We start from the raw sequence: 118,238 nt of genomic DNA, 5'->3' as shown, positions 1-118,238 counted from the left end.
GACAAGACTTGCAGAATTTAGGACAATTCAAAACAATTACTGGGAATCATCTATAGTTGAAATTTAAATATCCTGTGTGGTTTATGCTTCGCTTTTTAAAATTGTGTATACCGGTTTTAGTATAATTTCATTCATATGCTTGTGCAAATTGGTTGTTTCAGATTGAAAACCGAATATTTGCAGATATATCATCTTTAAAATACTTCCAATTTAATACGGATTAAGAAGTCCAGCTGACTTTACATATGTTTGTGTGTATTGAGTTGTCATGTTTTTTAATTAATACAAATTATTTTATTATCAGCTAGTGACTTAGTTTTGAAATCAAAAAGAACCAGAGTAAAATTTTCTTTTAGAATAACTATTAATTAAAATAATGTTTAATGGAATGGAATCAATTTACAAATTTAATGTATCTATTTTTTTATAGAGCCAATAAACAATCTTCGTAATTAACATTGTATTGGCAGTCCAAACAATACAACTTTTTGTATGAGAACACTTATTCAAAATTCAAAGTAAAAACAATTGATTTGTTTTAATTATCATTTTGTTTTATTTCTCCACGGCTTGTAAATTTAATACATACATATTTTCTTCGAAAAATGCCTGTACTAAGTCAGGAATATGACAGTTGTTTTTCACTTGTTTCGTGAAGTTCAATATTTTTGTTATACTTTTGCTCCATCAGGCAAGCAAATAGATAAATCGAAAATCACCTATAAAATGTGATAGCCACATTAAAGGAATACATCAAAATATTTCTTTGAATTTTCCAAAACTTTTCACCAATCTTCATACACGAAACTCTTTTCATTCACAGCATACCTTTCATTTTAACACAGCGTATCAATATACCTTTATAAAAACGCAGCGCATCTGTTTGTTATAAGCTAATCTATACCCCATATCATTTGTTTGCTATTAAACTGTAATATTTACTTAAAATATTACCATAGATATAAATTTTGTTTAAAATATTCAAGTGTATTTTAAATAGAGATATAAATTCTACACGTACAATTAGACACCTTTAATTGCAAAAGTCTTCAATTCTTACAAAATTATGTAAATTGTATTTATAAATTAATTAGATGATATTATCTTGTCACTTTAATTCAGAACAGCAATATGGGATGACATGATGACGTCTCAAGACTTACAAAAAAATGACATAGTTTACCAATTATGTTTTTTCTCTCTTTGTTAATATATTCAAAACGGATTTACTGAGTTTAAAAAACAGGTAATCTAATGTTGCCCCTGATATATAAAAGTATGAACAAAAATACCGAACTCCCAAGTTAAATCCTAAAAGGGGAAGTCCATAAAAAACTAACAAAATCAAACCGTTTGACTTTATAAACCAACGGGACGAATGGAAAACAACTGTCAAATTCCTGATTTGGTCCAGACATTTTCCGAAGAAAACGGTATATTTAAACCTGGATTTAAAGCAACCAAATCTCCCGATTCTTTAACAGTTGTTAAAACAATAGTTTCGTAATATTGACCAAATTGAACGGGCTACCAAAACAAACATGTAATCAAACATGACAATAAATGGGACTCAGCGATCAAACTGTATAATCATACATCACAGACATACAACACAACTGACTAAAAAGCTGACTATCTAAATATCGCGATCAACATCAGTTTGAAAAGAAAAGAATGTAGATATGAAGCAGATCTCTATTACACGATATTATCCTTAATTTCAAAGTCGGATTATATTGATACATAACTTTAGATGTAAGTTATCACTTTAAAAAGATTATTGAGTGAAAAGAACTCACTAATAACGGCAATAGTAGTATACCGGTGTTCAATAGTCATAAATCGATTTAACTGAAAGAATCCCGGGTCACAAACCAAAACTGAGGGAAACACATCAACTATAAGAGGAAAAAAAAACGGAACAACAGAAACAATGAACTGCTACAAAAACATTAAAATACCTTTCTTTAAACTGATATCTGCGTTTGCTATACCAATAAAAAAAGATACTAGGTTTATAATTTGGTACGCCAAACGCGAGTTTGCGTGCTACATTAGACTCGTCAAAGGCCTTGGAATCAAAACAATTGGAAATCCAAATCAAATTTGAAGTTGTAGAGCATTTAAACCAAAAATTCCGAAAAATTGTGCTAAAATATGAAAAAACGGAAAAATGATAGTGTCTGGGACTAAATACAACTTCGTGTTTCGAGCAACTTATAATTTTTTAACTGTAAATTTACAGAAAAATGAATAAATCAATAATATTTCATGTCAACCAAAAGGGGGTAACTACTGGGTTGGTGATACACTCAAGGACGAAACGTCCACCACCATCATTGGCATCGAAGAAATAAAATTGAGAATGGAAACACTGTTTAATAAGAAGATGGAGCTGATCTTCTCTTTTAAAATTAGGACTATGGTAAACTGTAGAAATGTTGAATATTTTGATATTTGAGCCAACTTTAATGACCGTGATGAACAACATATTAAAAGTATTTTTCATTTTAAGTAATCCACATCTGATTGAACCCGGAGGTGAAGTAGAAAAAAATGATTTTCGTGCTTGGAAAAAGATGTAGGTCTGTTAATGGATTATCAGATGTATTGCTGAAATTTAAGGTATAAAAATAATGATTTGTTCATAATAAAACAGAGATGTTAAATATATTATTGAGCTGTTTCAGAGAATGATTAACCTCATGGTCACAACAAAATGTTTGGTCATATGGTACTCGTTGACACTTTTAAATTATGGATTTGATTGAATGAATAAATAAATAAATTTATTAATTAAATAGTTGAGTAATAAAGGTTTTGATTTATTCATAATAAAATATTGTTTGGTGAAACTACTCTTTAAAAACTACTTTAACACCGCTCTCATTAAAGAGATACATAGTATATATTTTCTCAGAATAATCATCTTCCTTTTTCAATACATTTTTAAGTTTTCCAAATGACTAACTACTATAAGTCAAATGTAAAAAAAATACTGCGTTTCAATTTTGAAGCCTAGTAATAAGTGCTTCGCAACTTACATGATTTTATTACATACTATTTTTTTTCAAATTTGTCGTAAATAAATTTCGAAATTATTTAGATACAAAATATCCAACAATAGTAGCAAATAATATTAGCTGAAATTTTTCTTAATTATTTAATAAATCATTTCATGCTTAAATTTCAAATATAATAAAAGTTGATACATACTAAAAAAAATACAAATTTCAAGAAACAAAGAAAGAAAAACATACAGACAGCAGTGTTGATATTTTTTCCTTGTTAAAACTTTGCTCCAAATACGTTTTCTTATAGTTATTACTCTCTATGCTCAATGTTAATAAAACTTTTTTTCCGGAATAATTTTGAGGCAACAATAGTTTACTTGTGTTTAAATTTCGTAAATTCACTTTCAATATATAAATCAAGATTAAAAAAATCGAAATATGAAGGAATCGCATGAACGCCAAACGGAGCGGAAAGGGTGCGGTGACAGGGTAAAAACTCGTGAAAAATATCAGGCTTATCAACATCTCTTGGTAAACATGCATCACCATCCAGGCGAATCCATACTCAGTCAAAACACACCAATAGGGAGAAGAACAAAACCTGTGAATTTACAGATCAGACGACCATACTATTATCTGAAGATCAGAGGAGCTAAACATTATAACAACCACATTACACAGGGGAGTTATGTTATCTAAAATTTTAAATGTAAAACACAAACCAACTAACTTAAGCTTTGCTAAGGTGATTTGCAGCGTTAGTTTTGCGAATTCACTAAAAGAAATAATATATAAAAACTAAATATTCAATTACAATTCTCTCAAAATATAATAATCAAACAATTCTATTACTTACCAATAAAGTAGTATATGATCTAGGATTATATTCTTGTTTCTACTGAAACATGCAAACATATCAAGTTCCGTGATATTAATAAAATACTTTTAATAATTCCAATATCTATTATCATCAGATATATTAAAGATATAGTATATCACGATGTTTCATCATATGATAGGTGTACATGTCACATAATTGTACCTGCCAGTCAGCTGATGCAAGTTTGTAATCAAAACTCTAAATTTGGAGAAAAATGACATTTTTAACACACAAAAATTAAATATTGCATAATAATTTACAATAAGAATATGTCTAAAAGATTGATTAATTAGATAAATACCTTGTAGGTATTATACAGTAGTCTTCAATTTTATAGTGTGATTCATTACTGCTAAATACAAAAAGATACAATAAATAACAGCTAATCAGTGGGACTAAAGATTCATTATTAGATAAAAAAAAAAAAAACGATATACATTTGATGACTAGAGTGGGTCGCCCATGTTCGCCGCAAAACACAACTTTCTTCTTTGTGCAGCTATCATTCGAAAGTCGGAAACTTTTTATGCAAATGAAAATATGGTTTATAAATTTCGTGATTCAGATAATTTAAAAAAAAAACACGTCTGACGGAAGAAGATCTTCAAGAAATTCGCACTGAACGTTTAGCAAGCAACAACCCTTCATGTAAATCAACCCATGTTTGTTCTTTTTTGGTCTACAGAACGCAAGTTTGAGTGCAGATAAAAGGTTTCGCATACCATGGGGAAAATTTATCATCGGCAAGTTTGGGCTCGCTACTATTCATCAACATCCGAGATACGAAATGTATTACAGTCAAAGGAGTTTCTATATTGAGTTTATCAGGAATAATAAAATAAGATCATCACAGATACCAGGATTAAAATTTTGTACGCCAGACGCTCGTTTCGTCTACAAAAGACTCATCAGGGACGCTCGAATCAAAAAAGTTAAAAAGACCAAATAAAGTTCGAAGCGAAATTTATAATAGACAAGCATGTATACTTTCAAGAGAAACAAAACAATATCTGCTGAGAATTTATTCAAATAAACGTAATGATTCATTGTTATACCTACATGCTAGCAATAAAAATTTCTTTTCTATTGTTATCGAGTAACAGTCTGCTGGTGGAATAATTTAATTTTGTTTATGTAAACTTATTATTCAGAAATGGTCTAACCAATCAGCTTGAACATATTAGTATTGGGAAAGATGTGTTCACTTCATTTCCATTACTATATATTTCCGCCTACAATATCTGATGTTTATCTAGACATATGTTATCGAAAACTTATACATTCTGCAATAGAATTCAATGAGTATGAATTCGCATGGCGAGTGATGCATGCATATCAGAAGACGCTTCTTCTGACGACGCACCGGTCTCGCTCCTTTTGGAGTTCTTGCGATTCATTCAGTTTGTTTATTCTTTTGATTTGTCTCTTCCTTAAGTTATCAATTTACGAGATAAAAACATCGGTAAACCACTGGCGCCTTAATTTTACAGAAATAGGTCTAAGTTGTACCTCCTAGGTAATCAACTAAATGAAACGCCAATCCCCTATTGTTAAGTAAGACATTATAATGCTGGACTATTTATGATCAATAATTTATTTGTTCAGCTCCCAATTTTAAATTGATACCTAAATTCAGAAATAATTAGAAAAGAACGGAAACACGGTGGTTGTAAACAAAACAATAAGTGTTCATGTCTCTTTTGTTTTTTTTTTTCTTGATAAACAAAGCAAACATTTGATTATCAAAGAAAATTGAAGTCAAGTTATGTTTCATTTCCCATAACAATTTACAATTTCTGGCTTCTAATAATAATGTATATACCATTTATGATACACTATTAGATAAAAAATTAAAAAAATTATAATTCCAAGCAGTATTGCCTTTGTTATGCCATTTCCGTCGTGTCGAAGTACAGTTATGGTGATTCCTAATCAACAGCCGGTCCCTTTGCACTGATCATAATATATATCATAAACCGTTTTAACAAACACTATTTTTAAAAAACAGTTGATAAATTATGTTACGAAAACAAAGGTATGGGTTTTGCTTACAGTATCGTGGATGGTCGTACACAGATCAGTAGTAATTGACCTACCTGTTATTTGATTTCTAGTGATTAGTGATACCTCATCAACGACAATAAATCGAATGAGGGTTGTACAAAACATGATTCTCCATTTTAATAGTAAAAGTTGATCCAGTAAAAGACCTCTAAAACGAAAACTTAGGTAAGACAATGTAAAAAAAAACATTAACAAAAATACCAAACTCCTATGTATATCCAAACAGAGGGAAAGCAAAGTGTATCTTACATTGAAAATATTATGGTAATTGGTTATTATTACAACAAGTGCTTTATCGAAAGTTTTACCATTGATACGTCACAATTTTCCAAAATTTTATTTTAAAGACTTAAAGAGAAATTAAAAAAAAAAAATCTAAATTTAAACCGATTTCAAGAATTTGTAATTTATGAGTGGATGTATAAATCCCTGTATGAAATATAACTATCAGTTCATTAGTAACGATATAGGAATGGCGAGTTTTGTCCTTATATTTTCACAACGCACTTGAAAAAGTCTATCTTTATTATTTGTTATATCTATATTACATCAGTAAAATTTAACACATTTCTGCCACAGCTGTTAAAATGATAAGAAATAAAGTTTTATCGTTTTTTTAATCAGTTTTTTCTGTTTTATGTTCCGTTGTTCTTTTAGGGGACTTCCGAAGATTTATTTGCAAAATGTTGTTTTTTCTTTGATTTTTATTATAATCATTGTTGTAATATATACATATATATTTCGTCTCAAATTTTCCCACCAATGTTAGATATGTGGTTGAGTGGTCTAGGGCGCTGGACACGGTGCAGGTGGTGTTGCCACGATGTCACAGAAGCAAGGGTTCAAATCCCGCGGAGGGAAGAACACAAATTTGCTAACGCAAATTTAAAGATCTAATATTGTTGTGCTCAATTTGAGACGAATTATATATATATATTAGATTTTATCCATCGGATCACCAGCAGTGATGGTGATACAAGGCTGAAAATACATTCTGTATATATAATTCGTATAAACATCAGCCCAACAATGTTAGATCTGTAAATTTGCGGAAGCAAATTTTTTGGTCTTTCCTGGCCGGGATTCGAACTCATGCTACTGAGATATCGTGGCATCAAATCGCCTTCTACTATGCCCGACGCGCTAAACCACTCGACCACTTAGGCTGTTGTTTAGACGCATTATATATATATATATATATATATATATAAACAAGTCTAAATTGAAAACAACGTTCAAAACTATGATTGCGTGGATAAAAACTGCAATTTTTATACGTGTGCATGAAAAACAAATTTCTCGGTATAGGGGTCTACATACAGCACCAATAACAGTTTCCAAGAGACCAAAAGAGTGAAAAAAGATATTTTAACAGAACGCATTTGACTAGCAGGTCGAACAACGGATGTTCTTATACCCTGCTGACTGCCATGGCGATTGCCAAATAAACGGATTACCAGATGTATCAAAATGGATCTTAATTTTAATTTGATACCAAACAGAAAACAATAAACTTGCGGGAAAGATGGTATACCGCAAACATGAGGTGCAATATATTCCTTCGACTCTTTGAAATTCAAGAGTCTATCCTAAATTGAGGTAAATTATATGGCCTTCCAAATACCGTTTTGATCCCTAACATCACTGAAGAGACATTAATTGTCGAAATCCGGATATGGTATACACATGTTTGCACCTCATGTTTGTGATATACCATCTTTTCCGCAAGTTTATTGTTTTCTGTTTGGTATCAAATTAATATTAAGATCCATTTTGTTCATCTGGTGATCAATTTTTTTGGCAATGGCCAATGGCAGTCAGCAGGGTTTAAGAACATCCGTTGTTCGACCTGTTAGTCAAATGCGTTTTGTTAAAATATACTTTTTCACTTTTTTGGTCTTTTGGAAAATGTTGTTTGTGCTGTATTTAGACCCCTCTACCAAGAAATTTGTTTTACATGCACACGTATAAAAATTGCGGTTTTTATCCAACGCAATCATAGGTTTGAACGTTGTTTTAAATTAGACTTATTTAATTATATATATATATATATATATATATATATTGATTTAAAATACAAAGATAATTTTTTCCACTGACGGATTTATCCATAGTCTTCCTTTAAAAGAACAAAGTTAGGAAGTAGCCCGGAATAAAGCACTATTTTATAGATAATAGTAGAATTCAACCGTAATCATATCATTAAGTCAACTTAATTTTCTCAAGTATCAATATTAAAGTAACATCATGCCAATATAAAAGTTCTAACTACCAACGGGAACTTCCAGTTCAATAGCAGTGACATTCCCATAGGGACGGAAATTTGGATATTTCTTTGGTAACTAACTTGATTCATGGAAAATAAAAAAAATCTTTATTTGGCTAAATTTACACCCCGTGAATCGCAGTCTACAAGTAACATCATTAATTTTCTGCTGGTAATAGAAAAATAAAAAAAAACTGAACTTCAAACGATTAACCACATACAGATTTTTATTAAGTTGATCTATCGTCAGTGATGCTCGTAACCTAATTGGGAAATTAAATGGTATCAAACGTTTGGGTTTTTTTTTTATTTAAAGACGGAAAACCCAATTTAAGAACCACAGAATTTCGACAGTATTAACTTTTACATTAACAAATACCCCGTATTTTTGTCAACTAAAAATGTCGGAAGTATTTCAATTATATCAAAGTAATATCATGCTAGAACAAAATCACTGGTTATCAGGGTAGTGCTACCTTGCAGGTGTTGACGTCCATCTAGGGTGGAATAGACCCAGTTTTAGTAATTCAAAATTAAAGCAAAAGCTATTTAATGTAATTTATTTCGAAAATTTATTTGGAAACCCGAACGTATAAAAAATGCGAAACCCAAAATAACACTAAAAAGGAGTAGAATGGTATCAGTAAAGAACGCCTTCGCATATGAAAATGTGCCATGCATGTATTATGGTAAATAAACTAACCCGATTATAACAGTAGTAAAAATAACAATTTATTGATTTTAACTCGACACATGTGTTATATTTATGGTTGGTTGTTAAATTCAGTATTTATCTTTATACCGTATTAACCGACAAATTTATGAATGAAATCTGAATGTCATCGGCACGCAGGGTGATTTTTAATTTTAAAAGGTCAACAATCTTAATTAAGACGTTCTACCTTTTTAAATTTGTTGCAGTCTCAAAATTAGATTATTTCTCAATGACTAGTACTTCTTTATGTTAGCCTTCATACTCAAGATATTACTTATTTTGACTTTCAAGCTTAGAATAAAATTATATGGAAAAAGGTCTTCATAACACAGCTTTGAAAAACAATTTATCTGTCCATTCTTAATGTGCCTGTCCAAAGTCTTTAATTTAGTTTTTGCCTGACACATTTATATTTCAATTGTTGGTTTAGCATAAATTAGGCTGTATGTTTTTTTCTTTAAAATTTTGCCATGCCGGGCCCTTTTAAAGCTAACTAACAACATGTATAAGTTATGGGTTTTGCTCATTGATGAAGGCCGTACAGTGCCCTATAATTGTTGAAGTCGTTGTCCTTTCGAATTTGGTTGATATTTTTCTTATTGGTTATCATATCAGACCTCCTTTCCGTCCGTCTGTTGTTCCGTGCGACTGCCGTTCAGTCTGTCTGTTCGTCAGTCTGTCTATCCGAAACGAATAGTTTGAGTATCCATTAATTGATTGGAATAAAACTTATACAGATGAATGATATATAGAAGGGGAGGATATTTATTGATTTTGTTGTCAAAGATCAATGTCACTGTTACTAAAAAGAGATTGCCTTAATTGATTGTAACGATGGAAGATATGGGGAAGGGAAAGGAGCTTATTGATTTGGGGTCAACAGTTCTAAGATCAAGGCTACTAATCATTGATTGATCGGTCAAAAGGTCAAATGTCAAGGTCGCAGAAGTCTGAAATAGACTAAAAAAAGGTTAATTTCAATTTGTATTTCCTGATGATCAGGTAACTTCTTTAGATTTTAATAAAACTTATACAAGTAGTTGATAGACACAGATTTCGTGGTTCATTGAACATGGTGTGAAATCGGTACATTTTGAGGATAAAGTTTTTGCTTGAGGTGTCGGATTGGATTTTTAACTATGCATTTCAATAATTATCGAAATTTATAAATCGAATAAGGCCAGTTAAACACAATGGCATACAAAAGACAAATAATAATCCTGAACATACTACAGAGAAATTATATAATTGGCAAACACAAGAGAGGCGAATGATACCAAAGGGACATTCTTCAAGCTCATCAATCGAAAAAAAACTAACAACGCCATGACTAAAAAAGAAATAGACCATCAGATAAACAACAGTTTACCCAAAAAAACGTAGAAAAAATAAAGACTGAGCAACACGAACCCAACCAAAAACGGGGGGAAGTGGATTTCAGTTACTCCAGAAGGGTTAGCAGATCCTGCTCCACATGTGGCACTCGTCGTTTTGCTTGTGTTAGTTCAAACCCGAGTTCGGTAGGACATATTCAGGGAAAAGGGGACGGGATTGTAGTTACGACATTTGGAACATATCCGCTATCTTCTGTGAAACGGATATTCCTTAACGGTCAACCAGCTTGTGATGGTGTCCCTAAAATTTACGAAGGGGTGATTTCAACTTCACCACTTGAAACTACTGGTTTTATTAGCTTCCTTGTGAGCAGTAACCCTCTATCAAGGAAATCATGATAGGAATTAAAGCCCAGGAATATCGTATCAACGGGGAGATATGTACTACGTCTGCAAGCGCTGCTGGAATGTTGCTATATACAAATGGAAAGTTCACAATTGGGAAGCACAAATCATCTCTTTTGTGGTAAAGTTTTGTTTTCAACCGACCTTCATTGTCAATTTCTAGATGTATTCAAAATATGAAGCAGACTCAACTGTATCTGTTGTATCCTTTATCTCAAGTTCGATGGGATAGATGCGTTCAACATAGTCACCAAATTTTAAATTATTTAGTGAGAGAACATCAACAAAAGACCGAGATTAACTCAGCTGTGGAAGTAAAGTATTCGGTAGTAAATCATGAAGAAGGAAAGGAAAACTGAAAAAATCTAGCACATCTTTTGCCATTTAAGAATACTATATATATTATCAAAAGATTGCAAAGCTGGTTACAATTATTTGGTTGAAGGGGAAGATTGCAAAAATAATAGTTTTAATTGTTATTACATATCATGTATTAAAAAGGGAAGTGATAACTCTTATTTCTTATTTGACGTGTTAATAAAACACTGAAGAGTACTAGTATAAAAACATTTAAATTTCTGTGAAATTTAATAACAAGTGGGTTACAAGTGTCGTTCGATATGAACCCAGAATCATATGTTAGTCACGTTTATTTGTATACGTTTATCAATGAAGTATGTTATCATCAAACACGAATTCTATTGACTAAAAAAAAGATTAGGTGTAATTCATGTCGTAATAACTTTGTTGACCAATACCAAATACAGTTTTATGGCGTGTCAAATTCGGAAAAAATATCGACCTAGAAAAAACTACGTAGTTGTTATCAATAAATACGTGCACATGTTTATATCTATTTTTTTCAAATGTTGTATTCAGCTGTGAAATATTTCTAATCAATGAATTGATGCAAATAAAGTGTCAATATTTATTTTACTGTCTAGATCCATTCGCCGATCATAAAAGTGCAAACACGTCAGTTGTTTAGGTGTATGTAAATACATATGACCAGAAGTCAATATCCTTCTTTTAAAAAATTATCTCATATCAGTACTTACAAGTAATTCAAACTGAAAATAAAATGGATTTTAAAACTAATTTATTATTTATGGCTCGTTTTCATTATACGTTTAGAACATGAACAATGTAACCTTGATTCTTTCTTGTTTCAACTGGTTCACACTGAAATATGCTTATTTCCTTAATCAAAAAGCTTACGTTTTTGTCCAGTGTTTGATTTAATCTAACCTCTTTCGCTCAATTAAAAAACGGTAAACAATTGTATAAGAATCAATAAGAAGATTTCGAATTTAAAACTTAGTCTTCCTAAGGAAAAGCTTCATCTTTCAGAACTCTTTGTTGGAACCTCTATTTTATGAACCTGTCCAGTTTAGCCCAATCAACAAAGGTGAAATCAAGTTATAGCTTTTGTTAAAAGCAATCTCTCTAAATTCTGTTGAAAGAATGTAATTGTTGATGAAATAATCAGGGAAATTACAGTAGTAATCCCGATAATCTTTTCTGGTACTATCCATAGCTACGAAAACGGAGAGATCTAAAATATACATGATTTCTTGTCATGAGTTTTCCAAAAAACATCTCTTGCTATTAGGTTTTATGATCATATCAATTGTCCAATTAGAAAACAAATGTAAATGATTATCATAAAGTTTATTCAATAAAGTCAAGAAACAAATGCCTTAATATAGCATTAAGAACTTTTACTCTTCAAAGGTATACTTACTCATTGAATTAATTTCCCTCTGAGTTATTCTATGTTTTTTCAAGTATTAACGTATATTGGAAAACAGGGGCGACGATACCAAAAGGACAATCAAAGGCCAAAAAGATAAACAGACAACACCATAACCAAAAGAGAAACAACGAAACGACATCAGTGCACAAAACACCACACAGACATTTTACGATTCAGTTACACGAACCCCATTTAGGTTTTCATTGATAAATTTTTTTAAAGTGTATGCTTTTTAACTGTAATATCAATCCTTTTCAAATACCAATGTCAATCTCTATTGTGTGAATTCATAGCCATGCCAAGTTCACATCTGGTTTTGTTATCATGTGCATACATGCAACAACAGGACTGAGGATAAAAAGTGAAATTGCATATCAACCTTTTTTTGTAACCGGGAATTTGATTATTTTAAACCCTTCCTGAATTAATGATTAAGATACTGAAATAAGTAATGCTTTGGTGTCTGTTGATATGCATTTAAAGCATGGTATCTATAGACAAAGTTAACATTAAAACAACCACAGTAAGCATGTTGATAAATGACAACAGATATGTTTATTTCAGTTATTGTAAATTAAGGCGAAAGTGGTTTACCGATGTTCAAATCCCGTAAATAAACAAATCAAGGTAACGAACAGAATCCTAATTGATCGCATGAACTCCTGAAGGAGGGAAACCGCATGCGCCGACAGAAGAAGCGTATGAAGTGTGCTTAGTGTGAACATGCATGAGTGTAAGGTATTTGAAGAGACGTGTAAATGTCATAAGATGGAGCAGAGGGTATGTTACTGCCGAGAATGGGAAGTTGACAATTGGAAAGTTAAAATCATCACGTTTTTCATAAATTCTAGTTTGATGACGTCTATCTGTGTCAATATTGAAAAAAAGGTCAAGATATGAAACAGACATATTACTTTCGGTTGTATACTTAATCTCAAGTTAGTTTACTACGATATATGAGATGTAAGCACTCATTAAAATGTGGGTTATTGAGGGACAGGACATCATCAATATATCTCAAAGTGACATTAAAGAACTTGTGTATTGTTTTGGGGGAATCATATTGGTTGTTCACAAGGTAAGATTTTTCATGACCTAAAACAAGAAATTTGTATCTATGTTTCTCATTTTTGCAGAAAAGCCCTGTTAAATGAGACGATATAGTCAATCTTTCAATTGACATCGCTGCTTGAATATACCTCATCACAATATTTCTGAAGGCCATTTTTTACTTCTGAAAGAATGTGGTGAATAAACTCATCATAGATACCAGGATTAAATTTTGTACGCAAGAAGCGCATTTTGTCTACAGAAGACTCATCACTGACGCTCGAATCAAAAAAGGTAAAAATGCCAAATAAAGTTGTAAGTTGCAGAGCATTGAGGACCCACAATTCCGACAGGGTTTGCCAAAAACAAATAAGGAAATCTGTTCTTGGGGTAGAATTCTTTAATATTTCTAAAATTCAAAGTTTTGTAAACAGTTCATTCACAATTATTACCATATCAATGATTATTTATGTCAACACAGAAGTGCTGACTACTAGGCTGGTGATACCTTCGAAGAGGAGACCTCCACCAGCAGTGGCATCGAAACTGTGGTTGTAAATAAAGTTATCATATATACCAGGATTAAAATTTTGTTCGCCGGACGCGTGTTTCATCTACAACATACTCATCAGTGACGCTCAAATCAAAGACCTTAAAAATATATATAGTCGAACATCTCGACGACCCGGCAATATATCGTTCTTTATAAGGATTTCAGTGAAGTTTTGTTATCCAGATTAAGAGATTTACACCGTCCTTTTTACGTTTATACCACAGAAGAGAAGGACTGATTTGTGTTTTTATAAAATCTCTATTCTATATCCGATTTGACTTCATTGGTTCGGAATGTTTTGTACCAAACTCAGACACCGAGTTCGTATCCGTTACCTTCAATACTACGTCACACTTGCTGCAGTTCTTTTGCATCCATTGTTAATTTTAAGATATATCTTGATTGCAAATTTCATATTGATTAAGTATCAATTACGCCAGAATATGGAATTTATTTTCGCCACATTGCATATTTATCTAATTTGTAATTAATCATAATTAACTGTGTTTACCAGATATATATATATTCAGTCTTTAGAAAAAAATGATAACCTGAACTACAATACTTTATGGAATAAACAAATACCAAATTTCATCTTGTGCTTGTTATGAAGATTAAACCATTCATATCGTGTACACTATCTAAGGTTATAAAAAAAATTCAGGTCTAATATCAATTATCATGTTATCAAATGAATATTACATAACTGAATGATGTAAAGAAAGAAAAATAGTTTAGTGTTATAGAGAACATCTAAATTGTTTTGTTAAAAATTAAGGCGTTGGATTTCTCAATTGAATTGTTCATTTTTCATGTCGGGGTCTTTTATAGCCCACTATACGGTATGTTTTTTTCTCATTATTGAAAGCCGTACAGTTGCCTTTAATTGCTTACACCCACTTCATTTAAATTTTGGCGGATAGTTGTCTCATTGGCTATCAAACCACATCGTATTATTTTTATATCAGTAACATTAAACGGTGCCAATTTTACTGCACCAGTTGCGCATTTCGACAAACAATTTCTCTTATGCAATGATCGTGGTAAAGGACGGCAACATGTAGTTGCTTAGAACGACAAAATGTCCTCATTCGCTATTTAAACTGACCTGGCTTGATAAAACCGAAACTAATGATATTTAGTGTACATTCATAGTAAAAAGTAAAATAGCAATAATACCGAACTCCCAGGAATATTCAAAACACATTAATCAAATGTCAAAATCAAAAGCTAAAAAAAAAGGAATGAAAAACAACTGTAAAATAGTTTGAAATGTATATTTTGAAACAGAATAGTTGTTATATATGCCTATATTGAATTTCAATTTTGCAAATATTTGCAATGACCAAAACGAAGGTCTCGGCTAAAGGTTTCAAAAGATATAAGCTATCGTCACTGAGAAATTGTTTTTTCTTAAGAATGGAGTAGGGACATTAAGGCCCATATTTGTTCCAAGAAAATGAACTTTGTCACAATGTTTGCAAATACATACAAGGAAATATCAATAATTTAGACATCATTTTTGTATGTTCTGACGTCATAATAACGTCAATATATGCTCCATTTTCGTAAAAACGAAAACTGCTGTTGAAAGTAAAAATTGATATCTCATAAACTCCAAAGTTCAATTTGAGACATAAATGATCTCCTTTGTATGTGTATTTACCAACACAAATTTTGTTTCTGCAGATTATACTAACTGATTATGTTTTACCTCTGAAAAATATTTGTGCAATATCTGTTTAAGAAAAACGAATATGTTATTGATGTCTCGTCACTCAATAACCCACATTTCAGTGGACACTAGCATCTATATTTCACAGTGACCATGATATATTATGGAAAACTAGAAGGTCTGTTTCATATCTTTGCCTCGATAATGCCACAGATGGTGACATTAAGCTGTAATCTATGACAAACGTGATGACTTCAACTTTCCAATTGTCAACTTCTAATTTGTCATCAGTACCGAACTCTCTGTCCCAGCGTATGGCATTTACATATCTCAATTGATACGTTACGCTCGTGCATGTGCACTCTATACAGAGTTCATTGGAAGGGGTGTGTTCTCTTTACGCTAACAGAGTTATGAAAAAGAACGACTGAAATGGATACTACATATGTTTTACGACACCATCAGAAATGGGTTGTCCATTACGATATGTCTGTGTCTTACTTGCAGTCTTAGATCTTTAGATACCAGAAAAGTTACTTTCCTGGAACTTAACCAATTGTGTTCTATTCTCGATTGCAATTTTTTGTCCTCAATGCTCTTCAACGTCGTACTTTATTTGACCTTTCAATCTTTTTTTATTCGATTGTTTCTGATGTGTGTTTGGTAGACGAAACGCGCGTCTGACGTACAAAACTTTAATCCTGGTATCTATGATGAGTTTATTGGTACATTTTGAGTTTCAGAGGACCCAAAATCTACATCAATTGTAATTAAATAAAGCACAAGTTATCAAACATCTGCCATCAAAACCAAATTTAATGATTAAAAAAAGCATTTTTATATTACTAGTATTAATGATAACCACGGTAGAGTTTCCTGGCTTTTCATATGTGGAGCAGGATCAGATAACCCATCCGGAGCACCTGCGATTACGCTCGATTTTTTACTGGGGTTCGTGTAACTCAGTCTTTAGTTTTCTTTGTTGTGTTTTGTATGCCGTTTTTTTTGTTTGTTTTCGACTTAAGAGTTGGAATGCCCATTTGGTATTTTTTGCCTCCTTTGTGCATAGATAAATGCACATGTTACGGGGCCAAATTTCTTTTGTAGATCGGAAGATTCCTGTTTCCTCCTATCAGTAATTAATCATGGCAATATGCAATTTGTCCGCTACGTAAATTTCGTTTGATTTCTCGTGCTTTCAATATCCTTTAAGTACTTGGCATTCAGTTTATTTCATCTTATCTAAGCAATTGTCCTGTTCAAAAATTGAATTAAACCTTGTGAAATTTATAAAGGAAAAAAAAAACCCAACAGATTACATCATTCTTAATTTTCTGCAGGACGGTAAAGAATGATTTTCAGACATAAGATCATCATGTATGCATGTATGAAACGTTATCCTGCATACTTGTCTGTTTATTCGTCTATATCATATGTTTTATATAGGTTATTCCTTTAAGAAGGAGTTTGGAAAAGTCAATGTCACATGTTTTGATAATTATGAATGAAATTAAACTCTTTTAGAGTAGGAGTGGCAGTTAATTAATTTTGTATTTTTATAAATTTATTATTCAAGTGTGAAATGAAATATATATAGGTGTGCACTGGAGTAATTCGAATTCACTATTTTTAAAATTTCTTTTTGGAACTTAAGTTAAAATGTATACTGCTTCTGTCATTTATAATTCATATGTCATGACATTAATTTTTCCACTCAGTCTAGCTCTTACAGCGATCTGCAAAATTGCAGATAAACAAACCACTGTACTTGATATAAAGTGTGTCAATCTATTATAAGTAAAAACCGGCGTGTCTATTCTAAAATATTAGTAGTACAGGAAACAGTCCCACACTCAGTGTTATATATAATACAAAATTCTATAACATCTTGATATTCTAACACTTTTAACATAGCCTTTCAGCATTCATACACATCAAAATGATTTTAAAAAAAAAGCTTAAAAGACGACTGAAGTCCCCACATTTTCAAATCTTGTTCAGAAAATATACGGTTTATAGGTATTTTACAGGACATAAGTGCTAAAACGGTTTTCGGTTTCCATAGAGTGACCTCCGGTTCACCTCTTTTAAGGTCAAACGCCTCCAATCCTAATGCCAAATCATCATAGATTTTCTTGTATCAATATCAAAATATAATCCATTCATCATTATTCAAAAATCATATGGAAAATAATTCTTACAAACGTCCATCAGATGTTTTTTCTATACTTATTATAAATAAGAAGATGTGGTGTGGTATGAGTGCTTATGAGACAACTCTCCATTCAAGTCCCAATGTGTAAAAAGTAAACAATTATAGGTCAGAGTATGGCCTTCAACACGGACCCTTGACTCACAGCGAACAGCAAGCTATAAAAGGCCCTAAAATGACTAATGTAAAACAATTCAAACAGGAAAACCAATGGTCTAATCTATATAAAAAACGAATCTACATAATCATTACCCTGATCTTAATCATAAGTTACAAGTTATATACCTTATTAAAGAGAACAAAGATCTGCCTTAAGTAGAAACTTATTATGTTAACCGATATCTGTACCTACGTTTTCTACGTTTTTTTATTTTTACCTCAATTTCCAATTTCTAACCCCAAAAAAATCAAACGTATCAATCTCTTAATATCATGTGTTATTTCACCAATCAAAAAATGAAAGATGGTTGAATAGCCGTTCGTGGTTGTCGTTCTTACTCATTGATTGTTTTTACAACTTATAAAATTGGTTATGACAGATATAATCTAAATTCATTCACTATTTTTTTTATATGAAACTATGCGATTTAGTGCTTGAAAAAGTATGAGCATTTGTCTGTCAGGCAGATCATATGCTGACCTCTGATTGTTTTTGTTTATATTTTTGTTGTTTAGTTGCTGTCTTTTTATCTGTTTTTCCTGATTGTTTTTGTTTATATTTTTGTTGTTTAGTTGCTGTCTTTTTATCTTTTATCCCTGATTGTTTTTGTTTATATTTTTGTTGTTTATTTGCTGTCTTTTTATCTTTAATCTATACCTCGGTTTATTCATTCTTTATTCATTATAATGTGATTTTGCGGACAATCACAAGGAATTATTACATCAGACCTGTTCATTAACACTATTAAAGTACATTTTTTTATTCATCGTTGTCATTGAACTTAAATCGATTGTGCAGGCACATTTTAGCTTTTGATTTTAAAGATATCCAAAAACTTGAAAGATAAGTTGAAGAGAAAGGAATTTTACATATAATCGGTTCTTACTGATCTAACTGTAGGTAGCTACATTAACATTAAATCATACTATCAAATGATATTAATTAGGCCGTTAGTTTTTTAAATTAAATTAGTTCATATTTTCCATGTCAAGACCTTTTTTAGCCGACTATACAGTATATTTTTTTCTCATTGTTGAAGGCCGTACGGTTGCCTACTAATGCTTACTACCACTTCATTTACATTTGATGGATAGTTTGTCTCATTGGCAATCATACCACATCTTATTTTTCTACTGAAAGATCCATTTGTGTAAAAAAAAATCGAAATATTGCATTGAAAGCTTGAAATTTTAGTAAAACAATTTCATTTTAATTCTTTTTGAAAGCCGTATCAACATCAAATTAATTAAAAATTAGAGCTACGTTCAAATTGGCGTAGGGTTTACGATCACGACCAAAGATAAATAAAGACCGTTCGTTTTAAATCTATTTTTTGTACAACTTGATCAATGTATATGAAAGATTGCAAATAGATTCCAAGGAAAAGTTTTCTTTTATGACTCTATTATTTGATGAGAGATAACAATTATATTCCTTTATAACTTTCCAATGATACTACACGAGTCATAACGCTTCACGCATATTTTATTATTAATGTGTTTGTTATGTTTCCCCTTCAACATAAGGAGACATTATATTTTAGTTGTGTTTTCTTCGTCTGGTTTTTCTGGTGATTCTTCTCATACAACCTTGTACGGGCCATAACCTTTTTTCATCTTTTGTTTTGACATTTTCGTGTGCAAAACATAATTTTTTATATCCTTTGACCTTCAATGACAAATAACAGATTTTTTTTTATATCCACTTAAAAACCATGCTAATGCTAACAGCTCAAATCACGCTCCTAAACCGTGAAAATGCCTCAATAAGACTAGTCTAGGTATCACCATTAGTTTTGTCCCATAGGGGCATGCCTCAGCCCCTGCAAATCATTCATAGTAAAATAGCTTGAAAACCGTTCGTATCCCTACCTACCATAAAGAGAGACGAAAGATACCAAAGAGGTATTCAAAATCATAAATCGAAAACAAACTGACAAATCCATGGCAAAAAAAACGAAAAACGACGAAATGACAAACAGTTCACATAAGACAACAAAGAAAACTAAAGACTAAACACGAACCCCATCTAAAAACATATTTATTCGTAATTGTCATGACTATAATTTATTGTCCCTCTGGTATCTTTCGCCTCTCTTGTACATATCTTGTTTTGCTTTTGGTCATGCTCCATCCACTTTTATCGTTTATTGTAAAAATATAAATCTATCCAGAATATACAGATCAAGAGGAAAACCATCATGAGCTCAACAAGGAGCGAGAAATGGTGCATCGACAACGTAAGCACGCATCAACTGTCATGCGAATCTACACTGTCGTAATGGGGTAACAGGACAAAGTCGATAAATAAACAGATCTATGACTGTTCGTGTATTAAAGATCTAAGACTGCGTCAACATGTTTCTAGTGGTTTGAGTCAATGACAGATCATATCGGTCAAACTTTTGTATCTTCTATTTAAGTTTTTTTCCAGTTGGAGCTGTTTTTGTGACAGGACCAATCCACTGTTAATAAATTCCGTTCAGTGTAAACATTGCCGAGTGCAAAGTATTAATTGAGATACATGTATTTACACGTCATACGGTGAGGAAGAAAGTGTGTTACTGCTGAGAAATCGGAAGTTCAGAATGAAAATCAAAAATTATTGTGTGGGTCATAGATTCTAGTACGAAGTAGTTCATATTTGTCAATGATTCAAGTTTGAAGTCGTCCAAATGTTGTAATATAACAAAGGATCAAGAGTTGAAATAACCCTTCTAGGTTCGGTGATACCACTAATTTTGATTTCACTAGGATATTTGAAATGAAAGGCATCACTGAAATGTGTTAATTGAGTGACAGGAAGCCTTCAACGTAACTTAAATTCAATTAAAGAATAAAGCAAGATTTTGGTATTTTTTTTCAGACGGTTTTGTACGAATTCTGCTTTCAAAACAAGTAGAGGTTCAAATGTAGTAACACTTAAATAACGACTATTGGTGGAAATATCAAATCACTAAACTGAAAGAATATTTTTTTATCAAATACTCAGCCATTATGATTATTCTATTTTCGATGTATCTGTTATTTGAATCAGTGTGGTTCTTCACAACCTTTTAATGTTCATGACTTAAAACATGGAATAGGTTTCAATGATTCTAATTTCTTTGTAAAAAAAAAGCATTGCTTAATGAGAAGGTAATGTCAAATGAATGTGTTTAATTCTTATTATTGCAGAAGCTTTGAGTGTTGTGCAGATAAAACCCTTAGGCAAAACAATACACCAACACTAGTATCGACAAATTGGAAACAAATCAAATACAATATACTTGTTAGGATTGCGGCCAGATATGAGGAAGAGGCAATTGATTTAAAGCCGGTTGCATAAAGTCAACTCACTGTGTGTAATACTACTGTAAAAGTTACTGCTATTAAAACATCAGAAAAAATTCTGGGCATATCCTTATTTTAGATATCATAAATATTATACTTTCAAGGTACATGTTTCCCTATTATGTTACTAATTATGGTAATATCAGAAAAACTAATAATTGCTTAACGTCACTACAATGTAACAAGTCCGATGCAAACCAATATATATTATTAATTGAATATTTTTCAAGGATTTGTGATTTGTTAAAACTCCCACGCCAATACTGTTGTGTTTTTCGTAGGTCAAAATCAGCATATTGAACAGGGCATACAGCATGTTACTAAAAATATATTATAGATATCCCCAAATTTACATTGTTCGTGCAATAGTTGTTGTTTAATAATATAACAATTATAGCCTTTGGTTGAGATCAATACGACATTTTACCGACCTAGAGAAGCAAAACGACCTCGGTCCATATGCTTCACTTAGGTTGATATAACCTCTTATCGCACCTCGGATAAAGTATGACGTTATGATTGGTTTAACATTGTCACGTGGTGACCCCTATGGATGCGTATGGGGTCAGTAGATTTCATATGGGGTTCATGACGTCACGTTTACTATAAATGGTGACGTCATCTATTGCTGTTGTGGTATTTCATTGTTTATTATTCTACAAAACGCGACAGGAAAAGACCTGTGTGCGATAAATTCCTTATACGGTTCTCTACTGACCCCCACGGACCATATAGAGCTAGTAAAATCAATAGGGAATTCGGCCTTCGGCCTCACCCCCTATGTATTTTACTAACCCTCTATGGATCCGTAGGGGGTGAGTAGCAAACTATATAACTTATAGTATCGACCTCATACAAAGGCTGTAATTGTATAATATTTATCTATACAATATGACGACATCTTTCGTAAGTAAAACTTAAAACGGTAGTGTTTTAGTTCAAAATAATTGTTGTTATCGGCATCATGCATTCTTTCGCTGAAATGAGTTTGTCGATCTACACCTAACATAGTCAAAACCATGGTAACCAATTTATCATTCTTTACATACATCCTGGATTTTATTTAGTGACCATATCCTGCAATCATTCCTTAGTTCTTAAATTTGTTAGATTTATATAACTATTACAATGATAGAAATCAAAGTGTATTGATGAATTTGTTGGTTCAATTGAATGAATGTATATAAAGGCCTTGTAGAGTAATAATAACGCCTTGAGCCGAAACACAACTGTTTTAGCTTATTAACATACTAATTGGAATATCTTCAATTAAGTTTAATAAATCATTCATAATTTCCTTGTTGTATTTGTTTATGTACGATAAATCTGAACGTAGTATAAAGTTGTCTATCGAAACATATGTCTATGTAGAAATGTACACACATGGAATTATAAATAATGGCAAATGTATAATATCAAAGTGGAGGGAAAGTTGATGCTTCGACAGGGTTATCATCTCCTGCCTTACATGTATCGCCCGCCATACAGCTTAAGTCATTTAGAATAAAAGCCGGAAAATAACAAAATCAGTAATTGTGTCAGATGGACGATAGTGGTATGTGGAATCTGTGAAAATGACGCCAGTTATAATAGAAATATGGACAATGTAGCGATTAATCCATGATGGCATTTGTTAAGTGAGATTTTCATATATTCTTCCTCAAAGCCTTGATGAAGTATCTTTTTCATTTAAATTGCTAGTACATTATGACATTTAATGCCACTTTTTATGGATGACACATGTGGTCAATTTCCCGGTTGACGGTCGGAGCCATTGGCAACAACGTTGAGCATGTGTAGTCAACATTTCCGGAATAGTTCGAATTGTGAATGCTTTACTAGTTTGACATTATAATAGGAAAAAGAGATCTGTGCGTTGAAGAGTCTCTCAATTTTTGATTTGACAGTCGCAAATATCAATATCCATTTATTTAATAATTCATACACTATAGATTCTTGTACTATGTGTTGATTGATAAGAGGTTAAACATATGAAATAAAAGGTACTAGTGCGCATGAAATGTGTTCAAACATGTTCATGTATAGGGTAAGTGGGCAATATATTTGTCAAAGTATATGAAGTGCAAACTGATACAAACATTAGTATTCTACCAACGATAAAAATAAATAGATGAGAGGAAAAAAATAACAATTAGACGACAATGACGAAGTCATTATCTCTGACATTTGCAAATTTTATTGAAATTATTTTGTTGTACAAATTATTTGGAATCCACAATATACAGTTCTTGAAAGATATTTGTTAAACTAGGTAAATTGAAATGAAAATGCATTTTTACTTTTATCCAAACAAATTGTTCAGCTATAATAACTAAAAATATGACTACCAATACGTTTGACTTTATTAGCTAGGACCAGACCAAAGCCTTAAACATACTTCAAAATAACGTACAAGACATATCTCAATCAAAGTGCTTGTAATATTGAGTGTAGTAAATCAAGGCAACAGCAATTTACCGATGTTCAAATCTCATCAATCGATTATTAAGGAGACAAATCAAGGTGAAAAACAAAAATCGAGAAAACATTGTTTGAAGGCTGCTTATCGATTTTGAAAAACCACCAAATCAAATATCCCGAAAATCATAATTTTTCATCAATCCTCTAAAATCAGTATCAATGAAAATAAATGAATCAACACTACATGGTATTTTTTCACAGGCAATATGGTCAACATTTGGCACATTAGTCATTTTGGTTTTTTTTTTTTTTACGTTTCGGAAACTGATCATAGAGAGTCCGAATTTTACAATGGGACAATGCATTCATTATTGAGGTCAGAGATCTGAAACTTCTCTCTAAAAAAAATCTATAATGTCTGGTTTTACATCTAAACATTTCAATAGATTTCACTTGAAATTCGAATAATCTGTACTTATACATACATTGTGGTTTTACATTGTTATGGTTAAAACTTACCAAAGATACAAACTTATATTTTTATTCGCCAGACGTGCGTTTGGTCTACCTAAAATTCATCCGTGACAGTGGAATCAAAACAGTTGCAAAGCTAAATTAAGGATGTTTGCTCCTCTTGTTTTTGAATTTTGCCAGATATTCGGCATCCTCTGGTTTTATCCATGTAGTGCCATTAAGAATTTCGCCCACTAACCCCTACATTTCTTTCCATAATTTGATTACATATAGTTTAAAAGGTCATCTTTGAAAATCTAATAAAATGCTTGGTATTTTTTCATCGTTTTTGAAAGAAAAAAGGGGTCAATGTTAAAATTATAAAAAATCTAGAGAGAATTATTTCCCGCCAAACTTTCAATAGCTTATATCTCGAAAACAAGCATACGGACCCTTCATTTTTTTCTGTTTTTCTAGTTTCTTTATTTATATACTATCAATTTGTAACAGTCTTTTAAAAAGCTTGTAATTAACAATAATTAAAACAAAGTAGCGAACATCCTTAAAATATTGCGAAGTTAAAAACCTTCATATCCGAAATTTCCGAAAAGTGCCAAATACGGCTAGGGCAATCTCTACTTTAATCATGTCAGGACAAAACTGCTGACTTCTGGGCGTGTGACCCTTTGGATAAAATGGTTTTCTTTTTTTTTTGAATAACCAAGTATTAATGTTGATTTCGTGAAAGACACAATTGTCTATAAGTAAATTCCTCTTGGCTGCTCAAAAGAAAATAAAAACAAAAACAGTAAAGATCTGGCATATGTAAACTTTTAAATCTTTTTTAAAACCGTTAATTGTGAAATTATATACGGATTGATCTTGATATAACATATATACTTACAGTTCTTATTTCAATATAGTCATATTTCCTTAAAAAAAATCAACAGTCGGGTCGAAATTGCTTTGCTAACAGAGATTACCTCCCAACTGTACAATACAAATTATTTTAGTTGTATACGTATTATGTTAATATGTATACGTAATATAACGTGTGATACATGAAACGTTTGGAACAAAAGCCCCTTTCATTTTCCCTGTTTTATTTTTGTTTTTCGTGGAATTGCTATCGCAATGACCTAAGTTAACCTTTAGCTCATTTGTTTGACAACTCAAAAAGTTTCTAAACATTCTGCTATTTGTTCGAAAACGCACATATATAAATGCATAGCTTAGTCAAAGCCATTAAACTGGTTTAATCCACATATTTTATCAAGTCACTAAGGTCCCAGTTGTAAGGTCAACAGAAATATTTTCTATCAACGTATATTAATTTAGTTTAGTACCATAGGAAAAACATAAATAAATTGTGGTTTCAACATCTGATGTGGTTACATTAATGTGAAATAGAAATATATATATATTGCTTAAAGGAAACAGAATGACAAATCATTTTATTTCGTTTTTTTTCCTTGGTCAGATGTTAATTGGAGACAAAATATGTATAATGATGTTATATTCTTTTAAAAATATATCTTCTTCAAAGTAAATTTCAGTTTATTTGGGACAATATGGATAATACAGGAAAACAAAACCATTTCTTATGAATAATGAAATGAATTAACAATACAAAACCTGGAACATTTGTTACTCAATTCACAAATAATAAAGGCCTTTTTTATCAGAACTTACATAAAATTAACAGCAAATGGCAAACCTTGAAAGAAATACAATTATGAGAAGAGCTATGGCAAAATAATTGTACATAGTTTTCAGCTTTTCTGTGTTGTCTTTTATCATCTGACATTATCACAGTAAACATTTTGACCATACAGGTTTCGCATTTTATCATAAAAATACGAATTGCTTAAACCTATACAGTATAATTTTTCTCACGTGAATAACAACAAGTGATTTCTTATGTGAAATCACATAAATTAGACGTGATGGTTATATTAAATAAACATGTGAATAAAACATGTTCCATGAAATATTTTGACGATGTCAAAATTGATCAATCAAGCTCTCTTTTGATTTTGACGATTTGTATACTTGGGAATCTGGGTTCCAGAGAACTTGATTTATGAGCAAAACTATGCAATATATCATATACCTATCTAGCTCTACATCACTTTCACGATTCATTATGAAATATTCACACTATTTGGTTCATTCAATAACTTGCAGGAAATCTAAATACAATGTCTTCTTTGCTAATTTATGGACAGGCACATCATGCACTCATGATATAACCTTGTTTATATTGAATTTGTTTATTTTGATGATAAACTTTCTTGTGTTTACTGAAGCAATTATAGGTACATGAACATAATGTTCCCCTCAAATATGACCGAATGTGGAAGCTTGATTTTTTTTTAATCATCAAAAATGAAAACAACGCGTTATTAATTTAATGCGTCCGAAGCGCTTGTCTGGATTTACCTTCATCAGGAACGATCAAAGCCGAATATTTGAAAGCCAAGGATGTATAAGAACCGAAACAGTTGAAGAGCTATATGACCAAACGTACCTAAAAAAAAACTGTTGAGCCTATCGATTTCATAATTATTCAATTAATCAATTGCAAATTATGATTTTGTTGGACTATTTTATTAATTATTTTATAAAACGAAACGCGCGTCTGGCGTACAAATTTTAATCCTGATATCTGTAATGATTATTTATATACAAATCAAGGATTTTACATTTTTCAAATACCATATAATTGTAAAAATTTCATGATTTAGTTTTTAAAAAATTTATAGGATTTGAAGACAGTCAAATACTACGATAATAGTATACATAGAAGGATGTTCCTCCCTTTCGTAAAATAAATTCTATTTTTGTTTTACATTTTCGCATTTCGAAAATTTTAGTTTTACCTCTCAATTGCTGTTAATATTGGTAGCTTATTCTTTTATTTGTTTTTATTGTTAACGTAGTATTCCCACATGCATTTTTGTTCCTGAAGTTTTTTTTTTTTGTTTTTTTTTAAACTCAAATTGATTCTTTCTGTTTGTTCCTGAATTTCCCTTCTTTTCACCTTAAAATGAATGTTAAGGGATCCGTTTCGTCGGTAAGTCTAATGTCACATATAAATACGTTTATTGTTTTTTACAATGTAAAAGACCATGTTGTTTTTACATTATGCTGTTACACCACTGTCCCGAGTTAGGGAGGGATTTGGCTCCGGTAAACATGTTTAACCCCGCCACATTCTGTATGTTCCTGTCCAAAGTCAGGAGCCTGGAACTCAGGAACTGTCGTTTGTTGCTGTATATCCTACTTCTGTTATTGTTATATAAATCAGGTCGGTAGTTTTCTCGTTTGGTTTGTTTTAAATCAGTCATTTCGGGGTCTTTAATAGCTTGCTATGCGGTATGGGTTTTACTCATTGTTGAAGGGCGTCCGGTGACCAATATTTGCTAATTTCTACGTCATTTGGTCTCTGGTGGCTCGTTGTTTCATTGTCGATCATACCGCAGCTTCTCATTTTTATGTAAGGCACACTATATCTTAATCATGCTGACATTTGTTATTCCATTGTTTAAGTCCTTTATTTTTCATAGTAAAAGAAAACATTCAGATAGAAGCTTTATATATTATGAAAAAATAAGTAGATGTGGTGTGCAACGTCCAGTGATACTTTGGTTTTGATAGTTATAGTGTATATTACATTTTTGATTCACTAGCTATAGAACAAAAAGTATTAATGTCTATTACGTTGCAGTTTTTTATTTTCCTCATGTGAAAGTCACGTTAATGTCATATGACTTCAACACTTATTTCAGGTAAAGTTCGTTTGGATTTTTTAACAGCATGCAAAAGGTACCATGGTTTACCGTGCGTCCGTCTGAACAAAAGTAAAAATGAGATATACCATGAATAAGCTTTAGTTAGTACAAACCAACGTTTTCTATCGTATGTCTTACACTTAATTCCGACAATACAAATGTGTAGTTATAACGTTCCCATACTAAATAAATATTTACGTGAAATTCTCTCTCTCTTTTCTGTGTTTCTTTTGATGCTAACATAATCGAATTTCGCCTGCAAATCAATTATAGAGCATCACATATATTTCGATATCAGAAGGGCCAGATTCATATTCAAATCAGAGTTTGATATGTTAACCTTGTTTTAAGTCTTTGGTATAATATAGTATTTTAATTCAACCTATAGTTGCTGTTTTGGACAATACTTTTACACATTTTCTTCAAACAATTCAATTCTATGTAGCGTCATATTTTTTTAAACAAAGGGGGAAACAAAGCAGGAAAAACACAAAAGACGCATATAAATCAGAAACTCAAGCATGAAACAATGTCATTTATTTACCTTTTGCCTTATATAGAACAGATGGAAGGTGGAGAACAACCACACAAAGTAATGAGGTGCTCCATAGGGTAAGCAGTTCCTGCTCCACATGTCCAACCCGTCGAGGAGAAACTTTTACCTTTAACTGGTATTTGTTTGGTTAATATTATTAGATTTTACTGTTATGTTTGTTGTTCTTCTCAGTAAGTCTTGATTCTTTTATGTTTGGGATGGTTTTATACGTTTAGTATATCAAGTTAAAATTTTAAGATTGTTTTTATTATGCTTTGCATAACTAGCAAATTTCTCTGTTTAGTTTGAAAATGATCATTTTTGGAATGGTTTTGCTTATATCAGATAGTGTAATGAAAAGTAGGAATTCGAAAATAGAGGGAAAATATTCCCTACGATGTAGTTTTAAAATATTTTACTCTATAGCTTTAGACTAAGGAACATTTTATATATGATTAAGATCAGATTGGTATGTGATTTCTATTCTAAACTTTTTAAATTCGTTGGTCTTAAGCTGTTTTTTTATCTAGAATTCTTATATGATCTCGAATTTTCAAAAGATCTGTTCAATTTCAATTATAATTCGTATCAAATAAGTGTACCGGTTTTATAGGAGATATTTGTTAAATTTGCAATATGTAAGCTGTAAAACTGTTTACATTTTTTCTAAAAGCAAATTCTTCTCAGATATCGTTCTTTAGAAAAGATGAAACAAGTTGATCTTCAAGTTGTCTTATTTACAATTTACAATTTACATACGTTTACATAAAATGCAATGAATTAGTAGTATATCGTCAGTTATCACGCTGCATGAAATCAAATACAATGAAAAGAAATTAATCAAAGATACCAGAGGTACCAAAGATACAACAGACGATCGTTTCGGCTACTTAAAACTTACCAGTGACGCTCTAACAATTAGCTATACTACAATAACTAGCACAATGAAATAAAACCGTGGCAAATTTAACTGCAATAGAGAGAGAGAGAGAAAGAGAGAGGCAGACAGACACACATCTTATTTAACATATTGTTTTATATCTAATCTCAATTCAGCTTTTTGAGTGGTGTAATGTGGTCAAATGTTATTCTGTAATCTCTTTAATCTTCAATAAAAATGCACCAGTCCGGGTATTCCTGTCAATTATAATTTCCTTTGGGCAGTCTTTTTATCACGATAATGCCCTTTTCGTAAGTAACAATTATGCAATTCGTTTACTTTCATTTCACAAATATCTTTAAAATTAACATTTATATTCATCCTACACACGTTCTGTATAAGTCATTTTACTGTTAAAATTAATTATACATTTTTTATTTAATACTTTTATCTTTATTTTTAAGCTAATTATAACAGGATGATGTATTATCACATTTAGCGGTTTGGTGATTTCCCCATGTTTTATAGTGTTCGCCAATTGTTTAGTATTGTTGTGTTCTATTAGTGCATGCATAACGTTTAAAGCACTCTGTAGGTAGACAAATTGTATTATTTGTTTCTTATTTTTTGTTAATGAAAGGTTGTTGTGCACTTCTATTATGTAATTGATAAATTACATAAGTAGTTCTAAAAAAAACACCAATAACAAGGAAAATATAATTAAACAAACTTTCTTCTATCAAGCCCACGCTATTCATTCAAGGATAGGAAATTGGAAGTGTACTCATGTTCATATACATTCCAAAACATCTTAGTTTTGAAAAAATTATAATTTTAAAGAAAATATCTTCAAATAATCTTTATGCGTAAGAATTTTGATTGACTCTACAATTGTTCTTAATATACTTTTACGAATTTTTACATTGTTTTATATTTATATATAGCATTGTTTTATATTTATATATAGTTGTCTGTGTATTCTTTTGTAGCCTGTTGCAAAGAAAAACAAAAGTCCACAAAACAGTATACAGAATTAAGGCGACAGTAGGTTGTCGATGTTTAATCTCGTAAATCGATTAGGGACGGATATGATATCTGTGCCGGAGATTGGGAGAGACAAACCAAGGTAACAAACAAAACCTGAAGGAATCGCATGAACTCTCAAAGGAGCGAGACCGTGGTCGTCGACAGGGTAAGCGTATCCAGCTTATGCATGCATCATCCGCCATTCGAATTCACACTCATTCAAAGTGTCACTATCGGATTTAGGACACAATCGATTAAATTACAGATCAGACGACTATACTGATATCTAAAGATCTAAAACCGAAAAAAACATTTCGCAAGTGGGTTGAGAAACCTACACATCGTACCAGTCAACCTATCCAAGATGGCAATCGTAAAACTTATGCAGTGTCAATTTCAACCGTTCTTTCTCATAACTCTGTTGGAGCAGTTTTTAGCTAAACTTTCATGTGGAATCATTTCGAAAATTAGATTTTATCCATGTCCTTTTTCTTTTTGGCATTTTTTATCCGTTTTTATATTTTATTTGATTTTTATATTCCCTCTGGTATCTTCAGTCCCTTTTTGATGTAATATTCCAGGATTTTGATTGGTTGGTAGCTAGTGTATTTTTTCAATGTGTTTTTTTATAAAATTTTGATAGCGAAAAATAATGGAGCTCAATTTTAAAAGTTTTACTTTACCATTCTTTTATATATTCGATATAGATAAACATATATTTGATGTACAGGAAAAGTATTTGCAAAAAAGTACAAGTCTTACGAGGATATTTCCGTTTTTTACTGGTATTTTTCGCAAATACCCCTCCTGAACATTATATATTGTTTTAATAGCATTGGCTAAATTCTTATTCAATACGAGTCCAGAAAAATAAAATAGTGTAATTCTGTTAAGACATTCAGCTTTGTCGAATAAGCAAATATTTGCGATCAACTTGTTCGAATACATTTATATACATCCAATAACATATATTAGGTCCGAGGACACAGTTATCGTCCTTAGATTTTCGTTGTCTACAAATATAGTCTCTGGTGTTGACAGTGTATAACTTGCAAATTTTTTTCATTCACTTTCCAAATTTATTTCTTTATATTTTATGCATGAAATATTAAGTAAGGGGATTAAATTACATGTTAAAAAAATTTGGGTGCTGAATCTTTATGTTAAGTAGTGATTTGGTCCAGTTAAAAAAGGTCAAAAACTAGTATGTCTGAAGCTGTCAAACTGAATTTTAGACCCCCTTAACATAGAATTGTCAATATTTTGAGTTAGAGCTGGTAGACTTTTCTATAATTTGGATATTATTTGTCCCAATAGTAGTACACTACACTGTAAAAATCTTTTTGAGATAGAGCAGGTGCGATTTTTTTAATTTGACTTTATTGTCTAAAAGAAATGCACTACGAAATAACTGTGTTCTCGGGCCATTGGCTCGGTGTGGCATATCCTATATTTACATACTGATGTCATTAATTGTGGTTAGTTATTCCGAATATGTCTGGCTGTATCCCTAATTTAGGTCAACAACACTTCTAAAAATCTAACAGTTTGCTTTAACGAAAATGTAATCGGAGTAAAACCATTGAAATTAGAAAACTTTTATTATTCAATGTTGTAGATATTTTCTTTACAAGTCATTGAAAATTGTATTACACCTAAAAAAAAACTTAAAATATTTATAGTAACGAGGAATTTTTCATATTGAACGTAAGCCAATGTTACGACCTAGATAATGGACAAGTGCTTTAAGTGGAAAGTCAAAAGATAGGTGGTCGGTCAAGCCATGTATTTTATATTAAGCTTGAAGAAGAAATTTAAACACTGTGCAGGCATCCTTTATGTTAGATTTTAGAAAATGGGGTAATCATCAATGTGACATCCATCCGACAATAAAAAGATTCACAACATTTGTAAAGTTCTTTTTGGTAATTAGAAAAAAGAATATTTATGAGAAGTGAAGGCATTATACAAATTTGATGACGATATAGTTTTATATTACTTTTGACAGGTTTAATACATATATTCTGTTTTGTCGTCACATTCATATATTTACTTTGTGAAAATGTACAATTCATACTAATTTTCTTTTCACAATCTTCACAGGGGGTATAAGATATATACCTACACATGTTTAGTACAATTAACTTTGTCTACATAATTTAATGTCAAAGGATTATTTATGTTATTAAAATCAATGTCAATAAACATTATATAGGTTTGAGATACATATCATATCTATTGAAATCATCGACAAAATGAGTCCAATTAATATACAAAAAGATATTGAAATGTTTACGTATATTGAACAATTGCTTACAAACGTCGATTTCGTAGGATTTCCAACATTACAAAAAAATGTGTAAAGACGTAATTTAAAAGTAGAACTTTACAAAATGCATTGAATTCGAATGTATTGATTCGAATAGTCTTTATGATCCTTTGTGTATAGAAAATGTATAAAAATTTAATTTCTATATCATTTGCATAACGATTTTAATGTTTTAGAACAATATCACCTACTCTTATCGAAACTAAAATATATATATATATATACGTTCTAAATTTTTACAAAATTATTTGAATTTAAAAAATCACCAATAGTCGTAAATAAAATCATCATAAGACACACACATATACATTTATATCAGGAATAAGATAGTAAATTTAAGAAAAAATATTATTGTCTGGAATATTTAAGTTTACTTTTTCACTCGTTTCATTGTTTGATAACGTTTGATTATTTCAGTTTTTATGGACGACCCCTTTTTTGAAATTACCTTAGAATTTGGTAATTTTGTTACACATTTTTTCCAGTATTTCATAATAATCATAGTTAAAATTTCTTTAAAGTTTATTGGAATATTTCAAATACTAACATGTGTGTTAAATGTAGGCGTAATGTAAAATTGAATGAAATGTTCTTACAAATTAATCATAAGCAATAGGTATTTGGCATGGGTGTCTGTTATTTGTTCCCAATTTCAATGGTTAACAGTAGAAGCTGTTAAAAAACATATCAGTTTCTATATATAATTCATTGACAAATTTTCTTTCCAACTGCATGTGCCTAAAAAGCTCCTGGGTTTCTAACAATATTCTTGCTATCTGACATTTTAGAAAATAATTCTGTTTTCACTGTAAACAAGTCATTTTGTATTCTTCCGACTTGAAAAATAATTTTAAAATAATGCTCCATAATAAACCTCTTAGATTAGTAACTAGTTACAAAGAAAACATACCTATGTGGTCATAGTTTCTTAATGATACAGTTGAAATACATTGCAAACAAACAAAGAATTACCGATGTATTTTTTGAAATACTCAGGCTTTTCTACCTCAGGAATAGATAACCTTAGCTGTATTTGGCAAAACGTTTAGGAATTTTTGGTCCTCAATGCTCCTCAACTTCGTACTTTATTTGGCCTTTTCAACTTTTTTTATTCGAGCGTCACTGATGAGTCTTTTGTAGACGAAACGCGCGTCTGGCGCAAATACAAAATTTCAATCCTGGTATCTATGATGAGTTTATTTACAATATATCATTTTTCAAAAGTGTTGTGCACGTGTGTTTAACTGAATTAGATATTAATAAAGGCTTACTTATGAGAAGAAAGTTTAATCAGTTGAGGTATTGCTGTCATTAGATTTCAGATGCTATAGTGAATCTTTTAAATTGAAAATGGATAGGAAAAATCGACAATAGAATAGTTTTCATTAACTTATATCCAAAATTTATTTCAATTATGAAGAGTCTACTTTAAGATTCGTATTTAAAGCTTGTAAAATGTTTGGTCCTTCGAATTCGTTACATCTTGACTCTCATAATTTTTGAACCACTAAGGATTTCTATCCCAGTAATAGATTACTTAAGCTGTATTTGGCACAATCTTTAGAAATGTGGGTCCTCGATGATATTCAACTTCGTACTTTATTTGGCCTTTAAAGTTCTTTTTTTCGATCGTCACTAATGGGTCTTTTGAAGACGAAACCCGAGTCTGGCGTACAAAATTTCAAGCCTGGTATCTATTCATATGGAAAGACTACACTAAATCAAACAGCTATCATGGGCATATTTATGGCATTAACAGTTTAATTTCGACTTATGAGTCTGAATGTCCCTTTGGTATCTTTCGTCTCTCTTTATGAAAACGTGACTATATATATGATTTCCCGGGCTATTGTTAGGTAAAACAGATAACAACAGGAAACATCAGACAATAACTGAAACTTTGAAATGTATATAGAAGACGACGGGAAATAAAAAATAAATGATTAACACTAAATCACAAAATATTTGAGCAGATTCTAACCGCAGAGTACAGATATGCTAAACTTAAAGAAGGTATATAATCTAAAAGACATTTCACAGGAAGCAGAGACTGTCGCCGGAATATAATGGTCTGACTATATAATTTTTGTTTTCAATCATAATTGGATCTATGGCGTAAGCATTTCCCGTAATAGACAAGATAAAATGAATAATCTTTTATCTCGTAAAACATATTTACTCAAACATTTTCAGCACATGAAAAGTTGTCAAACTTAGACCTAGATTATCCTTTAAAAATGTCTTGTAATGATGTGAGTACTCGGTGCTTCTGCACTGGCATAAAAATACTGGAATTGTTTGTATGCCGTGATAAATCGTAGCATTGTAGCACATTTTTTGATATTAGAGAAATTTTCAGTCCAAGAATATGGAGATGCGGTATGATTGCTTATAAGACAACTATCCACTAGAGTTCTATCCTGGTTCCCGGTACTACGTTCCAGGTATTAACTGATAGCCATACGTATGTCTCTGCTTCCTGTGAAATGTCTTTTAGATTATATACCTTCTTTAAGTTTAGCATATCTGTACTCTGCGGTTAGAATCTTCTAAAATATTTTGTGATTTGGTTTTAATCATTTATTTTTTATTTCCCGTCGTCTTCTATATATCTCTGGTATATGTGTAACATGCTGAATATTGCGATCGGGAACCAGTCTACTAGAGTTCAAATGCCTCTTTTGAATCCTTGTCTGGGTTTGGCTATACTTTGGTCATTTTGGGTTCAATCGGCTATTTAATGTTTATGTACGATTTTAAATTTACAAATATTTAGAAAATCTTTGCAATAATATCATCCTTTTTAATTGCGATTTCAATTATTCTGATGCAACGACATATTGCATTGCACAGTACACTAAACACGGAAGATAAAGCAACACGGACCCTAGTAATCCCGATGGTGAGCTAATGTGCTCCACAATAGTAAGAAAATTACATAATTGTTAAAATCCTACACGTTAGATCGCACCAAAATACGACTTAGAACATTGTGTGGTTTTCTGTCTTTACATAAAAGCACCAGCATTCTTCGTGCAGCTCAAAAATGGTCGTTTCATAATAAAATTCAGAAGTTACTGCTATACATGTATGCATAACTTTAATTAAAAATTAATGATTCTTGATCATTCTTGTATATACCTGTGTTAGGCGATTCATGTTATAATCCTGGTATCTTTGGTGAGTTTTTACGCTCAGTTTAGTTTTGAAAAGAATATCTTACTTTTTGAGAAATGGAAACAAATTTTCCAAATGAAGTATTTGTTCGGCATTTAAACGCAGGAATCTAAGAAGACTACCAATATTACATTACCGGTTCATATGGAAAAATTGTCAGAGTGTTCCTAAAATTAAATGTAAAATATAAATTTTTGAAGTTACATATCAAAAAACAAGTCTGATATTTTTTTTTTCAAATACTTCTCTATTTATTTATCATTTACCAGGATTATAAACATATGTGTAGCAGCCAACACGTTGGTTTTAACTGTCAGCAATTCAGTACTGTGTAAGACTGAAAAGGCTTAAGAGATTTCATGTTCAGAAAATGAAAATAACTAATCTAAATAAAATGGAAAATGGAAACGGGGAATGTGTCTAAGAGACAAAAACCCGACCAAAGAGTAGAAAACAGCTCAAGGCCACCAATGGGTCTTCAACACAGCGTGAAAATCCCGCACCCGGAGTAGGGCTTCAGCTGGCCCCTTAAAATAATGTATATTTGTTCAGCGAAAATTGACGTCACACTTCACATTCCTTTACTGATGAAAGTCTAATGTATTTGAAAATAAGATGAGGCGTACACTTTTGCAGCCTCTCAGGCAATACAAGCTGATCAAAACATAGAGTTGCTTCCAACAGGAACAGATATTATGGCATTGTTTATAACGAAGTTTCCAGGGGAAATTCTGTAAAGCGGAACAAATATATGTTGACGGATCAACTATATGCTAATTAAGACGGTGAAATTCCATAACCTGAACGAATACAAAATGTCTCTATAACAATACAACTGCTAACAAATTGAGGAGTTGATGGTACAAGATGTGTATCACGTTAATAGGTACGACAAAGTCCATGTTCTACTATGAAAACCCCTAAAAGCCATTTAGACCACCTGTAAAATAGGAAGTGCACAATTCCATTAGGTACTGAATATTATCTTAGTTTCTATTGAATTCCAGTAAATGTTAAAGATGAATCGCCGATTAAAGTGTTGACGAAAAGACGATGTTTGGTCAACTGTGCTGTTTCAAAATGGTATTAAAACAAAAGAACGAAATGGCACAATAACTATCGTTTACGGCCTATTACGATCATAGGTATATAGTAATACCAATTTGATGTCACGTCTGCGCATCTCCAAAAATTATTTTTGGAAACCCCAAAATATGAAAAAAAATGAAAATTAAGTCATTTAAAGTAAAAACAAGAAGAACGCCAAAAACAGTTAAGTTATATATGTGAATTGGTGTAAAACCTTAAAATTTGACAAAATATTTTTTTCCTTTCAACTGAAAATTGTGCCAATATAACAGACAAATCAAGCCAGTTCAAGAATGCGTGCAGGCTTCTGATACTTCCAATTGCAGTAGTGTAATCGACCTAGTGGTTGGAAACTAATATCGGTGGTATGGGACGTTTGAACCAGATAAAATTATTCCTTTACAAAAATGTAACCCAACTTTTGAATGGTCCTAACCAACGTGTTTCGAATACTGTAAGTTCCGATTTTTTTTTTGCGATGTTCTCAGTACTAGTATTGCGAAAGTAGCAATGGGATATGTTTCGAAAAGATAAAATCTCGCATTTTAAAGTTTGATAACATTATTTGTTTGTAGCATTTCCTGAAATCGAAATAATCGATCTCGCATTTTTTTGTAAATGTTCCACAATTTCAATTATAGATGCATGCGAAGTTTCTAAATTTACAGTAACTAGGTTACATAGTACACTAGACACTAAAAAATGTTACTGGGTTACAGATACTATCATAAAAAACGATACATTATTTTAGTAGAGTCTGGTTTTATATTAGTGACGGGTCAGAACTTAGATAGGTTATATCTATTTAAAATATTATTTTACTTACTTTAAATACTGATATCGGTAAAAGTCTAGGTGTGTGTGTTAAATGCCAATGCATGTAAATCTAACTTACTCTTTGTGAATTCACAAATGAACTTGAGACTTTTTCCTTGCATTCGTGATAGCTAAAGCACATTGCAAATTTAAATTTTACATTATCGCTGTGCATTTTGTAAGTTCAATGAACATGATGAATGACAAGATTTTTTTCATTGATTTCATTCATGTAAAGGAGAAACTTCCCACTTATCGAGACTAGTTCCGATTAGGTGCTTTTTATACATATTTGAGGACTGCATTTTGACCCTCGTATCTTTTATATCATTGGAACCGTACAGTGACGTCCAGATAACAATTTTTGTCCAGCTTTTTTAGTTAACTAGTTGTCTTTTTGAAGTTTTCTCAACACAATTGAGCAATTTCAATATCCAGTTGAATTGAATTTCTATAAACAAATTACTATTTTGAAAATGCTAAACGTTTATCTTGCTTAGTCTCAATATACCTTTCACGTTGAGTAGGAAATAACAAACTTTAAAATTTTCTAAGAAAGTGTGAGTATTCATCAATGTGATTGTTACTTTTCAACACTTTGAAAAGCTATAAAACAGGACAAATTTGCTCTTGTATTGACTTTAGCTTCTCTTAAAAATTAATTTGTACATTCGACTTCATCATTAGTATGATATTTAAATATAAATATTATATATCCTATATTATATACCCTTAACAAATTACCAAAAAGATTTACATGTACGTAAGCAAGTTGGCATCTTAACTATATTATGAATTAGATGTGCTTAACTTTACCGTAATAGAATGGTCGTTTCTGTGTTTGATTAAAGGCGAAGCGTAAATAAACGAAAGCTTCTTTACGGCTCATAAAACTGCGTCATTAGTTACACAAAATATCTTTACCTCGAGAGACTATAACAGTTCTCCCACTACAACATAATTGGTATTAAGCTGATGCTCTTTAACTTCGTACTTTATTTCGAGCGTCAATGATGAGTCTTTTGTGGACGAAAAGGCGACTCTGGCTAACAAAATCTTAATCCTGGTATCTATGATGAGTTTAAAAAGCGGCAAAGTTCAGAAATTGGATAGTTGTCATCATAATCATGAATGGACAATTCATTATGATTTAGGTTCCTAGTTATTTCTACCACAAGGCTAGATTTTTACTGGGGTTTTTTATCTATGGCAGAAATAATCCCATTATTCCATCAAGCCAGGTTTTAAAATACGTAAGTTCTGTTATCATACAACTGTATATCCAGAATAAGGCATTTTAAAACAGACTTCATAATTTGACCTTACCATCCTCTAAAAGTACTGAAGATTAAATGATTTGATTGGTGACATTAAAATAGTAGAAATTCACACAGTGAGACCGTTTTACAAAAATAATATACTGAGAAAAAGGTCTAGATTTTATCGGGAAAACATTTATCGTTTTGAATTCTGATTATAAATAGCGCAAGGTCGTAACTACAATGTAATAAAACTATTCAAAGAATATAATACATTATAATAAAATTGGTCTTCAAGGTGCCAAAGCGTGAATTCTGAACCAGAGAAATTTTCTGTTTTTATATCTTTTGTTATATCAACTTTATGTTTCAACATGATGTGCAAACCTGAACCTAAATTGAAGTTTGATTACCCAAACGGAAATAAAAATATTACAAGCGTTAAACCAAACAGATGACAGGGGTCAACAACTCTTTTCATCTTATTTTTACAGATTGTTCTGCTATACCACTGTCAATAATACGGTTGACGGTTGAGCACTCACAAAAATGTTTAATCCTGCCACATTCTTTATATGCCAGTCCCAAGTCAAGAGCATGAAGGCCTTTATGATTCCTGTCTGTCATAATTGTGTTTCGTGTAATAATATTAACTTAATTCAGTCTGATAGTTTTCTTGTTTGAATTGTTTTATAGTTTGATATTCCAGAGCCTTTAAGATGGTACATAACACTACAGGGAGATAACTCTGTAAAAATCAGCTAAAAGTTTTAATCACGTTCTATTGCTAAGGAAATATTAAGCTTCTCAATGATTAAAGTTAGTGTTTGTCAAACTGCTATATATCCAATGAAATTACCGATAAAGTGTGTGGTTCAAGTTTTTTGAAATTTTTATATTTTTGTCAAAGGGTCAAAGAAGATATTTTGTCAAAATTTTATGAAAATTAAACGAGCCAAATTAGTTTTAATCAAGGTGTTTGGTACCATCTTAATAGCTTACTATGCGTAATGGGATTTGCTCACGTGACCTGCAGTTGTTTATATACTTGTCCTTTGGTCATTTGTGGATAGTTGTCTACTTAGCAATCGTTCCACTTCACCCTGTTTTCAGATCAAAAGGAATTTATGAATAGATATATAAGAAAGCTGAATCGTAAAGCATGTTTTCAGAACTTGAAAATATTAAGGCATACAAGAGCAAGAGAGAAATAAAAAAAACATGATCAAGAAGAAAACCATAACGGTAATTAAAAACAGCCAGTAGAAAAAACAACGACAACAATATTGTAACAGAAAAAATCGATAGAGCTCATAACACATGCACATAACTCAAAAAGATTTAGCAACACTGACCCCTGAATCAAATGGGTGCGCTGAGATAGTTAGCAGTTTATCGCAGCTATATTGCAAATACTAGTATTACAACAAAGCGACAAAACGACATTGTGGGCAGACGGCAGTATAGTGAACTTTTATCGCTTTGAATTTCAACCAAAGGTAAATAACTGCACTTTCATTCACTGCACTGGATACCAAATTAACTATAAAAACGTTATAACAAACAACAATATATACTGATGGATCTGCCAACTGCTCCCCGAAACCTCTTTCAAAATTATTAATCTCCAGAGCATCTGAGATCACCCTAGTTTTTTATGGGGTTCGTGTTGATCAATCTTCAGTTATCTATGTTGTGTTTTGTGTACCTATATTTGTCTTTTGGTCTTTTTTCGTTTTTTCGTTTTTTTTTTGTTTTTTTTTTGTTAGTTTGTTTTCGACTTAAGAGTTCGAATATCCCTTTGGTCTCTTTCGCCTCTTTATAACATCTGTTTTATAAACAATCAAAGCCGGGGTTTATAGTTATTCCAAATCTTTCGGCCAAAAAACTTTATTCAGTACTTCAAGTACATAATTTGTGTTCGAAACGCCAAATCCAGTATTAGATTTTTGAGTCTAAGAACGATAATCATACTCGAAAGTTTTATGACAGCAAGGCCAGGGGCGATGTTAATCCAATATCAATACTACAAAAAAATCAAATATCTGTTAAGATTACATACAATCTGAGTCTCTGTCTTGTTGCAATAGTATAAATAAATTGACTTTTATACTAAGACGTGTATGCCTTTTTCTAAATTCCGAGACAGACTGAAAGAATTAGTCCAATTTTCCATTTAAAGGAAATTGACGTAGTTTTAAGTCAGCGTTTTTCAATTGACAATCGGCAATTTTATTGGTACATATTCTCTTTTTGTCGACTTGTTCCTCGATCCATATAAGACAGAACTCATGCAAGAGCTTCTTAGCAAGATTACAAAGAAGATAGCACTATCGCTTAACTTAACGTTCCGCTTATCAGATGATATATTCTCGCTAAATAGTTCCATATGGTGACTATATTGAACATATATATTCCATCGAATTGAAATAAAGACTACACTGATACAGTTAAATTTGCCTAGTTTCTATAAGTTGCACTTTGTAAATACAGCTGATTCACAAACCACGCCTCCTTTGAGGAGATATATAATATTCATAGATATTTTGTTTGTTTACGTACTGGTTCTCAGATATGATCTCTATGTTTCATCTCATAGAGACATAACATGGAAATGTTACCAGTATATTTACACATGGTTGCAGGGAAGTTTGAATTCTGAGGGTCATCTAAAGTGAAGGTAGGGGTAGTACAGAACTCAAGTATAAGTTTAAACTCTTATAAGTTCGGAGCATATATATTTGTCAAAGGTACCAGGCTTATAATTTGACATACGACTCATCATATAAATGTTGAAAATATGCCGCACAGCCCTATGTTTTTACCTTTGAATAAAATAGTAGTGCATATCAACTTTCCATTCTAGGATATAATTTTTCACGAAACTTCATAACAAGATGCTTGATTTCTTGATTGACAACATATTTGTTACGTTTGGAAGACGTGTTTTTCAACAGACTGTCGGCATTCCAATGGGAACCAATTGTGCCCCTCTTCTTGGCGACTTGTTTTTTTATTATTATGAGGCTGACTTCATACAGGAACTTCTTAGGAAGAAAGATAAGAAGTTAGCAATATCCTTTAACTTTACTTTCCGCTATATAGATGGTGTTCTCTCACTAAAAAATTCAAAATTTGGTGACTATGTTGAACGCATCTATCCCATCGAACTAGAGATAACGGATACAACAGATACAGTTAAGTCTGCCTCATTACTTACATCTAGAAATTGAAAATGAGGGTCGGTTGAAAACAAAACTTTACGACAAAAGAGATGATTTCAGCTTCCCAATTGTGAACTTTCCATTTCTATGTAGCAACATTCCAGCAGCGCCTGCATACGGAGTATATATCTCCCAATTGATACGATATTCCCGGGCTTGTATTTTCTATCATGATTTCCTTGATAGAGGGTTGCTGCTCACAAGGAAGCTATTAAACCAAGAGTTCCAAATGGTTGAAATCATCCTTTCGTAAGTTTTAGGGACGACATCACGAGTTGGTTGACCGTTATGGAATAACCGTTTCACAGATGATATCGGATATGTTCCTTGTGTCGTAATTACAATCCACTTCCTTTTTCACCACTAATGTGACCTACCGAATAAGACTACTTACCGGATTTGAAATAACATGAGCAACACGACGGGTGCCACATGTGGATCAGGAATTGCTTACCCTTCCGGAGCTACTGAGATCACCGCAGTGTTTGGTGGGTTCGTGTTGCTTAGTCTTTAGTTTTCTATGTTGTGTCTTGTGTACTATTATTTGTCTGTTTGTCTTTTTATTTTTTAGCCATGGCGTTGTCAGTTTATTATCGATCTATGAGTTTGACTGTCACTCTGGTATCTTTTGCCCCTCTTTCATAGTAAAAGTGGCACAGTTTTAGCCGTAAAGGGAGTTCCTATGGGAAATTGCATTGTCTATATTTACAGAAATGCAACCTATATTGGATGAAAAAGAGAACATGTAGAATTTCACCAAATCTGGTTTATCTCAAAGATTTTAATGAAATTAACTATAATGTTTTATAAATATTTCATGAAGATTGAGAAAATCCTGTGTCTTAACGATGATGACTCAGCATAAATTCACAGTTTATATTATGCATAGTTTACTTTAAGCCCTGAATGCAAAGTCAATTCATAATGTATGCATATTTGTAATTCAAATTGTTTAGAGGTGCTTATTTTTACTCTTCGCAGTCATTGAAACTTATAGATCCTTGATAAATATTGTTGTTGGGGTGTTTTTGTCCTGTTGATAACTCAAAAGTAAGCCGTAACACCTGATTGTGCTTTCTTGTGACCGCGGCATAAAACAAAAGCTAGAAATACAAAAATACCTCAATAAAACTAACAATAGTGTGTTCTATCCTAAATATGTAGTTAATATTCCATATTCACAAAAACAGCAGAATGTTTTAGCAAATGCGAGGCCCCAGTGGCGAAAAACAGAGAAAAATGCCTACCCCTGGGTCATAAAACAGATAATTCAACCTGTAAATGCTATGATTTTATCATTTTAAAAGTCTTTTGTATAGAAAACAATAAATGTCCTTGGAAGTTATGCACAAAAAAAAAGATGTTAGCAGTCAGTTTTATAAAACTTTTAGCGAATTCATACATCAGACTGGTAATTTCACACATACAACTTTTGCAAATATGGCTCTGTTTAAACACTTCTAGTTCATATATTAGCTAAATTATGTTAGACATATGGTGAGAGATGATACTTTTGTGAAAAGATTTCTAAAATGACCATTTGAGGCAGAAGCTGTAAAATTTCATTGATAAATAGGCATACAGTAAGATGTGGACTGGAGACAGTTGCAGGATTGGATACTTTATAATAAACATGCATATAAGTTAAGCTGACAATAATAAAAGTCTTGTTTTCAAATTCTTTAAAAATTGAAACAGGGGTAGGGGGTATAAATTGTACTGTAAAAGAAAAGTTACAGTATATGGAGTGATTTCTTTTAAGCTAACATTCTGATAAATAACTATTGTTTAGAGAAAAAGTGTTTTTCAAGATTTTTCTATTTGAATAAATGTTTGTATAGGTTGCACTTTGTAAATACAGCTGTTTCACAAACCACGCCTCTTTTAGGGAGATATATACTATTCTACAGATATTTTGTTTGTTTACGTACTGGTTCCAAGATATGATCTCTATGTTTCATCTCATAGAGACATATCTTGGTAATGTTACCAGTATATTTACACATGATTGCAGGAAAGTTTGAATTCTGAGGGTCACCTAAAGATAAGGTAGGGGTAGTACAGAACTTAAGTATAAGTTTAAACTCTTAGAAGTTCGGAGCATATATATGTTGAAAATATGCCGCACAGCCCTATGTTTTTACCTTTGAATAAAATAGTAGTGCATATCAACTTTCCATTCTAGGATATAATTTTTCACGAAACTTCATAGTAAAAGTGGCACAGTTTTAGCCGTAAAGGGAATTCCTATGGGAAATAATTGCATTGTCTATATTTACAGAAATGCAACCTTTTCTTTCATCTGGAAATTGTCAAAAAAAAGTTCGGCTCAGATCAAAACTTTAAAAATATTTTTTGGCTTTCAATTGTGAACTTTCCATTTCTATGTAGTTACATGCTTGCAGTAACTGCATATGTAATTTATATTTCCCAGTTATCCGAGAGCTTGCGTTTTATATCATGATTACTTTTATTTGGGTCGCTGCTTACAGGAAAACTATTGAACCAAGAGTTCCTAGTGGTGAAAATGAAGTCATCCCTTCGAAAAGAGATGGTTCACTAACTCAAAATGTTGGTCCTAAAATTGTGAAATTTTTTAACTGCTAAAATGCTTTGATGAAAACATATGTCCAATTGTTTCAGTAACAGAAGATTTTAACCAATGGCATCATTGGTGATGTATGTGTGACGTCATTAATATTGATGAATTTCGTTAAAACCTGCTTTTTTGCATAAATGGGCAAAATTTATGAGTTTCCTGAAAATTAACAGTGGCGCCACCATTCGCTAACAAATCTTTTTGCTGGAATATTTTTTATCTACCATATTCTTTTACTTTTAGCCAAATTTTCTATGTGCTAGAGGTGGCGCCACATAATAAAAACACGAAATATGTTTGAAAAAGATGACAAATATCTTGAAACAATGAACTAAATAGAAAAACATAGTAATTTCAGGCTAAAATATTGATAGTAGATGAAGATATACAAATTTAGGTATTACGCTTTAAAAATAATACTTTATGCAATTCATATCATTAGATTTTCTCAAACAATTGAAGTTTAAAAATACACCTTAACAGGAATGTTCATTGGGGTTACTGCCTCTACTCCTTTGTATGAGCGCCATCATGAGGTTGTTGACCGTTATGGAATATGTTCGCAGCCACAATCATGTTCTCGTATCCCTTATGTGACATCCCTGAATGAGACTTATCCCAGAATTTTTAAAAACAATGAGCAACACGACAGGTACCACATGTGGAGTAAGATATGCGTTTTCCCATAAGCACCAGAGATCACCCCCAGATTTTAGTGGGGTTCCGGTTGCTAAGTCTTATTTTTTCTGTATAGCGTTTTACTGACTGTCGTTTTTCATTACGTCGTTTTTAGTTTTTTGCCAAGATATGGTAGGTTTCCCTTTATCTTATGAGTTTTTATTGTCCTTTTTGGTATCTTCTGTTTCTTTCTGATCAACTGTGCTGTTTATTGATTACAAAATGGTATTCAAAAAGTGTCTGATTGAGTTGGAATTGAATAAGATGTAAATATTGTAATGTAGATGTAAAAGTTGAAAATTTGAATAGTTATGGTTTTTGTGCCATTAGATTTCAGGTACTTTTGCTAAAATTGAGAATGGAAATGGGAAATGTTTCAAAGAGACAACAACTCGAGCATAAAACAGCCCAAGGCCACCAATGGTTCTTCAACACACGGAGGCGGGCTTCAGCTTGCCCCTAAACAAAAATGTGCACTAGTTCAGTGAAAATGGACGTCACACTAAAATTCCAAACATATAAATGAACTAAAATTAAAGATTTTAAGTGTTCATTTTAAATTGAAAGTGGATAGGAAAACAATTAAACAATGGAATATTTTTCGATTTTTTAAATGAACGTATCATCAGATTTTCCTAAAGTTATGAAAAGTTTACAAGATTCGTACTTCTACAAAGGAGAAAATGTTAACCCTCAAATGCGTCGTAATTTGAATGGGCATTCCTTTTTGTTAGTGTGTCATAATTGTTAAAAGTCATAGCAAAACTATATCAAATCAAACTGATATCGTGATAATAGTTATCAAAGGTACCAGGATTATAATTTAACACGCCAGACTCGCGTTTCGTCTACATAAGACTCATCAGTGACGCTCAGATCAAAATAGTTATAAAGCCAAACAAGTACAAAGTTGAAGAGCATTGAGGACCCAAAATTACCAAAAGTTGTGCCAAATACAGCTTAGAAAATCTATTCCTTGGATAAGAAAATCCTTAGTTAAGATTTATAAAAACATGACTACCTTTAGTAGAATATCTTATTTCCCAGACTATTCTGTCATTAAAAGGATAACAACAGGAAACGTGAGATAATAGATTAGTCTTTGAAATATATATAGATTATGACAGGATACAGAAAAAAATAAATGATTAACACTAAATAACAAAAGATTGAGTACCTTTATCATAGCAGTAAACAAAAATACTTAACCTAAAGAAGGTATGTAATATAGAAGACATCTCAAAGGAATATGATGATAAAAGCATACAAAAGAATCAATTAGGATTGGATCTTTTATGTCGTTTGCATTTCCTGACAAAGACAAGATAAATTGAAGAATCTTTGATCTATCAAAATCCATGTATAGAAAAACTTTTCAGTGCCAAATGAAATTGTCAAACTAATATCTATATTGTCTTATATAAATGTCTTGTAATGATTTAAGTAGTCAGTGCAAGGCCACTGGTATAAAAAAGGGATATAATTTTTTTTTAAATTTGAGGATATGAAAATTAAGAAATGGCTTGAAATTAAGGGAATGTATCTCCATCACGCATGTATCTGATTTCCTTGTCTGTGCTTTACTGTTTGGTTATTTTCTACCATACAAGTCCTTCAACGTTTTTATCCAAATATGTTGGCTTTTGGCATCATTGGAAATATATTTTTTTTTTAAATGTATATTTTGTCCAATAAAATTGCACTGTTCGATTTGATCCTGATCTAAAAATAGATTTATACTTTACTGATTATGTGATTGAAAAGGGTGAAAATCATCATCGTTTTCATTGCAATTGCAAGATGCCACGACAATATCTATTGACATTTTTATGAGTTAAAAAAAGGAAAAAAGAAGATTCAAAGGCGCATTAAAAAATCATAAATCCAATGATTACAGACAACACCATGGTCAAAAATAAAAACGACGAAAGGACCTCCTTTTCCAGTCTTTAAGTATAACTGAACATTATATTCATACTGGCATCATGTGATCTAATTACTAGTGTGTTCACTTTAAACTCTTTAAAAGCTAAAAGAAAATTTTGCTCCTGTCTTAATCTCAGCATCTCTGTATAAGGAACATCTATCGAAATGAATTCGGCAACAGGAAAGCATGTGCTCGTTTCGATGACTTTATTCACAATCATATTGACAAAGCGACATTGTCAGTCATGTTCTAAATAAATTGTATCGTTACAGATTTTTTTATAAATTGCCATAATGAATTGAGAATTCGATATGAGCTGGGCATATCACAACTTTTTCAGTACGATTCTAACGTCAGATTGAGCCTCAGTAGTGTCTTTATTTTTGTATTCGTGACAGAATTACACCATCAGTTTGTCTCTTCTGATCAGAATTAAATTAATAAAGGCTGTCAATTCTAAATTTTATGTCATCATATAATTGTGCATTTAGAACATTGCATTTTCAGCTAAACGTTTTTAGTTGACCTTACCATCGTTTAAGAGTACTGAATATTAACTGGTTTACTAAGTGACATTGCAATAGTAGAACTTAATGTAGTGAAACCGTTTTACAAAAACCAAGTTATACTTAGTAATACCTTTAGATATATAGTAAACATGATTTATCTCTTTTTAACATCCTTTAGTTATATTTAGCACACGGTCTCATTTACGACTTCTATAATAGAATGCAATGTATTTAGAAATAAGAAATTATATCTCCTATGTACTAAAGCGTGAATTCTGTATCAGATCTGAGTCATCAACTTACTAATCCTTACCTCCCATTATTAGATCATATTTTATTTCTTCATAATGGTTAATCTCAAATCTATTGTATTTCAATCAAAGCCCTCTAATAGCACAACAAACAATTTGAAGGATTTTGATAACAACGACTGACGGAAAACATGTTTTATATAAATATTTCATATTTACAAAGAGTTGCTATAAAAGTTTTGCCGTACATGCGGGCACTTTTATGAATTGTAATCCAATGTGCATTTTTGTTTAAACAAACGTCGCTTCTTCAATTTGTTCCATTACCCTAAATGGGCCAATTAGACCTGTTTGAATAAATTTCTTCATAAAATTATTTAAAGTTCTGTGAACAAAAATTTCATTTGTATTAAGATAAGTTTTATGATTAATTGTTTCATAAGTGATTAAAATATAATCAGGCGTACACGTTCTTACACTTGTGGTACAAAATCCTACTGTCCCTAAACTTTGAAAAAGCCTAAGGTCATTCATTTTTTTACGTGTTATACGGTCGTTGTTTGTTCTACCTCTACTCATTTGGTTTCAAATCCTCATCCAAATGTTTTCTGTATTTGAAGGAGCACAACCTTCTTATTGAAGTCCGTTTGTGAACAAGCACGCGCGTAACAAATCAATTGAGATATGAAAACGCCATTCAATGCTACTGTTGAGAAATGGGACGTTGTCATTGGGAAAACGTCAATTATAGCTGTTTGTTATATATCCTTGCCTTAATTTGTTCATCTGTGTCAATAACCAGAAAAAGAAGACCTTCTAGTTTCGGTAGTTTCTTTAATTTCAAGTCCACTAGGATGTTTGAAATGCAAGCACCTAATGAAATATTGGTAATTAAGTGACAGGACACACTCAATTTATCTGAATGTCAAATTAAAGATACCGTTACCTTTTCTTTTTTTCCGTGAGACGGTTTTGTATTATTTCTGCTTCGTGCAAGTACAAAAACAAGTCGGCCAGTAGGGATTCACAATTATTACCTTTGGAAGGCCGACTATTTATTCAAATATCAATCCTAGTATTCAAGTCCAGCGTTTTGATGTGTTGTCGTTGATGTATATGTTATGTTATGGACATCAATGTGAGTATTCACAAAGTAAGATATTTTCATTACCTTAAACAAGAAATTTGTGCCAACGATTCATATTTTTGTTTTGTTTAAACTTTATATATCGAGTGTAAATAGAGGCAACTGTAGTTAACCGATTTTCAAATCTTAATAATTGATTAAGAAGACAATTCAAGGTAGCACACAAAAAGTGAGATAATTTTGCTGTCAGAGGGTAAGCGTCTCCTGGTATGCATGCATCACCCGCCATGCTAATCCACACATAGTCAAATGTCACCATCGGGAATAGGACACAATCGGTACAATTACAGATCAGACGACTATTCTGGTATCAGGGCCCGTATGCATAAAGCTACTTAAGTTAAGATATCCAATCGTAATACTAATTTATCGTAGAACATGTAGAAAAATCCGTCCGTTCGGAACAAATCTTACCTTAAGTAGCTTTATGCATACGGGCCCTGGAGATCAAAGACTACGAAAACATGTTGCTAGTGAGTTTAGACACAGACAAATCGTATCGGCCAACCAGTTCGTGATGGTGACCGTACAACTTATGTAGCGTCGATTTCATTCATTATTCTGTTGGGGCACTTTTTATATTAGGAGTATTCCCGTACTAATGAACCTCTCATAGAGTGAACATTTACGAATGTGGCGTTTCAATTGAGATATGTAAAGGCCATACGATGGAGCAGATGGTATGTTACTGCTGGGACATTTGGAAAGTTGAAATCATCACGTTTGTCATATATTCTAGATTGGAGTCGTCCATCAATGTCAATATCGAGGAACAGATCAAGATATCAAGCAGATAATCTATTATCGCTATTTTACGAAATTTTCCTTTGATCTTACTGACTGATAATTTCCATTATTACATTGGTAGCATTGAATTACATTGATTTCCCAGTCAAATAAAAACCGATAATTTCACATGTGAAATAAACGTGGTTATTTCACTCTCTGACGTCATACAACAATAGGCGTTGTCAAGACGTCGATAACGTCGGATCAAAACAAATTGTGAATGCGTAGAAAAAAGATATAGTTCCTTACATTTTCTACATTAATTTCATTAAAAAAAGCCATTTGCCAATGTAATAAAAAGAATAACTAATCAAAGAATTCAAATATCGAAAAATATTCAACTCGTGACCGAACAACACTGATAATTAACTCATGCGCTACGCGCATTCGTGAATTAATGTGTTGTTCGGTCACTCGTTGAATATTTTTCTCTATTTAATTTCTTCGATTAGTTATTCTATAATTCTCAGCACAGTAGAGTGATATGAAAAAATATCGCGAGAAACTAAGGGCGCACGTGCCGTTGTCAATGAAAACATCAACGTCCACATAGGCAAAATAGCGATAAACAGATTATCATTGGTCATCTCAACTCGATTGCTTTTCTCACATTCGCCGTACCGGCCCAAGCGAGAAAATATATCTCATTGAGATGACCAACGATAATCTATACATACCGGTAGTATTCTTATTTACAAGTTCACTGGGTTATAGTAACACTCAAATTATAATCGTTCTTCAAGAAACACGTGCTGCATGCACTGAAATCAATATATTTTTTACACAGAAAGCGTTTAAATTGTAATGATTTCTTTTTAAATAAATGAAAAGTGTATCTTGACGACCATATATCTATCGATTCTCGTCAAATTCATATAATTTGCAAATCGTATAAAAAGTCCAAGTTTACGGACTTAGTTTTTATTAAAATGGTTATTTTGTGTATAAATAAGTAGTTTTCATGGATATGTTATATTAAAATTTTGTTTTGATAATTTCAAAGCAGTAATATAACCATCAAATTCTTCATATAAAATTTACAAAGCTAACCAATAAAAAAAAAGAAATTACGTTTAGAACAGAAATAGATTTCGATTGTAAAGAAATTGTGAATCTACAGGCTTCATGTAGTATATGGATAGGATGTTAATAGCTAAAACAGTTATGCTCCTTTTAGCATGCAATATTATTAATATTTTTGATTTCTCTACGCTTTACAAAATGTTCCTTATTCTTAACCTAAAAGTTCAAAGTTGTTGTAAAAACAGTGGTTACTTGGATACAGCTATTTTGTTCTAAGTTGGAACCAATATCACTCTACCAAATAAAAAACTTACTAGGAACCTAATCAAAGAACGGGTTTCTTTTTTAAATTGTTAACCACACGTCCTGTTAATATCATTTTGTTAAATAATAAAAATGGTGGTTTTGTGATTATATTTGATTGAAGCTATCCAATTGAACTTAAAATGAAATATACTGCATTTACAAAAAGGTCTACATCATACATTAAACTAAAACTATAAATGGACAAGAGTGTTGGTTGAGGACGATACTTTACGGCATATAGGATTACTTCAATTTTCCTATTGTGAACTGTCTTTTCTGTGGCGATATAACAGTAACATGTCGAGACCTGGAATCCAGGTAAAAGTAAGCATTTGGTAATCTCCTAATCATGAACTTGCCTGTTCTATGCGCTAATTGGTGCAGGTAATTGAATATCTGCAAATTAATGTTAAGCCTACCAATCATGCATCAATATGTTTTGCAATTTGGCTGTGGATGGAAACATTAGACGCATCTTCACTGTTGACTATGCTTTCACTAGACTCTCAGTACAAGCAATCCTAAAGGAATATTTCAAATTGGCTGTTAGGCTTTATGAAGAATAGATCCAAGCAATATTATGGCACTGGTATTACTTTAAATTTATTAAACTGGTTCTTCGCCTCATACCTTTCCAGTTCAGTAATAAATAATAATCTCAGACAGGTGGAGTAGCTATGGATGCTTGAATATGCTCTGGTTTTGACTGTTTGTCTGTGGTTTATCTAGAGATGTTTTCAGAGTTCAAAGGTTCAATTCCAAACCCTCACACAAGTCACATTCATCATGTTAATGCGGAATCAACAAGTTAAGAAGTGGAACTTAAATGCTAAAACAATTTTATATCTACTTATCACCCTGTGAGTAAGTACTTTTTCTATTAGTTACACTGATCACTCTCAGACACAAATCTCATAGTGATAACAGTCGCGTCCCTCTTGTTACTGTGTATTGACATATCACCAACACTATGTTGCAATTTGCAAGATTTTCTCATCCAAAACTTCAGATCTATTGTTTATGAAGATACCGAATTGACTCATTTTTTCCATGCACATTCTACAACAGAATTTAATACGGGTAGAGTATAAACAACAGTTATTCAAACGTAGTCTTGTTCCAAAATATCGCAGGGAAAAAAATGATAATGATTGAGGTGTGCAGGTGCAATACAGTCTTTTCACAATGAAGCTACTGAAATCATGGGCCCTGGCGATGTTTTTACTGAAACAGTTACATCTGCATTATTGAAAATTTAGTATATATCGTCACATAAAAAGGGTGTAATATCTTATCAAATATGCCAGGTTCATAATTTGGTAGGCCATATGCGCGTTTAGTTTACGTAAGACTCGTCAGTGGCGCTCGAATTAAAACAGCAAGAAGACCAAATCAAATTCGAAAAGTTTGCGTTGTTTCTGTTTTTCACAGTGAGACTGGCGAGCTATTCACGACAGTGTGTTATATTTCTTTGCCAAATACAATTTATGATTTGTTGATATTACACAGCTGTGTTCCTCAATCCACATATGTAGAGTGATCAACATCTGGCAAACAAATTCACTAAAAGTGGTGCTAGGGGCCATCTTGAGCTTGCAGTGATGTGACAGTTTTTGCTCAATGTTGAAGGCATCACTGTCAGTTTGAGATTAAAAACAGCAATGTAAGCTCTGTTCTTTTTGGGGTTTTTTTTTTGTACGCGTAGTGATTTTGCGTCCTTTCTTTTCCTGTGTGCATTACCTAAAAATTCCACTACCGAAGCACTAGCCGGAGGTATATTGAAATAACGGCTCACATGAAGTACATGTATATGGATGTTTCACTACGTGGATGATGGGTTCCATTTGAATCTCGTATTTTGCACAAAAATGGTAATAATAAATTACATCAAGAGTGTCTTTAATTTGTATGATTCCTTTTTTCATTAAAAAATTATCAACAAATGTATATTTATTAATTACTTATTCCCTTTTCGATTGAAATTTATTGTAATACCAGAAGGTGATACTTCTTTGGTTAAAACAACATTTCGTTGTGTAGTCATTATTCATTGCGTACAAAGGGAGGAAACTCAAACGTGATATGTATTCTCAGCTGGCAACTTAAGTAGTTCAAATGAAGTGGATGTAAGCAATTAAAGGCAACCGTACGGCCTTCAACATTGAGAAAAAAAAACCATACCGTATAGTCGGCTATAAAAGGCCCAGATATGAAACAATTCAATTGAGAAAACTAACGAACTTATTTATAACAAAACAATTTACGTATGGTTTTAATTAACTGTTAAAAATATCAACAGTTTTACCAATAAAAACAATATTCAAAGACCTAATTACAATTTTGAATTGGTAACCTTTTCGAATAAGTTTATTTAAGGATTGATAAGTTTACCCGGATCGTAAACAACATCGCCGTTTTAATTAGGATGTGCTATTCCCTTTGAAGTAAGTTTTCTACAGGTACAACCAAACTTCTAAACCAAATCTTTGTATCCATGGAAGAATTAAAAAATATGATGTGTATTGTTTCTACTTTATTGCTGATAAAACTACATTACATAATATATGAGGGGGTGGACAGCTTTTGAACGAGGTATGGAGGTGGGAGGTGGGGGCGGGAGGTTGGAGACAAAAAAATAGTTGGGAGAGAAAAAAAGATTCTAAAAGTGGGAGGTGAGAGATAGGGCGGGAGGTGGGAGAAGGGTACCCCCTGTCCACCCCCTCATATATTATCAAATCATAACAGCAATTTTTCAACCAATCAGGCAAAGGGAATAGAAAGGGACTAAAACAAAGTATATGTCGATTGATCATTACTTAAAGGTACGTCACAACTTTTAAATATGATGCTATAATAAAACATACTAACAAGACTGAGTCTCTACTTATCAACTTGTCAGTAAGTACTTTTTTTGTTAGTTACTTTGGCTATCAAATGTTTGGGTTTGATCGTTCCTGACAAGGTCCAATCCTGAGAAGACCTTCGGACGCACGAATTTATTTAGGCTGGTCCTCTCCCTTGCAACATATAGAGCCAAACAGATTGAGGACAGAGAACCAGTCTAGAATTTATTGAGTTCATTTTCATTTACTTGTACTGGATCGATACTACTGCTGGTGGACTGTTAATCCCAGAAAGTATCATCTGCTCAGTAGCCAGTACTGACATGATTTATAACATATTAATCCAAAATTCCCCGTCTATAGATTAAGTATTTACTAGGAAAATAAGGTTCCAACTCCTTCAGTCAAAGTTTAATTTTAAATTAATTTGGCTATTCTCTTTAGTCAAATAGATCCGATAGTTTCTACGTATTTATGGATCCGTAGCTTTCATTTTGGGGGTTTGATAGTTCCTGATGAAAGTCAATTTAGAAAAGCGCTTCAGACTCACGAAATTTGTTCAGTGTTATTTGCATTTACTAGCACTTAGTTGATGCTACTCAGTGCTAGTGGAAAGGTAGTCCTCGAGGTTATCATCTGCTCAGTACTGGCATGTAATTTAATTATTTTTTTTCTAAAATTTCCCATTGATATTTCTTTTTAAGGGCATACGATACAGTAGAGATCCCTCGTTGATTTTTTCTTTAAATTTTGGTAGAAGGTCAATTTCGATGTGTACTTTTGAAATATGCAAAGAAAAATATACCTTCATGACTTACTTTTTGAGATAATTTGGTTTGAAATTTGCATATTTGAAGGAAAAACCCTGAAATTTCATAAATAAGGACTTTTAAGGAAAGTACCAATACTTTTGAACGAGCAGTCATAATTTAACCGGGTTTTTTGTAAAATGTTCCCTTGATCCATGGCATCAGCATACTGTAACAAGATAACGGTTGAAATGAATAATTATATCATGAATTCTTTTAATACAACTGATATAAAGAAGTTGAAAATATTTTTGCGTCTACACAGAAGTGCAGAAAAAATTCTATCGTTGATTTTTTCTTAAAATTTTGGCGGAGCGTTCTTGAAACAGAACTTGATAGATTGCAAACGAAAAAACTGGGGGTCCATGTGCTTGTTTTTTCAATAAAAGCAATAAACCTTAGTTTTTAATGGCAAACGGGACCTTTGTCAATAAGGCGCCAAACTACGTTGAAATAAGTTTTATTCGCAACAACGTCGTGAAATCTTTCCCGCCGTTCACTAACTACTACGTTGTCAATTTCAGTGGTAGAGCCAAGTTTTTTTTTTTGAAAGCAATGATATTAATCATGAAAATTAATAAAGCTGGTTACTCGTAAAATAGCATAGAATATTTGCCAAACCTTAATGAATTGTTACGAAACTTGGATAGAAAAAGTATTCTAGTAAATTACTTTTAGAAAAGAAAGGTTCGGAAACAAAACAGATACATCTAATAAAAAAATTAATTTGCATCTCTATCCGACATTAGTCATACAATTCATGTAGACAACAAAGCTTTAGCATAGTTTATATTATTCAAAAGCCCCGGCATGACAAAATGTGCAACAATTATAAAGTAAGGGGGATGATATAAAAAATAAGGGCATTTGGTATGATTGCAAAAGAGACAACTATCAACCATAGTTCAAATGACGAAGATAAACGCTATTAAAGGTCACCCTACAGCCTTCAACCCAAAAAAAAAAGAAAAAGAAAAAGCCACACCGTATAGTCAGCTTTAAAAAGCCCCGACATGAAAATGTGAAATAATCAAACAAGAAAACTAACGACCTACTCTATAGGCATTACATGAACACAAAATCATACCCACATTAAATCGGGTTAGCTTAGCTTAGTCCTTGACCTGATTTCAGTGTAGTATAACATTTCATAGGAAGTACAGCAGTCGATATTAGAACATGAAATTTAATGATTCTGTATCAATAGATAAGTTACCTAAGCTTGTCTTCGGGGTATTTTTTTATTACGGTACATATAATCATTGAATTACTTGTCTGTATTATACCTTCAATCTAGGAGTGAGTGCAACCACATTGTTTGTCCGGTCTAACAAATATTTTGTTTCTTATTTGAGAAATTACATTACAAAAACACTTCGTATTTAGTCAGTAACTTAACATCAATGACTTGCAACTCTGGTCTGTCAAATACCTAATTCCTGTGTGCCAATTTTACTTTCTCAATATGACATATGGGGATATGCTTAGCACATCAACGGGTGCGTTTTTGTTTTTGGTCTATAATACGGGGCTTATAACTGTGTCATTTTAACTGACAGTTTCTCCATACACATATATATTCAACTGGGTTAAATTCTAAAAAATGCCGTTAAACTCTTTAATGTACCTTTCCAAAGTCAGGATCAGTATGATGCGCTGTCATTATTTATTACGTTTTATGTCATTTTGTTGATAGTCTCTGTTTATACGTACAATTCTAATTACGATTTAGAGTTTGCCAAATGGTAAAGTTACTATATACATCACTTATTGTTTTTATTTGTGTAGTTGGGTTTCTCCCTCATCGACATCTTATGTTTTACATATCTCGTATTCTTTTCCTATATGAAACAATAGACATACAAAAATAAGAATGTGGATTTGATTTTTTTTCCCATTCGAAGTTAATATTGTTGACTTCCTTATTAATGAATAAATATAACAATTGTCGTGATTTGGCCGATTTTCATTGCAGGTACTTTTTTCAAATTCGCGCAATCGGGATTATGACGTCAGTGGATTTTCCGCAAATGTGAATACATCTGAAGCGACGTCGCCAAATGTAATCGTTCTTATTAGAAACATCGCGAAATTACAACGTTCCGATTACCAACATCGCGAAAACAACACGAAAAGTTTTGAAAACGTTATTATCTGCCCCTGCTACTGTATCGTATGCCCTTAAATACTAGGAAACAAAGGTTGTTCCCTCAAGCAAAGTTAACCTTATGTGAATTTGGCTATTCTTTTTGCGTTCCTTGTGATTTGAAAGCTCCTAACGTTTCTACGTCTTTATATATTCATGGCGTTCAAATGATTGGGTTTGAACGATCCTGATGAGAGTCAATCGAGAATAGCGCTTCGTACGCAAACAATTTATTAAGTGTAATTTTCATTGTATATCCTTTTCATACCTGTCAGTATATGTTTTATAGACTCATAAAAAGTATTTTGATTTCGGACTGCATCCTCGGTCAATATATTTGATTGGATCGATAAAAACACGTTAAGACTTCATCAAAAGGCTATATAATTGTACAGTGTTTTGTGATCTTTTTAAGTTAAGATTGTTTATGCTTGTTTCATATTTCAGGGGTATGGTTCATTTTTTCTTTATTTATTTTATCTCCGTTTTAATAACATAACTTGTAGTTCCGGCTATTTTTTATCTACCGACGGGTCACTTCGTGTAACCAGGTAGCCCGGCCAGGCATATGACGTCATATATGAATTAGATATAAGACATGGTGCATTTTTGTCCTGCAAAGTACGTTGGCCCCATCGGGGTCGCCCCGCTATTCCGACACCCCATTGGTCCGACACCCCAATAGTCCGACACCCCATTAGTCCGACACCACAATAGTCTGTCACATGTCGTAATAGAAAATCTAATAGACGTGTTTTTTTTTAACTAGTGTCTACACCATCTGTATGCAAGAAAGACAATGTTTGCTTTACTAATACAAAGTGTGACCTAGCTATTTCATAAAAAAACACTCCATTAAAAAGAGAATTTGATTGATTGATTGCTGTTTGCTTTACGTTCAGTGGCAAATATTTCATGTGTGTTCACGACGAATACATATTAACAATTAATACTATAGGTAGGTCTTGTACCGACATGAAGGGCCTGAAATTTGGACTGCCGCTGGAAAATGAGGGTATATTGGAGAGGAAAAGAAATGTAGCCTTGTAACATGTCACATACAAACCCCTCAAAGATTTGTTGTAAGGGATCTTAATGTGCGGAATGCGTGACACTTTCTCTACACGAGGCTTCATATGTAATTTCCTTATTCTAACAGGACGTGGCTGCGTATTTATACATCCTGCACAGTCAAACGGTCGCCGACTTTAGCAGTTGTTTTACAGCCGGTCGGAAAAAGACCAAAAGTAAACATATTTATATACCCCTATCCCCTTTCGGTGAAGATAATTTGAAGAACAGTCTCTCGTCGTAAAGGAAATGTCCAGACTGGAATATACTCTCCGAAACGGCAAAAACTGAAAAGATTTCATTTACAATGAAAAAAAACAAACTTATTTTATCCAAGCATGTTGGTTTCCATTCATGTATACTGAACTTGAATTTCAAAATCAAAAACAAAATATGAAAGTAAAAAAATTCGTAAGGGTTCCGCGGAACCCAGTGTCTCGCCTACTTTTGCTGTTAATCGCAGGCTCAACAAAAATGAGGAAAAAAAATAATAACAATATTACTTTCGATACAATCTTTTGATTGTAAGAAGCTTCTGTCCCAATTTGGTAAAAATCCAGGATAGTTTATGAATCTAATAAATGTTTTAAATCTTTAACTGCAGACTGTATGTAATGTTAACTGGAAGAAAAACTAAGTCCATTTATAAGTAAAATACTGATAAACAGGTACAAAATTTTTAAAAATTTCCTTCAAGATACTAGTTTTTGATCATAAACAAGCTTCTAACCAAGTTTGGTACAAATCCAGGATAGTTTAAGAAAGTTATGAAAATTTTAAAAACTTTAACCACAGAGTGAATGTAATGTTAACTGGCAGAAAAGCTAAGTCCATTTATAAGTTAAATACGGAAAAAATGGAATTTTGTTTTTTACAAATTTACTTCTGGATACTATCTTATGATCATAAACAAGCTTCTGTCCAAGTTTGGTAGAAATCCAGGATAGTTTAAGAAAGTTATTAAAATTTAAAAAACTTTAACCACAGAGTGAATGTCATGTTAACTGGCAGAAAAACTAAGTCCATTTATAAGTTAAATACGGAAAAAATGGAATTTTGTTTTTTACAAATTTACTTCTGGATACTATCTTATGATCATAAACAAGCTTCTGTCCAAGTTTGGTAGAAATCCAGGATAGTTTAAGAAAGTTATTAAAATTTAAAAAACTTTAACCACAGAGTGAATGTCATGTTAACTGGCAGAAAAACTAAGTCCATTTATAAGTAAAATTCGGAAAAACAGGATTTTTTTTTTTACAAAATTTAATTCTGGATACTATCTTATGATCATAAACAAGCTTCTGTCCAAGTTTGGTAGAAATCCATGATAGTTTAAGAAAGTTATTAAAATTTAAAAAACTTTAACAACAGAGTGAATGTAATGTTTCCTGGCAGAAAAACTAAGTCCATTTATAAGTAAAATACGGAAAAACTGGATTTTTTTTTTTACAAAATTTAATTCTGGATACTATCTTATGATCATAAACAAGCTTCTGTCCAAGTTTGGTAGAAATCCAGGATAGTTTAAGAAAGTTATTAAAATTTAAAAAACTTTAACCACAGAGTGAATATTTGTGGACGCCGCCGACGACTACGACGACGACGACGACGCCGACGGAATGTAGGATCGCTATGTCTCGCTTTTTCGACAAAAGTCGAAGGCTCGACAAAAATCAATAGTAAAATTGTACAATCGCTAATTTTTGTTATTGAATACTTTATTTATGTTGTTAAAGTTAATCTAAAGGATGGCATTTGCAGTGAATACTTGCTATACATTTACAGCTGGACAACTGGACGTTAAGTAAACAAAAATTATCAATCGTGTTAGAATGGCTAGGATTAATAATTTAATTAGACTTTGTATTGCATATTCATTAAAAATCAAACTCTTAAAAACAAATTAATACTTTATCGGTGTTCTTTCCAGCTAGACAATTGACGGTTAACATTTTAATCGGTTGAATAGCATAAGCAAACACGATTTGTGAAAATAATTCTGTTCGAAAATCCAAATAAAAAGGACAAGGTAACCAGAGAAACCCTAAACAGATAGTCACTTTGTGTAAAATCATAAATGTTTTGGCAAGTAAGGCTGTCCGTGCTATTCTGTAAAATTATTAATATTGCTATCAAGAAAGCCTGTCCGGGTCTGAAATTTCATTAATTATTCGCTTTGTGCATGTCCAATTAACGTTCAAATGAATTAACATTAATTCTAAAATAATCATTAACCTTTGCTTGATATCATTTGATTTTCCAATAAGTTTTTTTCTGACCTCAAGGGTGACTGGGATATAGAAATAAGTACATCTCTTGGCCTTCTTCCGACCGACAGTATAACCCTTGCCGAAGTGGGGCGTCCGTTTTGCTGTGCGGGATGTTTGAGTTCGAAGCCACGTCCAATCAGAATGAGGATGTAAAATTCAATGCCTTGAGAAAAGAGATTCTCTTTGCACTTTTAAGAACCATTACACAAATTTTTTGAAGAGTCCATATGTGACCGGTGGAAAAACTTATTCTTTCCCTATCTAGTATACCCTCATTTTCCAGTAGCATTCCAAATTTCCTCGCCCTTCATTACGGGCGATCCCTATTACAGAACTTACCTTTTATATCCTGAACATGCATGAAATATTCGCCACTGGACGTAAAGCAAACAACAATCAATCGATATTGGTTCTTTCTTTAACTTCATACATATAAGGAGTAATGGCATGTTCCTGTGACATATGCAGCTATTAAATATAACATAGTGGTTGGTCCGTTAGTATTTTTCATAGCAAAGAAACATACTGGTTTTATACAAAACTCCAGTAACCTTATAATCTCATTGTTTATCATGTCGAGGAAAATTATGATATCATTTATATGATAACTCTATTGTATTGTTATTTCACCCTATAACTATTACTATTTACTAAAACATATTTTGTAAACTCATAAAATCAGTTGATTCCTAACGGGAAACGCGCCAAACATGCACAGAAGGGTTTTACTTGGAAGGGAGATAATCATTGAACCAGTTTACCAACTGTTTGAAAAAGAGCAAAATTACGCCAAATACGTTAAGACAAATGTTCTGTCCTAATTCCCTTTCCTTTTTTTTAAATATTGGTGCCCATTTGACAAACTAAATCGGCGTTCTTCTTCTAATAATGGCGTTACTGTTAAGGGCATACGATACAGTAGAGATCCCTCGTTGATTTTTTCTTGAAATTTTGGTAGAAGGTCAATTTCGATGTGTACTTTTGAAATATGCAAAGAAAAATATACCTTCATGACTTACTTTTTGAGATAATTTGGTTTGAAATTTGCATATTTGAAGGGAAAACCCTGAAATTTCATAAAAAAGGACTTTTAAAGAAAGTTACAATACTTTTGAACGAACAGTCATAACTTAACCGGGTTTTTTGTAAAATGTTCCCTTGATCCATGGCATGACCATGCTGTAACAAGTTTAAGGTTAAACAAAATTGTTGTTTTCTGAATTTACTTTACTATTAGTGAAATAAAGAAATTGACAATATTTTTGCGTCTATTCAGAAGTGCAGAAAAAAATCGATCGTTGATTTTTTCTTAAAATTTTGGCGGGGTGTTCTTTAAATATTACTTGATTGATTGCAAAAGAAAAAACTGGGGGTCCATGTGCTTGTTTTTTCAATAAAAGCAATAAACTTTGATTTTTAATTGCAAACGGGACGTTTGCCAATAGGGCGCTAAACTACGTTGAAATAAGTTTTAATCGCAATAACGTCGTAAAATCATTCCCGCCGTTCATGATTACGCTGTCAAGTTCAGTGGTATAGCCAAGTTTTTTTTTCGAAAGCAATGATATTATTCATTAAAATTTTTAAAGCTGGTTACTCGTAAAATAGCATAAAATATTTGCCAAACCTTTATGAATTGTTACGAATCTTGGACATGCTGGATACAAAAAGTATTCTAGTAAATTACTTTTAGAAAAGAAATGTTCGGAAACATAAAAAGATAAATTTGATAAAAATAAATATTTCATAATCAAAATATAATAATAACAATAAAAATAAATGGGGAATGTGTCCATGGGACACAGATGATGCCCCCGCTTGCATATAACGTTATAAAGGGATATAACTCAAGAACTGTAAAAGTGACGCTACCCAAATTTGTACTTGATCTGAGTTTTGCGATAATAAGCATTGTGCATAAGTGTCATAACATTTGGTTGAGGCAAACTAAAATTAGAGAACAGAAACAAATATTTCAGAATTTTTTCCATTTGTTAAGGGGCATAACTCTAGAACGGTAAAAGTGACCCCACCAAAATTCAAACTTCTCATGTCTTCTTTGACTGTCCATGACGTTAAAATACTAAATCCCTGGGATGTGTTTTAGTTGATTTTAGTCTCTGATGCATGATTTTTTATTATTAATTGTTTTGGCTTTTAACTAGCTGTCAGTAACTGCGAGTACTCTCAAATCGTACTTTCTTGTTTATTTGACCTGTTGATACTAATTGTATTGCTTTTTTGTTATTTAATGTTATTCAGGGTTATATCTGGTCTATATACCAGCTTTGATAAGTGTTTGGTATAACTATAAATTTTCACTTCGTACTATGAACATCAAAATTATTTATTTTGTAAAAATATTTCCTTTCTCCATTGGTACTATATACACGTATACCTAACAACAAAATTATTTTCATTTACCTGTGTTTAAAGTTAGTGCAAATAGCTGATATTTTTGTTCGAGCATATTGTTTTTCTTTAATTGTTTAACATTTCTTACCGATATAACATGTTACTTTTATTATTCTTCCCTTAGTTTATTTATTTTGTATTTACATTGTGTCATAGGTCAAATTTATTTGTTCAGTGTATGTTCAATGGTGTTAATATGTCCTTTGATTGAGTTAAGCTATTTCAGTTGATATTTTATAGTGTGTCTTTCTATGTTGTGATGTTACACTTTTGTTTCGGAAAAAGGGTGAAGGTTTGGTACCATTAAAACGTTTAAACCCGCTGCATTTGTTTGCACCTGTCCTAAGTCAGGAATCTGATGTTCAGTAGTTGTCGTTTGTTGATGTGGTTCATAAGTTTTTCTCGTTTCTCGTTTTTTATATAGATTAGACCGTTGGTTTTCCCGTTTGAATGGTTTTACACTAGTAATTTTTGGGGCCCTTTATAGCTTACTGTTCGGTGTGAGCCAAGGCTCCGTGTTGAAGACCGTACTGTGACCTATAATGGTTTACTTTTATAAATTTTGACTTGGATGGAGAGTTGTCTCAATGGCACTCATACCACATCTTCTTATATCTATTGATCTGTGTTTTGTGGTAATAAGCATTGTGTATAAGTTTCATAACATTTGGTTGAGGCAAACTAAAGTTAGAGAACGGAAACGAAAAATTCAGCAATTTTTCCATTTGTAAAGGGGCATAACTCTAGAATGGTAAAAGTGACGCCACCAAAATTCAAACTTGATCTGTGTTTTGTGGTAATAAGCGTTGTATAAGTTTCATAACATTTGGTTGAGGCAAACTAAAGTTAGAGAACGGAAACCAATTTTGGGACGTACGTACGTACGTTCAGACGGACAAGGGTAAAACTTAATGCCCCCTCCGCTACGGCGTTGGCATAAAAAATAATTTGCATCTCAGTCCGACATTAGTCCTTCAACTCATGCAGACAACACAGCTTGGGCATATTTTTAATTATTCAAAAGGTCCCAACAAGACAAAATATGAAACAATTATCAAGTAAGTGGGATAATATAAAAATAAGGACAGTTGGTATGATTGCCAATGAGACAACTATCAACCATATTTCAAATTACGAAGATAAACGCAATTAAGGGTCACCGCACGGCCTTCACCAAAAAAAAAAGCCTCACTGTTTAGTCAGTTTTAAAAAGCCCCGACATGAAAATGTGAACAATTCAATCAAGAAAACTATCGGCCTACTATATAGGCATTATATGAACACAAAACCATACCCAAATTAACTCGGGTCAGCTTAGAACTACTCTGAACATGTTCAAAAAGGTGTATATTTAGAGCTGTTTCGAGCAAATTCATGTCGTAATTGTCTCAATAAAGTCCATTACGGTGTAGTTTGACATTTCATAGGAAGTACAGCAGTCGGTATTAGATCATGAAATTGCATGATTTTGTATCAATAGATAAGTTGCCTAAGTTTATTTGTCTTCAGGGTATTTTTATACCCCCGCAAATGAAAGTTGGGTGGCGTATTGTTTTACACCTGTCCGTCTGTCCGTCCGTCATTCCGTTTATAATACGGGGCTTATAACTGTGTCTTTTAAACTGACAGTTCTTTTGCATACACATATGTATTCCACTGGGTTAAATTCTAAAAATGCCGTTAAACTTTTTAATGTACTTATTCAAAGTCAGGTGCAGTATGAGGCGTTGTCTTTAATCATGTTATTTTGTCATTTTGTTGATAGTCTGTTAAATTTATTTGCACAATTCTCCATACAGTTTTCCAAATGGTGTAGATATTATATATAGATCAAGACAGTACGTTGATATCTAAATTACATTTAATTACTTATTGGTCTTTTTGTTTAGTTGGGTTTCTGTCTCATCGACGTATCATTATTTGCATATCTGTTATTCATTTCCTATATGAAATAAAACATATACAAGAGTATGAATGTGGATTTAATTTTTTTTCTTCACATTTCAAGTTAATACTATTGACCTCAATATTAATGAATGAATATAACAATTTTCATGATATGGCCGATTTTCTTGGCAGGTACTTTTTTTTCAAATTCGCGCAACCGGATTTGTGACGTCACTGGATTTTCCGCAAATGTGACTTCATTTAAAACGACGTCGCGAAATGTAATCGTTCTTATTAGAAACTTCGCGAAATTACAACGTTCTGATTAACAACGTCGCGAAAACAACACGAACAGTTTTGAAAATGTTATTATCTGCCCCTGCTACTGTATCGTATTCCCTTAAATTTAAGCTCCTTTTTCTAAAAAATCAATTAAATTAGAAGTTATAAATTTAGTTAACCCTTATTACTTTTTATGACTTGAGTTATACTAGAAAAACGTGCTCGTCTTATTCACTCGAGCCATATTCACACATAGTATCGCTTGATTGGTTCCTTTATTTTCTTACTGTGTCCCCTTCAACCTGTATTAGCCTGGGGTCCTGGCTCACTAATTGCTAACGCTTACAGTATATCGACGAAGTATAGGCTAAACCTGTATGTGAGAGAAAGTGTATCCTGTGACATCTTATTAATTAGACAACACTTTACAAAGTAGTTTGTGCTTTGTAATTACGCTGGTGATGAAGTTCTGCTACTTTAGCACTAATATATCAACCTATTTTCATAACTTGCATCGCCTGTTCCCACGAAAGACAAGGTCCTCCTGACCTCTTAATATTGAACGAACCTTTTATTTTGGCTCTCTAATGTAAATATACATACTTTTTTTAGAAATATTCCCTTGTCGGACTAATGAGGCGTCGAACTATTGGGGTGTCGGACCAATGTGGTGTCGGACTATTGGGGTGTTGTACCAATGGGGTGTCGGACTATTGGGGTGTCGGAATATCGGGCTGCCCCATCTTACGGACTACATTTGCAAAGACACTTTATACAACTTGCCTGACAACAAAGTATTTTAATTCAGTGGATTTTCTTTGTCTAACCATGACAAAAGAGAAAGTTGCATTGTATAGAAAGAATACAAAACTGTTTTACATTGTAAATTTACTGACGCTGTGATGTGCGTATTGCACTAATTATGTTTAGTATGTCCACTCTTTTCTTGCTGTACATATGTTCATACTCCTACTGTATTGTACATTTTATTGTTTTCTGTAGGTCTCCTGGTATGTGGACCAGAAAAGCTGAAACAACATCTCATCAAGTAGCTAGGGCATAAACTATCACCTGTCCTATGCCTTATAAACCTCAAATCAGTAGACACTGGCGATGTGCCAAATGATGATCAATGATAGGCAAACTGTGTAGGATTACAAGAAAGAGTTCAAAAATAATCAAGATAATTATACACCTATGTCTTTGACATTCATATGCTGCAAGATTATGGAACGAATTGTAGTTGGTGCATCCTGACACTGGCAACCACAACATCATCTATCAACTCCATAACGGTTTTTTAAAAAAGTAAATCTTGTGAAACTGGACTCTTTGAATTCATAACTGATGTTACTAAAACATTGATGATTGATTGATTGATTGGTGTTTAACGCCACTTTCAACAATATTGTGCTATTTCGTGGCGGTCAGTTTTTATTGGTGGAGGGAGTCGGAGTGCCCGGAGAGAACCACGACCTTCGGTAGGAAAACTGACAATCCTAGTCAATTAAGATTGGAGTCGAGTGCACCTGCCCCGTGCGAGATTCAAACTCACAACCTCAGTGTTGACTGACTAGTGATATAGAAGTTGGACTACTTAGACCACTTGCCCACAGAGGCCCACTAAAACATTGAAATCTCAAAACCAAGCAAATGTATTTATAAGGGCTTTTGTTTCTAAGGCTTCAATCATGTGTCAATAAGGTCCATGATACTGCACTCATTATCTAAAAACGTGATTACTATGGGAAATAGGGTAAAAGTAATAACATATATACAAGGCTTCTTAACATATTACATACCCAAGCAGTTATCACATTAACCCCACCACATTCTATATGCCTGTCCAAGTCAGGAGCCTGTAGTTCAGTGATTGTTGTTGGTTCATTTCTGTCATATTTTTTTTTCTTTTTGTAAATTGTTTTGTTATAAATTAGGCCGTTAGTTTTTTCAATTGAATTGTTTCATATTTTTCATATCAGTAGGCAACTATACAGTATGGGTTTTTCTCATTGTTTAAGTCTGTACCGTTGCCTATAATTGCTTACATCCATTTCATTTGAACTTTCGTGGATAGTTGGCAATCATACCACATTTCCTCATTTGTATATCATATATAGAGGGTGGATTAAGGAAGTTAGGAGTGCCAACAGTTCTGTTCTGCAAACAAGTCTTGTTTTCATTTTACATAAATGCCATACAAATTGGCTTAAATAAATTTCAAAGTGAAGAACAGTAATAAAATTATTATTTATTGCTTTACAGTCATCTCTCAGTATAACCATTTTCCCAATTATATTTTATTTTTAGCACAGGGACCTTGATCTTTCACCTGTTTACCAAAGAATCAATAAGCTTCTCATTCCATCCATCTGTATAAGTTTCATTCCAATCATTCAAGGGAAACTCAAGCTACCATCTGAAAACCTTTATAATGTTTGTTTCTATTTACAGTAACACTAACCTTTGACCTATTGACTCTAAAATAAATAGGCTTCTTCCCCTTTCCCTATATCTTCCATATGTATCACTTTCATGCCACTGAAACCAATTTTTTTTCAGACACTTGGAAGACTGGAATGATGGACAAAGTGATTATTTTATACCTTTGGAAATTTTTGAAGAGCATAATAAGAATAATAAGATAAATTGATTTATTTGAGATGTTTATTACAACACCATTAGACAGAACAAAATACTGGTAAATGATAGAACACACAAACATTTAAAAAACAAAAATCTACAACTATTAAAAACAACAGAATGTTTCCATATAGGAATGTCATCAGGTATATAGAATTGTAAGTTCACTTTTACTAAGCACTTGAAAACTGAGACTTCTATTTGTGATCATGTAAATTTCAAAATATATGTATACATATAAAAAAAAAATTGCTGAAAGCTGTTTCATTAAAGTCTTGTAAAAGAAAAGGGGAAGTATCCGTTGAAAAGCTATTGAGGGTAAACGTATCAATACAAACAGAATTTTTTACAGACTAAATTCTTAAAGGCGAGACAAAAAATCCTACAAAACATAACATTTTTACGACTATTTAGTTTTTCAAGCATAATATACCAAAAATTCACAGAAATCATTGAAGATTATTTTCAAACTTTTATGCTGCTGCAAGCCTTTCATTTTTGCTTCTAAATAGCCTAAATTGGTTGTTCACAAAACTGTGAAGTCCATTATTATAAACTTTGGGTCCACATGTACCAAATGAAACAGCCTAAGGTAAAAATAATTGTCAATATTCAAACCACAGAATGCCAATTCCAGATTGGTTCCTTTACATACATATAAATTACAAATTGAATACTGATATCGACAAGACATTTTGATTTGTTTCTTGATGTTATTTCTCAAAATCCTTCAAACAACATTTAGGTTAATGGTCCATCCCCTATCAAAAAGTGCTGTCAGAACACATGTGTGACAATTTTCCATAGCCAATATCCACAAACCCCAAAAAAAACAACTGAACATTTAATTGCTTGATTTTTTCCACTTAAACTTACTTGCTATTAAGTTAAAACTAATAAAACATATAGTTTTATATAAATTTAAATAATGGAATGTGTGAAATAAATTTTTCAAAAATTCTATCAAACAAGGAATGCAATAGTTTTAACTACATTATCAAAATTCTAAATGTAAATTGAATCAAAAACTATACCAATCTAGTTAAATATTGAGTTGGAAGCCAGCAATTCATTTAAAACTCAAAAAATGTATACAATATAAAAACAAATATAATATTTCACAAATTCTTATCTTTTTCTCAAAAAAGAGAAAAAGAAAATTGATAGTATGTACAAATTGATAAGTAAAAATAAATAAATTAGTAATACAACAATAACTGATATTTCACAATTAAAATATTCAAGCCTTTATTAATAAAAACAGAAACATACCGACATCAGCAACATAGCTACTGACAACAGTTCTCCATTTTTTCATTTAAGAAATCGAGATATTGTTAATATGATTTTAATAAATATCCAATGTTTTTTATTTCCATATTGTTTTGTTTTATCAATCACCTGTAGGTGGTATGTTGCTATTTCTATTACTTAACGACTTGAACATAAAGACTAGTATCATTTACTTAAAGATTGCCACAAAGCAAACACTATAAAGCATCTACTATAAACTTCTATTCAAAGAGCAATAACTCTTACTCAAAACAGTTTTACAATTATATATGCAGAATCTGACTAATAAAGTAAGCAAATATTTTCAATTTAACATATTCTGAAAATGTCAATCATTTTTTCAAAACAATGCTGCCTTCAATCTTTTCCATATGTCTCAAAGAGTCATTATAATTTAATATTTAGCTTGAAGATAAATGTCTCAAATCTTTTCTTTTTTTTTCAGATATGTAAAAAATTTGTAATGATATGACTAGTCATTTGAATAATCTGCCCTTTGAATACTCGCTATAACATAATCTGGTCAAAATAAATAGAGAAATCAATTTATTTACAAAATACTAGATAGATATTCTAAAAATATACAATTGTACATTACTAATGATTTTTTTCCTTTCATTCAAAATTGCATGAAATTTTTCGTAGAGAAACATACCACAATACATGTATTCATGGTGATTTTCAAAATCAAATACATTTATTTTTTTACTTTTTTTGAATGTCAAAGAAAATCATTAATAATCAGTTGATAATCAAAATATATGATTTATACAGATGTGTCCTCCCTGATTAAACATAAAAACAATAAAATTCTATATACATGATTATCACAGGTTTCTTCTAAATAAAAAAGACAATAATTTCCTTTCAAAGCACTGTAACTAAATCCAGCTATAAGTCCATTCCATTTTCAATCACTTTAAAGGAAATTTAAACTCATTTCTAGTAAAAACATGAGCAAAAATATATATGTATATATATATATACATAGTCATGGTATAAATAAACTTTAAGAAAAATATCTTGAACACAAACAGTCATCATGTGATTGAGGAAAGCCAAGACAGGACCACATAGAGATAATCAAATATGGTCATACTCTAAAATTAAGCATCTACAAGTATTTTCTAATGATACAAAATAGTTTTGATGTTAACTACCGCTAAATATTACTTGGACAAGTCATCCAACGGTCTATCATATCATATTTCTACAGCATTTATAACTCATTATAATTTCTAGTTCATAACCATAAATCCACAGAATAAATATATAAAGTTAAAAATAAAAGTTCAAAGGTCACTCTTGATCCTACAGATATGATGTTGTGCAATGTACAGCTACTAAACAAGGTTAACAGTCAAGAATTCATTCCGTAAACAAATCTAATTTGAATTGTCAATATGAGGCACTCTATCGCACTTGAAAAATGAGAGAAAGACAAAAAAGACAGTGAAGCTGCTACTCAAATCAAGTTCTCAGGATAGAAACACAAAAGAGACAGTTTAGCTACTACTCATATCAAATCTTGTATCTTAAGAAACTGAATCAGGTAACATTATGTTAAGTGAGTGATGGAATATTCAGCCGATCTACATGCCAAGTAACTGTGTAGCAGAATCTACGGAGTCTAACATCTTGTCAATAGATGATACATCGACACCGAGTAGGTTATGTAACATGTCGGCTGTGGAATCTTTTCCTAGAGACGGGGTTGAGATCGTAGCAGATGGTGTCGTTGATTTGGAGGTGATGACTTGTGGTAGGGTATAATGTCCACGAGATTCCTGAAATGTTAAATAAGAATTGTTTAAGAAACAATTAGGCTTATACCCCTTTTAATTAGATATTTGTAACGTAACTAATGGATTTTCATTTCTATATTTTCCCATTTTTCTAGGCATTAGAAAATATTTAATCTTCTACTGCAATAATAATATTGATATCTTACATACTGTAGATTCATGTTTTATTGTGGTAACCAACTTTTGTTGATTGATAAACAATGTTATTTTTTTTATGGACACTTGATTTTGTAGTTCAGAGATAATCTTGGATACAAGTGTATAAGAAATTTGTATTTCATCAAGCTCTTTAATTTTGTGGTTCATCAATACCAAAAAAATCTAGGAAAATGAGTATTAAATGAATACAAGTCTAAGGTCGTAAATGAACCTGAAATCAACATCACAATACCAAATAGGTCACGGATGAAAGATCTAAAGTTTATACTTTTGTTTGGCTTATTAAAGGATTTTAAAACTGACAACCTCAATTATGACACAAGCCAATTTATAAATGAGCTTCAATAAAATAAATTCAAGTTATATCAATAATTACCCCAACACTTTCACCTCCATTTAAACTGGTTCCAAGAGATATGGAAGGCATTACAGGCATGCTCATGGCAGGAATAGCCATAGGTAGGCGAGGTAGTATTGGGCGATGGGCTGCCTTATGTGCCGACTGTTCTTCGTTGTTGTTTTCAGCTTCGTCATCGCTTGGACTGAGAGATCCAGAATCGGCATGTTTCTTACGATGTCTCATCATGCTGTGTTTCAATGTAAATCTTTTCTGACAGATGTCACATTCAAACGGTCTTTCTCCTGCAATTAAGTATAATTATTCCAATTAAATTACATTTAAATTGTTAATTGCAACATTTTAGGAATGTCTACGGTATTAATTGTAATTTTCTTATGCAAAAACCATGAAATTTTGTGAAAATTCATGCTTAAATACACACAAATACTAACTTGAAGACACTTGTATGGCTTGAACAGGGAAAAAGTCAATAAATTTCATCATACATGTATGTACAATGGTAGATTTAGCCCAATACAAATACTGACATTTATATATTTTACATGATTTTAATACCTTTTATCTTTTTAAATCACAGTGATGATTTGTTAAAAAAAGTTCCAAAGGCTTTTCACCAGCTAACCATGCACAACAAATATTATCTACCCGTTGTATTATAATATACTAACCTGTATGAGATCTCATGTGTCTCCTCAGGTCTTGTAGAGACCAGAATCTCTTAGGACAAAGAGAACAGTACACTTTACGCTGCATATAATCAGCAGACACGACCTCCATCTTTGGATCATCAGCATTCTGTCCTGGAATCTCCAATACAACGTCCTGATCCACTTTGTTGAGATTATTTTCCACAACTTTATCCATGTGTTTTGAAAAATCCCCAATTTCATCTACTTTATTTTTGTCCTTCAAGATCAACCAATCAGAATTGTGATTTCTCTCCTGATGAAACAGACATTCCTTCCTACTGAAGTATGAGGCATCACATAAGTAGCATTTGAACGGAAGATCAATATTGTGTTCCTTCAAGTGACGAACTAATAATTTACGGGAGACAAATTTCTCACAACATTTCCAGCATTCTGTGATCTTGTCAACATTGTAGTTGTCACGTTCTGGGTTGAGTTGTTTCTCGCCAGTACCACTGAATGGTCGGACATCTTCTGTACGTTGAACTTCAGGAGTCTCGTCAATCTCTAGGTCATCTTCATCCGGTTCAGATCTACCACTGGACATCAGTCTGTCCTCGAGTACCTCTCTATCCTATAACAGATAATTGAAAACAAATTTACCACAGTGATTACATTTGAATTCTAATGAAATTCACATGACTACCTTAAACTAAGCCTGTGCTAGCAAAATGATGACAAATTCAACAATATTAATTTTAATTTCCTATGTTGATTTTTTCTATCCAACAAAAGTTTAGAAATTTAGAAACATGTAGCTGCAGTCTAATTTTTACAGTTGTAGAAAAAGATGGTAATATTATATACTGTGAACCAACCTATTTTGGCAGATACTTTTTTTCAGGTTAAGCCTTTTCAGCAGATTTCCCCAAGACTTGTGTTTCGTTTTTTTCTAACTTGTGTTTCATGTATTCATATAAGAGAAGATTAAAGTTTCACATATTCGCAATTATTCATATTCACTTCATTTTTCTTCTTGTGAAAGTCACAAAAATGAATTGGTTTACAGTATTCCTGACCAATATCTGCCACTTGTTTCTACTTACCAAAGACTTATTCATCTGTTCCTCGGCTAAGTAGCTACTATCATTACTGTCGTAGAAACTACCATTGGGTCCTAGTCCCCTCTCTTCTGGAGGTATTGTTTTACTCATACCGATCGTCACAACTCGGTCTAATTCAGCTAGGCCTTCAGGTAGTGAACTGTTTGGATGTCTTTCCTTATAATGCTTCAATAGATTGCCTGTAACGAGTAGAAGAAAATGATTTTTATCCTTAACAAACAATATGTAAAACATTAAACTGCAACAAGATATAAAAGTATCTTTATATAACTTACTAATAATATAACAAACTTTTTACCATATCATATGAAGACTTCCAAGATTATTGTAATTCATTAAATATGTTGGAGACAAAGGTGATGTCAAATTGTTTGGATGTGGAAAATAATGACTAATTAGTGTACGTTTCTTATGAATACCATTTTGACTGTTTAGTTGTCTTTGTGTATTCTTATATATATACAGGTTTAGCATACATATGTTTGATATTGTATTTTCTTAAAAACTCTGAATTCTTGTAATTTGATTTTCTATATTTTGTCATTTGTAGAAAAAATTTTGGTTAACTCTGCTTATTGTAAGAAAAATGTGTAAAAACAATTGAACAGTATATGTGTTTACCTTGTGTAGAGAATGAGCTGAATACACATAAATGACATTTGTATGGACGGTCCATAGTTTGACGAGACAGAGGGTCCAACATATTTACACCATGTTTTCTTATCAGATGTCTCTCTCGGTTAGACTTGGTCGAGAATGTAACTGGACATCTTGGACATTTAAATGGTTTCTGACCTGTAAACATTTGAATAAATTAGCAAATGGTTTAAAAATACAAATAAATGATCTTTTCTTTCTTTGTAAAAAGTCAACTCCTTTAGTTAGCTATCTATATAATTATTTAAATATGTCTACAAGCAGAAATTTCAATTTATGCTTGATCTCAGAGTTATTAGTTATTCAAAACAAATGTCATCTTACGCGTCTCTTTTTTATTTCCAATTTAAGTTCTTATCAAGACAAAAAAAAAAAACTATCAAAAGACAAATTAAATAACAATAACCAAATCTTACTAACCAGTATGTGTAAGGAGATGTCTTGTAAGGGAGCTAACCCATGGGAATGTTCTTGTACAATATGGGCACTGCAGTTTATGTGGAGAATCGGCATAAGAATTCCTTTTCTTTTTGATTGCACTTGTCTGTTTATCATCCATTTTCTTATCAACAGTAGTAGGAATATTGAACTGATGTTGTAAGGCTCTTTGTTTCTCTAATCTGGCAAAGTGTTCAAGCTAAACGATAATAAAAAAGAAAATGATAAAAGCATTTATTTAAGGTATATAATAATGCTATTACTATTAAAAGTAAATAATATAATTTAAGATTCATTTTTTTTCAATTCAGTAAAAAGCAATTCAATGTCAAATGTCTACTTATTACCATATTAAATATATTCAACAACAAAAAAGAAAACAAGTTAAATTGCATATGAAATGTACAAACAACTTGAAAAATATTTAATACATGTTAAACAAGCAAATTAATACATAAACTAAAATCAGTATTTCACTGAAAAAAGTAATTCTATCTCAAAGAAAGGTAGAAGCACCAACTGAAGAAGAATTTAATGAAACTTTTTCACCAACAGAGAAAGTTTCATTTAAATCTGATAAGGGGTTTAGGAAGAAGTTAATATAAATGTGTCCTGATATGACAAAATCCATGTCATGCCAAAGTAAACAACAACAATCATTCAAATGATGAAATGAGATTTGAGGTGCAAAAGAGCATCATCTGAGTAAGATTATTTGAAAATTTCAAAAAATTCTGTCCAGTGGTTCGGGAAACTAAAGTGGGAAAGGGACGACCAGATAGAAACTCCAATCTCTATATACCCCAGCTTAAAAAAGCATGGAGTGTAATAAACATCTAGAATACACATGACTTGTACCTGTTTTGGGAGATCACCAATATCCATCATCAAAGGCATTTCCTGACTGTCTCTGCTATCAGATGGGTCCTCTGGTCTTGATCTAGCGGGTGATTCATTACTGTCAGGTCTAGATTCTGACGTTCTTTCCTCTCGGCTCCTATCTGGATTGACACTTCTCAACAGGTTCAAACGGCTTCTCATTAATTCATTAGTAATACTGCCACTTTCACGTAACAAAAATGACTGGAAATGGTGGGAGTTTGCTGATTCTAAAATTCTATTCACTGATGCTAAGTCACTACTGTCACCTAGAAGAAAAATATTCCTGCATATAAATTTCAGAATACATCATTGTATTTTTTTTTCACATATCTACGTTTTACAATTGTTATGCTTATAATCAAACTTTTTTGAATAATAAATTATAAATACATTTTTCATATTAAAAACCTCATTGAGTTTAAAAATAAATATACCAGAGAACTTTTTTCTTCAATTTTACATGTAATATCCAAGTTTTATTATATCAAAATTGAATTATATATAAAGTATCATTATCTTGTACAATGACGAAACTACAGTAGCAAAGAAAAAAATGGGTTTTAAATAAATGACATATGTCTAAAACTCATAAAACTGAAAAATGCACACACACAAAATAAATATAAAATTAAAATAATATTAAAAAATCAGGAGTTATCTCCCCTAGACTGTAATGAACAGAACTAAAAAATATAATTTCACAAACACAAAGTAAATCATTCAAATAGTTACTACTTTTACTTACACACATATCCTAACACTGTAAAGCTATAGGTTTTAAAGAAATATAATCAGTAACTTGATTTCATGAATATTATTGTCTTACAAAAAAACACTTGTGGACACTTTCCAAATTAGTTTTATTGTTTCTTTGAATGGTTTGTTAATCTGAGATTTATTTAATGTTAAGTAATAAAATATTTGCTGTATCAATGTAAAGGTTCTTTGCTCAAGTTTTATTACTTAATTTTAATAGGTACAGATAATATAGAAGATAATACTCGCTTTGCCTCATCCAACATTTTTTTCTTTTCTATGTTTTTTTTCTATGAGAAGGACTTACCTGATATACTAGATCTTGGTTCTGTTTTTATCTGTTTCTCCATCCTCATGGCCTGCAGATTATTTATCTTATCCATTAATTTGGATGACCTGGATGAGGTTTCATTATCTTCTAAATTCTCTGATGGTGGTTGTACTGGGAGACGTAAATTAACAGTTTGTTTTAACTTTTCTGTTACTGTTGGGTTTATTCCAGAAAGTGATTTGAGGTACGAAGGATCTAACAATGATGTTAGCTGTGGATGGTTTTGCCAAAGATGGCGCTCTAAAGCGCGGGGATTTGAAAATCCCATTGGACAAAATTGGCACTGGTGAACACTATTTTCATACATTACTCTGGTCTGTTGTAACAGATTTGCCTGAAAAAGTAAAAATAAATTAGTATTACATGCGCATACTGAAATATGTTAACTAATATTATCTCACATTGAACCATTGATATAATTTATAAAAGATTTCTGAAATAAGTAAGTCTTATACCTAAAAACCACATAAATTAAAAGTGCAAATGTGCAAATGCTTTTCCTTTTCAGCTTTAATTAGAAATATGCAACAGCTTTAATTTAAAATGTGCAACATCTTGAATTACAAATGTGTAACATCTTTAATTGGAAATGTGCAACAGCATTAATTACAAATGTGCAACATCTTTAATTACAAATATGCAACAGCATTAATTACAAATGTGCAACAGCTAGCACATCAATTTTAGAATTTTTACCATGTTCAACTTAAAAATCTATGAAAACAGTAATATTTAGAAAACATTACCTTTAGTATAGGTGCTGGTGATGGCGATGGTGATTTCTTAACTGACAAGTCCATAGGTTGATCAGTCCCTCTACCTGTAGGTTGGTCTTTCTTAGGTGTCCCTACAGGAGTATTACTGCCAGACCTAACACTGAAATCTAACGGCATAATGTCATCTTCATCAACTGGTTCAGATTTAATATGGACGGGTGTGTCTGGACGGCTGCTAGCTGGAGTGCCAACAGACAATACTGGGGTTGTATGAGCAGCAGGTGGCACATGTGATTTACCACTGATGATAGAAGAAGGAGTAGATCTTTCATTTATATCTGGTGGCATACCATCATCAGAATCTCCAAATGACTTGTCACTATCGTCAATATTGAACGGCTCCTTTACAGTGATATACTGTTCTATCTGGTTGTTAGAGATTTCTATATGTTGTTTCTGAAGATGACGAATACAGTTAGCCTTAGTCGAAAATCCAACATCACAACGGGTACAAATGAATGGCTTCTGGCGGCAACTACTATGTGATCTAAGATGATGTTTCAGCGCACGGAAGAACTTGAAATCGATGTTGCAATATTTGCATACTGTATCAGGTGAGTGGAAGGATGTGGAAGAATTCCCATCGTCAACAGCATATTTATTGTAGCCAATCGCTTGTTCAACATCATCCTTCATGAATTTACCATGCTTCTTCCTGCAAAAAATAATTATACCATTAGAAAAAATTCAATTTCATTTCATTATTTAGAAGAAATTGAATTTAATTTCATTATGTAGAAAAAATTCAATTTAATTTCATTATTTAGAAAAAATTCAATTTCATTTCATTATTTAGAAAAAAATCAATTTAATTTCATTCTTTAGAATAAATTCAATTTAATTTCAATATTTAAAAAAAAATCAAGTTAATTTCAATTTTAAGAAAAAATTCAATTTAATTTCATTATTTAGAAAAATTTGATAACAACATATTGATTGATTGATGTTTGCTTTACAGTGCCTCAGCACAAAGAGGCTATAGAGCAGTGATAACAATATCATATGACATACAACTCTTTATACATAATCAAGTTGTCTGAGAATCTTTAAGTGAAAAGACAACAAATATCGTAGAATTGTCTCCCCTGGACCAGGCACATTGTGTAGGTTGTGCAAACAGGAAATAAGTAAACATGTACATTATCATGTTAATGCATAAATTTTCTGCATTTATGAGGCATTAATGTATCAATAAACCTCAGCGACAATATATTTCTTGCACTTGCTGTAGAAGGCCTGTAACAGCACATAAAGGAAATGATTTATTAATTCATAGAATTAATTATGTCATTAAATCATTAAAATCAATCGTGAAAATGTTACAAGGTGTACCAGGTGTAACCAGATAAACTTTAATCATCTTTTTATATTTCATACATTATTAACAAGAATTTATTGAAGATGTAACTTCACCTACAAATGTTTTTGCTCTACTGTTTTAAAAGTGGATATTTTTTAACATTAAATATAACTTTTTAATTTAGAAAAAAAAAAAAAAAATCAACATTTTTACCTGACATGCCTTTCACAGTTGGCCTTGGTAGTGAAAGTAAAGTCACAAACATGACATTGGAATGGTCGCTCTCCTTTTAGAGTTCTAAGATGTCTGATTAATGTACTGGCTTACCTGACATGCCTTTCACAGTTGGCCTTGGTAGTGAAGGCAAAGTCACAAACACGACATTGGAATGGTCGCTCTCCATTGTGAGTTCTAAGATGTCTGATTAATGTACTCTTGTCAGCACTTGAGTAACTACACAGGTTACACTTATAAGGTGACAGACCTAAATGTGTGCGGGTATGACCTGAAAAACATAAACACATATTTAAACGTTTTAAAGATAAGTTTTTCAGTGCGTAGCTAATTATTTGTTTTCATTTCTCTTTTATAAAAGTATATTTTGTTATTTCTGTTATTTTTTTTATTATTTTTTTATTTTGTGGTCTTTGTATTTATTCAGATATCAAATCTGATTTTTCTTTGTTTTTTCCTACACAAGTTTGCTTTGAACTTTTATTTTTCAAATTGGAAAAGCAAACCTGTTTCCCAATAATATATAATATTTTAAATTTTAAATTCAATATTTAACATTACAATGATGTCACAAAATACAAATTTTATAGAATATAATCTCACAAAAAAATATAAAATGACTAAAATAAAGGGAGGGTGTAAAGCAAGATGAAGGACATCCCAAAAGAGACATGAAACTTGATTTGTTGGAGCTAAATAAAAAATGTATTTTTTCAACAAGAAGGTGAGAAAAAATTGAGTACGAAAAAGTAAGAAAGCAGAGTTGACAACTGTACAACACAAATATATTGAACTAGTTAAGAGTTGGAAAAACATTTTTTACTAGAAAATAAAACAATTAAAATATAAAATCAATTAATCAATTGATCCAATTAACTTCAACTCCAAAAAATTATGCCACATTACATGCTTAAAATAAAATAAATCAAGAAACGACTGTCATGCACTTATAGGTAAAATTTCATTCATAAACAGACAGGAAGTTCATATCATATAGAATATGCAACTTTAGTAACTACAAGATCCATCATTTCATAACTTGACAAGTTTGATAAATCTGCATGCAAATGAGATGTTAATTCTCAGTTTTTACATACATAAATTAATTTCAAGCTTCCCATTATAATGCCAGCTATTTTTATTTTTTTAAATCCATTAAAATATACAAATTGCATCATTGTTTTGTTTATAGTTACCATACATCATAAATGAAAGCAATAAAAGATGACAATTATGACTTGAGGAAATTAGCTAAATAAAAAAATAATGATGCCTCCCATCTCATTAACAAAAAATGCGGTCTCCCATCAATTAAAATTAATTCACTAAAATAATGAAGCCTCCCATATCTTAAAATTCATTCACCAAAATAATCAAGCCTTGATTGATCTAAATTTCTTTAAAAAAATGAAGCCTCCCATCTCTTAAAGTCATCCATATGTAGTGGTCATTACAAGATAAAATTCTTAGTTTTACTTATAATTTGAATTTCAATTACAAATAAAATGGCCTTAATTAACATTAGCAAACTAATCTTCCTGGGTGTTAGTAATTTTTACATCATTTATCTATTTCAGATTGCTGAAATTATTTGCATAAATTTGTAAAATTACATAAGATTTACTATAGATATTTGGTTTTTATGGTAAATAATTGTTTCGCTGACAACCATACCACATCCTATTTCATTCATACTAATAGGTATTTTATATAAAAAGGTCCCCAAAAAAGCATATGCATACAGATTATATCAAGATGCGCAGAAGACCTCTGATGGGACAACAATGTTATACTTATAGACACAAAATATTACAACAATCCATTGATGCTGTATACTTACTTCTATATAGCAAATTGATAAAATATAAATACAATTATTAAAAAATGCTGTTATCGTTGTTTATCAATATAAAATACTCTTCTTGAAATATTTATGTTAGAAAATTCAACACTTGAAAATTGAAATCATGTTTCTTTTTTCCCTGTCCATTTCATAAAAAAATTGAGTAATTAATCATTTTTCTTTCTTCCCTTTAACATGTAATCTTTAAAAAAGATATCATAACTGTAAATCTGATCAATTTAAACTTTTTCAGAATATAACAAAAATAAAACATGCATACCTTTTAACGCTCTGTAATTAGGGAACAACATGTCACAGTATTTGCATGGGAATACACCTTTGTTGTTCATTTCACCGGATGATCCACTTCCACTCTCACTGCTTGGGGGCGGAGTTGGTAAGGGACTAGACATGTTTTGGCTGCTTAGTGCTGCATTCATCATCTGACTAGCGCTCATCATGGCAGCTAATGTAGGTGTCATCTGTGAAGCAAGGCTATACGGTATCATGGACGGTAAGAAGGCAGAGAATTGGTTTAGGTTGATACCATGTAGATGTTCCATACCTGGTATGGCTGGGAAGGGAGGCATCATTCCATTGGAAGAGCTCTGTATTAACTTCTGTAGTTCCGCCATGCTTTTGATTTCCTCACCATTTTTCTTACCCATTGGATGTATAGGCGATATGAAAGGTGAGAAGACCTGTCCAAGTTTTGCAAAGTAATCATTGTTTTCATTCTTTTCCATGTTCAATATTGTTTCAGACATAGGTTTCTCCTTTTTGATTTTTTCGTCTGTTGGATTTTTCTCAGCGATCAATCCAAAGCTAGCTAGGAAGTCATGTTTCCCAACCATTTCTGGTGTTCCATGACCATCAGTGTCTTCTTCATCGATGTCATCGCTATCCATTACCTCATCGAATGCTTTGTCCGCCATGTGTTTAGCCATGTGAACATGCAGTTCTTTGTTGTCAATAAAGTCACATTCACACAAAGGACATTGAGCCGTCTTTTCAGGATTGTGTGTATGAATATGCATCAACAATGCACTCTTGCACGGGAAAGCCTTTGTGCATTCTTTACATACATATTTGTGATAGTCGCTACTTGATTGTCTGACATTTTCCTCACACCAAGATTTAGCAACAAGAGGAAATTTTGTCACTGAGAAATCCATAAAACCGAGATCATGAAATCCTACAACGGCTTCTGTGAGGGGAGATTTTATGCTTTTTTCGTCATCGTCCTTAGATTTACTATGAGCCACTAATTTATGCAGATCTAATTCTCGAGTAGATTGGAATGATAGGTTGCATTGTTGACAGTTTTGAGACAGTTCTGGATGAGTTTCTAAATGACTCTGGTAACCATATTTGCACAGAAATGTTTTATTGCACACTGGACAATGTAGTTGATCCCTTTCTTCCTCTGTTGGCTGAAATGAACGAAAGCATAATTTAAGTAACAGCATTTCACAGGTGACTAAATGTCAAAAGCAGGTAAGACATATATACACAGTCAAAATCATATTGAATTCTTAAATAATTTTTTCAATTAATTATTGTCTGCCTAATAATTGTCCATCAAATAATCAATCAAAATCTATTTCAAATAAAAATCCTTATTTTTCCTCTTGTGCTTAATATTCATAAAATATTGCCGCTGGATGTTAATCTACAAATAAAACAATATCTATTTACAATTAAAAACAAATATCAGCTTTTCGTTTCCAAATCACGTTTCATCTTATTTATCTTTTTAAATTCCTATAAGAAAGTGTAACACAATGATAAAATATAGGTGACATTTGTTTCCTAAAAACAACTGAAGGAAATGAAATCAATCATTAAAATACAATTAACATATAACAGCTGGTATTACCTGTCTCACAACTACTGGTAACCTTGGTGGCTCTGGTTCCCCTTTCACTTCTGCTCTAAGTTCTGATGGTATTTTTGGTGAATCTTGTGGCACAACGAGTGGAATAAATGATGAAATAGACTGAGGTGGGAGAGCAGCATTAAACCGGCTGTCTTCCAAAACTTGACGTTTTGGAAGTGACCAGTTTGGTGAGCAATCTACAAAGTTGAATGTCCTTTTCAGACCTTTAGGTGACATGTAACTGGATGGAGTTGTTGGTTCTCCAAAGTTCAAGCCTTTTGGAGAAAATTCTCTGGATGGAATTGGAGTCGACATGTTCAAAGAGGTTCCATCAAAATCTATTGGACTAAAGAACATTGCCTTTGGCTTAAAAGTTGGAGTCTTCTTTCTAATTTTTGTTCCAAGAGCTTCAATATCGGTTTCCTTAGAGTGAATTCTCATATGTCTGTGCATATTTCCATTTGTTGTAAAAGACATTTTACATACTTTACATTTAAAAGGTCTCTCTCCTGAAAAAAATAATCTTGATTATTTCCCTTAGATAAGAAAATTGTAAAAATTACTAATGAAAATGTAATGCTTTTACTCTTTTCGTGATAAAATCTTAAGCAAACATTAGGACCTTTACAATAAAACATTAGGTCTTCTATTCAAAAATTTCTTTTTCAAGAGATAATCATCAAAATCTTAATAGAAGTTATTGCCCATGGATCTAAGATCACACATTTGACAATTTCAATTGAATTTGAGAAGTACTGTGAAAGTATTATGGATTGTGGAGTACCAGTTTTTGTGGATTTCTTGGTTTCATCCAACCAGGAAATTTAACATTAAGTATTCAAAACACAAAAATTGATGCCCACAAAGAAAATAAATTCAATAGTATTCACTTTTAGTTTTGAGCATTCTAATATTTTATCATATATCTCTGCAATGAGGCTAACACCTACCAGAATGAACCAACATGTGTCTGTCTAGTGAGCTCTGGGAACTTAAAACCTTCCCACAGATAGTACAAGTGTTAGACTGAGATGCTGCTGCGTGGGTATTGTGGGTTCGAATGTGTATGGTGAGTTCATGTAATGATGAGACTACTTCCTGGCAGATTGGACATTGATATATGGCTTCTTCCCCGTCTCCATTTAATGGTAGAATCTGGAATGGAAAAAACAAGAATCATCATGCTGGTGTCTTTATTTTTTTTATTAAATAGCATTTTTAAACATACCTTCATTTTTCGAAATACTAAGATACAAATATTCACTATCAATCTGAAAAGTATTACATTATGCATAAAAGTATTTATCAAAAAGAGCATTCTTGAAATCATTTGCAGCAAAGCAGAAATATGAAATGAATTCAAGTATTTTATTTGTATAAAAAAAATTAATTTCAATATAACCATATCATTGCAATTTTGAAGGGCAAATTAATACATACTTGCAAAATGACATAAAAGCAATCATATGCAGTCATGATGTATTAAACTTGGTTTAACACATCCTGTTTTGTCTTCCAGAATCATCTTTAGAATTGCAGCAACTACGAAACAGCTTCAACCAAAATGATATTTTTGAAAATCTTCCAATGAAGATTTAAAACAAAAGACCTAAAACAAGCTTTATTTTTACTTATATGCACTGTCAACCTACTTGCACTCTTATACATAGTTGTAAATTCATCCTCATTCATCTGTATAAATAGTAGGTTATGCAAATAAAAAAACTCCCTAATATTTGCAGGTGAAACAACTTAAACAGGCATGTCACGTCTTAAAAGATACATACAAAACTAAACAAAGAAACATTCAACAGTCTGTAACAGTTGATATAAATCATACTATGTTAAAATATCACCTTGTTATGTACCATTGTCAAAAAATTGGACTTGTCGCTGCATCATGAATATTTCATGAAACTTTCAAACATAAAGTGATGAATCTCTTCATACTTAAAATCAAAGATTGATAAACTCATTAATGTAGCATTTAATTACCACCTGATCGCCCAGGTGTGAGATCATTACCATCTCAGATATTTTATTTTTATCGTATACCGCAAGTTCTTAAAATACTTGTTTCGTGTGTTGCTCAATAACCATTATTATTATTTTAAATACTTTTTAAAAGCCATCAAAGTAAGAAATGATTCATAATCCTTTAATCTGAAGCTCTTACATCATTTCAGTAAAAGAACAAGCCATGTTGTATGTAGGATGAGAAATTCCCTCCCTACTCCATCTTTTACGGTCCATGGTCAAATATCTTTCTGCTTCATTACAGTGACATATGAAATTTGTTTGTCACATGAAATGAGACGGGAGACTGATAGGAGTCAAATATATTTTTAAATCTTATGTATAAAGGTGCAATTCAACTTAAATAGAAGTTATCTGATGTATAAATGTTCATTACAACTAATATAAAAGTCCTATATAAATATATAAGCTTTGTGTCAAGAAAATAGTTTTTTTTCTTTTTTCCTTTTTTTTTTCAAATATTTGGCCAGCACCATCAGAAAATCCATTCAGAAACTTTAATTCAAGTTAATCAGTATTTGGACATCTGAAACTTATTTAAACAAGCAGTCTGCCTAAGTTCTCGTGAGTCATATAAGAAGCCATAGAATGAATAATTACACAAATTTTCTACATATTCTTAGTACAACTTATTCCCAAATTAAAGATGCAAAACGGTATAAAATATACATGGGTGACAAAGAACTTTGTAAAGGTTTGATTGACATCCTTTTATAAAGGAGGTAATTAACCAACATATTTTTACAGATTTAATAATTGGCATTTAGAAATTTTCTGATATAATGTTTTCTGAAATTAATCAAAACAAGATTACGATGTAATTTTTAAGATGGATTTGGCATACTTAAATTACTTCACAGTTTCAAGTTAGGGCACCTTGCAGATTAAAATTCTAAATCTGAAACAATACCCTCAGCAACTTAGCAAGTTCTTGTACAATCTATTAATCCTCTTAATTCATCTATAAATATTAATCTTTTGTGCTTATTAATACTAGCTAATCCATGGATTATTGGATAATGAACAAATATGTCATGCAGATTTAGAGAATGATACTAGTGAATAAACAAGCGATGTTGAGTAAATGTCAATTTGACAACAACCCAGCAACATACATTACAAAATAAATATATCTGGAATATGCAATATGTGGTTTATAAATTGCATGTTAATTTCCACCCACAAGTCTTAACCTGATAATATTTGAATTCAATTCTGAAAAGTCAATGCTTAGTTTCAGAGGAGACTGGGAACTAAAAAAAGAAATAAAACATGCACTAAGCATGCTTACTCATGGGTACCAATTTTCGTGGATTCGGGAAAAATCTTGTTTTCTTGGTTTTGCCAAAGTCTGCATACAAGCCTATTGTGTACTTAGATTAAACATTCAAATTTGTGGTTATACTACAAAAAAAATCCACGCAAATTGGTATTCCAGGAATAAAAATGAATTCACAGTAACTCAAAATTATGATTCATATATCAAATTCACCAACTGATCACAAGTTTTGACACTAACATCACATAAAACATATTTGACCAGCAGCAAACACAATAAATTCTACTGAAAGAAAATATTGCTTCTTTCAGAAATAAGAAATAAAAAGATCAGATGAGACAAGAGAAGATATGTTATTGTCATAGCTAAAATCTAAAAGACAGATTGACCATAGCTATTATTGTTATAATAAATCTATATGTTATTCATTTATGTTAGATATGGAAACATGATTAAAAGAAAGAAGGAGTTTGTCGTTTGATTGCGTCATATCAGAAATAGAAAAGAATCAAAAATATCGTTGAGATGTTCTAAATTGATTTTATTTTTAAATACAAATTGATTGCAGTTTCAATTTAATTTACCAGTTCTGTTTCTTTATAACAATATATATATCAGAAATAAACAAATTCAAACTAACGATGGAAAACATGTAAACAATCATAAAAAGAAATAAACAACGAATGTTGCACCTACTTACATTTTTTCCACTTCAATTAATGAATATCAACGCAATCAAACAACGTAGCTTGCCAATCATGCAGGATGTACAAATAAGAGTAAGCGAATCAAAGATGACAAAATTAATGAAGCATGTCCATATTTACCTATACAAATATATGGATAATCAAAAATATATTAAGTGCTTTATCATCTGGTTTCCGCCACCAGTAACATTCATGCAAAACATGCCGTGAAATAGCCTAAAGGGGGGTAATAAGAGGACGATTATGCATTTATGAATCTAAATTCATCGTGCTAAATATACAGCGACAGACATCAATGTCCCTGCATAATTTCCATAATACCTTGTTTTCATTTTCATCATGGTTTTCATCATAAGTTGTATCGTCTTTAACGTGATTCTGAAAATAATTTCATTTTTAATTTGAATTCTAATCACATTATTTATTTTTTTTATTGTTCTCAAATATTTTTAATAGACTGGTTGCTGATGTGGTTTTTCTACATTTTTAGAACATTTATGTACAATCTTGCCTTTTTTTTGGGTCAAATTTCACAAATAAACAACACATTTTTTAAAAGACGTGAAAAAATAATAAAAAGATAGGAGAAACTGGTTTAATTTGTTAATAAAAAGTTACTGATATAAGAAAGTTAATTTTTTAAAATAAGATGTGAATCCAAAAAGTGATGTAAGCAAAGAAACACACACAAAAAACTCACTAAAAAGTGTGAACCATATGGCCATCACTGACAGACACAAGAAATTTGAAAGGCAAGGAAAAAAAATTCACACACTATTATAAATTAATCCACCACATAACCTACTCATCTGCACAAAAATAAATAAATAACAAACAAATAATTTACCTTCTTTCCTCGTCTGTGGGTTTTTGCCGCAGAAATACTTGCACTGATTGAACTAGGACTGAGCTGTGCTGAGGAAGACGGTGTCCAAGATGAATTAGATCCACTCCCGTCTAAAAAGGATGCGGTATTTAAATTTATTTCCGTGAGACTGTTATTTGCAGTAGTCACTGTATCCGTCACTGTATCCTCTACTTTATTCAATAACAGGGAACTTGTATCCTTATTCTGCTGTACTGGCACTTCATTGTCTAACTGGCCCGAGGTGTCGACAACGAGGGGACCATATTCATCAAAGTCATCATGGTCCTGCAACAAATATGACAGGTTGTAGTTATTATTAGTTTATGATTAGGGCGGATCGCAAACACACATTTCCTAACATGTCATCTTCAGCAAGCCACAGCCTATCTTAAGTGACGGCGACCAAGAAACGACTGGAGCCCGAGGCCATGTACATATTATTGCTATAGTTAACTGCTGGTAGGTAGTAACACTTTACAAAGACAAGACATTATCAGTGATAATTATCCAGTTGACAGGGTAAACAAATTGCTGACCAAAAAGATGATGTATAATTCAGGAAGAGAAATTGTCCTGAAGACAAGGAAATTGTCATCATCTATCTGTCTCATGATCTCAAAACTTGTCTTTTATCTTCAGTTACATATTGAACTTCACACATTTCTTTTTTGTTCAAATTTTATTTTAGTTTGTATTTTTCAGAAAAAAAGGATCTCGTCATGTGAAAACATAAACGGTTATTTAGAAAAAAGTTTACACACATTGTTCAAGGGAATCCGATCATTATTGCATAGTAAAAATGTCTATTTTTGGTAAAAATGTATTGTTAGGAACTAGGAAGCTATCTCAATGAAATTTGCCCCACGTTTTCTTTTATTCAATCACTGAATGTATTGTTTTAAATTCATATCTAATACATTGAGTTTAGAAGCACCCAAATTATGAAAGACTTAATAAGCTCAATGTTGAAGGTCGTAGGTTGACCTATAGTTGTTCACTACCTCGTCCTTTGGTCTCTGGTATATACTTGTCCCATTGGCATTCCTTCCTCATCTCTTAATTTTCATAGCTGCAGAAAAGTTCTTTTCAGTTTCCATTTTTGTTTTACATTTGATTACTTCTTATCAAAATAATTACTCAACTAATAAAATACATTTAAAAATAATGAAAAATCTTCTTTACATATGATGATATCATAATCAATGACTTAAGCTTCCTATCAGTTTCATGGAAATGTTGTGTAAAATGAAATCAAACCCTCCAGCAAGAGATTACAGATTGGTTGGTCACCATATAAGATGAAACTGTATCAGGAAGACAGACGTGGCCTGCAGTAAATACTGTCAATATAATCAAACATGTTCTGTCTGCCTTGGGCAAGAGACAAAATATTTGTACAACTTTAGCTTCATCAATGCATTTCTAAACTTCGAAAAAAAATTCTGATTTTATATTTTTTTAGTTCAAAAAGTGATGAAATTATTCAAAATTTTAAAAATCATAATACTCTTACTGATGAGATTCCATTCAATACTGTAATATCTCCATGAAATCCCCTATCACAGAAAATAAATAAATACAGTAAATTCCGATATTTTTTGTGTGTATTTATTTATTGCCATTGTTTAACAACCTACCAAAATGCTAAATTCATTATTGAGATTCCAGGGAATGCTACATACCTATAAAATTTAAAATGTAACTTTTTGTTGGCAAAAAAAAAGCTCTTATCCTGTTGCAATTTTCGAAATAATAATAAAAACTTTGAAAAAATTCTGAATTTACATCTACTTTCTCTTTAATAAAGCCTCTCCTGATTTTGTAACACTCTGGATTATTTTCAAATCTAGGCTTTCTAAAACTTTGGTTCTTAGCACATCCTGGTGGCAGTTAATCCTGTAAACTTGTGGTTGCAAATTTGGTATCTGATTTTTTTTAACTTGTTAGATGGCAGCAAATTTGGTATTTCTACTTTTAAAATTAATGAATTTATTTAAGATTCCCTCAAAACTGCTGGTGAATTACTAAAGGAATGTATGAATCATAAAAACTGGAAAAAGTACAATTTTATTACATTTGTTCCCGAGGGCAGAATCACATACCAATAAACCTCTATTGATCTTCATCAATTATCTTTTTACTGCTGTTTGGATAGAAACAATATTTGGAAAATCATTTTTGTCAGGGTCTCAATTTTGAAGTTGAAAAATTGGAATTACCTATATGTAGGACTGCACACACCTCCTACAAAAAGTGTTTTTCAAATATCTTTCAATTTATTAAAGTTTTCAAACAAGAAAATTGCAGACATTTTTATTTAGATATTAGTCTTTATGCTTTTTATGTCATACATTAAGAGTCATCACATAATCATAACCAAAAATATTTGACAAGGAAATGGGGGCCATTAACAGTCTACTGTATTTTGACTTCAATAAAAATCGTGTTGCATTTGACAATTTCAAAGGATCCTAGCATCCATTTATAAATTTCTTGATCCTACTTTCTAAACCCTGATGGAAAAATTAACTGATGAAAAGAATTAATATCCTTAATCACATTCATCTTTTAACGGGTCCTGCATCATGTACTTATATATTTCGTAATGTGATATCCTCGGCTACATTTCACCGAGTTCATGACACCAACAACAGCATGCTTTAACATCTCATGCAGATCTGTTTTTTAAGATGTTTTTCGAATGCTTATGAATTACATTGAAAGTAATACATCCTGTATCATAAAATCAAGGGGTTCATAAAAACTTACGGGTGTGGATTCTGAGAATCAAATTAGACCAAATATTCATTATGAATTAACAGTACTTTTATAAAATACTAAATTAATGATTTAATAGGCAGAGGATTGGCTGAAAAATATTTTACAGAATCTTTCGGCTAATGCATTCGACTCATTAAAACCTCATAAGCTGTAAAATCCTGTTATTCAATTTCAGGAATATTTAAACTTCCTAGATGATATTAATTTTTTTGGCATGGGTTAATCGCTAATTTATTTTTGGCGTTTGATTTGTAGGATCATTTTCTATTTTTGAATAAAATTGTTTTACGTCGAGTATTTTAGACTTGAAAGACAAAATTCAACCCATGGAGCTCCTCTTTCATGTCTCATCTTCATCAGTTTACCTGTCTCTTAGATTGCTGAGTAACGACAGGTGTGTGAATAAATAAGATCAACTTTACGTCTTTTTCAAGATAGGTACTTCAAGTATGTAAAAAATGGACTTTTATATAAGTAATAAATTATTTAAACAAGTACGTATAGAAGTACTTATCCCAACTTTTACATCCACTTATTAATCATAAATTGATGTACAGGGATGTACGGAAACAGGATATTTTGTAACCAAATCCATGAGCTAGAGACCAATGGAGAGATTTTAAGTTGTTTAAATAGAGATGAAATTAACCACTTTTTGCATTAAATGACTGAAAATAGTAACAATCCGTCATGTGAAACTTATTCCACATCATTCTGACGTCGGCAAGATTTGACAAGAAATAAAACTGATATATATACATGTGCTTTACAAATTTACTTTTGATCTTATCAATAACTGTTTCTTCTTTGGATACAGGTAACGATCTGACATGTTTTATTATTCAGATTCTGATGAAATTATCTTTGCTGGGGATTAATTCCAAAAATTGTATTAAATTTCAAGTATTTCTATCAAATATTTTGAAAAGATCATCTTAAATGCATCCGGGAGTATGAAGTTTCTTTTAATCTGATTGATGCTGTATTTTTCTCACTTTTTCTGTTTAAATTCTAAAGTAAATAAATCTTTTTAATTTGTTAATAAAATTCACAGCTTAGAAAGATAAGAAATTAAAGTTTGTCAAAAAAAAATCTCGCCTTTAATTTTGTCAGTGATGGACAGACAGAAGGGTAGGATAAAAACAATATGTCTGACAACATATGTAAGGGAAAATTATATTGCTATACCAAAGAGTAAATATATCAATCCTTAGTTTCCTTATTTTTCCTTTTAAAACACTCTATCTTATATCTTAGACCAGTAGTAACTTGAAACACATTTTTTCAGTCAGGGCTCCACAGAGGAACTTGACACCCAGCATAATTTCTCATACTACTCCTCTTTTTAACATCAATTGTGACATTATCAGAAATATGGCATGTTAATATAACATTGTGAATCTTTAAATATGTTTTTTTTGTACTTAGACTGAAATTGAAAGAAATTTAGATTTCAGCTGATGGAAAATGTTGACTATTATCCTTGTAATAACTAATAGACATGCCAATAGTTCAAAAATAAGTTTGATTGAAGTGTGAGTATTTAATTTGTCGCTGAAATTTACAACTACAAACATCGCACCTTGACCCTAACTAATTACCCAATTTGCTGATATTTTAAATTAAAGATTTCTCAATGCATCATGCAATTTTACAATGTTTTGCAAAATCTACGTCTCACGTCTTCTGTATAAAAAGCCATGACAGGAGCCAAATAATTTTAATTGATCGCAAGATCATATCGGTACAAACCAAAATGTTTTCACATCATGTTATTCGATTGTAACCTTATAAAGGAAGTTGACACTATCATCTCAAAAGTTTTGAATGAAACTCAAATAAATCATCAACATTCTCGCCCAGGACGGAAATTGATGCCTTGGGTAAACGCAACGTTTATTTAGTTCCAATCAGTACTCAATAAACGTCTCCTAGTTACTTGGAACAGTTTCACCAAGGACAAGTGGGGTTACGGTATATGTTTGATAACTCTCAAGTCTATTCCTGCTCTTTTAAATTGGTCACATCATTTTCATCGCTTTTCAATTGCTTTTCAATGAGAACTTAATTGATGTGTATGGGTAAATATACAATAAAAACTCAAGAGCGATACCCTTGCACAATGTGGTACGTGAATGAATATCTATTGTTAATGAGGAGATCAACATCCTTTTAATAAACATCACTTTTTATCATATTTTGAAGTAATTACAGACTTTATCTGAAGGTTAAATAATACATAGATTGTATCAATTTAAAATATTAAAATTTATTTTTGGCCTCTTCATTTCTCATTTACTGATGAATTTTTGAAAAAAATCTTTTGACAGATAGTTCGGTTTCATTTTTCAAAGAATAAAAGGACAAAAATGAAAGTGATTTTGCCATTTTAGATCATAATTAATTAATAGAGTGAAATTTTGTATGAAAAAGGTTCACTTAAGAACTAGTTAGTATTTGGTACAGATATCGCCTACAGATGAATAAGAATTGTCTCCCGGGATGTAAACTTACGATACGTGTCATGTTTTATTTCTCCTAGTATGGGTACAACTGTCGAAGGCTGAATTTTTTCTTCTCTAAAGAAGGAATTTTGTACCTTTATAGTCTAAATTATCAATGACGAAATAGAGTTCCGGCAGTTTCGTTAATTTAAAAATTTCTTTTCCTTTACTTAATGACCTTTTTGTTCATTAACTTTTAAAACAATAGAGATTGCAATGAAAATTATTTTTCATAATATTTTCCTCATCATGAAGAAGTGATTTTCTGTGAAAATCAAGATAAATATCTTTATTCATTTTTATGACAAAACTAATAGAACAAAAACTTTTTAACAGAAACAATACCTGTCAACTGAAACAATTTTTATGGAAAACAAGTAACATTACTGAGGACAAAAAAAAATTAACATATATGATTGGATAATAAAAATTTTGTGTCTAAATGATAAACATAAATAATCATAGCACAAAAACAAAAGACAGTACTATTTTAGCTTCAAATATTTATGACTCATCGATCATCCTATTCCCACATCCTAAAAACATCACTGTGGATAACACAATACACAAAAAAATCGTAAAACAATGATTCATTTTTATGTCTGCATAATTTGTGTCTCTTATCATAATGACATATTAACAAATAAAATATTGTCGTATCAGTATCCTTTGCTGAGGTTTATGAATATATTCAATTATGTATGCAAATCAGCCAACCCAGACACGAAAATCACATCTTGTATTGACAATACCCGTCAAATGTTCCTTTATCTTCGTCTATTTACTAGACGTTCAACTCGAAACTATTGTTTAAATCTTTTGGCAGTGTTTGAAGCTTCTGCAGCCTTATATAAAGCTTGATGGTAAATGATAACTTCAGGTGATTTAATTAAATTTAAATAAACTTAGGATGAGACGGTTTACAATAGGTTCCCAGGAAGAATAATACACTATCCTATCAGTGGATAAAAGATTCAAATTATGTGTGTGCATCGATCTACAATCAAATTTCAGCACTATGGCATTTGATCTACGTAAAATGTATAACATATAGCGATTATGTCATTTAACTATTATGTAAAGCATGTTTTGTGTTCTTAACAAATTCCGATTTTTTTTGTTTAAATTTTTAATGATAGCCTGTAACAGAGCTTTAGAATACATTTTTAAGTATTCTGATTTTTAAACAGAAATGATAATTTATCTTTACATTTATATCTGCCACTGGACATTAAACATGCAACTAAACAATCAATCATTTAAAATTTCAGTCAAATTCTGATTTACACGATTAAAAAGGATGATAGTGCATTTATACAGAAATGAACTCCGAATGGAATTAGTTGAATTTAGCTATTACCATTTTAAAAAGAATTTTGATCATATAAAATGAAAACCCTTTCAATGCAAGCTTTCATTAATAGTACATTTACAAAGAATGATTCAAAAACACATTTTAAGAATTATTCATCAAAATAACATTTCCAACCCTATTTATGTATGACAGCATCATTATCATTCCAAGCTTTTCATAAGATGTTTGACAAACCCACCAATTTATCAACCTACTTTTAAATTTAATCATAATTCAAATTTTTGATATTAAATTATTATTCTATTTAGTTTGAAATATCAAATTTCACTTAATTTATTGATAAGGGGAGAAGGACTTCCATCAAGTTATCGAATTTACTTTATTTGATGAGGACCACTCCATCATGTTTAATTTCGGCCATGTTAAAAGCCCCCGTTATCACCTGGTGACAACAATTACCTATACATATTTTTCTTTCAATATAGAATCTTTGAAATGTTCAAGACTACATGAAATTAAGGTAAAAATCAATTTGCACAACAAATATATACACCTTAAGAGCTTTGTCCATGGGATTGAGTTTGCAACAATTACTTCAATGAATTGAAAATCGTTCAAGTGTCAAAACGATAACTGTAAATTCTATTCAACCAATCACTCTGTCAAAATATACTTTGATTCTAAAAGCATGCTACAACATATTTAAGTGGACAGCCTCAGGCTGATGCTTAAAATGACTACATTGTGTAACTTTCAATTTCCAGATGATACAGGAAAGACCATAAGGGTGATTAGGTCCACTATGGGAGTCCAGTTATTATGTCAACATGATAGGATTAAAATTTCAATACCTTTTATATTATATATTTTGACTCAGGTGACGAGAATAAGGCATTTATAAGTAGCCTTTCATCTTAATTTGGATGAAAACAAATCAATAGTTAAAATTTTGTATAAACAATTTCTTATAAGACTCCTAAAGATGATTCAACAGGCTTTTAATAACATCATTTTCTGTTTTTAATTGTAATGAATTTATCACGGAGCTCAGAACCATGACCCTTTATATATTTACTGTTAGACTTAAAAATTTCAATAAAAGCATTTACTTTTCATATTGCTTCTGAAACTATTCAATTAAAGTGCCTTATTGAAGTAATTTCTTAAAATTTACGACATCTCATATTTTGTTGTTTTTACGATTGAACTGAAAATAAAATAAATTGCCTTAAAAGTCACGTTTTCACTTAAAAGATTTTCAACATACAAGGAAATTTCAAAACAATAAATATGAAAAATATAGGAAATAGAAATTTGGTTAAAGTTAAAAAAACTTTTTTCATAAATATCAGCTTCCTTCTGCTCACATAAATGTTCATTTTTGCTGACACAGTATCTTAATTAGCGTTGCTACAAATATGCTTATAAGAGCATCTCAAAGTCAAACTAATAAACTGTACAATTTTTTTTCTCTAGTTGAATCCTACCACATAAGTACGATGTAACTAAAGTATGCAAAAAAAATGTGTCACATGATTACTTTGTAGAAATTCATTACATTTTTAATCAAAGCATGGAAATAGGTGTTTAATTATGTCTGACACATGTTTGAGGCAGATACATGTTGTTAGAGGCAGATACATGTAACTTCACTGTTACTTCAGGTATAGGTAAAAATATGGTAAATTTCTTTTTTTCATCAATCATTTTAGACAAAGAGCCATGCATGTTACTGATTGCCCACTATTTAGACTATAACCCTTAATGTCGTCCAGCTGTATATACCTGGTCACTTTCTTCTGGTTCATCCTCTGTATATGGTCTGAAGTGGTGGTCATTAACTGGAACAGCAACTACTTCATCTTCTTGAACTGGAAATAGAAAGCATAAAATTTGTATCAAGACTGAAGCTGGGTAGGATTTACTCGCACAATTGAATTTTTTTTTACAGCACTGATGCAGTAAAGAGTTTTCTATTTCAAATGGTCAAAAGAAGGGCAATGATGCTGCATACATCTTGCATAGAAGTTTACAATCAATGCTACATATTGTGATATGTTAATACATGTAGTTGAGAAAAACGAAGGCTCAAAGTTATGTGCTATCATTCCTCAAGACTACTGGTCATTGGATTAGGTCCAGTCAAAATTTGTTTTTTGGGTTCTGCTTCTTTACTGGATAAAATAATATGCAAGAAGAAAATAACATTAAAAATTTTGCCTGAAAAAGCCCACGCAAAGCACTGCTTGGTCCATTGATGACTGGATATTTACTGAAGCACATGTCAAGCAAAAATCCACGTCCTTCTTAATAAATAGAGGTAACTGTCCTGCAAGATCGTTCTTCCGTTATTTGTTATTGTCTCTATGTGTTTATTGTCTATTTATAGAATTTAGTTTTTAAGTTCTTAATATTTTCTGTCATCTCAGTTGAGTTATTTCAAGACATGTAATTTTGTAAGGTCATCCAGAAGTGTGAGTACAAGGATACCAAATTATAACGTAATTATCATACTTGTGCACACGTTCTCTACTTATGCAACTAAATTATGAAGTTACATGTATGCACATACCGGTATATATTTTGTGGTTTGTAAAACAAGGACCTTTTAATCATTGAAACCAATGGTGACCTCATGACATTCATTTCTCGATACCATTAATTGTTGGGTTTCCGCCTTTGTGACATTAACCCCATATACAGATTAGTAGGAACTATGAATATTTTAAAATTTTGTATTTCAGCCATGTTCAGACTTTTTTATGTTATTTTTCACCTTTAAAAAAATATCGTGTCATTAACATTTCAACATCCCTCTTTTATTCAAATATTTTCTCATAAAATACCAATGCCTGTTGTGAAATACCTATAGTAGCAAACTGATAAATATTATTAAAACCGATTTGGCTTTATTAAATACAGAACGTTTTACCAATAAAATCAATAATTCTTTTTCCTGAATCACTGCTAAGTATCATTAATGCTTTTTCTTAGTAATGCAAACATCCTTATATCAAGACCGGGTACACTTTAATGCTTTTATGAAAATTTTATGAGAAAAATACATGACGAGACTTAGCAGGATTGAAGAGGTTGCGGTCCAAAGTAATTCATAAGAAAAACTCCATCTATTTACAATTTATGAGACCCAACATCTTCTAAAGTATTAACCATTACAAAGCTGAATAAAGAAATTGTAAAGACATGTATAAATATTTACAGATCTGTTTAAATTTAATGTATTTCAATGGTTTTCCCAACATCATACATTTATCAACAGAAAAAATCTTTAATGTGCTTCAATTTTCTTATAGAACAAAATGCTGTGTCAAAAATGTTTAATATCGGCCTTTGATGAAGACATAAATAGTTAATTTTATGGTTTTGGATGGTATGAAGTGCTGCTCATGATCAGAACAAAAAAAGATTTTTGTAAAATTTAGATATGGCTACTTAACCTTTTTCAATATTAAATTTTTGAGATGATAGATTTTAAACAATGTGCTTCTATGATTAAGGAATTGAAAAGCAAATGTATAGTTTTGTATTTAAAAAAATCTTATCTACTAGCACCAGAATGACAAAAAATTTGGATAGAAACCTAATTTCAATGCAACACAGTTTGTATTGTTTATCCTGATTGGATAATGCCACAACTTTCAAGGCATCAATTAAAAGATTGATGATAAATTCATCAATGTTGTCTTCAAATTCAATACCGTTATATCCTAATTTGATGAGTTATGCATCATACAAAAATAAATGTACTGAATAATGGTCAAAGTAAAAACTTTCAATTATCAAAATCACTGACCAAAAGTTTAGATTCTTGAAACCTTTTGAAACGTATACAGTTGAAATAGCTCATTTTCTTTAAACTGTAGCAAGCAAATAAAAAGTTATTAATTTTGACTTTTGAAATTGTGAACTTGTTCTCTCTATATATACAAATGTAGGTATATCATTAATTGCTTTCTTCATTGAGAACATGTAGATCAAAATCTTAAGATGGTATATAGGTAGACTTAAAATAGCCATAAAATATTTGTCACATCATCAATACATGTATTAGAACACTGTTTTATGGATCGGGACAACATAAAAAGCATCCATTAATGGCAATGATGTCCAAAAAACATATATTTGCTATTTCTGCAACAATAATTGTTGGATCAATCAAATCCTAGCCTGCAGGCTGTAAAGAGATGCTTGACCTTGGATGACAAAGGTCATGCCATAACAAATGTAAACAAGTAAATAGGGAGACAAAGAAGCCAGGTAAATTCAATTTGCATGCCGACACAGGTGTGTCATAAACACTGATGTTGAGTTCTTGGTCAACATCAAGTACAATAAAAGCAATGTAGACCAACATCAGTGTGATAAAAGTTAACAACTTGACGTCAATGGATTCTGAGAACAAAAATCAATTTCCGAGAGAAAATGTCGGCAAACAAAGTCAGCAAAATGTTTTCTTTATATCAAACAAATATGGTTAAATATTTAATGAAATTATTTTATGTCTTTGTATGACATTTGTTTCTTTTAAGGTGATACCGAAGAAAAAGAAAATTGATTCTAAATACTAGAAGCCAATTAACATCAAAATTTTCTTTTATCCTTTTTCTATGAAGGCAACTGACTAAATAAACTTTGGTGGCGACTTAGCATCTAGGTGGATAACAATGTCTTGACTTACAATCAATTTTTATGATTCTTCTACTTAAAAGAAAGGAACGCCCTCATCATCCCAGTTTTAACCCATGAATACAGTTTCAAACAGTTCATCACGTAAACGCCTATCACTTCAACAAACATGGAAAATAACAAGTTTCTTTCAAATAGCATCTCTTTGTCCCAACTTTATTATCATAAAAACTTTGAAATAAAGAAGTTTAAATATATGTAATGGAATATGTTCCAGTTATTGCAATTCTTTTAGGATGTTCAAATATTTTAACAAATTCTATACTTTTTTCCCATTACCTACAAAATTAACAATGATGGCATTTATTTGTTCGTGATCCTTGATCTTCTAGTGAATTCAATTAACTTCAAGTTCTGGTACTGAGACTCTAAACTTTTATTCGTTTGTAGTGAATTAAAAAGTTTTGAGATGAAGCAATAACATTTTTGCCTTATAATTAAAATCGTCTAATTCTATATCATAGATTTCCAAAAAGTTACAAACTCGAATTTAAAATCTCGAGATTCAATCCAAAATTTAATTACAAGTCAGGGATAATTTTTTTGTAGGCTATTATCTTGATAAAGTATCCATATATGAATTGTATAACAATCGTGTCTATGTATCAATTGTTCAGACCATTTTAGATGTTTAATAAGACACTATATAATAACATCTTTAGGTTTAACGTTACCCACTGAGACATATTTCAATACATCATTATTAAATGCTTTTTTCATTCCTAAACAACCAGAAAAATATCCCTATATTCATCACTGTAGCTATGAATACAAAGGTCATAATTTTTGGCAATTGGAGATGGTATTGGGTTTAGGCGTATTTCAATGGATGCTTAAAGAGCCCATAAAGAGGCTAAAATCGTTACTGATAACCCCTCCTATCTACCCATAATCAGTACCAGCTGACGCTAATCCAACCGTGCTGATGAGAACACAGCCAGATGAGGTGACCCCGATAAGGGTTTATTTAACCGACAAAGGGGATAAGAAGTCGTAGTATCTGAAGCTTTTAAGAAGATTAGAAAAGAAGTTAAATAGTACGAATGACTAATACCAGGAAAATGTACATTTAAGGAAATGCCTTGTACTATTTAAACAAAGCAGAACATTGCTGAAACAAAAATTTTCTTCCGAGATTCACATTTTCATTCAAATCACAAATTCAAAAGATGAAAATAATAAGGGTGTTTATCATAGTTCTTTATTGTTTCCAACACAAAAGTATGAAAACCAAAAACAAAGATGATACAGTATTACCTCATGATTTTACGGAAATCAGAATTGTAGCAATTTTTTTTTTAAAAGTCATTTTTCTTTAACATGCATTTCATTATCAATAATGAAAAAGATAATTTTTTTTAGCCTAGTTTCCAATTTCTAAAATTCAGTACATGAACATTCATTGTACTTGTACTCATTAATATTTATAGAAATGGATACTTTTACATTTTATTTCAAAAGATAATTCTTCCTTAACATACATGAAATATTTGCCACTGAAAGGCAAGCAGCCTTCAATCAATCAAAAGGAAATAAATAAATGCACATTAAAGCCACCAGTAATTGACAAATCCTCCACTGGACCTTGTAAACCAAACACCTGACCACCCCATTACCATTATATTTACAGAGGACTGCAAAACCACATCATAAATTGCAAAAACAAATCCAGCATTTTATTTTAAATTGTGTTATATTTGAGGTTATTACTCTGCATTCAGTCTTACATCATGACCATACACCAATTTGTATGCAATTATATATTTTAAGTTCTAAGAAAGAGTGTTCTGACCTTCAAAAACCTTCGACGGAGTTGCTGATGACAGAAGATGACATTTAATAGTTATATATATTGTTACAGCAAAAAGTTACCAATGATTGATAGTGTTACATCTTCCTCTTGGCAAGTATGCAAATCAGCTCATGACTTGTCTATTAAAGTCCCTAAAGGATGACAAATTTAGCATCCTGGGAAGATAGATGTGGCCATCGCTTTCTTCTGTATTCAAATCAAGTTTTTAAAGAATTCATTAACATTAACTTTCTCCTCATGTACTTATTTTCTTGTAGGTGTATCTATTAAGAGTAAAAACATAATATTCTTGGAAGATTAATTTCAAAATTTATAAAGTTCAAGAAATATGAATCCAGGAACATGAAAATGTGTTTAGAAAATTCATTATTTGCTGTTCCTTTAATTGCCTTTTGTTCACATTTCTGACATAAGAAAACATTAAATGTGCATTTTTTTTTTAAATATGCTAATAAATATTAATTAAAATATTAAATAAGGAAACAATGTTTTACAGATCATGCTTAATAAATTAAGTAAAACAAGAGTTTCATAACAGAATTTCTGCCCCAAAATTGAGACACTCAAATTCTACTTCTATTTTGTAATACATGTATTAATGGGAACTGTCAGAGAGATTTAAAGAATTATTTTGCAAGGTTACTGCTCATTTATCTAATACTGATCATTAGGATTTATCTGAACAAAAACAAGTTCACCAAAAATGAACCAAAGCTGGTACCCTACATCCTTTTCTCAGCACCAGTCTTAACTTCGTCAAACCATGTTGTTATTCTATAATTTTCTGAAAATTACTACAGCTTTGTGCTATAGAGGATTTTGATCTTTTATGCCTTTTATACAATGATATGTACTTTTTCCCCTGTGTGGACATTTGAGTAATGAGTTATCAAAGCCATTTCTTATCAAAAATGCTATCTCATTACATGCAAGACAAAAATCCTTGTCCTTTAGTTCCAAGCAAGAATTTTTTATGAGATGACCACCAATTGTTGAATATTAATACTCTTACTTTTAATTTTGTGTCTCGGATGTCCAAATTTTTAATCCTATCTTAAAGGTTCTACTATTGACCAATCTTTCAAATTTACACGTCTATTTCTATACCATTTCAAACCTCCACTGTTTAGTTTTGCCAAAAAGGGCAGAAAGCAATTAGAAAGTCGTCAGAAATAAGTAACAATTACAATTTGTAATTATACGGGGAACAACTCCAAATTGTTTTGTCATTGACTGATTTGGGACCACAGGCAAAACTAACACCTTACTTAACAAACAAGACTTCAGGAGACAAGAAGGTTTCCATGTCAATTAGTTATGTTATTAATAATGTGTTTTACATAAATGGCAAACCTTGTCACTGTGTTACTATATATGTTAAAAGGTATAAAAAATCTTGACTTTTTGTGTGCTACAGGTTAATTGGCCCAATCAAAGTGTCAAATCTTATTTTTCGTAGAAAAAACGAACAATTCTGAACTTGTAAAATTGTTCAAATCCTTGTAAATGAACAATGATGAAGCAAATGATATAAAAAGTTTAATTTTTTGTTCAAGTCTGTTTTCTGCACAATTTTTCTACATATTGCTGTAGAAAACATATGGTCTATCTTCTGTAAATATTAAAAAATTCAGTCAGAGCCATTGGCCATGATACACCATTTTTTTTCTTAATTATTCATGCTCATTTTGTAGAATTGATTAAAAAAAATAGTTTTCAACTTTAGTTAACTATGCCATGAACTTTTTTGTTTTATATTCAGATCTCCATTTTTGACTTTGATAAATTAGTTCTGTAAAATTTTGACAAGGAACATAAAATAGTTAAAACAGATTAAAGTTAAACAAAAACGTCCTTAGAAACTTTAAACAGGTATAAAACTTTGTTTGCATCTCATGTTGAGGTACAGACCTGACCTATCTACTTGTATTGATTTATTGATGAAACGGGACATTATCACGGGATAAAACTATCATCCAGAGATCTTTTTACATCCCCTCGTTCTTTTTCTCTCTTGTTATCGGCCGATTGATCAACATGTCAGCTACAAATATATGGCACAAATATCCCACATAACGACATCACCATCGAGAAAACTGCCAATAACATCCTAAACAAATCTTATGTATGGTTCTGTCAATAAAGGTTTGTTTAATTTTGACATGTTAATATTATTCAATATAAACCATGCAGTTTTTCATCAAATATATTCCTATTGATCTAGTGAAAACTGCTAAGTATCTGATTTCACATGAAAAACCAGGTCCAATTCTTACATTTAAATTAGTTTGAGACATTTCTTTGAATTTGTTTCCTAAATTAAGCAACTTTTACTACTTTGTATTTTTGAAGATTTTAAAACTTCAAATCTATCATGACAAATCAAATTTATCAAGATGCTAGTTTAGCTTGTTAATTTTTTCATAAAAATTTGTATAGAGACATTTATATCAATATAATATATACTTTGATCAATTCCCTTCAATAAGGAGCTTTAAATTTGGTCCAAATTTCACCCAAAAAAATGATCTCCTGTTATGAAATCCTGTAATCTTAAATTAATTCAAGTTTAATTTATTAAGATTTCGAATTTAAATTATACATCAATCTCATTTCCTTGTTTCGTTTGCATTTCTTTTTAATGTTCAAACACTTGATATTTTCTTCCGAGTGAAAGGCTATTGTTACCTTTATGTATATCAGCAACTGGATTATGAAAAAGGCGGAAAATTATGAATAGTTTACAATATATAAAATTTTCATCACTTCATTATCAGTAAATAAGATCACAATTTAATTTAAACTCACTGCACATCTAACATTGATACTTTAAATACTGTACTGATTTAATAAATGATTAGTATTTTGCTGCAAATATAATTACTTCTCAACGCTGATGGTTGCTACCAATTAAATCCTGATGTATTTGAAAAGATGTTGAAAGAAAATCCCTTTTTTAAAGCCAGTCGTATTATACTTATACTGACTCACCGATTGTCCTTGGTTAGATAGACATCTCAATACAGAACGACGGGACTATAGAAAAGGTGACTGCACGTAGTAAATGGAAACTGCCAACCAATCGACTAATCTCACAAAAAGGGAAAATGTCTTTGAAATTTGAGATTTTTACATCAAGCATCATTCATTCTTTGCCGTAAGAAACTTGGCTCCATGATCAAGGTACTCAACGACAGAAAATATCAATTAAAGTTATCATAAAGACTTTGTTCTTATTATTTCCACCAATGAATACGACCTTTAAGATCTAAAGATTGGATGATGTACAAAAGAAAAGATAACTCAGTTTCCAAAAGATAAGGGGATGTCGGTCTTTATTAGACCACCGCCTTAAGTTGTTTATACTTTTAATCCCTTTTGTAAAAAGAAAGAAATCGGTTATAAAAAATATATTTCAAAATGATTCAACTTTTGTAAAACCATTATGATCTCTCATTAAAAAAAGGTTATAAAGTTCAATGTGAACAATAATCAACTGAAAACCAAATAAATTCTATTCTTTTTAATCCACAAAATATGGTAATGAATTGCATAACCTGCCAATCATTTTTAATTAGAGGATATACTTTACCTTAGGTCACACAAGTCCAAAAATCATATAAATTGTAGCATGAATATATAAAAAAAAAAACTACTGTATTTGTAAAAATTGATCTATGTATCAGATGCAATTGTAATTATTTAAAAAAAAAATTAAAAAAGAAATATCTTCAGTAGGAAGACCTTTTTCTAACTGATACCGGGAAGCTAATTCTTATATTTAGGTCAAGTTTTCAGAAATACAACTAAAACTGTAATTGTATAAGAAAAAAAGAATAAACCCTTAAAGTACCCCTGATACCCTGAAAAGGATGAAGACTGTAGGGCTGGCTTTATCACCGGAAACAGTTATCAAGTTGCTGGTTTTGTGTGAAGATTTGATTCACAATACTGAAAGGAATACCAGCAGACAGGATTAGTGTCGACAAAAGGTGTGCTACTCCTATCTCAGTACTAAAATCAACATCTTTTTCAAAATGACAAAATGGCCCTGGGTGGTCAGGTCAGTTACTATGGTGGGACAAAATACAGGTGCTTCATCCTTTTATCTTTTCTACCTGAGATAATTCAATGAGATAGACCAAAGTATTTGACAAACAATCACATGACTCAATACAACAAATAACCAATTGATGCTGACAATAATTAAGTTACAATAGGTATTTGAGTAATTCATTTACATCAAAGACGGCCATTATTGATTTAATAAATACATTTTTGGTAGTTATTAATAAGCTTAAATAAGTGATAATTCTAATCCCAAGAGGAGATAACTCTATGATAAAAGTAGACAATGACAAAAGTATCACCTATTTTTCTATATCATCTACAAGGTAATTACTTGCAATTAACACCTTTGAAGATTTCTTTGATCTTATTTAGAGGATTGAATCTGCTCAAGTTTCTCTTGTTAAGCCTACAAAGTTTTATCTTATTGTTGCTATACCTCTCTTACAATCGAAGCTTGTCTCAAATTGTGCTAGATTCATGTTCAAATGTATTAAAAACTTCTCTCAAAGCTTTTCATGATATTGAATATAAAACTGATTTTTTTTTAAACATCAAAAATATTATTTTGCCATTTCTATAATGATTCTAAAGTATATAATATAAATATATGGGCAATAAAAATCTACTAAACCATTTTACGGAAGTTATATACATACAGATATATATATAGGTCATAATCAAATAAAGAACTCCAAAATGAAAGGTAACTCAGTTCAAATGCATCAACTTACTTAACAATTGAGCATCACTCAAAAACTCTTTAAATCAGGATTTTATCGAAATTTGTTAAGCGTAACGACAGCACCTGATAATTGTATAGATGTGAGGGTAATATCATCCTGGGTACAGAAGATAGGTCAAGATGATAACATGGATGCCCGCTTTACTAAGACCACACCTCCTGTACCGTTACACAGTTAATGATGACTATACACGAGCGTTAATTTCTATGTGCTTATGATCTTAATGGATGTTGTCATTGTCAAGACTTTGTCATTTTCCTGTTCAAGATGATTTAACAAAGATACCTGGTATTAAATACGTTTCTGAAGTCTCATTTGAATCTTTACCCATGTATTAATGTTGTCTATTAGACACTTTTTATGAGCTTTCAAATATTTATATAACATGTAATTAAGATTATTATATTCAGAAGTTCTATGTATCTCATAAATGTCTTTGTAAACAATTTAGGTACGAATAAACCCCGGAATTTAATTTTTCAAATTTATCATTAAAGTTTATATAAATTTATGTGCTTTGAGCTTATTGGCTCCATTTCAAACTCTTATTTTTAAATCGTTATTTCTATGCCTTCTGCAACAACTGTAAGAAAAAAACATCAGAGATGAATTTTTTCATAGAATAATCATATAAACTTCAAACAGTTTTAATTTATTCAATATAGAATAATGATGTACTGGTAAAAGGTATTTTTAATTTTTCTTTCATCTTTCACATAAAAAATATAGTTTCACATGTTAAGCTTATGAAAGTTTCCTTCTTCCAAATCAAATTCTTAAGTACACTGAACAAGAAAGTAGCGTTTCATTCAAGTACATGTATCAATAATTTTGACATGACAAGCTGGATAAAAGGTCACATTGATGAAAATTTAGACAAATACATTTGTCAAAAGATTTCTTAATACTTTGATTTAAAATTTCCTTTATGAAATTGAGGATAAATCTTAGAAATCAATACAGGGTCATCTAGAATTACAAGTTTCTACGTGGAATGATTGAAGCTCCAGGATGTTGACAATATCGCTGATATCAGAAATGAAAATCAATTTTCAAAATTTCATACAGGTGTTCAATTTCACAGATAAAGATGTATCATCAATTGATTTCATCTTGTAAAGGGTTAATAAGGGTATGTCTTATGTACAAAATCATCAAAACTGTTATTGTTTATTGAAGTGGCATGAGGGTACATGTCATGGTGGCTTGCCATCAGAAAAAGTGGACTGCCACTACTTGTCACCACAATAAACTTTTGCAGTCACAGGCCTGATGCTCATTTTTGGGAAAATTTTATTTGTAAAGATTCTATTAACCTGTGCTAGAAATTTGTACATCCACTATAGTACTTCTACAAGCTTTGGCTGATGGGCCTGTAGGTGATTGTGAAGATTGGCAATTCGCACTGCTTATTAGGACTATATATTGATATAAAATTAACAAATTATTTAACATTGCTAAAGTGACATTGACACCATAAAAACATCATAGCTTGCACCACTGTGACCAGACATGGGAACTAGCCAAAGGGGTTCAAATACAATACTGAACAATAAAAAATCCTAAATCGACTCTCTTAAATTTGTACATGATAAGACAAGATATTGGAAAGATGTGCACAAACAAAATGAAATACAAGATATCTTTAGCAGCATCTTAACTATAAAAAAAATTTGCATGCTTCAATTCCAAATATAAAGAGAAATTTTTACATAATATTTCAAATTAAAAATTTAATCAACAGAATCATCAGTCACGATATTATTAAGTTTTAAAATTTCATTATAAAGTATTGTGAAATAACATAGAATTACTAATAATCATTTGATGTGTTAACATAAGAACTACATCTATATCATAATATTTAATATTTCATTATTAATAGAAATAGAAATCTGATGACCAAGAAAAAAATTTCAGTCACTAAAATTATTTATGACAATTGAAATGAATACAAAATACTAAGTCATTCTTGACTTTACAAAAACTGATAAACATGACAATCATTTCTCGTGTATTTTGGCAACCAATAAGAATCGAACAAAAGAAAATGAAATATTAACTTTTTCCAATATGCATCGATGTATTATTCAGCAATGAAACTGAGCTGAAAAGTTATAACGGGACAATAATTGCAGCACTGGGGCGAGAAGAATAGGAGCTCAGATGTTAATCTATTAGGAAGACAATACCCCAATGAGATTAGTTTAAAAAGTTTCTTTAACAATACAAAGTAATTTCGATTGTTTTCCAAATACCTACATCTATTGTTATAAAGGATAGCCTATGACCTGTATTGTACCTTATCGTAACACCATAAAGTCGTCAGTGAAAGGGAAAATAATGCTTTCAAATATTTGTGAAAGAAAACTGGCGATGGCTGCCAAAAATCTAATGAAAATTCCTGCTATCTTATTTCTTACACACTATTCTGCAACTGATTTTCTTTTGTTTAATTGTTTTTGAACATCTTTTGTTTTAAGCCAGTCTAATATAGATGAAAGTGACACGATCTACCGAAGGGCACACTGTTCATTAAAAACAGATGAAGCGGTGAAAGTATGATAGGAATGGAGTGACATTTGTTTTAACAAGATTAAGCTGGTGAAGTCATTTAATTAAGTCCTTTGTTAATTAACAATCTTTTGTTTAAAAGTTTGAAATGGTTTCAAATGTACCCAAGTATACGTTTTAACACTTCAACACATTTTGATGTATTTACTTTGTTTGAAAGCATACAGTTCAAATTCATTAATCACGTCTTTAGCAGTTCCAAAATAGTTTAACATCAGCAATTGTCATTCTGTAAATTAAATCGGAAGAATTCATTCAATATAATTATACTAATTTTGTTATGAATCATCATTAAAAAGTCTCTGAAAACTGGAAACTGTTTTAATTGACACCTCAAAATGACTAAAAAATGGCCTTCTTTTGAAAATTATTAAATGATAACATGACTAACAAGGACATTTTTATCCATTTAAAATAATTTGTTCCAACCATGTTTTAAATCATATCTCCACTTAACAGGACATCATTCAGCAAGTTTACTGGTCTACAAATTAGATAAATTATAACCATTTATTCATCATAATAAGATCTGCGATTACTCGACCTTCAGTAGCATGCATTAAAATATTTTCATTTTGTAGATCAAGATGAATACTCTATTTTAAACAGTGTTGCATGATGTTGTCATTGGCCAAATTCCAAGGTATTTAACCACCTGTATCTCGGTAATTATAACTAAATCAGAGATAATTACACAAAGGTGCAATTCAACTCATCCTCATCAATACAATCGTATAGATATCCTAGTGATAAACTATTATTCATTAAATCCATTGAAGATTAAATGAATATTTTGTCACTGAACTAAGAAAGGCTTGAACAGAATTTGCGGAAGGCAAGTCTGGCATGTTGAATCTTTTAGTTTGTATTTATGACATATCAATGAATTAATTTCATATTGTTTTACAGTATAATTCAATACTTCAAAGAAATCTTCTTAGTACATTACATAAATTAATAATGCTCTTCAACTTGTACCTTAATTCATGTTTCAAGTCCTGTAACAATTTTTCTTTTAAGGTATCAGTTTTTGTCAACAATTTCAAAGCTTAGATCGCCGCGATATAGCCTTTTTGTGCTGATGCGGCGTAAGGCATTTACCAATCAATCAAAGCTTAGAAGAAATGTCTTCTCCACTACCATATTAACAAAATGAAAACAAAAAAATTCCAGGCCTTTTCTTGTGTTTTGCTACCCTAACGTTACCATGGTTACACGAACAGTCAATTATTATGCCAAAAAATTTCTGCTGTTCCCTAAATTTCAAACAATTACACAGGAGTTTTCCACACTCACAGGTCAAGCACGACTACACTCCGTTGTAAGACTTAAACTTCTTAATGAAGCTAAGAATTCATATAGATATATACACTCAAAAGTACAGCTTCATCCTTAATAAGAGTTTATTCTTGGTGAAAATTCTTCTATACTTTTCATATTTCTGATGGAATCTTTGACATGTTTGATTAAAAGTTTAAATATACAATTAAATAATGATCATTTATAACTTTTGTGGGTATAAATTTTCATTTCAGCAAAAGCTGCGCAATCAAGTCAGGTATTTAGTTCGAGCTAAATTATTTTGTGCATTCAGTGCAATAAAAAAAAATAAAAATTGCTTGAAAAAGTGCAAATGTATTTGATTTCATAGTTTTCATCAAGGACGTATAACTAACATAATATACGTCCTTGTTTTCATCAATCAACAACTTTTAGGAAAAATTGTGATGCAAGTATAAATATCTTCCTAGATTTATATGGGGACTGTCTATTTGTTAAGGCAAAAAGGATAACAGTCATTATTTTCGAAGTAACATCCACTTGTGAAGATAAAGTAATGTAAAAAAAATACTGATAGCTGCTTGCTAGGTTTGGATTCCCTTAACAAGAATATTGTTTTAAGTGTACCAACACTCAAAAGACAGGATAGCCATGTTTGGTTTTGTTTATGACAGTCTGCTTTGTCTTTGTCTAATAAGGTATTTCTATGTACATCTTTGCTTAACGACTTGTTTGTTTTTAAAATGAGCACAACTGCTAGGCTTGCTTTTCTTTCAGAGAATGCATAGTTCATGTTAATCCCAGAAATTATACCCTTTAATGAAGTTACTTTAGTAGATTGAGTAATAACAGAGACATATATATACACATATATGTGTATATGTCTCTGGTAATAAGATCACAAATTACTACTCTATCTACTTAATGAAAAAGGGGGAAGAGAGGGTTATATCTTCAGATTTTATTACTCACTTTCGTAGAACAGATAAAATTCCTGTGGAAATGGCTGGGACGTATCGACATGTGCCATGATGTGGGAAGTTTAAATCTGTTGATTTGTATCAGAGGCTTTTCAGAGCTCACTCACGCAGTCAACGGTTATAGATGGTTGTTCTTTTGTTGTTGTTTTTTGTATTTTGATTTGTTTTATTTTATTCGAATTTGGACTTAACTATTTATTTTTTTTAAACAACCAAAGATGGATTTATCTTGAAGTTTACACTTGACATCTTCTCTATGACTATGTCGCCAGTTTTTCATACCAGTTACTTCCCCTTTGTGTTGATGATAAAAGTCGTCCAACACTCCGGTCTAAATTTCCCGCGCTTTTTCTTGCATCGCTGTTTTCTGCTAAGTTTTGTCAAAGACTAAAATACACATCCTTGGTTTTGTCATAAAAGGGAGAAAATGCACTTTTTGAAGATAATCTTGTAAGTGCATGATTTGGATTGAGAAGCGACTTTTGAAAATATTAACATGATGGTGCGTTCGAAGTGCCGTTTTAGTCTGGCAATGATTACTTAAGTTAACGCTCAAACCACGAAAGCCTGGGATTCAGAAATGCTTGAATACTTTAGGAATAACATAATCAAAAAGAGACCATATGGAAAACCATAACTGCTTTAGTGATGCCAGAGACATGTCTTTAGTATTGCCCGATGTCACGTAATAATACTGAATAATCGGTCAACAGTTTTCAAGAATGCTTAATGATTATATAATCAGAGACCTAAACTTTTGCAAATCTTTGTTAATTAGCAATGATTTAAGCAACGAAAAAATGCAACGTCTGAATTTCCGTCAATCAGAGCTAACTGCTCGCACACTTCGTATCTACTGCTTTTTGTGTACCCAAAGTCACAATAACCTTAGTCATGGATCCTGGCTCTCTGTTTGCCCTACCGACGCAAGGCAGATCCCAGGCTATGAACATTATTTCTATTCTTGATGTTTGACAAAAGTGTTTATTTCTATGTTATCCAGTTTTTAATATTAAATACAGATAAATCATTCATTCAGTACATAAAGTAAATATTTGAATTTAACGTTATCATCAACTTTGAGAGGTTTTTCTTTGTCCAACATCATTTACGACATTTACCTGATTCGGGTTTTCTTGTAAGGAGACTCTTTTCATTTCATTCAAAGGTGCGACGATAAATACACATTACCTGTATTTTAACCAGATGTGTTATCAAAGAAAAGATGCAGGAACTAAAAGCGTTTCTATAGATGGTTAGCAATTTCCTTTTGTGTTCAAATCGTTTTTAAAAGAAACGATTATTTGTTAAAACACACCCAGAATTTACTATTCTATAACCAAGAATAAAATGCTTAGATTTGAAAACGTGTAAGTGAATATGGTTTTAGACAACTTAAACAGAAATTTTGTAGGTACATGTATATTAAGCTGTGGGTATAGAGAAATGATCGTAGTATAAATATACACTTTTTCAAAAAAGAATAAAAAAATCTTGCATAAAAATCTGTAACATGAAACAACAACTATTACTTGGGTTTTTGGAGCGGTATTGAATGTAGAAATAACAAGTTGCACGTTTTTTCCCGACCAAGCAGACACCTATTCGTTTCTCAACTTATCAAAAAACAGAAACTGGTAAGTGTCCGACTGATCCAGGTGCGCATACGTTACAATTCTAGCTGCTGGTCATATACGAAGTCATTTTGTTTAGCAGTGCTGGGACAGCTCCGGAAAGAGTTCACACGTTACAACTCGTCACTGTTGAGCTGCTGACCAAATATGAAGTCGTTCTGTTCAGTAGTACATGAGAAACTTGGGTTTGACAAATATTTGTTAACCGAACGGAAAAACAAATGATATGCAATATCGCAGAAGAGGGATAAAATTACATTGCAACTTAAATGAAAGCGCTTCCTTCTATTAATAATAAATGAAAACTTCGAAGATTTTTTATTTCTAAATCCAAGCTGTCTCGACAATATCGCACATGTTGTTACAGCATTTAAAGAGATCAATTTTTGGCTTCGGGGTTAAAATGCCTGAACTGGTTCGTGATGAGTAAATGTATAAATATTATGGTTGCAATGTTTTCTTTCCATTGTTGAGGAGACCAACAAGACTCTTAAATCCGGACTTGTTTTACCTACTACTCCATCAAAATGTAAAGTCAATAACATCAATTTATGTTTAAAACACGTTACTCCTTGGCAACCGGGCAGAAGATAACTTGCTTACTGATTTCCCCATACAAGAAAAACCCACCCGCAACGTCCGTCTCAAGGACTCCATATATGTATCTCTTTTGAAAAATTAAAATAGATATATCTCAAATCATTATTTTGAACTATTTGAAAAAATGAAAAGGCGGAAATTTACCCTTAAGATAATAACAAAGGACTCCATCAATGATAGCAACCCACGTAGTTCTTTTAGAAATCATTTTTTATGAAATTAAATTTTTGGTATCAGTTTCAAGAATCTGAAGGTCTTCTAGTAAATATTGCGTGTATGTCGGGTACAGCTATCTGGATGGGGCCTTGAAAGTGACACTAATTGTCGAGTTTTTTTTTTTATCATTTTCATCAATCGGTCTTTTAAACTTTAGTCTGAAGAAAAGATACTGTAAGAAATTGATTGGGAAATGAAATTTTGATACAAAAATTTACATCTTTTGTGATATTTTCAATTTTGATAAGAACATTAAGAACATAGTGGGATTAAAAAAAAATGAAATATCGATAACTGCCGCGTCTCGTCTTGTTTTTTATGCATATTTGACGTGTTGGTATACGTACTCCACATTCTAAACCATATTTCCAATCTCTCCATATATTCAGTTTATATTTGTGCACGTAATGATTGAAAACTTTAAAGATAAAACGTAATTTTATTGAATGTTTAATCAATATTTGGACACCATCTTATTAAATCTTAATAACTGATAACAATGCCGCTGAAAATCTTGCATAATTCCAACCATAAGCTCAGTTCTGTCATCCCCAGTAGATAAGGCACATAACCAAAACTGGTCCTGAGAACGTAACATCTGAAATCTCGCGATCCTATTCTTTTATCTTGTCTGCACTTAAATTCGTGCAGCAGAGAAGGAAGGTCTCGTCATCTGTGCAGTTTCTCATCTTCTGTGCGTGTTATCTGCATTATAACTGTTGAATAATATTCTTACTGCGAAGATTTTTGTCATTCCATATATTTAAAGAATACTATTTATTTATTTTGTTATTCTTTCTTCTTCCTCATTTTAATCAAGTATAAATAAATTGATGAGTAGTTGGTCTAAATCAATAAGTAGTGTAAAAACGCGCGAAGTATAGTAGTACCAGTTAAAGTTGCGCACATTCATATATGACAGTTCATAACTTTGCGCATAAAAATAGTACTAATTTGCATCTTTGCACATGTGATGATGTATTCCCCAACCGGATACATAGTGTGGATTCAACTTCAGCATACACATCCCTCAATATCGCGTATAAAGATGGCTGACGTAAAAATAAATCTTAAAAAGTGCATTTTAATTTAACGTTTTACGACTTATATATTTTCGCGTGACGTTTAAGGACAGGAAAGTTTATTGTCTTAATAAGAAAAAATAGAGCTGAAATAGTTGTTGTTTATATACGAGAGTGTCGGGTGGAGATGAAAATACTCGGGTAACCACTATTGTATTGTTAAGAGATGCTACTCATCTTAAGATTGCTGAATCACAAATAATAAAGAGAGGCCATAAAGGGGAAAAGTTTCGTTTTATACAAATAAAATGTAGTCTGAAGAGGAAGAAACTATCATAAAACAAAGATGAAGAGATCAATAAATCGATAATTTTGTAAAATTTCTTCCTGGTAAATATTACATGGTGAAAGCAAACATAAATTGTTATCCTTCGGTATATGTATCACCTTTGAGAAGTTGAAGTGGTCTGATACCCGTATTATAAATCATCAACCTTGGTCAACATCTTGTTTAAATAGTAACAAGTGATGCAGATAAAAAACGCCTTAGTAACCCAAGATTATCCAGGGTAATTGTGAGAACGAGATCATAAATATCTACCCAATTTATCATCAACTACACCACGACAATACAGCATACACATTGATGTGAAAAATGAAACAAGGAAACAAATCATAATATTTTGGCATCTTGCATCTATACCTGTAAATACCTTTAACTGGTTCAAGTGTGAAGCTGAAATGTTCCACGTATCAACTCAAGTTCTATTGTGCTCAAGTGTATTTTAAACATCTTTAGTTGGAAAACTATATAAAGTTTGAGTGGAAAATTCTTAGGCCTTTTTTATTTTCATTTTACAAAAAAAATAAGTCATTGTTTACACACAGCTAACAAATGATGTGCGCATTTAAATTCGTATTTTATTTTTGTTAACTTTGAACTCATGCGAAATATTAATTTCATGGAATTTGTCCGTAATGAATAACTTTGTTTCGTTTTATCTATATTTTTTTGCTTTACCATCCAATTTGTATACGTATATATGCGTTATATACACATCAACTATGAAAAACATTCAAGTGCATGTGTCAAACTAAAATTTCTTATCAATATTGGATTATTTATCTAATTGATTATTTTAATTAATAACTTTTTGTGGAACTAAATTGGCATTCTATAAAATTTTGTTACATTATAAAAATGTCGTCAAGATAAGTTGTCAACAATATGCCATATTAATGTCACTATCTACTCCACTTCTGAAACAGTTGATGAAACAATGTTAAATACTTAATTGCTTAAGGTTAATTTTATCTTTATTGTTGTTAGACAATAAGTGTTAAAATTTGGACTGAAAAAGACTTAAGATTTCTATGGAGATGTCTGCCTTGGGCAAATCTGGACAATAAGGTTTTACACTTTTTACACAATGACATTTAATCACCTTAAAGTCGGATTTTGACGTTTAACATCAAGATTTAATTGCATTAAATAATACAAACATCAACCCGGCAAATTAATACTTTAATTAAACAAAAATTAGATAGATGTGTTGGGAAAGAAATTGTTTTCCACCCAGAATGAATAAATTTTTAACTATTTTAAAGTGGTACTTCATTTTTTGCAGCGATCTTTGATTTTGATTAACATAATTCGCCATCACTCAGCAGCAGCAGATTTTCAACACCGACACAAAATGTCATCTTGAATTTCAAATAAGTTGCATTTAAAAGGAATACAGAGACCACTTTTCTAAAAGTTAGTTGAGGGCCACAACAATGCTTGGCAATTTCATATAACAATGGCTGCATTCTCTGGAATTATCCCCTATTTTTTTGCATCAATTACTAACAGCTTCACCTGCTGAATAGCTACACCTTTCCGTTGTTAAATGCGAGACATTCTCTGCAGTTAATGGGATGCAGGAATAATTTATTCACTGAATCATGTCGTGCATTGAAAGGAATTTGGAGGCGGTGAGATGATGTGGACTGCATTCTGATACACCTGGCCCAAAAAGCGGTCAGAAAACCCAAATTCATATCATTTTATTTTCAGTTTAATCTCGCATTCATTGATTTTAATATTTAGAATGTATATAATTTATCTTTCAGACTTTGTATATTATCTGCATCAGTTGATGAGAACATTTTACCTGAGATATGATACAGGTGCAAATTTCATCCGGTATGATTTTGTGACTGAGATAAATGAAAATAAGGTTATTTCTGAATAATGACAAGGTCAAATCCATCTTCAGAATCCATGAAATATACATCAGCATCTTTTATACCTGTGACACAGGTAAGAAATTAGCAGACGTCATTTTCTCTTTAACTAATTTTAAAAGTTTTTAAACTTCCTTAAAGCCAAATATTATAACACAAATCAATAATAAACTTATGAAATATTAATTGTTATTTGTTATGAAATAATTTACTCACCTTTTAAGGACCTGGGATTCGCCTGCTTCCTTCGTGACATGATGCGACATCTAAGGCTACAGGTAATCAAACTGATGTAAACTGACCAAAAATGACTCCAGGGAGCATGCGTGCTGCTTCTCAAACGAGGGCCAGGTAAGGGTATCTGAGACGCTGTTTAAACAATCGGGTAAATGAGGACTGTGAATAAAAATCAATCAAGCGGCTATTGAACACTTTGTTCTGTTGTAAAGGATTGTGGCTTCATAATACGAAATACGTTGCATTTGATATCACAACTAATTGAACACTCACTAATTTTTACCTGGTTGACTGAATAACAATAGTTTTAAAATTATCACCTTCATATCTTAGCCATGTAATTGCTCTATCTGTTTGAGCTGATAAAGAAAGAACAGTACTTCGACATCAGAAGTCATTACGATTGAAGATATTTATGAAAAGAACTATAAGAAAAGATACTTGAAAAAAAAAACTTCTCGTTATTTTTTTATTTTTTTCACGTCCACGTAGGTGCAATTGTTTTAAACTTTAACAATCAAATTAAAGAGTTCTTGGGCAGGAAGAAAAAATGAAAGTTATACATAAGAAGCAATTTATTTGAATATATAATTTTTTTTTTTAATGTGTCATGTCCTTTAAAAAGACCTAATATGTATTTATATCATAAACGAAATTAATATTTTACAATTTATCCTATATTAAGAAATACTTCCAAGAATAAATCAGACAGGATTTTTTTTATAAGTAGGATTCGATTTCATTAAAACACTTTATGAAATAGTCATATTTGCGGTTTTGAATGTCTGTTTAAAAACTCGTTAAATAAATTCATTTGAAATATTCTAATCATCAGATGAGCTATGTTAACTTCCTCAACATAAGTATTCCAATACCCAATCAGAAACATATACAATGTATATATGTGTCTCTGACCCATTCTTTATACCTATATGTATATGGTTTATTTAGAATAAAAATAAAGATATAAATGAATAAATTAACATGCAAATATGCAAGTTCATTTCTTTAATTAAATAAATCATTTATTCAGTTTGAATTGTTTATTTCTATTCTATTATAATTAGACAAACTACTAATTTTAACAAGACCTCTAATGCCTCGTCAGCATCAGATAAATAAAAACTTGTCCCGTCTTGTAGTCCAGTCGTACGGCTGATTATCACGACTGTTTCGTCAATAGATTAATTTACCTCCTATGTTTGGTTTGTGACATCAATAAGAACCGTTAGAAACAATAATTTGTAAGTACTTTCGATAAGTATGTTCGATTTTTTTACCTGTAGAAACATCACCGTAATTTTTTTGGAAATGATTCAAGTTTCCATCCTTGGACGAGTTGGTCATATTATTTTAACCATTTCAAGGGTACTAATTATACCCGAGTATTATATACCTTTTATCCTATATCGCTGCAAAAATGTTAATAAGATGTAAGAAGAAAATTATCCGCACGTAATGTTTTTTAAAATTATGACAGTTTTTTTTGTATAACCATAATTGTACCCGTAATTCTTGTGTCTACTTTACTGAGTAAGAAAAACGAAAACAGTATCTTGAAATCGATGATAAGAGAATTAAAATGTGTGTACATTACACGAATTTTAAAATCCCCAGTTCGTGTACAAACAGAGAATAAGTGGGAATTAAGTAAATACGGTTCGGGGATGCTTTACAACACAGTTGTAATACTTTTATTGAAACGGTTGTTTAGCTGGGTATTTATTTGATAAAACGAAAGCGGATAATTATTCTGAAGTCCGTTCATCTGTTTCGTTTCTTTACTCAAGGGCAGCAATACAAAAGTCGATCTAAAAAGGTAGCCATTTAATTACCAGATGACATAATAGAGTTTAACTTTAAACAAAATAGTTACATTTAAAATAAATGTATGTATATATATATACAAATTGTAACTTGAAATAGAAGTTTAAATCAGATAAATTCATTATCTTTTCAAATTAAGAAATGAGACTAGTTTTTCACATTCCTTAATAATCAGAATTAGATATTTATGGAAAAGGGGTAAATCAACTATTATTTCTGGTTATTTGTGTATTGCACGTAATATATTGTAAATCATTTTAATATACACATCACTTGCATTGTGCACTGAATATGCAAGAAACGGACAAACACACATAGATCCATTTTGTTTT

At 31.5% G+C, this 118,238-nt stretch overlaps 1 protein-coding gene across 2 annotated transcripts; it reads right to left on the bottom strand.

Moving 5' to 3' along the window:
• Positions 1 to 68,020: 68,020 nt before the first annotated feature.
• On the bottom strand, positions 68,021 to 116,227 carry LOC127703156 (ras-responsive element-binding protein 1-like). Of its 2 annotated transcripts, XM_052207676.1 has the most exons (17): positions 116,059 to 116,227; positions 95,758 to 95,843; positions 87,352 to 87,657; positions 86,826 to 86,882; positions 83,432 to 83,636; positions 82,482 to 82,990; positions 80,883 to 82,035; positions 78,853 to 79,030; positions 77,196 to 77,880; positions 76,426 to 76,783; positions 75,339 to 75,628; positions 74,463 to 74,679; positions 74,007 to 74,180; positions 73,368 to 73,564; positions 72,301 to 72,895; positions 71,648 to 71,913; positions 68,021 to 71,094 (listed from the first exon to the last, which is right to left on the bottom strand). In XM_052207676.1, the coding sequence occupies exons 1-17, from the start codon at positions 116,096 to 116,098 to the stop codon at positions 70,900 to 70,902; spliced, it is 5,511 nt and encodes a 1,836-aa protein (XP_052063636.1). In that variant the 5' UTR covers positions 116,099 to 116,227; the 3' UTR covers positions 68,021 to 70,899. The 2 variants fall into 2 exon arrangements, with proteins under 2 accessions (XP_052063636.1, XP_052063637.1); XM_052207677.1 differs by lacking the exon at positions 86,826 to 86,882.
• Between the last annotated feature and the right edge of the window lie 2,011 nt (positions 116,228 to 118,238).

Source organism: Mytilus californianus, unplaced genomic scaffold (assembly GCF_021869535.1).
Source record: "Mytilus californianus isolate M0D057914Y unplaced genomic scaffold, xbMytCali1.0.p SCAF_5, whole genome shotgun sequence".
Classification (NCBI taxonomy): domain Eukaryota; kingdom Metazoa; phylum Mollusca; class Bivalvia; order Mytilida; family Mytilidae; genus Mytilus; species Mytilus californianus.
The sequence above is the reverse complement of the archived record's forward strand: the minus strand, read 5'-3'. Positions and strand labels throughout refer to the sequence as shown.

What these genes read in the sequence shown, in the direction of transcription:
- LOC127703156 (XM_052207676.1), bottom strand. Translation starts at nt 116,098, where the DNA reads ATGTCACGAAGGAAGCAGGCGAATCCCAGGTCCTTAAAAG. An exon ending in AACCAGAAGAAAGTGACCAG is followed by an intron (nt 87,658 to 95,757) that starts GTATATACAGCT and finishes TATTTGTTGCAG; the next exon opens with GACCATGATGACTTTGATGA. An exon ending in ACACATGAGATCTCATACAG is followed by an intron (nt 71,914 to 72,300) that starts GTTAGTATATTA and finishes ACTTAATTGCAG; the next exon opens with GAGAAAGACCGTTTGAATGT.